The 144,179-nt window shown below is 39.0% G+C and overlaps 1 protein-coding gene across 4 annotated transcripts; it reads right to left on the reverse strand.

Annotated features, from left to right (window-relative positions):
• Positions 1 to 6,640: 6,640 nt before the first annotated feature.
• On the reverse strand, positions 6,641 to 90,085 carry FBXO34 (F-box protein 34). Of its 4 annotated transcripts, none has more exons than XM_041759037.1 (2): positions 89,941 to 90,085; positions 6,641 to 9,876 (listed from the first exon to the last, which is right to left on the reverse strand). In XM_041759037.1, the coding sequence occupies exon 2, from the start codon at positions 9,864 to 9,866 to the stop codon at positions 7,731 to 7,733; it is 2,136 nt and encodes a 711-aa protein (XP_041614971.1). In that variant the 5' UTR covers positions 9,867 to 9,876; positions 89,941 to 90,085; the 3' UTR covers positions 6,641 to 7,730. The 4 variants fall into 4 exon arrangements, with proteins under 4 accessions (XP_041614971.1, XP_041614973.1, XP_041614972.1 ...); XM_041759039.1 differs by lacking the exon at positions 89,941 to 90,085 and adding an exon at positions 89,508 to 89,769; XM_041759038.1 differs by lacking the exon at positions 89,941 to 90,085 and adding an exon at positions 89,176 to 89,364.
• Positions 90,086 to 144,179: the final 54,094 nt, after the last annotated feature.

Consider the following 144,179-nt stretch of genomic DNA (forward strand, 5'->3'; position numbering starts at 1 on the left):
TGGCCGCAGAAAGCAGCCCAGCAGCAGGAGGAAAACCGGCAAGGAAAGGGAAAGTCTCCCAAATAGAACATGTGTTTCAGTGCTCTTCAACCTCCCTAGGTTAAAGCATGCTCCTGTCTAGTGCATACTCAGATTCCCAGCCCCTGAGTTACATCATGGCTGATGCAGGAATCAGGGTGAAGCAGATGGGAAGCACTAAGGATAACTGCTTTAGTGGTTGGGTGGTCATCAAAAAGTACGCCAACAAAATGTCATGGGCTTTCAGTAAATCATCCAAACTTCAGCTATGAAATGCTCAATGAGAGAAAGCCACCACCAGTGCACAATCCAAGGATCTGGTGAAAAAAGAACAAATAATCCTAAAATTTGTATGGATCATGAAAGACCCCAAAAAGCCAAAGCAATCTTGAGAAAGAAGAACAAAGCTGGAGGTATCATAAATCCAGATTTCAAGATATGCTACAATGCTGTAGTGATCAAACAGTATGGTACTGGCACATAAGACGAATAGATCAATGGAACAGAATGGAGAGCCCAGAAATAGACCCACACTTACATGGTCAATTTTTGTTCAAAGGAGGCAGGAATATACAATGGGGAAAAGACCGTCTAAATGGGAAAACTGAATAGCTACTGAAACTAGACCACTTTCTTATGTACACACAAACTCAAAATGGAGTCAAGACCTAAATGTAAGACTTGAAACCATAAAACTTCCTAAAAGAACACATACACGGTATGGAATTTTGCTACTACACCAAAATAATTGCTTTTGCATAGCAAAGGGAACCACTAACAAACATAAAGGCAACTTTATGGAGAATATATTTACAAATGATATATCCAATAAGGGGTTAAGATCATATGTGTGTGTTTATATACACAACTCACCAAAAAAAACCCAATCCAGGTCTTAACCTGAAGAGACATTTTTCTAAAGAAAATAGAAGGGTGCCTGGCTGGCTCAGTCAGTGGAGCATGCAAACTCTTGATCTCGGGGTTATGAGTTTCCCACACTGGGTGTAGAGATTACTTAAAATCTTAAGACAAATGACCATAGACACATGAAAAAATGCTCAACATGACTAATCTCCAGGAAATGCAAATCAAAACCACAGTGAGACATCAGTCATCAAAAAGATAAGAAATAAGTGCTGGTGTGGAGAAAAGGGAACTCTCAAGCACTGTTTGAAGGGAATGTAAATTGGTACAACCACTGTGGAAAACAGTATGGAGATTCCTCAAAAAGTAAAATTAGAAATACCCTATAATCCAGTAATTCTGCTACTGAGTACCCAAGGAAAACAAAAACACTAAATTAAAAGGATATATGCACCCTATATTTATGGCAGTGTTATTTATCATAGCCAACATACAGAAGCAACCCAAATGTCCATCGATAGATGAATAAAGAAGATACGGTATGTGGGTATGTGTGTATATATATATATATACACACAGGATGGACTGTTACTCAGCCATAAAAAAGAACATTTTGCCTTTTGTGACAATATGGATGGACCTAGAGGGTATTATGTTAAGTGAAATAATTCAGAGAAAGACAAATACCATGATTTCGCTTATATGTGGAATCTGAAAAAAATGGCCATTCATAAATACAGAGAACTGGTGGTTGACAGGGGTAGGGGAGATGGGTAAGACAGGTGAAGGTGATTAAGAGGTATTCCCAGTTCAAAATTCACGGGGTACCTGGCTTGTTGACACAGTAAAGCATGTGACTCACATGGGGTCCTGAGTTCAAGCCCCATATTGGGTATAGAGCTTACTTAAAAAATTAAGTCACAGAAATAGTACAGCATAGGGATAATACTATGACACATTGTGACAAATGGTAACTATACTTACCTGTGGTGAATACTGAGTAATGTACAGAATTGCTGAATCCCTATGTTGCACACCTGAAACTAATAGAACATTGTCAACTATACTCCAGTAAATTTTTTTAAAAGATGGGATTATAAAAGTCTGTTAAAAAAAAAGCGGGGTGGGGGTGATCCCTGGGTGGCTCAGTGGTTTGGCACTTGCCTTCGGCCCAGGGCGTGATCCTGGAGTCCCAGGACCCAGTCCCACATCGGGCTCCCTGCATGGAGCATCCTTCTCCCTCTGCCTGTGTCTCTCTCTCATTCATGAATAAATAAAATCTTAAGAAAAAAAAAATCTTGGGCACCACTGAATCAGAGTCAGCACTGTCCAGTGGAAATAATAGAATTGGAATCTGCACATCTGACTAAATTTTGTTAGTCTCATTAAAAATAGGTGATGCTTGGGTGGCTCAGTGGTTGTCTGCCTTCGGCTCAGGTCATGATCCTGGGGTCCTGGGATCAAGTCACACATTAGGCTTCCTGCGGGTGCCTGCTTCACCCTCTGCCTATGTCTCTGCCCTCTGTCTCTCATGAATAAATTTTTTTAAAAAGTAAAAATAGGTAAAAATTTTATATTCAAGATATCCAAAAATATTATTTTGACATGTAATCAATATGTAAACTAAGATTGGGGGGGGACAGAGAAGAGGGCCTGCAGAAGGGTCATACTTGTATTCTTGCCTTAAGCGACAAAAATACTGAGGAAGGCTTGCCCCTTTACCTACACCCTTATAATAAATCCTCCTTGAATTTGGTCATTTTGGGTGTGCCCGTTTCCTAGCGAGACCTTGTGCAATGAAGAACCTCTGCAGAGTAGAGACCCGAACAAATGGAGGGACCTTAAGCCACGACTACAAGCCATGGAAAAGAAAGAGGTAATGGGAGAGGTCCCAGCCACATATGGGGGCCACCTCACCACCATCTGTCTCTACTTAGGTGTCAGGGCTGAAATGAAAACTGTTCCTGGCAGGCTACACACCCTGCGGGAGCATCCTGCTCAACCACCTACATAAAGGAGGCTTTAGTGTGGAAGAGCAGACTGAAGGCCAACAGCTGAGTCCCTGTGGGGAAGGCGTTGGCCTGGGCCTGGCTCCACCCCTACTCCCTCTTGACTGCAAACGTGCAGTTGTGCCAATAGGACATCTAACCTCATAACAGATGGAAACAGACACAAATACGACTTTGCTCTACATCTTACCAATGGGCAACTTTTGAATTACATTTTTGAACTGCATCATACTCTTCATACCGTGCAACAGACATCTGAAGATGCCAGTTTGTAAATCAACTGTTTGATATGGGGGAGTAAGGGGCAGAAGTATATTAAGCAGCACAGGTGATACTGCCCTAATTAGGAGATGGGATGTGCCATTCGTCAAGTCTGTTTCTGCTGTGCACACATCCCTCAGCAAGAGCACCTCCTCCTTCACACCTTACACAGGTCTCACCACTGTCCTTGGTACAGATGATTCTCTGCCGGGGGGTGGACACAAAGGATCTCCAAGAGTGATTTCAGCTGTATGCCCTTTCCTTCCTAAATGCCAACTTCAGAACCTAATTCCTGCTGTGTTTCATTGTTCCAAAGAATTTGAGACAAAGGGTCCCCAAACAAGTTTGTACTGAGGCCTCTTCTCTAAGAGTGGATGGGAGGGCCTTTCAGGGGGGTGAGACTATCACCTCTCTGTTCCGGACTCCCCAGCTAGGAACACTAAGTGGCTCTGCTCCTCTAAAAGAACACCAAGGTCAAATGAGCCACCCAGAATAGGGGTGCTGCCTGACTGGTTTTGCTTAAGCATAAATACACTGGAAGTCACCAGAGGGAGCATGACCACAATGATGTTTGCTCTTCCCATGAGGTTATGCAAACACCAGCTACGGCCACAAACTTAGGAACAGCATGCACATCAATAGAAGGGACTGCACCCTTCCCACAGGGGTACTTTTACCAACTTAACAAAGATTGCAACACTAGCTCATTGGAACCCAGAAGAAAAACATGGAAAGGATCAGGTTCCCCAAATGCTAAGCCATGTGCACCATAGAGAATGCAATTCAGTGCAACATGGTACCTGGCAGGAAGAGCTGTGCAACGTCAGCTCTTGTGATGAGTGGTCTGCAGCAGACAGCAAGAAGTTTGGGGATGACGGGCTTCGTTCTGGTTTTCAGGCAGGCTATCTCTTTGTGGGACAGAGGAGGAGATAATAGCCAGTCTGCTGAGTGAAGAATGAAGGCAGTTTTCGCTGCCTGGGAAAATGCCTGGGAATACCCATGTAGTAAGTCTCCAAGGCCTGTCCATAAAGGGAGGCAGGGTGGCCCTGACAAGTCCACGTTAGAAGGGATAGTTGGACAGAGCCCAGGAAGGGAACATAGGTGTCAGCCCACAGCCTTCTGCAGCCACCAGGCCCAGCGCAGCCTCCAGTCAGGGGAGCCACTGGCAACAGAGCTCAGATCACACCAAATGCACAACTGATGGTTAACCCAGCACAACTCACAGGGCTGCTGCGGGAACATCAGGAGTGCCCCCAAGAGACCAGCTGTAATCCTTCTAGATCCCTTTAATCCTCCCCACTTCAGGTTTCTCATATTTCAGGTGGAAAATTACAGTAAAGCCTAGGGCCATCAGAACGTGCCAGCACCCCTCACATTTTTTTTTTTTTTTAAGATTTTATTCATGAGAGAGACACACACAGAGGCAGAGACACAGGCAGAGGGAGGAGCAGGCTCCATGCAGGGAGCCCGACGTGGGTCTTGATCCCGGGTCTCCAGGATCAGGCCCTGAGTCGAACGCAGGTGCTCAAGGTCCCTCTTTGCTCCTTCGCTATTTCCAATTCATCTCCATCTTGCATACTGGGTAGAGGATGGTGGGGGAGATCTCTGACTCCCAGATTTCTCTCATTCTAATTTTTTTCCTGACGATTGGGAAAACTAGGCCAGGCACATTGAAGCCTCTGAACAAAAGCCAAAAGGTGGAGGTTTTCTTTATTTGGGTCCCAACGGCAAGGTTATTTCCTTTCTCGTGAGTCAAGTTCAGCAGCAGCAATGGAGAGCAGGTAGTGCTGCGCTGTTGCAAGGAATTTGAAGTGGGCGGTTTTCCCAGGCGTGGCACTAGGGGGCTCTGGAGCACAGTGTCTCTCCCCTAAGAGGAAAGCTAACTCCTCTAAATCCAGACCAGGGAGGGGGATGCCCTCTGATGCCACCTGCAGAAATCCTCTCTCATCCCACAGGCAGTACTGGGTCCTGCCACAATGTTCCAAGGGGGTTGCCAGTGATTTGAGGCCCCCAAGAATCACATGCCAAGATGGGGCGGAGGCATTCTTACCTGGTCCTCTGCTCTCAGCCCGAGTCACAGCTTTGTGTCCCCCGCAAAAAACAGATCCAGCATGGCTGCCTTGGGAAAACCAACTAAAACAATCAGTTTATCCTGTGCGTCCGCCTGGGCAAACGTAGAAGCGACAGCTAGTAACAAAGCAAGCTGTGTTTTCTGGGCACTTTCCACCCGCCCAGCTGTACTCTAAATCCTGTGTGTGCAGATCTGCTTTAATCCTAAATCATGAGCCATGACAAAGCTATCAGGAAGGCATGCAGAGACTGCCAGTCTAAAGCAAACCACAGGGGAGGAGGAAAGCCCTGGAAGCCTCAGCCCAGGGCACTGGAACTGAAAAGCTTTTCCGCCATCCCTCCACTGGGGCAAGTCGGGAGGACGGCGCAGATACCATGAAGGAAAGGAGGGCTCTTGTCAGCCTATCCTTGTACTGTCACAGGCTCTGGCCTCGTGGGCTCCGAGGCTTCACGGCCATTGCCTGACGGGCCCACTTGTTCAGTGTTAGGATGCCGCCTGCCCAGGGAGCAGCAGCTGTGTCTACGATAAGGGGCAGAGGAACCGGAGGCAGATTCCGGGTTGGACGCCGCTCCATGGCCACCCACCACCTCCGCCACGGGTGACCCTGGCTCCACCCGGCTCCAGCCCTGTCCCACTGTGCTTGGCTGACCCAGCCGCCTCCTCAACCTAATTACTTCTGCTCTCCTTTGGGGCCACCGCAGCCTGCACTCATCACTTCCCCATCAGCTCCTCCCTGGAACAGTTATGCTTCTTCACGGCCTGAGGCTGACCCCGGTTCCAAGGGGTTTCGGGGGGTACCTGATTTCAAACCAACCTAGTTTATAGGTAAGCCTCTGCAGCAGCTTTTTGGGGGCCAGTACCTTCCAGCCCCACCCAGCATTACATGACCACAGACTTGAACATATCCTGACCTTTTTTTTTTTTTTTTTTTTTTTAATTTATGATAGTCACAGAGAGAGAGAGAGAGAGAGGGAGGGAGGCAGAGACACAGGCAGAGGGAAAAGGCAGGCTCCATGCACCGGGAACCCGATGTGGGATTCAATCCGGGGTCTCCAGGATCGCGCCCTGGGCCAAAGGCCGGCGCCAAACCGCTGCGCCACCCAGGGATCCCTATCCTGACTTCTTAATCATTAGCTAGTCACACTTAGACATGCTGTGAGAACATCCTAGATAATACCTCCTCCAACAGGAGACATGGTAGGTATTGGGCAGACAACAAATTCAAAATAAGCATTAAAGTATTGCAAAAATGTAAGCTCACAGGATTAAGATGGTCTCTTTTCTGTAGCAAAAAAAACCAATTTTCTCTCCCCCTTCTAACGACTCAAAATTTAAATTCTTGCGATTTAATTCACCACATAATTCTCCACTATTAATTACCTCAAAATAGTAAGGAAAAAATTATGCAAAACTCAGGTCCCATTTAAGATGCATGTTTTTATTGAAGTTAAAAAAAATTCGTAACCAGACAGAAAGAGTAAAGTAGACAAGGATGTTATTATCTGACTATATAATATCCTCTCATTCTTGGTGGATCACTAAAATATAACAAAGGATTGTTCTCTATGCTAATTTTAAGGTTGTCCAGTTAAACCATTATTTGGTATCTTCAACAGGTTAACCTCTTAACTATTTAGAGTTTCTTCTCAGAAACATTATATATTATACAAGAAACATTCATAGTTTATTTGGGAAACATTCATATTTTATACAGGATGTACAAATTTAAGACAAGACAATAAGAAAAAAAATACCACACAATTGTAGCCGCAACACTATCCTAGCTGCATTGTGGGGATTATGTTCAGTCTGCTGTCCACTATATACAACTGCATTTAAAGCGTTATTTACAGAGGGGCCAAAGCACTCATCTAAGGTAAAGGCGCTCGGGTTTAATGTGCACTTTCATAGCCCTATGAAAACACAACCATTATATACACTGTAAACACCACAGGGCATGAAATCCATCTCCAACCACAAACTTCAATCTCACAGATCAAGCATACAAGGGCTAAAGGTAAGGTGCCTGACTTTTCCTTTGTAAGCATACTTTTCATCCAAGTGTGCTGCTGTTCTTTCCATAGGACACTAGTCACTTATTTCAAATATGGTGCCAGTGCTTAAAACATTTCTGGAACCCCTTTTTGGGGATTGCCTGCATAGTCTGCAATGAACTCTTCTGAACGTCCTTGTTGGTGGCAAGTCTTTGTCCTTTGAGGATGGATTTGATTTGGGAGAACAGGCATATTCACAGCCAAGCGAATCAAACTGTGGGGACACCACCCTGGACCAAATGGGAGGCGCCACTATAAACAATGAGACCAATTTCCTCGTATAGCTCATAAAGCCAGAGTTTAAAAAATGCCTGAGCAATGGCAGTCCTGATGGAGTGAGTACAGATTCTCCTACAGTGATGGCTCTGAGGGGCAACATTCACTTGAATGGTGGATCTAGGTGGTGTTTTGCCATTTTAAGGATTAGTCCTTTTGTCACCTCTCACATAGACTCTAGTATTCCTCTTCAGTTTCGGTCCCCTTTGCTTTCTTATGGATCGCCCGGTTAAAGCTGTGGCAAGCAGGGACCCAGTGATTGTCATGAAGCCCCAGCTTACAGCCAGGGAAGCCCTTCTGAGACCGGTGGCAGCACATCCAGTAGCCTGGCCCATAGGGCAATGCCTGGCAATAGGGCTTGGGGTGCCACCGGCACAGAGACACATCCCCTTTCACATATTTTTTCTTGCACTGCTTGCAAGGGTCCTCTCTATATCGCGGATCTCGCACCCAGCGGGAGTCTGCGGGCCTGATGTTGTAGTATTCAATGATAAACTTGAAATAGCAGCAGGTACACTTAAGAGCCACTAAGCTCTTGGTGGGGAGTAACCTGAAGATTTTCACCATGAGGTGGTGGGGCAGAAAAGCCATGTACTGCTGAGGCTCCAAAAGCTGCTGGATTTTAAACCTTGTCTCCAGAAAGTCATGAGACACTTGCTTCTTCCAACTGGATGCCTCGAGCACCGGCAATGTACTTTCCACAGGAGAGGCTGGCGGGACAAACGCATCAGCTGACATGCTTTTCTCCTCAGAGGCACTGTCCCCCTCAGCAGCATCCTGAAGCTGCCTGGCCTCAGGAGACTCCCTTGTGCTTTCACTCAACTGGGAACAGTCCGACTGGCGTTGACCCGGTGGCAAAAAAAACAACATCCCTGGAAGTGGGTCTTCACAGGACTTTAAACTAGAAGGCTGGCCTTGCTCTACCTTGGACACAGTGATACTAATGCACAAAGATTCCTTTCTTCTCTGATCAGGATTTTGGCTAGTGAGCGGAGCGAGCTCTCTACTCATACAATCAACAGCATCTGTGGGCAATTCAATGGCTTGAGGGCAGGTGCGAGGAGGAAAAGGTGACCCAGCAAGTTCCTCGGTCATTTCCACGTCGTATCTATTGCCGTTTTTCATAGCAGTTTGCTGATCTGGCTCAAATTTTGCACTGTCTGTGAGGAAATTCACACCGGCTGGCAATGGGGGACAGCCCCGAGGAGCACTGTCCCAGGACTCGTTCTCCCTAGGAGAACAATGGTCAGCTCTTGAGAGACTGTGGTCCGCAGACACAGACCCCACAGGATTCACCTGAGTGTCTGGTGCCTCCAGGGCACCTTTGTTTGTTTTGCCTTCATTAGCCTGCGTGCCATTTGCAAGCAACACCCGGCCCACATTTCGACGGAAGCTGTTACTCCTCGAGAGGCTCCCAGGCTCACGCTGGCTCTGCCGCTTCAGGCACTCAGACTCCAGCCTGGCTACCATGTCAAGGACACGGATTGGCTCACTCTGTGGTTCACCAACCTCAGGATTTCCCCTTTCTGTGGATTCTTCACAAGCTCCTGGAGCAGAAAAGGGCTCGGAGGCTGAGAGCCCACCTCTGGCCTGCCCAGGAAATCTCACCACAGATGGTGAATTAGTGCAGTTTTTCGTACAAGTAGCTAGTAGGGCACTGGCCCTTTGCTCAAGGAAGGCAACCATCTGTATGACTGACAGAGGCCTCCCGGTATAGACGCCATCGCCACTGTCACTCACATAATGCACAGAACAGTGCTCAATGCCGCACGCAAAGGGCTCAGGCTGGTAGCACCTGCTGTTGACTTCCCTCATCCTTTCTAACTGTATCTTGGCTTTTTTAAGATCCCCTGATTTTTTCCTTCTTTTAGTAGCTCTCCCATCAATATCCCAGGAGCTTTTTATTTTCATAGATCCTATCCTATTGCTACACTGGTGGGCTGCAAAGAATGCAATTTTCTCCTTGGTATTTCCCGGTTTCACAACAGCCCAGATATCAAGCGGCCCTTCCCCTTCTTCACCCTGGTGGATTGTTGCACATGATGCATTCTTCTTGGTTTTAACATTCAAGCTGCTCTCTACAGGACTCTTCCCACTCATGCTGCACAAAACATTTGGAGAAAGAATCCCAAAAGGCTTTCGAGATGATGCTTTACCAAGAGAGGGTGAAGGAAAGACACTTGGTTTCATGTAGCTAGCTTTGCATTTTTCATCATTCACTTCGTGGTGGGTCATAGGAGTTCTCAAAGTTTCCTTGCTGATTTCCAGAGGTGACACTTTCTTCTGGAGTTTCCAGTATGGCTTTAGGTGCATAACAGAGGCTCTACAGGAAAGAAATACATATTTGATTAAGATAGTGCTTTTGTTTTTAGAAAAGTTTTTTAACATATACTCTGACAGTTCTAGCAAGTAATAGAAACATTGTCAGTACATCAAATCTTTACCATACCAACTCTCATTTCAGCTAGTTTTTAATGTACAGATCAAGAATAATAATCTTGATAATAATAATAAGTGGGGCACCTAGGTGGCTCAGATGGTTAAGCATCTGCCTCTGGCTCAGGTCATCATGTAGGGGTCAGTCCTGGGATTGTCCCCCCTGTTGGGCTCCCTGCTTCTGCCTCTGCCCCTCCCCCTGCTTGTGTTCAAATAAATAGATAAATAAATGCTTAAAAGAGAAAAAAAGGGCAAAACAACCATTTTCCATGGTGAATAGGCCAGAAAATAAATTGGTGAATGAGACTGAATAGAAGTGAATTTCAGATAGTGACCTTAGTTAACATCTTATATATAAAATTAGTCCTTTAAATGTTAGGGGGGAAAAAAAAGGAAATAACTTACTGAAAACTTCCAAATAATAAGTACAGTATAGAAGGAAAAGATATAAAGAACTGGCCCGAATCCCTAGTAGACTGACCCTATTTGTAAATCGTCACAGCTAGCATTTTGTTGGTTGCAAACAATCTGTCAAACTGTTGTACTGGTTTCTAACCTTTTCTTACTGTTGGGTATTTTAGATGTTTGTTATTTTTCATCTGTTTATTACTTATATACTTTGCCCATCTACCAATCTTGATTTTTTAAAAGAATTTATTTATTTATAGAAGGAGAGCATATGCACACATATGTGAGCAGGGGGAAGAACAAAGAGAATTTCAAGCAGACTCACACAGAGTGGCGAGTCTGACACAGGACTTGAACTCATGACCCTGAGATCGTGACCTGAGCTTGAAATCCAGACTTAGACGCTCAACCAGCTGAGCCACCCAGGAGCCTCTAGTCTTGATTTTCTAAATAATTTATTTGTATAAGCTCCTGTCAAATTTCCTCCAAATACCTTAAATCAAATACAGAACCCATAATCCTTATTAGGTCTAAAAATCATTTTAGACTATTCTAAACTATTTCAGAAAAACAATGTCCTGTTTTGTTCTCTGACCAAGGCTAGAGGAGACAGGAACCATCTCAGAAATTAGAAAGATGATTACATGCAGAGATGTGTGTTTTAGTCCTTGCTCTATCATTAATTAGCTAGACTCAGTTGGGTTTACCTTGGACAAGTCACTTCCTCTCTGGATCTCACTTCAAACGTTGACAGAGGGATCTGAATACTAAATTATCTAATAAGCTCATCAATTTTTACAATAAAATAACCACTGTTACACAGAACACTATACACAGAGAAAAAAATGTTTTGTCAGGATACCTGGTCTCCTGCAAAATAAACCAACAGACAAAAATAAATATCTATGGTCATGGGTTGGTGGCAAGAGCCCCACAAGTCTGAGCACATAGAATTTCCCTACTCTCACTTGTGTGGACACCAGTCTAGGACACGCATATTCGGCAACTCAGTGTATTCCCTTATCATTCACTTTATAACATTTAGTGAGTGCTTGCTATGTGTCAACCTCTATGATAATTGCTTTCAGATACTAATTTTAATCGTCAAGGATGAAAGTGACCATACAGAACAAGTCTGTTTACCTTTCAACTCTTAATTCCTTGAGTCTAGGCTTAGTTAAAAGAAGAAACAGGAATATGAGTATCTTCTAGAGCTAGGTGAAGAGAAATCTTGCATTTAAGACAAAGTATCTTTTCAAAGACAATCCTGAAATAGATCAGATTGGTTTGTTGATGATCTCTGGCAATTTCTATCCTAAATCTGTGATGTGCCCCCTTTTCCTGCACTATAGCATTTTTATAGCCTTTCTATCATTTACAAAAAGACCCACTGAGAACTCTTCAAGATGAATATATATGAATAAAATAAATGAATAAAAAGAGGCTTTATATATCGCTAACTCTGTGTCAACAATTTCCTTTTTTTCATATTTTCATATGGTTTTTCATCTTCTCTACAACCCTTCTCTAAGTGAAATGAAAGAAATGGAAGTTGCTGGAAAATCCAATAAATTCTCACATAATGATCTCATTACAGAGTGTCTGTGAATAAATTTAAACTTCAGCAATGTGTGTGCCATTCTGCATTGTGCAATATGTTCTCTTCGCCTTCTTCCCCCACACGTTATTTTAGGTGCTATTATTGATAGGCAGGGACATTAAGAAGAAAATAATGTAATTATGGAAGGCTTTTTTTTTTTTTTTTTGCATTTATTAACCTGTAAAGTCAGCTCAATGACATGTTGCTAGTAGACAGGGTTTTAGGAGGACTAAAACAGGAGATGATCCCAGGGAACAGAAGTGAGGGAAGGTACAACTGGGAAGGAGAAATGCCAGTAAGGTCATTCGATGCAATTGGGGTGACTGCTGGAGGGTGGGGGACGAGTCTGGGGGACTGCTGAAGGAAGCACGATTAGGGATGGGTTCTTGCTGCCTACTAATTAAAGGTTGCCCAGGATATTAACCTCCCTCCTTCCTGCACTGGGCTTAAAGGTCCTGAGGCAGAAAACAGAAAAGTGCTGGCATGACTTAGAGTAAGAAACTATGGAAATCTGAGTTTGGGTTGAAATCCATGGAAGACCACAAGGGTATGATACAGGGCACCAGGGGCATCTGCCACAAAAACCTGTAAGATGGAAACTTGAGATCTCTAACAGATTATACCAGATGGTGGCACTCTGCCCACACCCAGCCCACCCCCACCAACAAAGGCACTGTGGAAATCTCCAGCCAGGTTTCCATGGTTGCCAATCTCTTCATCACAATTGTACTTTAAAGTTCTCCATAATAAAGTCCTGCTCTCTTGCAATTAAACAAAATGAAGGGCTCTAGCACCTACCTACACATGACTATTCCTTAGATAATCAGAAATATTCTTGTAAAAAATTAAGATCCCCGGGGCCCAAGGAATCAGAAAATCTGGGATTGGATCCAAAATTTCTGCAATCTGTTTTTAACCTTTAGAGTTAGCTTCGAAGGGATTAAAGGTCATGTGCTAGATCTGATGTAAGAATGTCAGTGGGGTTCTGGATTTGGGCTAGTGTGCTGGGCCACCAAGAGGGGTGAGGTAGAGCTGCTCAACAAAAAGCCTAGCAACTAGTCCATCCTGAAGCATCTATTCAACAGCTGGTTAAAGACAGACCCAATTTCTTACTTGTTATTTTCTCTTTAAGGCACAAAAAAAGCCAGTAGCCTTTTTATTGCCAAATTTCCTCTTTAACTCCAACTCCTGAGTTTGACAGTTTTCCCCCCCCCCCAGTTCTCTTCTCTTCTTCCCCAGCCTTAGATGTCTGTCTTCCTCAGCGTTCCTTCTTTTTCTAGATCATTACTCAGGCTATATATATTTAAGTGCTCTCTTGTAGTTCTTAACAAGCACATACCGATGACTCTCCAATGGTGTGTTCTCCCAAACTTCATATTCTATTGCCTGCCTTGCAGGCATACCTGGATGTCAGAAAGAATCTCAAAAATTGACACAACTAGTTAACAAAAGCACCAAGTACCTAGCCAGTCAAGCCAGAAAGTTGGGTCGCTTATAGATTCCTCCTCCCTGACCCATATCCAATCACTAAAATGCTCCCTAAAAAAATAAAAAATAAAAAAATAAAATGCTCCCTCTTCATTTCTGGCATAAGTGCCCTAGTTTAAGCAGCTATCTTACTCTGCTACATTACTGTTACCTATAGGAAAGCCTAACCTCTTTATCAATGGAATGCAAAGTGAGGCCACCCAGCCAACCTATCAGCTTCATTTCTGCTTTGCCCCTACCTTATTTCACACTCTGGGAGCTTATACACAGAACCACTACTATAGGACCTGGTAAATGAAGGTTAATCATAGCACTTAAGATGCAAATTTTAAAGCAATCAAAACCATAAAACTAGCATAACAGCTTCAAAATTGTTTTCATACTAACCATCGCCCATTTCTTACTATCTATTATCAGAAATTTGCTAAACACTCTGGGCTGGATATTACTGGTGCAATTACAAATAAGACATAGTCATTGCCCTTAAGGAGACAGAGAAGTCAATAACCAATTACAATACAATGTGGTGTGTGTTTATAAAGACAGTATGGATGCTGAGAGAGTCCATGCAGGAGGAGAGAGAGGACAACGCACAGAAGGAAGGAGTGTATGAAGGGATGTGAGGGAACCACCAGCACCAAGCTTAGTCTTGAAAGTGTAGGTCAGAGAATCCCTGATTTCCTAAGCTAAAACCCTAAAGGAAGATAGTGTATTAAGGGGTTCAAAAGTAAACGATGCCTTTATGAAACTGAAGTAAGTGAGAAACAGTCTAGCTGAGATGCTGTGGGCAGAGAAACAAGTAAATGGATTAAGTAAGCAACAACAGACAGGAACTTTAGCTGCTCCTTATAAATAAAGGTTGAGGGAGAGGTGTCAAAGGATAGGTCCTCATCTTATGGCTTTAGCAACTGGATGAAGGGTAGTACCTTTTAGTGAGATGGTGAAAAAGGTAGCTGAACAGATTTGGAGCAGGGGGAAGAGAGGTAGGTCCGGTTTTAAAAAGTACTACATGCAAGACAGATATCTAATAGGCAGACTGACACAGGTTGGCCAATGGAAAAAAAAAAAAAAAGAAAGAAAATGAGATCCCTGGTGACCCTGCTGTTAAAAACTATAGTGGGTGGGGCAGCCCGGGTGGCTCAGCAGTTTAGCGCCACCTTCAGCCCAGAGTGTGATCCTGGAGACCCAGGATTGAGTCCGGCATGGAGCCTGCTTCTCCCTCTGCCTGTGTCTCTGCCCCCCTCCCCTTCTCTCTCTCTGTTATGTCTCTCATGAATAAATAAATAAATCTTTAAAAAAAAAAAATAACTACAGTGGTGAGTAGGGCAGAGCCAGAAGTTCATGGTGAAGGAGTGACTGGAAGGCGATAAAGTGAACCTTAACAACTCTTTCACAAAGGGTAACTGTGAAGGAGAAAGTCTTTGTCACCTGTTACCTTAATACCTGTCACCTTACCTGTCACCTTGATCCTTTCCAGGAATAAGGTGAGATATAACAATGAATCAATTAAAACTTGAACAGCTTTCCTCCACTGAAGGTTGAAATTCTGTCTTCAAATAATTCCAGTCAGTATACCTTTTAGCCTCTCTGTTTTTAGCTTGAAAAAGCTGGAAAAACTCTCACCTTTAAACAACATGTACAATCCCAAAATGGAGCCATGGAAGAGAATTTAACTTTGCTTAGAGAAAAAAAAAACAAAAACAAAACAAAACAAAACAAAAAAAAACAACTGCTTGGATAAATCCCAAAGTTGAAAGAGTCATACTAACTCTAGTCTGTGGAGGGATAAATTTGATCAATGACAATGTCAACACAGGGTCAGAATGGGGGAAAGGGGGCACCTGGGTTGCTCAGTCAGCTAAGCTGACCTGCCTTCAGCTCAGGTCATGATTTCAGGGTCCTGGGATGGAGCCGTGGAATCAGGCTCCCTACTCAGCAGGGAGTCTGCTTCTCCCTCTCCTGCTCTCCCTGCTTGTGCTTTTTCTCTCTCCCTGTCAAATAAATAAATACAATTAAAAAAAAAAAAAAAACCAGAAGTACAAAGAATTTTTAAAAGAAGGAAAAAAGGATGGGTGGGAAAAGGATGAGATTTCTCCTCACGCTATCAGGAAGCCTAAAAATCAAAGGCAGATGCCTGTTTTCTAACTTGTCACTCAGTCTATGGCCTTGCCTATCAACAGGTTAGAAGATAACAGGTTAGAAGATAAGTCATTTTCAGTTTCTTTCTGCTTCATTAAAGGTACAGGAATGCACTCCAAAAAGGAGTCAACTTTTATTAGAATAGCACGGGGAGTTCCTGGGTGCCTAAGTCTATGAAGCATCTGGCTCAGGTCACGATCTCAGGGTGGGAAGACTGAGCCCAGCATCATGCTCCATGCTCAGCAAGGAGTCTGTCTGAGATTCTCCCTCTCCTTCTCCCTCCTCCTCTGCCCCGCTCTCTATGTACCTGCAGTCTGTCTCTCTCTCCCTCTCAAATAAATAAATAGTCATGAATGAATGAATGAATGAATGAATGAATGAATGAATAGTAAGAGCCATTCTTCTTTTATAAAAGGCCAGAGGAGGAGGACCTAGCTGGCTCAGTCCATAGAGCCTGCAACTCTTAATCTCAGGGTTGTGAATTTAAGCCCTACACTGGGTATGGAGCCTACTTAAAAACACCAGATTCTATTAAAATAGAATAGTCCTTGAAAGAGCATTCCCACGATAATTTTAAAGGGGATAAAACTATATAGTAAATAAATTGTTCCTTTAAAAATGTAAAAGCTGGGGATCCCCGGGTGGCTCAGCAGTTGAGTGTCTGCCTTCAGCCCAGGGCGTGATCCTGGAGACCCGGGATCAAGTCCCACATCGGCTCCCTGCACGGAGCCTGCTTCTCCCTCTGCCCATGTCTCTGTGTCTTTCATGAATAAATAATATATTTAAATAAATAAATAAATAAAATGTAAAAGCTTCCAGAGACATCTTAAAACCACTCTTTTTTTATGACTAGCAACTGCATGTATAATGAAATCTTTGTTTTTGCAAATGAAGCAAAAGAGCTATTATAATGAAAAGCTAGAAGCCCCCCAGCTAAATAGTGGGAGAATTAGGATGAGAATTAATAAGAGTCTCCTGGACCTATTTTCCTTGCTACAAAACAAAAAATATTTTAGAACCTAGGCCCAATTATGACACAAATAAAATTAATTCCGACAGCATCTATTCAAAGAGCTTTTTATCTTTCAAATTGGGTTTTTCTTCAGTGCCACATAAAACCTCTACATAGAACTGTGATAAATTAAAGCAGACATACCATATCACATAGGAAGCAATATAATCTAAAAGTACGTAGAAACTACTTCCATGGCCGTTAAAGTAGAAAAAGTGCCAAGACCAGGAGGGTGTGAATACAGGTGGAGGCCTAAGAAAGGACTTCATTTCAAAGCCTCTAAGCGCTGACAGAAGGCATCCAAATCTCACTGAGTGCCTTTACCAAACAAACAAAAAAACTGAACTAAGCCAGAAAAGACGGTAATTCTCAAATGGAGCTCCAAAATACTGGGGGAGGAGGGAGGCTTTCATTTTCGGGGGAGCAAGTTCACTCTTTTTTTAAGGAACATTCTCTAAAGCCATTTCATGGGACCTTTGAACTTTGCCTTGGGAGGGCTGGATAGTTAACAGTGCACAATTTAATGAAAAACTCCTTTACTGTCTATTAAAAGATCTCGAGCAATACAGAGACTAGCCTTTGGAAGCACATGTAGTTTTCCAGAACTCACTGCTCACAGCTTTCATCATTCTTAGAATTCACAATATTATTTAAATATAACACATACCTGCTTTATGGTTATCTAATATAGATTGTGTATCATGATTAAAGACCAAACAAAGGGACCCCTGGATGGCTCAGCAGTTGAGGGTCTGCCTTCAGCTCACGATGTGATCCTGGGGTCCTGAGATGGAGTTCCACCCCACATAGGGCTCCCCTTAGGGAGCCTGCTTCTCCCTCTGCCTAATGTGTCTCCCTCTCTCTGTGTGTCTTTCTTCATGAATAAATAAAATCTTAAAAAAAAAAAAAGACCAAACAAAGGTAACTTCCCCAAAACAAAAGTGTATTATAGGCCTGATGGGACAATAAAATATCTAAAACATACTAAAAAAGAGTATTACAAGTTGGGAAGGGTAGCCACTACTTTGCTCTTCTATTGTGATCATAAAAGAAGCAACACCTAACATTTTTACAGTATTGCAAAATACTGAATTAGTGACCAGTTTACGTGGATCCTCTTTTTTTTTTCCCCGAGGAGGCTAGAGGGAAGAACACTTAATCAGGCTATTCTGAATTATTAAATAACAGTTGTGAAGTATTATGTTTACATTAATCCAGTCAAGGATTTACAAAGTTAATTCCTATTGTTCCTGTGACATAATGCCAAACGTTATTCCCCCCCAAATCACTGATATATATTGAATAGTACACTGAGCATTACTGAGAAAATTTCGCATCCACATTTTCAGATATTTACCATTCCTGTTAAAACCTTCTTGATTATTTTTCCTATTCTAATATTTCTGAAAGAAAACAAAGGAAAAGAAAATCTCTACCCTCTCACACAGCAAAATGTTACTCCTTGAGTGACCTGATGCTTTTATTTTTCTTTGAAACCAGTCATTCTTCCACATATATTTTATATGAACTTTTAAGGCAGTACTTTCTTTGAAAGTAATGTAGTACTTTCAGAGAACTCATCAGAGCTTTAACATATATCCCTCTTTGACCAAACATAACTTGGACATAAAGATGTCGCTTTCCTAGGAAATAAATGTTAAAGATTCTAAGGCCAGCCACAAACAGTTCAAAAATCCATTAGGTGCCAAATAATGTTTGATATAAGCAATCAGAGAAGAGCACAAAATCTAGAGTGTAAATGCAACACCACACCACAAATGGGCCAACATACAAACACCTCATGTTGGGCCTTTGTCTTGATCAAAGTACTGTAACAGTCAGCTGGGCACAGGCTGGCCCATTATGGGTAACTGTTCCACAGGAAAGAAAAAAAGAATCAAAAACATAAAAATTCAGGGTAACAAATATTAACACACCAAGTGAAACTGTTTGCAGTATCAGTGCAGACAAAAGATCTGGCAAGACTATTGTCAGCAATCCTGGGTGGGAGGTAGAAGGGGTGGGGGAATTACTTCAGAAATAGGACCCATGGTATTTACCAAAGAAATAAAGCCTAAGCCACAGTCCTGTGCCCAGCTGTTTAGTAATTACTCTTCCTTCTATCACATTCCCCTAGGATCTGTTGAACCAAGACTGAAGTAACAGTCTATGCACATTGTTAAAAATTACCGCTTGTAAAGAAATGAGGTTTATAGTCAAAAAGAAAATAGAAAAAGCTGCTGTTCTAGAGCTTGTTTTTTCTTTTTTTTTTCTTTTCTTTTTTTTTTTTTTTACCTTCCCAAAGCCAGATCTTGGTGTTAAAAAATGAGTATTCTCAAGAAGTAAATGTGAGAAATTTCTTACACACACACACACACACACACTAGGCACACCAAGGAGCCCAAACAGTTTTATTATTAGACAAAAATCACATACTGGGGTTTATGTTCTTATCTTAAAGCTCACATAAAATTATTCCTCAAGTACAAAAAGGGTCTGTCTTCACCTCTATACCACCCCGCCATGGTCATCCAATTCTGCAGAATTTGACTAAACCTGGTTCCTAAAGCCAAACAGGAAAAGATGATGTTTTACAAACAAGGTACATAGAACTCTCAATTAAAGGGTAAACTTGCACCTCCAGAACCAGCTTTACATAAATGCAGAATCTGACAGGTCGAGAGTTAAAAGACCTCTTATAAGTCCTATCCTCTGAAATTCCTGCATATATTTACTTAATATGGTTGTAATCATATTATACATAAAAGGTTATACTTTTCAACACAACTATTTTCCATGTTATTAGCATAGTCTTGAAATTCATCAATTATAAATGTGTGTCAGAATTTAATAAACTACTCCCTCCAACCATGGAGGTTATAACGTAAACTTCACCAACGCACTCTCTTCTGCATTTAAGGGGATGTCCTTAGAAGATTGCCAGAAGTGGAATTCCTGAATCAGAGTGTATTTTTATAACTGGGTATAACTTGCCCAACTACTCTCCAAAGGGGTAGTGCTAATACACCGCAAATCATGCCAGCTTTATTGGCAAAAGTTTTGTTGTTTAAAGTAAAAGAAAGAAAGCAATGTAGACCTAGAGATAAAATAGATGAGAATAATCTGTTTTCACTTCTAGAAAATTAATAGTTCTTGGGACGCCTGGGTGGCTCAGCGGTAGAGCTTCTGCCTTTGGCTGAGGGCATGACCCCGGGTCCGGGGATCGAGTCCCACATCAGGCTCCCTGCGAGGAGCCTGCTTCTCTCTCTGCCTGTGTCTCTCTCTCTCTCTCTCTCTCTAATGAATAAATAAATAAATCTTAAAAAAAAAAAAAAAAGAAAATTAATAGTTCTAACTCAAAAATGTTTTCTGTCAAGCACTGTTCAAAACTCACAATCCCCCTAAAAACCTAAGAAGTGCATGCTCTTATTATCTCTAATTGCAGATTTAGAAAAAACACACAACTAAAGCAGAGGGAAGTTAAGAAACTTGCCGCAGCAAGTACATCAAGGAGCCCGGATATGCGCAGTCAGGAGTCAAAGGCTGCGCTCTCACCTACCACATTATGAAAAGAGGAAGGAGAGCAAATGAGGAACACATGCATGGGGCACCCATCAGTAAGCTTATTCACAATGTCATAAATGAAGACTGAGAAGTCTAACTGTGAGAAGAAAAAGAATTTGGGTTCAATTTTGGATGCCTGAGTTTGATAACCTACTTAAAATTAATCTATTCACTTATTAAATACGTAACTTCCTTTAAGTGTTAGACTACACCCCGGAGCTTCAGCATGAAAAACACTGACAGAACTCCTAACCTACTGGCAAACTTGAGAAACCTATATTGCTCCTTTAGCTTTTCATTAATTTGCAAACTTAAGTTTCCCATGTATTGAATCAAGTTAGCAATAAAGGCAGCCATCACTAGGATGCACACAAATTTTATTTTTGACATGGGACCTGGGTGGCTCAGTGGTTGAGCATCTGCCTTCTGTTCAGGGCGTGATCCCAGTTACGGGATAGAGTCCCACATCGGGCTCCCTGGGTGGAGCCTGCTTTTCCCTCTGCCTCTGTGTCTCTCTCATGAATAAATAAAATCTTTTTTTTAAAAATTTATTTTTGGCAAAGAGAAAACTTCAAAACTTGAATGCAAATATGACAGTATGGAACAGAGGCGTGAGTATAGATAATATTATCAGAGAATAAGGCTGGGTTGGAATGACTGTACAAAAAACACACAGGAGAATACACACAGATACTACTCTGGTTCTGATTTATAATAGACTTATTTATAAAATTTAGTTCCAGAGAATGAAAAATGGTAGAGAACAGAAGAGATGACATGAAAATATAACCACAGACAGATGGGAAACTACAGAGTGATCAAGAATAAGGCCAGTATGAATAGGAATATTAGTATCTGTTATATCTTGATTTCATGTTTCTACCATCTCTTTACAGTGAGATGTGTGTGAAAATGTGTGTCAGACTATGTGAAACTATACACAACACTTCATCATTGCACAAAAATGCACTGGGGCAAAGAGAAATAGTTACCTTGCTATACTTTACATTGGCACTCTATTCCTACATGTGGCCATGAGCATGTTCATTTGCTTGAGCTTTGATACAAAATACCACAGATTGTGTGGCTTAAACAACAGAAAAGTTACTTTTCATAGTTCTGGAGGCTAAAAGTCCAAGATCAAGGTGACAGCGGGTTTTGTTTCATTTTTCCTAAGTCCTTGGCTTGCAGATGGCTTCCTTTTCACTGTGTTCTCACAGGATACACATGCCTTTTGGTGTCTTTCTCTTATGGTCAAAATTCCTCTTTCTTCTAAAGATACCATTTAGATTAGATTAGAGCCCACTCTATCTTCTTTTAACTTAATCACTTTTTTAAAAAGTAGGCTCCACAGGTAATGAGGAGCCCAACAGTAGGCTTGAATTCACAGCCCTGAGATCAAGACCTGAGCTGAGATCAAGAATCAGACACTTAACCGACTGAGCCACCAAGGCACCCCCTTAATCACCTTTTTAAAAGCCCTCTCTCCAAATTCAGTCACATTCCCAGGTACTTGTGAAAAGGGGAGCAGCTTGCAACTCAGCCCATAACAATGAGTAAAGGTCAGAAACTCAGGGGTTTAGGCTTGATGTTTTAGGATCACATAAAAGAAAAATAACAAGAAAACTATTCTGATTTGATCGCCACAATCCAAGTTTGTTTAAGAGATCAAATCATTCAAGAACTCACTGCTCCAAAGATTAACACCTGCCAAATATGCCTGGAAAGGAAAAAATGTTATCACTCCTATTATTTAAAATCTTTTATACAAAATCTTTTTTTTTTTAAAGACTATTTATTTATTCATGAGAGATACAGAGAGAGACAGAGAAACAGACACAGAGGGAGAAGCAGGCTCCATGCAGGGAGCCTGATGTGGGACTGGGTCCCGGGACTCCAGGATCACATCCTGGGCCAAAGGCAGGCGCTAAACCGCTGAGCCACTCAGGGATCCCCCTCATTAATCTTTTTTATAGTCATTACAGGCCCTTTAAAATTCTGATGAAAGCAAATGGATCCTCCCAGAGGAAAGGGCACATATCCACAAAGTCTGTCATGATTGTTGTTTCAGGAGATTCACAAACCACCTCCCTAAAGCTCAGCAGGGCCAATGGACTAGGTTAAAGAACACTGACCTAAAGGACCATTTATTATCTAAATTAAAAACTAGAGGGATGCTTGGGTGGCTCAGCAGTTGGGCGGCTGCCTTCAGCTCAGGTCACAATCCCAGGATGCAGGATCAAGTCCCATGGCAGGCTCCTACTTTAGAAATCTTTAGAAAAAAAATCTTTAGGAAAAAAAAGAAAGAAAATACAGAATAGACAGCAACCAGGTTTATATTTAGCTATTTAACAAAGGACTGGAAGTAACCAATGATCAACCGAATAATATCAGAATAAATTTTAAGCCTACTGGGCAACTCTACAGGTAGGGAGAGGGGAGGAGAGAGAAACACTACTTCAGAAAATCTAAACTAAGAAAACCTACTGCAATTCAGCACAAAATATTAGAATAAAAGAAAAAGAACAATAAGTAGCAACTACCAGCAGGTTTCTTTCTTTTTTTCTTTTTTTTTTTAAGATTTTATTTATTCATGAGACACACAGAGAGAGAAAGAGAGAGAGACAGGCAGAAACACAGGCAGGCGGCAGCCCAGGTGGCTCAGCAGTTTAGCGCTGCCTTCAGCCCAGGGTGTGATCCTGGGGGCCCAGGATCAAGTACCCTCTCGGGCTCCCTGCATGGAGCCTGCTTCTCCCTCTGCCTGTGTCTCTGCCTCTCTGTGTGTGTCTCTCATGAATGAATAAAATCTTTAAAAAATAATTTAAAAAAAAGAAAAAGAAAAAGAAACATAGGCAGAGGGAAAAGCAGGCTCCCTGCAGGGAGCCCGATGTGGGACTCGATCTCAGGACTCCAGGATCATGCCCTAGGCCCGAAGGCAGGCGCTAAATCGCTGAGCCACCCAGGGATCCCTAGGTTTCTTGTTTACTGAAAGAATATCCATTATTTTCTACATCCCAAGCTCACAGTCAAAGATAACATTATGTTGTGAAATTTCAAAACCTGGCTTGTCTTCTCTTTTTGGGCAAAAAGTACTGCCTTCCCTCAAACAGAAACTTGGGTAGAATTCACTATTCCACCTAGGGAAATAACCTATTTATTTTACTAAGATGTAAACTCCCAAGGACAGGAACTCTTGTTTGCCTGATTTACCACGGTTGCCTCTGGAGCTTCACTCAAAAACTGTTTGTTGAATTTAAATGGATGCTGTATTCTAGAGGAGACAGCTTGAATCTGGAAAAGAGGGTAAGAATATAACATCCATCTCTACTGTACAGCACCTCAATTGGATCACTATAGCTTTGTATTGGATCAAACAGCATATCAGTGACAAGATGGAGCCCGAGAAAACAAAACTGCTATCCATTAGAGATCCAAAAGACTGTACCATTATTTTCCAAAGAGATACCCAAAAAATAACTTGCTGAAGCTCCAGCTGGCAAACTGATGAAAAACTTAAATTTTTATCTCCTGGTCCATTACTTTAGTTTCCCATCTAGGTCCATTTACATGATCAAAAGTTCATCTGTAAAGCAAACTCACAAAATCCCCCAAAGAAAAGTGAAAATCAGGTTTTTTCCACTGTAGTTGTATCTGAAGAATAAATTCAACAACTTATCTCTCAGGGCTTCTAATTAACAGCTCCTGCCTTAGTCCTTCCTTGTATTTTTCCCTTTACCTTCACAGTAGCCATTTGATCTTTTTCCTCTACCTGTTACCCCCATCTTTATCATTCTTTACCCACTTAACTACTGAATGAAATTGCTCACCCAGCTGGGCTCCTCACTGCCCAGGTCTCATCCACTGCCCTACCCTCACTCATCAATATTATAGAATGGCTACTACATGCATCCTTTGGGACACTTACTATGGTCTATCTTGTCTTCCCCTCCCCTACTACATTATAAACTGAAATGTATGAGTAACCATACTCCTTTCTGCAAGCTCTCAAAGAACATGCACCACAGTGCCTTGTACTTGGTAAGCATTCATTAGAGTGAATCAATGTCAAACCTAAGGATTTAAAAGAAACCAGCCAGGGAACCCTGGGTGGCGCAGCGGTTTGGCGCCTGCCTTTGGCCCAGGGCGCGATCCTGGAGACCCGGGATCGAATCCCACGTCGGGCTCCCGGCGCATGGAGCCTGCTTCTCCCTCTGCCTGTGTCTCTGCCTCTCTCTCTCTCTCTCTCTCTCTCTCTCTCTCTCTGTGACTGTCATAAATAAAAAAAATTAAAAAAAAAAAAAAGAAACCAGCCAATCAGCAACAATCTTTTAAATGGAACATATGGGTGTCTAACTGATCAATACTAGGGCAGCCTAGGAAATTGATGTAATTAAGCAACTCCACCCACCATTTCCTGACCTAGTGCACTGCTCGCTAAACGATGGGAGGTAGACATGTGGTGGAGACACAGAGGATACTCTCCAGGTCATGGTCACTTGTAATCTTGGTTACTTTCCTGCAAAGCAAAAAATAGTTTGGCTTGAACAGCAGCTTTTTCCAGCACCCTAGTTACCTAAAACATTCCTATGTAATGTCAGATTTTAAAGAAGAGCCTACTCATCAGCCATGTGCAAACAAGTAATTCCACAAAAGTTTTCTAACTTAATAGTGTATTTTCACTAGAGTAAAAACAACTTTCATGTTGCTAATAACCCCCAGGACAAAACAATCTAGATATGCAGGCATTCAGCTATGAGTTAGGCAATCTCCTTCTCATTTTCAAAGCTCCAAACCACATCCTTTAAATACTAAAATACACACAAAGTCCCAACAAGAAACACTATAAAGTCTCCCCATGATTCTTTACTATATTAAACACAGCTGCCTAGGGTCATGTTTACATAGATTTAAAAAAAAAATCTAAACCAACATCAGTGCTAAAATATTTCTGATAAACAGATTCCTACACATCCAAACTAGAAAGAAAAAGGACACCAAGAAATTTAAAAATACTTTCATCTTTAAAGGCACTAAAAACCTAACCTATGTCTTATTATCATATTTTGGTTATTTTGGTATAATAGTTACACAATATTTATTTTAAAGCCACAATGTGTTATTAATTACTTCAACAGAAGATCCTAGCTTCCCTGGTTCTAAATTAATTATAAAGTATGCAGGGTTCACACCCAGAACCCTTCAGTTACTTCAATTATTAACAAACCAAACCACAAAGGAAAACCTGATACCCAAGATCAGATTTCATTGCTGGGTTAATAGGTGGCAAAACTATACATACCAAACAGCAAAGCCAAACATAGTAAGAATTAGAAATGATACAAAACTCCTTCACCCCCAAATTTCTAGTAATAAGCCTATTCCTCTTTCTCCTACTTCCAATCTTATAGAAACAGACTATTTTTAGTACAAATAGAGTAACTAATGGTAATTCACAAACTGCTGGAATTTGTGACTCATGGGTCCAACTCTTCCTTGTCAGCCTCAAAGCAGGATTCTACTCCCTAGGCAAGGTGGTCTTCCAACCTAACAAACAGTAGCCCGATGGAAGAGAAAACAAAGATTTCCCTAAACATGCCAGCACCTGAGTTGTAAGGAATGTTTTACATCTACAAAGCACTTTTGTAAACATCTCAGCTGGCCTTCTTTCTGTTCCTCAGATCATCTGCATCTTGGGTCCTTTATACCAGCTGCTGCTCCTTTGCTTTCTTTCTAGTCTCTGTATGCCTACCCCCCCCCCCCACCATGGTTTTCATGTCACCACAAACCTATAACCTTCAATGTTTTGTATTTGCAGTCAGTAATCATTGTGCAGAAAAAGAGATTAAAGCTCAGAAACTGAAACTTGCTCAAAATCAAGTAGTGATGTAGCCATAACTTCAAAAGTCAACATTTTCTGATACACTATAAACTCAAAACACTATATTCTAAGTTACAAAAGATTCAAATAAAGAGATACACCAAGTTCTCCCTATGAAAACACCCTGCAATATGTCTTATTTCAGGAACTGACACTCCGTCTCCTCTCATTTTAAACATTTCCCTCCAACTTTTAGAAAACAAAGTAAAAAAATCTAAGAGCTCTGTATCCAAAGCCTTCTACAGTCATTAGCAGAGAACTAAACATTACCCCAGAGGCAAACCAGCCAAACTATATATTACCTGGGATCTTAGAGAGAGGTGACAGGGTTAGACCTAGTTTCTTTCATGCATAAGCAGACCCTTTACATCAGTGTTTCATATAACAATTATCCTCTAGGAGAGTAACATTTACTATAATTCTTATTTCTACTCTGAGCGAAATGTTTACATAGATGAGAAAAATATTAAATACCCAAGGATAACTAAATAGGAGATTCTTCTCTGGTTACTGAATTCAATTGGAAATAAGTATTTGGGATGCCTGGGTGGCTCAGCATTTAAGTGTCTGCCTTTGGCCTAGGGCATGATCCTGGTGTCCCCAGATTGAGTCCCGCTTCGGGTTCCCTTAATGGAGCCTGCTTCTCTCTCTACCTGTGTCTCTGCCTCTCTCTCTCTCTCTCTCTCTCTCTCTCTCTCTGGTATCTCATGAATAAATAAAATCTTAAAAAAGGAAAATAAGTATTTAACACCTACAGATATGCTCCAATGTGCTTGAAACCCTGATTTAATGAAGACAAAATGAAAGCCAATGTGTGAACAAAGATTTCAGCAGCAGCTCAAATGGGAAAAGTAGAGATGAGTTATCACAGTATCTTTAAAATTGACAAACACTAAAGGATTTGAGAAGTGAATGTCAGCATTTATACTGTAATCATCAATTTAGTTTTTCAAACTTTATTCAAAATAGTGTCAAAATAATATTAAAGTATTATATATGTTATGTATTTTCTCTTTATAGTTGCATAAGATCTAGAAGCATACAGGGTTTACTAGTTTTATTCACACGTATTTAACTACATAATAATGTAAAAAATTTTAAATTCTATCTATATTAAAGAGTCCTGACAAATTTCTTCTTTTGGATGGGATTCACGTTATTCAAATTTTCAAAATACTGCTCCAGACCAGAAATTATCCAAATTCAAGAGAAGATGAAAGCAGCATAGGAGAAACTGTATTTATGAGTATATACCACAGAGATTTGATTAAAACTACAAAGAAGGTAGAGATCTCTAGACCCACCCTCATCCACATCTGTAACACTAACAATCGCACTCAAGTTGCAACTATTGGGGCACCTGGTGGACTTAGTAGAGCATGCAATTCTTGATCTCAGGGTTGTGAGTTCAAGCCCCACATTAGGTACAGAGCCAGAAAGAAAGAACGAAAGAACGAACGAGTAAGTAACTATCTTGTGGGACTTAACGAACAAGTAAGTAACTATCTTGTGGGACCTAGAGAGATCAGGCCTTTCTTATCCTTGGGAATTTTCACCAACTCTTAAAGTTGGTGAATTTCTTTTCATTACACTTCACAAGTATAAAATAATTTCCAGTCCCTAATTTGAACATTCAAGCAATCATTTCTCCTTCTATCAAATCTCAATTTGGGAGCTATGATACTAACTAAATCTTTCATTCACTCACTCATCCACTATGTACCAGGAACTCATCCAAAGACTGGGGATACAGCAGTGAACAAAATATAAAAATACTCATCATCATTAAATATACATTCTAGCTGGAAGACAGACTAATAAAGCCTATGTACATAAAGATCTTTATGCGAAGAAAAGGAAGTATAGAGTATATGTATCCTACATAATATATTTAACACATAAGATTTTTGGAAAGCTATTTTACAGTCAAACATACCCTGATATGAAAAATTTCTTAATAAATAGAACTCATTAGAAAGAACATGAGTGCCTATTTACATGACAAATCTAGAAATGAGGTCAGAATATCAGGAAACAGAAACAAAATAGCACATAAAGCAAGGTCTTTTTGGAACTGAATCTGATCCTGGTGCATGCTCAAACCATTTCTAAAACACTCCAGATCTGAAACAAATTTTAGAAGATTTATGAGGAGACACATGCACAAAAAAAACTTCAAAGAGATTTTGAAACAATATAAGGGAAAGGAAGAACACCCAGGAATCACATTAAAAATCAAGAGATTACTCTTTAGGTCACTCACTGGTAGCATAAGAATATGGTATGTCCTAAGTTTTTAACACTAAAACTAAATTTGATGGAAAAAGAAAAGTGATGTCACAGCTATCTGATGCAACTTAGCTCTAAATTTCTTGCATGATTACAGGAAACACACAAATCAAAACTACAGATATAAATGCCTTCTATGGGTTCTCAGTTGGAAAGATGGCAAGGGAAAAGAAAAATAGAAAACAAAAAGAACAAATATTATCTTTGAACTTAACATGAAAACAAAGGCTAGCCATAACGTAAAGAAAATTAGTACTAAAATTAACATTTTTTCCTAGCATAGCACTATTGAAAAAGGAAATGGGAAGGCTTCGGGGCAGATTTTTATCAGAAAAATCAAATTATTGTGAATTTTCTTTTTGGTCTTAAAGACTTAAATCCCAAAATGCCTTTTCTAAAAACAAGGTTGCACAGGTATTTTATTTTTTTAAGATTTTATTTATTTATTCGTGAGAGACACAGAGAGAGAGAGAGAAAGAGAGAGGCAGAGCCAGAAGGAGGCTCCATGCTGGGAACCCGAAGTGGGACTTGGAACCCGGGTCTCAGGGTCACGGCCTGGGCTGAAGGCAGTGCTAAACCGCTGAGCCACCCAGGCTGCCCTGCACAGATATTTTAACTCTATCCCACTATCACACACATCCTACTGTAACAGAAAATTCAGTGACTCTCCAAAATAATATTGAATAGAATTCTACTTAAAATTTTAGAGTGATTAAAAAGCACCAAGAAATTTAAAACTTGGTTAAACATCCTTTAAAATCATCTTATTATTTCATGTTCAAAACAAAACAAAAACAAAAAAGTGTAATGTTTATTTGGTTTCCAGAACAGATCCCTTCTTATTGTGGGAATTTATAAAGTCTGAGAATCAAAAAACCATGAGATGACCACCTAGCCATGTCTTCATACACAGATGCAGGACCAGAAAATCCGCTTTTATCATTGCACTCTTGAGCTGATAAGGCTCCAAAGGCTAGCTTTTACTAAAAAATTAGTGACAATTTATTAAGTCATAATGGGGAATCAAAATTCCAACTTCAGAAATTGAAGTATCTGAGTCCTCCATTCATTATTTGTCTCTCCTCTCATGGTATCAATGTTACTACACCATAAGTTTTGGATTACACACGAAAAAAGCAAAGAAAGAAAAATATCCTAAGGAATAATTCAACCAAGCGATGATGAATCTTGATGTACAGTTTTTGACCAACAACTAAAACCCTCTTAAGAACCAAAGAACTTGCTCAATACAAGAAAATTCTGCACCCCACCCCTTCCTAAAGGCAGAAAAAGCATTGCTTAAAAAAATTTTTGAGCTCCTCCTTAAAGCCTAAATCAGCTTCAGTTTATCATAAACTTTCTTCATCTGATATAACCAAGTGGATTTTTAACTTCCTAACCAAATGGATTCATACTCTTCTGAGCTTGAGCTAATTCCCTTAATAATGTTCTATATCTCTCTAGCTACTCACTTACTAGAGCACAGTCTTTTTTCTTTCTTTTTTTTTTTTTTCCAAGATTTATTTATTTGAGAGAGGGAGTAGGAGAGGCAACCAGAGAGGGAGAAAGAGAATCTCAAGCTGACTCCCAGCTGAGCAGAGTGTGCTAAGGCTGAGATCATGACCTGAGCTAAAACCAAGAGCTAGACACTTAATCTACTGAGCCACCAGGGCACGCCTCGATCATGTTCCTTCTAAAGATGCCTGACTACATTCACTATTACCCAGCTCTCCCAAATTTTCAGTCTTTACATTTCAAAGCTGAAAAGTATACTCACTTTAAAGAACAAACTTAAGCATTCATTCTTGCGGCAAATGTTATCCCATGGAATTAATTTTATACATTTTTTAAGGAAGCTTTTAAGAATGGGAAGGGAATATTAGAGAAAAATTTAAAATATGCACCAACTTTAGAAATAAACTACTTTTTAGGGACTCCTGGGTGGCTCAGTGGTTCAGTGTATGCCTTCAACTCAGGGTGTGATCCCGGGTTGGAGATCAAGTTCCTCATCAGGCTCCCTGCCAGGAGTCTGCTTCTCCCTCTATGTCTCTGCCTCTCTCTCTGTGTGTCTCACATGAATAAATAAATAAAACCTTAAAAAAAAAAAAGGTAATAAACTATTTTTGAAGACATTTTGAACAAATCTCCATCAGCCCTTTCCTGGACCTAGAGGCAATGATTCTTTATAGTTTTGGGGGCAAATTTTCTACCCCACCCTCCAGGAACTTCTAATTAAGTACAATCTGTTTCACCATATGGGACTGATTGATATATTGGGGAACAATGTGAATAAAATGTGAATTTTGTGTTTGCTTATGTCAAAACTGCACTTAGGGCTGTCTGAGTGGCTCAGTCAGTTAGGTGTCTGACTTCAGCTCAGGTCATGATATCGGGGTCCTGGGACAGAGCCCAGAGTTGGCTCCCTGCTCAGCAGGGAGTCTGCTTCTCCCTCTCCCTCTCTGTGCCCACCACCTCACTCATGCCCTCTCTTTCTCTTAAATAAATAAATAAATAAATAAATAAATAAATAAATAAATAAATAAATAAAATCTTTAATTTAAAAAAAACTGTACTTGGGACGCCTGGGTAGCTCAGTGGTTGGGCTTCTGTCTTTAGCTCAGGGTGTGATCCTGGAGACCTGGGATCAAGTCCCACATAGGGCTCCCTACATGGAGCATGCTTCTCCCTCCACCTCTCTCTCTCTCTCTCTCTCTGTGTCTCTCATGAATAAATAAATAATTTAAATAAATAAATAAAACAATAAATAAAACTGTACTCAAATTTATTCTAGCCATACAGAAATCTCAAAAATGCAGCACACATCCCAATATCTTTTTTAAAAAAATTTAAAAATATATATGTCAAGTCTACACACCATCCATACCGTTTTCCTGGAAACGAAAAAAGTATTTTAAAATACTTTGCAGCAACACATGTTGAATTCACTGAGACATCCCAGGGCTCCTCAGACAGACTGCAAACTGGCTAAGTGCTCCACCCAAGTCTAATGGCTCTAAATACAAACTATATGCTGTACCAAGTGGCCAACCCAAACCTCTCTCCACAACTCCAGGTTTGTATACTAACCATACAAAATCTCCACCTGGAAGTCTAACAAGCATCTCAAACTCAACATGTCCAAAATCAAAACCCCGATTCCCTGTGCATGTTCCACTACCACCCTCCCACAATCTTTCATACAGATTGAAAGTTTTTATTTTATTTTATTTGTTTATATATGAGAGACAGACAGACAGAGAGAGAGAGAGATCTGCATCTCTCTCAGGCCTGACACAGGCAGAGGGAGAAGCAGGCTCCATGCAGGGAGCCTGATACGGGACTCAATCCTGGGTCTCCAGGATCACGCCCTGGGCTGAAGACCGCGCCAAACCGCTGAGCCACACAGGGATACCCCCTGAAAGACTTCATATGAGAGATTTCATATGAATCCAACTACTACTGACCTTTGAACAATGAGGGGGATTAGAGGCACAGACACCTCCCACTCTCACGCAGTCAAAAATCCAAGTATAACTTCTGACTCCCCTCCCCCAAAACTTAATAGCCTACTGTTGACCAGAACCCTTAACAATAAAATAAAGAGTTGTTAAACACATAATGTGATATATGTATCATATACTGTAATTCTTACAATAAAGCTAAAGAAAATATTAAGAAAATCATAAGGAAAATACATCTAAAGTACTGTTCTATAAAAAAATCCACACAGAAGTAGATCCATGCAATTCAGACCCCTGTTGCTCAAGAGTCAACATGTACCATTCACCACCTCCACTATTACTCTGTTTTAAGCCACCATGGTTTCTCACTTACATTAGTCTCCCACTAGGTCTCAGTTCTACTCTTGCTTTCCATATGGTCTACTCTCAAACTCAACAGCCAGTGTAATCTCTAAAGTAAAAAGGAAAATTCCATCTATCATTTTCTTCTGTACCACACCCCTGTTAAAAAGAAAACCTGAGGCCCAAAATGGCATCCCTGGGGCCAAAGTCACCAAAGGAGGGCTTAAATACCTAACTTAACTGCAGTACCAACCTCCCACAGAGATGTAGTCTTAATTGGTCAGTCAGGAATTTTCTGATCAGCAGAAATGAGGTAATCAGTCACAAGGGCCCAGCCCACTCCACCCCCCAAAGGAAGACGGAGTAATCAACATAATCAGACTCCTTGCCCTTCCCCTTAAAGGAAGAAAATCTAGTTCAAAGCCTTTTCTTTTGCTAACAACCTTCTTGCCCCACTCTTCTTCCTATAAACATCTAAAATTTAGTACACATCCTTGGAGCTCTCCTTTACTTACTAGGTTAAACACTACAGACTCATGAATCACTTAATAAAGCCAACTAGATCTTCAAATTTATTCAGCTGAGTTTTGTTTTTTAGCACACAGATATTTACTGTATCACTGACTGCTTCCATCCTTCTGCTCAAATGTCATCTTCTCAGAGACAAGAGGCACCCCTTGACCATCCACATAAAGAAGTACTAGTCCCCACATTCCCTATTCCTTTTATCTTTTCTTTACATTCTCTGCAACAATTGCTCCCTCCCTCCTGACATGTACCCATGTTGGTGTACCTTCCTCTGACTGAACAGCACCTCAAGAAGACCTCTGTTTACTGCTCTATCAAGCCCCAAACGGTATATTATAGCCAATACTTGAATAAAAATTATACGAATTGTTTTAGGCCTTCAATGTTCTAAATGTCAAAATCCACCCCCCCACACACACACACACCCCAAGTTCACAGTGGGAGTTTTTCTACCCTGAATCTCAAACTCTCCTGTTTTCTTAATAATAATTAAACTTATGCATTTGTTAGGGGCACCTGACTGGTTCGGTCAGAAGAGCAAGTGACTCTTGATCTCAGAGATATGGTGTAGAGGTTACTTTATTTATTTTAAATATTTTATTTATTCATGAGAGACACAGAAAGAGGCAGAGATACAAGCAGCAGGAGGAGAAGCAGGCTCCATGCAAGGGGCCTGATGAGTGACTTGGTCCCAGGAATCTGGGATCAGGCCCTTAGCCAAAGGCAGACGCTCAACCACTGAGCCACCCAGGCGTCCCTAGAAATGCTTTTAAAAAATACTTTTTTGAGGGGTCATCATTATCCATAAATTATTTGGCTAGTCCAAAATGGATTATTTAAAAGATTTTATTCTTAAATAATCTCTACACACCCAACATGGAGCTCAAATTCACAAACCCAAGACCAAGAGTCCCATGCTATACCTACTGAACCAGCCAGGCTCCCCTAAATACATTATATCTTAATTTTCCTAAACTCTTTAATTCTATTCATAAACTAAATGACTAGATAGCCCTCTATATTTTACTAGCTACCTGAAATTTTGGTTTAATTTTTTGGCATCCTCCAAAAATCATGGTAGATGTTTCAGGCAATAAATCTTCAAATCCAAACCTATTCTTTTTCTCTCTCCACCAATCCTCTCCTCAGAACTAGTTTTGAATACAACTTTAAAACATATTTAAGGAAACTCTCTGAGATTCAGATCCCAAACAACCTTGTTCCACAGCAAGATCTAACACTAGGCACTTCAAAATCTAACCACATATTTAAACCAAAGATTATCTATGACCCTTGCCCAAACAATTTGGGCTGAATCTAAGAATCTTCTTACTTTTGCCTCATTGAACTCCCTAGTCCCTCTGACCTTCACCTGTTGTCTTCAATATACATAGCATGGGAGTGAGGGGTGAATTAATAAGCCTTAATAGGAAGCTACTTATTATCCTCAGGCAGAAAGTACAGCCCATCTATTGTTTTAGAATCTTTGTAATGTGACAAAACCTCAAATGGGTATTTTACCTCCTCTACAAACTATTTCATCTGTGACTTGTGTATGAAGATGTTTAGACACACCCTGAGCAGACCTACTGTTTAATCTACAAAAAAGTATTTGGATTGTTGTAGGTCCTTCTGAAAAGCAATGGACGGGCATCCCGCCCCACTTCAAAAATGAGTTGGCTCCCTGTTACTATGGTGATAAGCACCCTGTGAACAGAGATAATTTGCCACATGCTTAAAATTCAAAGCATTTTGTAGCTTTGTTTTATCAGGAACAAGGTGGGAGGAGCCGCGAGAACCAATTATGGAGTATATTTATAAACACTTAAAGGAATGTGTTTCTTGATTCTGAATAACAAGATTTTAAATTGTTTACAGGAAAAAATGAAGGAAAATAAGAGGACTGAATAAAATAAACATTTTGGACTATTTCTAATATCTACAGCTCTACACCATTGCTGTACTTGGCACTACAGATTTTCCAGAACAGAAAAACCTGTTTTGTGTGTTAGATGTGTTTTGTATATGTGTGAGCAATCTGAAAACCAATTAGTTTTCTCACCTGCATTTGTCTCCTGCCAATGTGTTTTGTGTATGTGTGACCAACCATTAGTCTGGAAGGGAAGAAAAATCCACTCAAGTATCCAGATATCAACCAAGTAGTGCAAACTCAATGCTCCTGAAACATCAACAGTTTGAAGGAAAGATACCCTATCAATAAATTCTCAAAAGGAAATAATATTCAGTACCAATTCCTGATTTTCAAAAAAATTCTTACCCAACTAGGGATACAGGAAAACGACCTTAATAAAAGGAAACAGAAATTTATGAAAAATAGCATACCCAATAGCAAAATATTAAGAACATTCCCATCTTATAGTCAGGAATAAAACAAAGATGCCAGCCATCACATTACCAAAAAACAAGCACTAAAATATTCAAAAGAAAGAGACAAAAATTTGTCATTATTTGCAAACTACAGCTTATGGGGCTTATCTATTAAAAATCAAATTAAAAACTACTTGATCTAATAGTTCAAAAACTTACCAGATAAAAGATCAAAATATAAAGTCAAACAAAAAATATTAAAGAATTTCCACATGACTCAGCAACTCTATTCCTAGGTATATACCCCCAAAGAACTGAAAACAGATACTCAAACAAATAGTTGTACACAAAGTTTTATAGCAACACTATTTAAAATAGGTGAAAAGTGAAAGGTGAAAACAAACCAGATGTCCATCAGTGGATGAATGGATTAACTGTGGTATTTACATACAATGGATTAATAAAGTAATGGTGCAAGTACTTGTAGACAGCAAGATGGGGGAACCTGGGTGGCTCAGTCAGTTAAGCGTCTGACTCTTGATTTAGGCTCAAGCTATGTTGGGCTCTGCACTCAGAGGGGAGTCTGAGATTCTCTCTCTCTTTGCCTCTTACCCCAAGAGAAAGCTAGATGGGGACACTTGTGATTTTATCTCAACTGAATGCTCACAGACTGCTCAGACTGACTTCTCTTTTGGTTCGTTAACTCTCTTCCCTCTGTGATCTTGTTTGTTGTGGGACTTAGGTTCTGCTTTGTGTGCCCTGTAAAAAGCCAAATTAAATATGATGAAATGTCACTGAGTTTGAAATCTTAAACCTGCTTGCTTTATGACTGAATAAGGCTGACATTGTAGGAAGACACAACTCATAAGCGTGCTTTCATAGCATGCTCATGACAGTTCTACAACAATGATGAACTTTGAAAACATTAAGTCAAAGAATCCAGATACAAAAAGGTCACATATTTTATGATCCATCTGTAGGAAATGTTCAGAATAGGCAAAACTATACAGAGACAGAAAGTAGATTAATGGTTACCTAGGCCTGTTGGGGAATGGGGGCAGAGAGGAAGATAGGGAGTGACAGGTATGAAATTTCTTTAAGGGGAAGATGAAAATGAGGTGATGGTTGCACAACTTTGTGACTAAACACCGGTGAACTGAGTATTTTTATTTTTTTAAAGATTTTATTTATTTATGAGAAACACATTGCGGGGGGGGGGGGGCAGAGACACAGGCAGAGGGAGAAGCAGGCTCCATGCAGGGAGCCCGATGTGGGACTCGATCCCGGGTCTCCAGGATCACAACCCGGGCTGAAGGTGGCACTAAACCGCTGAGCCACCTGGGGCTGCCTTGAATATTTTTAAAAGGAGAATCTTATGGCAAGTAATTTGTATCTAAAATTAAAATCTTTTAAAAAAGAGTCAATAAAGTTTGCAGCGGGAAAAATAAAATTCCCAAAACATACATAAAAACTAGAATAATCAAAACAGTATGGCAAGAGAGCAGAAACATAAATAGTTCAAGAACACAACATCCTAAATGATTAAAGCAGGATGTTTGAATAAACTGAGAAAACTGTATATTTAATCCCTACTTCACCATAAAAACTTAGAAGTGCCAGACTGAGTAAAATATAAAATCCAGGAGCACCTGGGTGGCTCAGTCAGTTAAGCATACAACTCTTGATCTCAGCTCAGGTATTGATCTCGGGGTCGTGAGAGGCTGTGTTGAGCTCCATGCTGGGCATGGAGCCTACATAAAAAAAAAAAAGAAAGAAAGAAAGAAAGAAAAGGTAAAATCCAATTCTGTCAAATATGAGAGAATGGTTTTTTTTTTTTTTAAAGATTTAACTTATTTATTCATGAGAGACAGAGAGAGAGAGAGGCAGAGACACAGGCAAAGGGAGAAGCAGGGAGCCCAACGCAGGACTCGATCCCGGGTCTCCAGATCATACCCTGGGCTGAAGGCGGCACTAAACCGCTGAGCCACCCAGGCTGCCCGAGAGAATGATTTTAAAATCTTAGCGGGAAGTAACTCATCCTTCCTTAAAACATACAAAATATTGACATCTGACTAGTAAATACAGATTCTAAGCATCTATTTGGGGAAAAGACACCATAAAGTTAAAAAATAAACAAAAGATTGGGAGAATAGTATTTGCAATATATACAAAGGATTAATTTCCATATTAAAAACTTGACCCAATCCAATGGAAAGAGAGGAGAGAGGGTCAGTAGTTAGTATAATACTACTGGTATAAAACAACACGGAAAAGATTTATGTGTAGTTTGTAAATACACAGAAAAATATATAATGTCCAGCAAACTGGTTAGTTGGAAGGAGAATTAGGGATTTTTTTAAAGTCTATTTTCAATGTTTGAATTTCTGACCACAGTGTATATATTAATTTTATAATACCAAAAACAACTGAAGAAAGAAAAAAGTCTGAGAGGCAAACTTTAAGTAGCTGAGGGACACTATAGGATTTTTAAGAGGAAGTAACATGCTTGGTTCAGTGTTTTTGACAGATTCCTGGAGTAGCTTTAATAGAGAATGGATAGAAGAGGCATCAGTTTGGAAACAGGTATTAATTCATTTCTCCATTCAACAACTGTTAAATACCTACTGAGGCTTGGCACTGAGCTAAGCACTGGGACCAGTTAGAAATGTCACAAGCTGTCTCTCCAAAAGGTCATATTATACCTACTTTGGGAATGGTGCAAAGGAAATAAAGGAAAACATCTTTTTTTTTTTTTTTTTTGGTGGGAGCAAAAGTGAGGGATGTATGTAAAACCTTTGCCATTTTATTTTATTAAAAGATTTATTTATTCATTAATGAGAGACATGGGCAGAGGGAGAAGCAGGCTCCCTTCGGGAGCCTGATGGGGAACTTGATCCCAGGACCCTGGGATAACACCTAAGCTCAAAGCAGATGCTCAACCACTGAGCCACTCAGGCATCTCACCTTTGTCATTTTAAAACATCTATGGGTAATATTCTTTGATTATTCCTTGTATTTCAAGAGGACCGGCTACTCCTGATAAGTATAACTCGTATTTTGCCAACTCACTGAAGAAAAAAAAAAAACAAAACACAAAAAACTATCAGCCTTTCTCTTAAAGTAACTATCTTATCTTCAAGATTCTTTGACTTTGGAAAGTCCAGTTCCTAAAAATCTCTAAAAGAAGAAATTTCAAAGCCATCATTAGTCATTTTCTGTCCTTTTTAAAATTATTTGGTTTTGTCAAAAGATGAATAAACAATATTAACTGTTAACCCAAAGGAATAATAATATTAACTGTTAACCCAGAGGAAAAACATTTTAGTGAATCATATTAAGGATATTTTTAATTATGATTTAATCTGCATTGGTTTCTTTTTAGACGTGTTCCTATTTTATCACTGCCATCTGCTATTTCAGCAGCAAGCCAGTTTTAACAAGTTTTAATAAAGACTATGACTGTACATAAAAATTTTTTAAACTTTCTCACCTTAAAACTGATTTTTTTTTTAAATGTCCCCTAAATGAAAGGAGGCAGAAAAAAGAAACTGCTGATAAATTTGGTGAAAATTTTACCCTACCATTTGGCTTAGGACATTTCAAAATCTGAGAGGTGTGGCAGTAGCTGCTGGTTATACCACTACGTTAAGGCTGACTGCTTTACCATCAAGGGCTGAGAAAAGGAGGTCTTCTGAGGTTGCTGGTCAGCAGGCAATTAAGGTCATCAGAAAGCCAACTGCCTGAGTGAGCTTTTTTAAAACTACCATAATGCTACCATAATTCTCCCCAAATCATGCAGACAAGTCCCTCATTTATATATTTCCTATTTCACATGCATAATGTGTCCAACACCAAGGCAAATGCAAGTCCGTTTCTGAGGAAAAGAGTATGGTAAGCATGACAGTCACAGGACCTAGATACATCTAGACAGTCTCAATTTCACAGTATTCTACTGTTTTCATGTAAGGTAATTTGTTAAATATATGATTCAAGATGATTTAATAGACTGAAAGATTTTTTAAGTAAATAAAGTTTAAAACATGGGAAAAAATCTTTTCAGGCTCTCCACAGAATTTTGGTTCTGTCTGAGCACATGATTTGGAAAAAACCTAGCATAATCCTCCCAACCAATCCTGTGTAAGAAAAGCATTTCTTCCCAAGTAGATCACCAGAAATTAAAAATGATTTTTAAAAATCCAATCAAACAAAAACAAAAAGCTATTAGCACATACAAAGTGTCTGACCTGGATGTATAAATCAGAAACAAAAGCCCTGCAATTAAAACACAAAAGATGATGAGGAAAGGAGAGACTAGAAAAAGGAACAATAAGCAGTGGTTGCCAAAAACGCAAACATTTTTTGCAGATAAGTTTAATTTAGCAATTGGATATTGCTGTACATTGGATCTTACAGAAATAATTACCATCTTCACAGCTGTGAATAAGAAAGTTCACCTGGACATCTAATCTATTTCACATGTACGGTGTCATATATTTATTTATTCCTTTTATATTCTGTTATTTATTCTCTTTAGTCACAGCTAAAACTTTTAAGTTTCTTAAATACCAGAGTGGCCCACATCCTCCTTCTGAAGGACCACAGGCAACTGCTTTTACTTGAGCTGCTACCCTGGTATCCTATGACCTTCCTACTCTGACCTTATCCAATGGTAACCATCAATAGGCAAGGGAGGAACCTTAATGGACTATGAAGTGGCCTAGTATGAATTAAAGGAAAGGAGGGTCCAACCAACCCAACCAAATCAAATCTAATGGGAGGAAAGAGCACTGAATTTGAGCAGAAAAGGTTACAATTGGAGATAAACTCATAAGATTAGAAGACTCAATAAATGATGGAGCAGTAACTGCCTGCTTCAGAGTGGATGAGATGGCCAAGTCACCAGATGCAGCCATTGAAGGACAACTAGAATTGCTACAGACCTAGAACAATTAGGTACTATTATCCCAATTCTCCTCAAACCAAACTATGTAATCTGAAATTGTATTATGTGTTTCCTTATGTCCCCACACATCCATATAAAAACCTAACAGCAGGTCTGATCTTCTGATTCAACACCTACTTACAGTTACTTCCTTCCTTTATGAAAAGGAAAAATATTCTAGAATCAGAAGAATTATTTCCTGACAGCATTTATATGTCTTGCAAACCAGCAGGGGGTTGGCTAAGCCTATTCAGAACCTCCTTAAATTGCTAAGGTTATTTACCTATTTATTCCAAGAATTATATCCCAGACTTCTGGGTAATACTAGATGGTGGACTAAACACATAGCTATTTGTTGATCTATCCCCAAACACTAACTTTTGTTTATTTTTAAAGATACAAACCAAAGGGACAAAGAGAACTGGAGATTAAAGCCACAAATTTTGGAAAGCTGAAATATAAATGTCTAAAAGATAAAGGACTCAAAGATCCAAGAAAACTGCATCCTAAGGTAAGCTTCAGGGAACACTCTACCAAAATGATGAGCAAGATAAAATGGGAAGGGTTAACAGAAAAATCTTTCTGAAATAAAATTCCCAGATCCAGTCTTTCAGACAGGCAGACAAATGCGCTTCCCTCACTCTTACAAAAAAAGGCTGAAGGTAATCTAAAGAGGGTTAAAATAAAGGGTTATATGGACCAAGGAATCAACAGATAAGGTGAAGACAATTTAAGTTAACATATGTACTAGATCCCCATCCATGGTGTTTTGGTAAATATAAATGTTTAACAACTACCTAGGGGTAGGGTGGGGGTGGGTGGGGAGGAACAAGGGTAGTTATTTGTACTATTTGCTGCATTTTTATGGTATAAATACTCTTACCATAGTTGCTTCAAGCTAAAAAATGTTATCACCATACTCAGAGTTCAGAAAAGATGCTTGGTAACCTATCACTTAACAGAATTTCCACCATATAAGTTAGATGTAAATAGTATCAAGAGCATCCATAATAACATTTAGTAAAATAATTAGGGGGTGGTGAATTTTTAGTATTTATTGATTTGATTTTTAACATGACATTTAATTATAGATTTGTATAATCTTTTGTAACTGTTGTATTTAGCAAGTGGCTCACAAAGTTCCTGAAAATTTAACAGCTGTCTCTAATGTGCCACTCGTAGTCACCAACTCCAGCTCCCTCTATCAATAACCCTTTCCCAAAAAACTGACAGGCCTCCACTTCCGGGCAGGGGAGATTAAAAGAGACTTCTCTGGAGAATATTATCAATTAGTCTAGGAAAAATATAATGACAAATTCTCAAAGTTTGTTTGGCCAGATCTTCCTATGTGAAGCTCACAATTGTTAAATCCTACCGTATATCCAGAACTTCCAATCAGCTTTCTAAGATCCCACTACTAAATATCAGCAAATAAGGCACCTGGGTGGCTCATTTGGTTAAGTGTCTGCCTTCAGCTCAGGTCATGATCCCAGGGTCCTGGAATCAGAGTCCTGCACTGGGCTCCCGCACTCAGCAGGGACCCTGCTTCTCCCTCTCTCTGCCCTCCCCTCCCCACCCTGTGTTCTCTCTCGCTTACTCTGCTTTCTCAAAATAAATAAATACCAGCAAATAGCCAAGAACTGTTAGATCTCTCTAGCATAAAAGTAATGAAACAGAAAAAAGCAAGTTGGAAGAACTAGCAGAGTCAGCTTCATAGGCATGTGACCTAGGCAGTCACAGAGTGCCCTGCACCTAGAAGAGCTCTGTGTTCGGTTTAATGCTCTGCTGTTGTTGCCTTGAAATTCTTTAATAAATGACCCACACTGCCACTCTGTACTTGGCCCTGCAAATTACAGAATTAGTCCTTACAGAGATTATGCAGGCAGAAGAAAACTCTGGGGAGAAGGATATCCCGAGTATTTTCAGAAATATAAAAAAATACTGCAAACACAAAGAACAATAAACTTAAAACTAAAAAGTCAGAAAGTGAAAGTGAGTAAAAGCATGCCTTCTAGGTAATTAAGAAATGCAATAGATAAAATGAAAAACTTGGGGTGCTCAATGGGTTAAGCGTCTGGCTTCAGTTCAGGCCATGATCCTGGGGTCCTGGGATTGTCCTGTGTTGGGCTTCCTGCTCAGTAGGCAGTCTGCTTCTGCCTCTCCCTGTCTCTGTGCTCTCTCACTCAAATAAATAAAATCTTTAAAATATATATAAAAAATAAATAAAATGAAAAATACATTAGAATAGATTAAGAAGATTGGAAGATCAATCCAGTAAGCCCAGTATCTATGTAACCAGAGTTCAAGAGAAAACTAAGAAGGAAAAAGAAGAGGAGAAAATCTGGGTGCCTGGCTGGCTCGTTGGAAAAGCATGCGACTCCTGATCTTGGGGTTGTAAGTTCAAACCCCACAGTGGGTACAGAGATTACTTAAATGAATTTTTAAAAGGGGGCGAGGAGAAAGTCATCAATAAAATAGATCCCAGATTGAAAGGGTTCGTCAAGTACCCAACACAATGGATGGAACCAAACTCACATTAAGGCACCTTACTGTGCAGTTTCAAACACAGAAAAGAACCAATCACATAAATTATCAGGAACTTAATGTATCAGAATACATGCTGCTAAAATAAAAACACAAACCAAGAAACAGGAAGATAGGAGATCTAGAAAACAAGAAATCTAACACAGGGACTGCTAGGTGGCTTAGTGACTGAGTGTCTGCCTTTGGCTCAGGTTGTGATCCCGGGGTACTGGGATGGAGCCCCTCCCTCTGCCTCTCTGGGTGAAAGAAAGAAAGAAAGAAGAAAGAAAGAAAAGAAAGAAAGAAAGAAAAGAAATCTAACACAAAGAGGCAAAGGGTATCCCCAGGATGCTGGTGAAGGGAAGTCCCAGGATAAGAGCTGTGAATAAAAATCGTGGCAATCAGTCCAGGTAGAAACACATCTTCAAGAATATAGGAAACTGGGGCACCTAGGTGGCTCAGTTAGTTAAGCATCTGCCTTTGGCTCAGGTCATAATGCAAGAGGTCTTGGGATCAGGCTCTCTACTCAGTGGGGAGTCTGTTTCTCCCTCTCCTGCTTCCCTCTTCCCACTTTCCAGTGCTCTCCTCTCTCATCTCAAATAAATAAATTGTTTAAAAAAAGAGAGAGAGAGAGAGAATATGGCAAACGAAGAGAATATCTGAAGTGTCAGAAATTCCTGAAAAATATGGACAAGTTGCAGTCTGAGCTACATTAGTGAGAAGTTTCAATTTGAAAATAAAAACAATCAAAAAAAAAAAGTAAGAAAGAAAAGAAAAGAAAAGAAGAGAAGAGAAGAGAAGAGAAGAGAAGAGAAGAGAAGAGAAGAGAAGAGAAGAGAAGAAAGAGAAGAGAAAAGAAAAACAAAAAAAAATTTCAGGGAAACCCAAAAGTACAAGTTGGGGTGCCTGAGTAGCTCAGTCGGTTAGGTGTCTGCCTTTGGCTCAGGGTCCTGGGATCAAGTCCCGCATCGAGCTCCCTGCTCCCTTTCTCCTTCTTCCTCTGACTGCCACTAACCCCACTTGTGCTCTCGCTCAAATAAATAAAATAATATAAAAAAAAAAAGAAGAAAAGTATAAACATTCATAGATTACTCCATGGCTTAACTGTGAATAACATGTTCAGTCTTTTTTAAGATTTTATTTATTTGAGAGAGAGAGAGAGCAAGCATGTGCATGTGTGCACCAGTGGGTGGGGGAGGAGTAGAGAGAGAGGGAGAAGCAGACACCCTGCTGAGCAGGGAACCCGATGTGGAGCTTGATCCCAGGACCCTGGGATCATGACCTGAGCCAAAGACAGATGCGTAACCAACTGAGCCACCCTAGAGCCCCACATGTTCAGTTCAGTCTTAACTGTGTAAACACCGAATACCAATCTAAGTAGTTATGAAAAACTACACTAGGATGGGAGAAGAAAAAGAAAAAAGGATACCTGAGGAAGTCAAGAAAGAACTAAATCCTGCCATAATGGAAAATCAAGAGATACTACCTGAAGCTGAGAAATGGAAGAAATCAGAACACAAACATGCTGTTAAGAATGACAGTGTTCAGAACTTGCTACCCCAAAATATGGTGCTTTGGCATTCTGAGTATTTTAAACTGAAGAAATCTGAGAAATGGCAGGTGCAGGACAGACTTTCTGACCTTCCCTTCTCTCCTGAGGTAGGTCCTAAGACCTTCATGTAAGAGATGTCCTTCCTATACTCAGAGAAAAGGAATATCCTTGTGAAGATGGAGGGATACAGAGAGAAATCCAAAGGAAATGGCTCTGCTAAGTTTCCCCAGTTTAATACTCTTAGCTCATACCTTTATACTGTCGCATTTTTCTATGGCGTTCCACTCTTCCATCAGATCTAGTATAAAAATACTCAGGCTTAACCATTTCTTCAGCTCTTCATCTCCTTTTGAAGCCTCCTGTGTCACATAAACCTTTTAGTAAATAAATGTGTATGCTTTTCTCTTGTTAAAATGTCTTTTCTCAGGCCAATTTACAGGACCCCAGCTGGAAAACCTAGAAGGGTAGTAGGGAAAAGATTTTTCCTCCCCTACAAGAACACAGAGATAAATGCAAAAAGAATCAGCTCTAAGAAATTAAAATGTCTGCCTCTAGACAGGGAGAAGTGGGAGATGAAGTGGGAGGAGAAATGAAGCTTTCAAAACAAGTCTTATCAGAGCTATTAAATATGCACATTTAAAACTTTGATAAAAAGTACAAAATAAAAATGAGAGAAACTAGCAGGAAAACTTTAGAATGTTTTAGTTCATGATTCCTCTTTCTTATTACAAGTTTTCTCAAGAATTTTTCTCCTTTCATTTGTTGTGGTATTTCCAAATTTTCTGCAAAATTTGTTACCTGTATAATAAAAACTTAAGCATCTTACTATTGTCTAATGATGTAGGAAAGATGTTAGAGTTCAGAGCCAATGGCCAAGAAAGAAATCTTGAGATGTCTCTGGTGCAAAAACGTGGTTTTATTAAAGCATGGGGACAGGACCCATGAGTAGGAAGAGCTGTACTGGGATCATAAGGAGAGACTGATTATATACTTTCAAGGTGGGAGGGGGTTAGGGATAGCTTAAGTCTCTAAGGAATTTTTTTTTTTAATTTGTTTATTCATGAGAGACAGAGAGAGAGAGAGAGAGTCAGAGACACAGACAGAGGGAGAAGCAGACTCCAGGAAGCCTGACATGGGACTCGATCCCAGGTCTCCAGGATCACGCCCTGAGCTGAAGGGCAGCACTAAACCACTGAGCCACCCAGGCTGCCCTCTAAGGAATTTTGGAAGCCAGGTTTCTTGGACCTTCAGGGGGCTACCTATTGTTAGGAAAAGGTTATTACTGTCTAATAAAATTTTAGTCATGAGACCCTTCAGATGTAAATCAGCGAGTCATATGCTTGGGGGATGAGTGCTAACATTTATCTTGGGGGATAGAGATAAAGGAAGTTTCCAAAGGAATTTTTATATATTAAAGTAGACTTACAGGATCCTGGAGGTCAAGCTAAGATTAAGATTACCTTCTGCCCTTAGCAAAGTATTAACATCAAGGAAACTGAGTTCCTAAAGGGATGTCACTCTGCCTATTTCAAAGACTCGTCAATGGGCTGTAGGGAGTAAGGAAATTTAATTTTTCTTTTGCCTTTGTTTCCCATATCATCTAATATTCAAAATCATCTGTAACTTTATTAGTTAGGGATACTGCTATGTCATATGATACCCAATCTGGACCAGCTCAGGAAAAGGTGGTGGCTTATCCTCCAGGAGGTAGTTACCTAAGCAGTTTACATCAAATGACTATGCATCTCACACTGCGTTTCCCTCTGCAAGTCTACATTATTTCCAAACACTATAAAGAGACTTTGCAGGGGCAGCCCGAGGGCTCAGCAGTTTAGCGCCACCTTCAGTCCAGGCCTGATCCTGGAGACCCAGGATGGAGTCCCATGTCGGGCTCCCTGCATGGAGCCTGCTTCGCCCTCTGCCTGTGTCTCTGCCAATCTCTCTCTCTCTCTCTCTCTCATAAATAAAATATTTTTAAAAAAAGAGACTTTGCATTGAACTGTGAAAAATTCAAATAAACATAATTAACTCTAGAATGTGCCTTTAAGAGGCAACAAATTCAGTTTTTTCATACCTTTATTATTCCCGACACTAAATTAAAAGCTTTCAGTACACAGAGACTGTAATATACCATATGTTATTTGAACGCAACTGGAGAGCATTTGTTTTTATTGTCTTTATATAGCGGTCAGGTCAGCTATTAGCTGTTGGCTGTCTGTCTAGCTAGAAAAGTTCTTATGAGCAGAGTTTATAAAACACGGTTCAGATAAATAAATGTCACATTGTCTGTTCACCTTCCCAATGGATGATGTTGATGGTCATGGTCATCATAGGATGTTTAAGAAGGAATTTGCTTAGCACAGAGAACTGAGCCAATCTGAAAAACATATGTAAGGCCAGTCAAGGCAGCTAGCTACACATGTTTTCACTTATTCCCTTAAGAGTGATTTGGTTTGTTTGGATTTGGTATAGAATCATTTCTGGATTTAAGGAAAACTAAACAAGGTTTTACAGCTTGTTATGTTGGCAGGAGGGCAGCCATGAAGAAATCCTAATCTAAAAATTATTCCTTTTGCTCTTAAAATTAAGGTAGGCTAGACATACCTGAAGACATGTTCTACATTTCTCATCTTCATCCCACCTAATCATAGCAAAGATTACCTTGTCTTCATTATTAATTAGTAAACCCTGGCCTGTCTGATCATGAGGACTCCCCTCACACACAGACCCCTATAACACCAGTAAAATATCTGGCATAAAATACCAAATTTTTCTCAAACTGGCAACCAGAACAAACTGCTACCAGAATAATTTTTTTCTTCAAAGTCAAATTAAATTTTGCCAATGTACACAGAAACTAGTCCAGATTAGTGGCCGTTAACCACTTCAATCTTATGATATTCAAAACTTCTTGTTCACACTAGAGTACTTTAGGTAAATAATACTAAACTCTTCCGGCTTCTAGATAGCTTCCAGACTTAGGGGAAGTTCATCTGGTTTCTTGCCACCTCTATCTACTCTAGCTCGCCCTCCCCAAAAAAGCTGCCTGTTTTTTGTTTTTGAAACAGCTTGCTATTTCCATCCTGAGTTTTCCCAAACTATTTCAGGGTCCTGACAGTTTTGCCAGTGACTAAGTCTCCTGGGAATAGCTGCCTCATTATCACTATTAAAAACAGTCACTCCTAATACCCACTGATAAGGATCTGGAAACTCATTGTAACTTTGAGAATTCAAATCCCACCCTAACCAATCCAAAGATAAATGCATTACAAATGGAATTAACAGACTCACCACAGGACAGAACTCCAGCAGGTTTGTGTTCCAATTAAACTACTGAGTTTTGTGCATATTCCTCTTTCTTATTTATATGAAGAATTTTTTTGCCTTTTCCTTCCTCATAACTAATATACATTTATTACTAAGAGCCAAGCAAGCAAAACAAACAAGGTGAACAAAATGCACATGCACTCTCACACACACAAACTCAACAGCAAATGTCCTAATCCTAGTATTTTTAAGGTAATAAAACCTTCCATATGATCTTCTGTTTCAGAAATATTTTGTGCAGCACATGTGTTAGGTGGGTAACTTTTGTTCTTGGCAAGATAATCCTCCTGGCTTGGAATAACAGCAGCAGATAACCTCAAATAAGAGGTCTTTTCCTATATCCCTCAAATGGAACAACTACTTAGAAACTTAATTCTTGGGATCCCTGGGTGGCGCAGCGGTTTAGCGCCTGCCTTTGGCCCAGGGCGCGATCCTGGAGACCCGGGATCGAGTCCCACATCGGGCTCCCGGTGCATGGAGCCTGCTTCTCCCTCTGTGTCTCTGCCTCTCTCTCTCTCTCTCTCTCTCTCTCTCTCTCTCTGTGTGTGACTATAATACATAAATACATAAATAAATAGAAACTTAATTCTTGCAAAACAAATATCCAAAACAGAGATGATCATAAGTTTATTCTATTTATCTTCCTCAATATTAACGAAAAAAAATCACATAATCATAATCCATCACCTGGAAACCTGAGATAGTGATACAGAGATGCCCCCCCATTCACAGTGCCCCCAAAAAAGCAGTATCCAAAAGTTCTTTCACATCAACCAGAAGCAACCTCTGCCCCTTTGCAGTCAATGAGGAGAACATGCAGTTCAAGGGTACTTAACCCTTTTTGTGCCATAAATTCCCTTGGCAGTCTGTGAAAACCATAAGCCTTTTTAAAGCAAAAACACACTAACATATATGCACCAAAAAAGCCAATTATATTAAAATACAGTTATCAAAAATTTTTTTAAAAACTCATATAGTATAAAATACATTTCTTACTTTTGCAATATATGAAATAAGAAGCTCTAATGACAAGCCTATTAACTACCATAATTTCCAAATTATGACCAACATATAAATGATATTTTCAAGATATGTTAACAACTGCATATGATAAAATTATCTGTGGTTTAAAGGAAATGGCTAATTTCAGCTAGAGATTAGTAAAAACAAGTATCTAACATTTTTCTCATTCAAGTTCATGGACCCCCTGAAGCTTTTAAAACATAATCATTCTGAATATTTAAAGAGGCATTTAGAGATCACTGGGTTCAACCTCTTCATTTTAAAGATAGGGAGCTAAGGAGGAATTGATAGTACTGCTGCCTAAATCATCTTATTCCAAATCACTGGGTTCTGTTTATAGTAAACCACTGTTTTTTTTTTTTTAATATTTTATTTATTTATTCATGACAGACACAGAGAGAGAGAGAGGCAGAGATGCAGGCAGAGGGATAAGCAGGCTCCATGCAGGGAGCCCGACGCGGGACTCGATCCTGAGTCTCCAGGATCATACCCGGGGCCAAAGGCGGCGCCAAACCACTGAGCCATCGGGGCTGCCCTAAACCACTGTTTTCTACTGAAAACCTAAACTTCACATCTAGCAATACTTAGCGCTTGCCTCAAGCTTCCATCTCAGTTTTAGCATCTGTAAAATGAAGATAATAATCCAAATATGGAAGAACCTTAATGTGAAAATCAAATGTAAAAATCTAGGTTAAAATACTACAGAAGTACCTTTAAAGGTAAGGATAATATCAATGAATTTCATAAGAAATCAAAGACAAATTATTCTTGTTTATTAGTATACCTTAAGCATCACTGAATTCTTATTTAATACATTAAATATTTTATACTAAAAGTGGACCTCCCAAAGGATATAATTGAACCTAAAAATAAGCCACTTCAAGTAGAAAATGATATGCTTAGAACAAAAAGTATTGGCTTTGGAGATGCACAACTAGAAATTATACGCTTTTAATTCTAGGTAAAATACTTGCTTTCTCTGGTCCTCCATTTCTGAATCAGCAAAATAGGAATAACTATATGTGATTGCCATGAAGGTCAGTAAGGGTCAGTCATCTTCTCTTAAAGGGGTCGACAAGGAACATAAGATTCAAAGATAATATTATAGAGCAGTAAGGAAGCTTTCCTGACTTCTGTGTTATGGATATTTGTTTTCTCCTCCATCACTTCATACAGTTATTTGTTTTTTTATTTTATTTTAAATTCAATTTGCCAACATACAATATAACACCCAGTGCTGGGATACCTGGGTGGCTCAGAGGTTTAACACCTGCCTTTGGCCCAGGGCATGATCCTAGAGTCCCTGGATCGAGTCCCACATGGAGCTCCCTGCATGGAGCCTGCTTCTCCCTCTGCCTATGTCTCTGCCCCTCTCAGTGTCTCTCATGAATAAATAAAATATTAAAAACAAAACACCCAGTGCTCATCTCATCATGTGCCCCTCTTACATACACCTATTTAAAATAAGATAAAGTACAGCAGAAATAATCTCTCTCCTTAATGGTCAGTACAGAGTCTCTCAGCAATCTAAAACAGAGCTAGTCAAATAGCCAGCAATTTTTTTTTCCTTGTTTAAAAATAAATACACAGGGGCCCCTAGGTGGCTCAGTCAGTTAAGCATCTTTGTCTCGGGTCATGATCCCAGGATCCTGGGATCCAGCCCTGCATTGGGTTCCCTGCTCAGCAAACAGCCTGCTTCTTCCTTTCCCTCTGCTGCTCCCCCTGCTTGTGCTGTCAAATAAATAAAATCTTTAAAAAAAAAAAAAAAAGAAAAAGATATTACACAGTATTACTGTGCATTGAAAAAAGGAAAGGATTAGAACTAAAAATCCATTCCCAAATTTCTAAACAGACAAAAGTAAACAAACGTTTAAAGGACAAGAGTCACCCAAAATAATTTAGACATATGAGTATTTAAACATGCAAGTGAAAAAAATAAGTGCCAAGAGGGGTAAGGCCACTCAACTTCTTTCCACACATTTTGCTTTCCTTCACAAAAAGAAATCTAAGTGGTCTACTGTAGAGATGTCAAAGTTACAGTAACAAATATGCAAACATTTTAGTTGACTAGGAACAATATACAGAAAATACAGTAGGTAGTCCAAGGGAACACAAAAGGCTCATAGTACAAAGCAGATTTGTTAAACATTCAGGGTGGAAAAAAGAACCATTATCTGCCATGCCCTCCTGTCGCACCCTTTTATTTGTAGTCATAACTGCAAGCTGTTTTAAAGACAATGGCAATGTTATTAAGGGTACCTTCATGCCGTGCCAAAGCACATATACATAGCAGTTCAGAACAATCAGTCTTACTTTCATGAGAGCAAAAGTTGCAGCCAAATTAAATGGGTGGATACCATATTAAACAATCTTGGAATTAGCTAATAGGATATAGGAAAAAATGATCCTAATGCAGATGCTAAATTCTCTTCCTCCTTTGCACAATAAAAATTTTTATTATCTGAAAAGCACTATTAGAGGAAGGTTCCATTTAGTAAGACCTAAATAAATACGGACTGTTTTTAAGCACAAAGATACTTATTATTTCCTTGCATAATCCATAAACTTAAAATATATGTGCTAGATACTAGATTTGACATATAATTTTCAAAAGGGTGTTGTGTAAAAACTAAGTAGAAACCTTTAAATATAAGCAATGCAACTCTACAGAAAACTACATGTTTCACAAACATTTAATAGAAGTGGAAATTCATTGCAGGCAGTAAGTAGCAAAATAAAGCTTGGTTTGTATGAGTATTCTACTACTTATACAGGATTAAAATGTGGCACTTTATTCTGTCATTGTGGTTTGTCAACATTTTATTCAATCTACATTAATCACATTAATGCTCTATTAACTGACCTCAAGGCAAAAATCAGAAAAGGACTGAAAAAGACATTTAATAATGATAGGACCTGGGATGCCTGGGTGGCTCAGTCAGTTAAGCATCTACCCTCAGCTTGGGTCACGATTCCAGGTTCTGGCGATCAAACCCTGCATGGGCTCCAGCACTGCATGGGCTCCCTGCTTGGTGGGGAGTCTCCTGCTACCCCTCCCTTCTGCATGTGCTCAGGCCCTCTCTCTTTTAAATTTAAAATAAATTTTTAAAAAATAATGATACGACTTTATAATCACATCAGCATGGCCTTATACATACATAACAGTACTTTTACTAAGGTGCAGGAAAAATGAGAGATAAAATTCAGGTCTTGGAGAAATCCCAGTATTGAGCTGATTCAATGAAAATTTTTACAAAGCAATTTTTAATAGTTTGTTTTTAAAAGTTTTATTTTTGAAACCTCTTTATCAAATGCAATTCTAATGCATTAATCAAAACTTATATTTTAGGTCAATTAATTGCTAGTTTAGAGAAATCTATTGCTCAAACTAAAATGAAAGGGGAGCTGAAAGGGGAGTGTCTTCTCAAACCAGATATTTTTTTAAAAAGATTTTATTTATTTTATTCGTGAAAGACCCAGTGAGAAAGGCCAGAGACATAGGCAGAGGGAGAGGCAGGCTCCCTACAGGGAGCCAGATATGAGACTTGATCCCAGGACTCCAGGATCATGACTTGAGCCAAAGGCAGATGCTCAACCACTGAGCCACCCAGATGCCCCAGACCAGCTATATTTAAAAGAATCCCAAGGGTTAAGCTCTTCTTGGGTACTTCCTCAGTAGATACAGCATCTACTGCCTTAGTGTGCTATGAACCACTCAAGATTGTTTTTGTTCTTTGTGGCAAAAATTAAGTAGATAAAACCCATACTTCTAATAAATCTGAAAAATGTATTTTGATAAACAAACCAGTCTCACACAGAGCTCCAAATCTAGAAAGATGATTACAATAAAAATGGGTTGGTCATCTAAATTATTTGCAATTTACAGTGACTTTAAACAAAATCAGTGATTTTGTGTGTGATGCCACACTTTTAACTTTTTGTTATTTTAATTCTAGTTAATACAGTAGTGTTATGTATTAGTTTCAGGTATACAGTATAGTAATTCAACAGTTCCATACATCACCCCTGTGCTCATCACAAGTGCACTCATTTTCTGAGGCATACTTTTAAACTTATCTGGCAAATTAGGTGACAGTGAGGCAAGAAAGCACTACAAAAAACCAAAACAGGGCAGCCCTGGTGGCCCAGCAGTTTAGCGCCACCTTCGGCCCAGGGCCTGATCCTGGACACCCAGGATCAAGTCCCACGTTGGGCTCCCTGTGTGGAGCCTGCTTCTCCCTCTGCCTGTGTCTCTGTCTCTGTCTCTCTCTCTCTCTCTGTGTCTCTCATGAATAAATAAAATCTTAAAAAAAAAAAAAAAAAAAAACAGCGATATATCTCATGTCTCAAAATGGCATTCCCAAAAGACCACCCAAATCAAATTTTTGTAAATTGGCTTCTATTTTCCTCTTCATCTCTTAAAAAAAAAAAAAAAAAAAAAAAAAACCACACACACAACTGTATGATAATCCCATTTTGGGGGTATGGTGGTGGTGGAATATGATCATAAATAATAAAGAAAAACATGTACAAAAAAAAAAAAAAAGAAAAACATGTACAATGCTGTAAATCTTTTCTAAATTATATAATAAATTATTTTTAAAACAAAATAAAATATAAATGAGAAAATTCAATCTGTTTCATGTATTTGGAACCTACTTAAAGGTCAAAAGAAAAAGAGCTTAACTGAATAGAACATAGAAGATTAATAAATCATTCATTTCAATCAAACCCCCACACCTCACCCACCCTTATTACTTTGAAGTACAGGAACTCTGCTATTCTCTTGACATCTGTAGAAACTGCAGTTTGGTGTATTTTGTTTGTTGCTTGTGTTTTGCAATTAACTGCTACGGATCAAAGAAAAAATCATTCAAAAAGAAAATTATTCAAGTTCAATAAAAGTGGTGGATGAGAATGGGGAGACTGAAATATAGAAAACAGTGAAAGTTTCCACCACTACCACCACCCCATCCATCTTCCAATACCCGTTCAAATGACTTAGGGTTATGTCTAATCAGTACCCAAACTTATATATTCTGAAAGATATTTTCATGGACAAGAATGACAGTGATGATGTTGATGAGACCAGGGCTGCTGCTTCAAGCATTAGAGATAATCTATTCCCAACATAGAAAAATACAGCACTCAATGCTGGCAGATTTTTTAAGTTCTTAATGATAGAATGAGGTTACTATTTCAAAAATTAAATTCACGAGCATAAACACAGACTTAAAGGCAATTTCATCAAAACTGAGGCATATACTAACTCATATGAAAAAACTTCATCACTTTAGCAGCCATGTCACTGTAACTAACCAATAAATCCAAATATTGTTCTTTCCCTTGTGTATCCTTTTAAGTATCAGATTGTTTGACTTATTTTTCTGATGTAAAATCCTAAGTTTGTTTAGTTTATACAAACACATACACATTCTTTATCAATACCTGTTCCTGAGGCCTTCTTAAACACACTTTTTTTTTTTAATGTTAAATGAGGTAGCATTTCCCTCCCATGATTTAGCTTAATCCTAAAAATTTTCCTCCAAGATTGTCTGAAATCTAGCAAGGTATTTACATTTGTTTATTGTACTAGTTTATGGTACTTCTCATATTAAAATTATAGCATCAATCCACTAAAAACTAAATTAAAAAACTGACTCCTGGGATCCCTGGGTGGCGCAGCTGTTTAGCGCCTGCCTTTGGCCCAGGGCGCGATCCTGGAGACCCGGGATTGAATCCCATGTCGGGCTCCCGGTGCATGAAGCCTGCTTCTCCCTCTGCCTGTGTCTCTGCCTCTCTCTCTCTCTCTGTGTGACTATCATAAATAAATAAAAATTTAAAAAAAAAAAACAAAAACAAAACTGACTCCTAGTGAGGTACTAACCACTCATTATCAAAATAACATTCTTCTCAAAAAATTAAATATTCAATTTTATAGTGACAAAATCTCTGTTATTTAGGGAAATCACAGTAGTTGACCTTTCTTTTTTAAAAAAAATATTTTATTTACTTATTTGACAGAGAGAGAGAGAAAGAGAGAGAGAGGACAAGCAGGAGGAATAGGAGAGGGAGAAGCAGGCTCTCTGCTGAGCAGGGAGCCAGATGGGGCTGCCAGCATCCTGGGATCACGACCTGAGCCAAAGGCAGATGCTTAACTGACTGAGCCACCTAGGCACCCCAACAGCAGTTGAATTTAAGATGTCAAACCCTCATTTCAGATGCCATCTTAACTCCAAATCTAGTATTACAGGAAAGGGAACATCATTTCATAAGAAAACCTCACAAAATCCTTTTTTACTATGGAAATAACCAAAAAAAAAAAAAAAAAAAAAGTTCTTTCAACATCTACTGAGGGTGGGATCAAATTCCCAGAAAGTGGCATAAAATTTTTATCACAAGGAAACATATAAGCTTAGAAACATGGGACTTGTTCATTGGTTTATTCTTCAAGAATCAATAATAGAAAACAGAGTAAACAAACAAAATTCTCCAAGTCTAAAAGCAAATGCATTAAATACTCAGCTAAAAAGCCCAGTTTTGTAATGCTAAACAAACAAGTTCTGAAAACTAAGGAAGGCAATCATAAAAAACACATTTATTTAAAGTCTCCTGAACCTAATCTGAGGTATTAATTTAACTCCTGGCAACATTAACAAAATATTTCAGTTCCCAGTTTTAAAAGAAAAACAAAAACCTAAACAGTGTTTCAAGTCAGGTGTTTCAGGTGTTTTGATAATAGCTCCTTAAACTCTGTCTTTCCAAAATCATTAACAATCATCACTGAACACTTAGTATCTCCCAAACCTTAAGTGAGGCCCAAAGGACAAATAAATAAGACAAACACCACTCCACCCCTCCTATGGCACTGACATTCTAATAGAGAAGACAGAAAAATAGTTACATAGTGTGTAAGAGCTAAAACTATAAAACTCTTAGAAGAAACTGGGCAATAAATCTTGGATTAAGCAATGGTTTCTTAGATATGACACCCAAAGTACAAGTAACAAAAGAAAAAATAGACAATTAGACCCCACCAAAATTAAAAACTCTGAATTTTAACTACCAAGAAAGTGAAAAATACAGCCTCCTGAAATGGGAGAAAATACTTACAAATCAATAATTTCTCCAAAGATATACCAATAACTAATAAATACACATGAAAAGATGCCCAACATCCTTAGTTATCTGGAAAATGCAAATGAGAACCACAATGAGATTTATCATTTCACAAGCCCTGAGGATGGCTAGAATGTAAAAGAGATAGTAAGTATTGGCAAGGATAAATTGGAATCTTCATACATTGGTGTTAGAAATGTAAAATATGCAGCAGCTTTGGAAAACAAGTTGGCAGTTTTTCAAAAGATTAAACACAGAGTTACCACATGATCCAGTAATTCCACTTCTATGTATGTATATACTAAAGAGAAATGGAAACATATGTCCACATAAAAACTTGTACACGGATGTTCACAACAGCATTATTCCTGACAGCCAAAAAGTAGAAACAACCTAAATGTCCATCTATTGATGAATGAATAAACAAACTGCGTAGATCCATATAGTGGAATATTATTCAGCCATAAAAAGAAATCAAGTACTAGTATGCACTAGAACATGGATGAACCTTGAAAACATAATGCTAAGTGAAAGAAACCAAACACAAAAGACCATGTATGATTCTATTTATCTGAAATGTCCGGAAAAGCAAATCTACAGAGACAGAAAGTAGATTTAGTTGGCACTGGCTGGGAGGAGTGGAGAGTATGTGAAATGAATGCTAATGAGTACAGGGATTCTTTCTGCTATCTTCATGTTAGCAAGTGGTACTATTAGGACTTGAATCAAATGCTCTAAGATTGATTTGGGTGACGGTTACACAACTCTGTGACTAGCACTGAGCACGCTTAAATGGGTTGTATGGTATGTGAATTATATTTCAATAAAGCTGTTACCAAAAAAATAATGTTTACAAAACACTGTGAAGGGCACCTGGGTGGCTCAGTCAGTTAAGCGTCTTCAGATCAGGTCATGATCCCAGGGTCTTGGGATCGAGCCCTACACTGGGCTCCCTGCTCAGCAAGGAGTTGACTTCATCATCTCCCTTTGGCCCCTCCCCCTGCTCATGCTCTCTTGCAGGTGCACTGTCTCTCTCAAATAAATAAAATCTAAAAAAAAAAAAAAAAAAAAAAAAGCCACAAAGCACTGTAAAAAAGTACAGGTTTTTTTTTTTTTTTAAGATTTAATTTATTTGAGAAGATAAAGTGAATGCAGGGCAGTGAGGAGAACAGTGGAAGAGGGAGAGAATCTCAAGCCAACTCCATTCTGAGGACAGAGCCTGATGCAGGGCTTAATCTCACAACCCTGAGATTAGGACCTGAACTGAAACCAAGAGTGAGTAGCTTAACCAATCGTGCCAACAGGTACCCCACGAAGTACAGGGTAATAAGGAAACATAAAAAGAACCCTAATCTAATCTGAGGAAGCAGAGAATGACTAAATGAAGACCTAGATACATAAGCATTTTAAAGCATTCAAGTGCATAGTATATCAGAATAGCTACTAGTAGCTAAGAGAACTTAAGGATAACTGGAGTAGAGTGATAAAGTGGAAGAGATAGTAATAACATAGCTTACATTTATTGAACCTCTTTACATATGTGCCAGGCACCCCTTACTCAGAACTCTCAAATACATTTAATCCTAATAACTCTGAGGTATAGATGGTTATTATCCCCATTATACAGATAAGGAAACTGAAGCATAGTGCAGGAAAGTTAATTTGCCCAAGGTCATAGTAAGTGGTGCTATCATGACTTGAACCAAAACATTTTGGCCCCAGAGTCCTACACACTAACACTTCCCAACCCACCTTTTCCTGGAAATTGTCTGGATTATGACAGACATAACTTTGTATATTCAATACTGTTACAATAACCAGATAGATTAAAATTTTATATACGTTTCTTTGGTTGAGCACAAGATGAAGTACCTGAGTTTAGAGAACATATTTTATAATAGTAATAAACTTTAAACTCTGGAATCACACTCAGCAAGGCAGGCTGATTGATCACTTATTAGCAGCTCTGAGAATTGCCACTTCCTAAAAGACTGTCTCACACTTTAACTTGGGGGGCACTTACTCATTAGCATCATTCCATTTGTGTGTGTGGGGGGGTCTCTCTCTCTCTCCTAAACTAGTATACTGGAATGTGCTTAGAACTTGTTAGTACAGGGATCCCTGGGTGGCGCAGCGGTTTGGTGCCTGCCTTTGGCCTAGGGCGCGATCCTGGAGACCCAGGATCGAATCCCACGTCAGGCGCCCGGTGCATGGAGCCTGCTTCTCCCTCTGCCTGTGTCTCTGCCTCTCTCTCTCTCTCTCTCTCTCTCTCTCTCTGTGACTATCATAAATAAATAAAAATTTAAAAAAAAAAAAAAAAAAAAAGAACTTGTTAGTACAGGCAACCCGGGTGGCTCAGTGGTTTAACGCCGCCTTTGGCCCGTGTTGTGATCCGGGAGACCCGGGATCAAGTCCCATGTTGAGCAACCTGCATGGTGCCTGCTTCTCCCTCTACCTCTCTCTCTCTCTCTCTCTCTCTCTCTCTCACTGTGTCTCTCATGAATAAATAAATCTTAAAAAAAAAAAAAAACTTGTTAAAATTTGTGTAAGAAAGTGAATCAAGTATAAGTTTCTAGCATGACGATATGCATGGATAACAGTGCCTGTTACTGAGCCTGAGAAAAGATTATTAGGAGAAAAATTCTCAGTTCAGTTTTGAACAAGTTGAGCAGGAGGAACTGTGAGACACCAAGGTCAAAATGAATAACACACAACTGGATCTGTGGACCTGGTCCTCAAAAGAACTAAACCAAGGAGGTAAATTTGGAAGTTTGGGCACAAAGCATGGTAACTTAAACCATGATAATATAATAAACTAAATGCCTAAGAAGAAAGTATAGACAGACAAAAGGTCTTAAAACATTGGTTTTCAAATGTTTTAAGCCTTGTTAAAACACAAATTGCTAGGTCCCATCCCTAAAGTTTCCGATTCAGCAGGTCTGGGTAGAGCCTGAGGATTCTCATTTCTAACAAGTTCCCAAGTAATGCTGATGTTTCTGTTTTGGGGAACCACACTTGGAGAACCAACTGCCTATAGCAAAGCCCTATAAAACTCTGATAGTTAAAACAGAGAATAAGGAACTTACAAAGGAGAAAGAATGAGATGACCCTATAGCAAAGTAGGAGAAATACCACTATAATTAAATTATTTCCAAGGTCATCGGTAACCTTACTGATGATTTCCTTGAAAAAAAAAGTTATGACTTCTAAAACTAAATTCTACTTTCAACAAAAATTTATTGAGCACCCACCATTTGCCAGGCACCTCTGTTCTCTCTAACCTGACCCATATCTACTCTCCTGGCCTCTGAAATACCATTCACTCCTTTACTGTTTCTGCTTCTTTGCTGAACACCTACATACCTGTTCTCTTGTTCTTCTCCTTCCCCCCACTCAAAACATTTCAAGGTTCCCCGGGGTTCTGGGACTTTTCTTCATCATGCAAGCTTCCTCAGGGCAATTTTACCTAATCCTGAAACTCTGAATACCATCTTGCTGCCAATAATTCTCACATACCTCATTCTCTACAACTGACGCCTCTGGGCTTCAGACCCTATTTCCAACTGCCAGCCCAATCAGACATTTATTCACTAAGCCCCTTTCTTTCCATATTTTCCCTCCAAGAAGCATAACCATCCACCCAGAGACCCAAGCCAACTATCTGTGAATCTTCCTAAGCAATTATTCTCAATTTTAGCTGCAGATTAGAACCTTCTGGGGAGTTTTGTTTGGTATTAAAAAAAAAAAAAAACTCACTTGTAGGTGTAATAATATAACAACAATAATCTTGTGTCCTTAACATATATGCATGTAAAATGCTTAGCAAAAAATGCTGTGAGTACTCAAAAACAGGGAACTATCTTTATAAACACTTCAAATTTCAGCTCATCTAAGGTCTTTTCTGAACAGAATCAACACTTGTTTAAGCTATTTTACTAACAACAACAAAAATTTTAAAAATGGTTTATAAATCTCTCTAATGTAAACTTACAAAACTTAGGTTCAAAGTCATATTCCTACTTTTACCAAGTATCCTTTGATATAGATCCTTATAATTGATTCCTAAAGGGAATAAGAGTTGTTAAATAGGTACATCACTGGAATCATGATCTGTAGTTGAAATGTGGCCCATGGTTAAGGCACCACAAACCAGTGAGTGAGGTCTATATTGTTCATACAGCCATTCAGAGACACTAGTGAGCCAGCCATAAATGGAAAAAAAAAAAAAGAGACATCAATATATTCAAACAAGCTAATAAGAGAAGCCCATTATATGATACAATGTTTGCAATTGTAAGAACAATTGCAAGAACACTTACAGTGTTTGCAAATGAGACATTCAATTCTGCAGTGATATCAAAGCAATCTTGCACCTCTCCTATTTTGTATTTTGAGTACTTTCAAAAGAGAATGACGAAGATTTAAAACAGCCGCTATCTCTCTAAGTATAATGTTTTGGTTGTATCCCTTGCCCAATGATCTTAGCAAATCTGTCTACTTTTTCTTGAAAAGAAGTACAGCGATGGGCAAATGATGAGCCAGTAAGTTCATTTAAGGATGTAGAATTCTGCAATTTTCACCCATGATGGTCGGTTTCTTGTAACCTGAGCACAACAGGACAGCTGGAAAATAGCCTGGAATATGTCAGAAAACTAAGGAATAAGAGTCACCAAAAACTGCAATTGGAATGATGTTTATGGGATCCCTGGGTGGCGCAGCGGTTTGGCGCCTGCCTTTGGCCCAGGGCGCGATCCTGGAGACCCGGGATCAAATCCCACGTCGGGCTCCCGGTGCATGGAGTCTGCTTCTCCCTCTGCCTGTGTCTCTGCCTCTCTCTCTCTCTCACACTGTGTGCCTATCATAAATAAATAAAAATTTAAAAAAAAAATTTAAAAAAAAATTTAAAAAAAAAAAAAAAAGGAATGATGTTTATTTTTATTTGACTGTTTGCTTTAGCTGAACAAATTAGTTTGTCTTATAAATGAATTAAGTTCTATATTTTAAAAATGTGTATGCAAATACCAATAGAGCATATAAACACATTTTTAAAAACCCAAAAAACAAAAATCATTCTTTTCCAAAAATTGACTGCCTGGTAAGTGGAGAGGGATTTAAAGCTGTTTGCTGAAATGGAATCAATGGAGATAAGCTTTATTCACATTTATGATACAGTTATAAAGGTATTTGGATTGTGCAAACCAGAGGAAGTCTGAAGCCTTCCCCAATTTTTATTTTTTATTTTTTATTTTTTTTAAAGATTTTATTTATTTATTCATGAGACACACACAGATTGAGAGAGAGAGAGAGAGAGAGAGAGAGAGAGGCAGAGACACAGGTAGAGGGAGAAGCAGGCTCCACGCAGAGAGCCCGACGTGGGACTCAATCCTGGGACTCCAGGATCAGGCTCTGGGCTAAAGGTGGCACTAAATCGCTGAGCCACCTGGGCTGCCCCCCAATTTTTTTTTTAAGAACTCCACCTGTTATGTATGAAGTAACCATATTTCCAAATAGGTGAACACAGATACTAATAATGTGGGTGAAGAGTAAAGAAAGAAGAAATTTAACATCTTTTTTCCAGTTTTATGTTTCCAAATTTGGGGAAATTTTTAACTTTTATATTTTATAAATGAACAAAATGTGTATATAATCTAAAGGTTATTTCCAGTATGACAGTTGAGTTCTTTTAATAACCCAGCCGGAGAGGTCACACGGCCTGAATCTCTACTGTGGCAGAGAAGGAATTCCACCAACAAAGACTGTTCAACTTCAGTGACCTTTGCCAAAGAACACATAGCACACTTTCCAAATTTCAAAACCTGATTGCAAAAGGAAGAAGTTTATTTAATATCATCATAGTATTAGACCCTTAGACATTCAGGGTCACAAGTTCATAAGGGTGTATGAAGTACATCTCAAGTGTTTTTCACAGATCACTAAGCCAGGTGACATAACCAAGAACCTTCCTCAAGAACCCACCTAGATTCCCTGTAGGGAAAAGGAACTGTCAGAGCTGCAACAGCAACCAAGCAAAAACTTGCCAGTTCAATTCACTAATGAATAAATTTACTACTATACATGGGTCTCCAAACAAACTGCAGAAATTTAAGAAACTGAGAATTATTCCGCTTTTGTTTTTCTCCTGTTATATCTAAAGAGTGTTATTCTATTGTATCAGAACTACGGAGGCCACTAAGAGTGCCTTCTACTCCAATGAATGTACAATGCCCTCAACCATTTCCTATACTCCACTTTGCTCCAACCTGCTCAACAGACCTCGCTAGAGTTTAAAAAAACAAACAAACAAACAAACAAACAAAAAAACTCACCCATTTGGACACAGAACAAGGGCCTTCCAACAAGTCCAGTGAAACAACTCTTCTTTACATCGCACCACAGGATCCATATGAATGACAGTCTTCAAGGGCAACTAAAATGGTCTTTATTATCCTTGTACCTAGACTATCTCTTCCCTAAGGGTACATTTCTTCTCAGGCAGTATCCTGGTCCTAGTAAACATGGCTTCCTGCCTTCCACACTTAACATTTACCTGAACCTGCTGGTTTCATAATACCTCTTGCCCTCTTTCACAAGTGTGATAATTTTTATTGGGGGGCAGGAATGGTAAGCAAGGGGCACCTGGGTGGCTCAGTGGCTGAGCATCTGCCTTTGGCTCAAGTCGTGATCCCGGGGTCCCGGGATCGAGTTCCGCATCAGGATCCCTACAGGGAAGCCTGCTTCTCCCTCTACCTATGTCTCTGCCTCTCTGTCTCAAGAATAAATAAATAAAATCTTAAAAAGGGGGGGGGGGGGGGGGGCGGGGGGAATGGGAAGCAAGATGAGGAAGAAAGAAACTAAGGGCATTTTAAAAAGTTCCCATGGCTGGGGATCCCTGGGTGGCGCAGCGGTTTGGCGCCTGCCTTTGGCCCAGGGCGCGATCCTGGAGACCCGGGATCGAATCCCACATCAGGCTTCCGGTGCATGGAGCCTGCTTCTCCCTCCGCCTGTGTCTCTGCCTCTCTCTCTCTCTCTCTGTGACTATCATAAATAAATAAAAATTTAAAAAAAAAAAAAAAAAAAAAAAAAAAGTTCCCATGGCTTCAAAAGTTCCAGAAACTTTACAACCTTAGAAATAGATAATAGAAAAAAAAAAAAAAAAAAAAAAAAAAAAAAGAAATAGATAATAGAATTCAAATACTTCCCTTCCCAACAGCTCCCCACAAGCTAACACCGATTAAACTGGTTTAGCTCTAGTTTGTGAAGCTAATATCCAATTTGTGATATTTGGCAAAAATTAGTAAATTATAATATCACAGGCTATTTAGATATAATAATTTATATAACCCCCCCCCAATTTTTAAACCAAATATCACTTCAATTCCTATAAAACCTGTATTCTACTCTAAGAGTAGTCACTGAAGTTACAGAATAAAGAAATATCAGACTCACTACTTCTGAGTCCTTAGCACAATACCCAGTCAATACTCTAATTATACAGAATGGTCCTGTCTACTTTATTCAAAGCAAACCAAAATTAGTGCTCATTCTTGTATAATCATTTTTCAACAGCCGGATCAGTTCTTGTAATGGTGTTAAGACATACGTGGCATTCAACATTTTACTGAAAGAATGAAAAACCTGTGCTTAAGAGGGGATCCGTAAAGAGCCCTAGAAATTAATGTACATTAAAACATGTTACCTACCTAGGTTGTTCTATCATATTAGAATAACATAAGCCACTGTGGGTATCTTCTACTCCAGCCAACGAATGCACAATGTCCTTAAGACTATTTCTCATACTCACTCTGCTTCAATGTGCTCAACACATATGTTTTTAGAGTTGATTCCAGAACAAGAACATAAAACTATCTTTGCTTAAATTATGAAACATTAGGAGCAAACACTAGTGGCAAAAAGATCCAGAAATTTGCCACAAAGGAGAAGGGAACTCCAGATGAATGCACCGACACCAGGGTCAACAACACTGCTTGGGCCAAAGGAGTAAGAAAGATTCCATACCATACATGAATGCAGTTGTCCAGAAAATGTAACAAGGATGAAAATTCACCAAACTCTATACGCTGGTTACCTATGTACCTGCAACCACTTTCAAAACTCTATAGTTAATGTGGGTGAGAACTAGCCACTGACTATCAAATAAAGGTATAAAACTACAAAAAAAAAGTTAACTTCTATACCATTAACTAGCCTAACATCATACAAATTTCCTACACAACCAAGCAGAGGCAAGCAGATGGTCATTATTCCAGGTCCAAATGTCTGATTCTATCTGATAAACAGAAATAAGTTATAAAAGTCATCTCCATTTGATGTTGTTATTCAAACCTAGAAGCTTAGTTGGAATGCTCTTACCAGTAAACTGTTTTTGAGGCCTTTGAAAGAAATTATCATTTAAGGAACCAGAAATTGCTCCACTTCTGTTCTCATTAGACTTTCTAGATGTTTTTCCACAACCAGCTTGTCCTTCCGTGCTGCCGGAGCTCTATCTTTCGACCAGTCTGCCTGCTTGGTCCTTAGCTCTCTATGGCCACCTCTGCTGCTTGGTCTGTCTAGTAATCCAATCACGGTTTTTCTTGTATTCCTAGAACTGATCTAATGCCCATCTTCTGAAATGTACAAACTGTTAAACAACCATAGTGGTTGGGGTGAAAGAGGGAACAGTGAACTATGGGTACATGTGGCTGGACTCATCTATTCTAACCAGCTATTCCGTAACCTGTTCTAAGTGGCTCACCCTGGTGTACACCCTGGTTCATTCTGACAGATCTATTCTTGCCCCAACCTAAAGCTTTAGACCAGGTATGGTTTCCCTGGCCACCAGCATTATACCTTACACTTTCTACTGAAGACAGAAGAGTCTTACCATTATGGCCATCCTTACAGAAAAGGAAATGAACATTCAAGGGTCTCTTCCATACTTCATACTGTGCTAGATGCTTTCTCTCTCAAGACCCACCAAAGGCCACTGATACAGATAGTGCCCTCATTTTACATGAGGAAACAGTGTAACTCCACTATCTGCATATTTAAGAAGATATGGCTAAGTGTATGAGATATTGCATAACAGCAGTAAACAATATTCTTTTTAATGCTGCCCTTACAGGGCTGCTTTTTGTGTTATTATGTGAAGAGTAGTCCACTGCAGTGCCAAGAAATCTGACTTATAACTTTTTTTTAAATAAAGATTGTATTTATTTATTTGAGAGAGAGTGGGTGAGCATAAGCAGAGGGGAGCAGGATAGGGAGCTGCAGAGGGAGAGAGAGAGAAGCAGGCTCCACACTGAACAGGGAGCCCAATGCAGGGCCTGATCCCAGGTTCCGGGGACCATGACCTGAGCCAAAGGCAGCCACTTAACTGACTGAACCACCCAGGCACCACTAGCTTACAGCTTCTAATTAGCTATCAACTCACTTTACAAACACTGTTTCACCAAAAAGAAAAGGCCACACACCTTAAATGGTGACTGGCATTATATACTTATATAGTATTTAAATCAAATTCTAAGATTTACAAAATAATAACCTATCTTCAAAATTATGAGAACATTTAGTATGCTCAGTGGTGATGTAGCAGCTTAACAGCGATGACATAAGAATGTGTTAAACTAAGTCACAAGGATGTAATCATTAAAATCCAGACTCAAACTCTAAAGAACCAAAAACGGTTTCTTTAATAAATTACAAGGGAGAGGAAAAAAAGAGAGAGGTAGTAAGGGGGGAACCTCTAGATTAAAAAGGACTTAGAAGTCATTACCAACCAGTAGAAAGGTAGTGACTTTATGTGGATCCTGATTAAAACTATGACATTCAAAATATAAATAAACTATGACATCTGAGACAAATGGAAATTTGAATACTGGATATTTGGTGTTGTTAAGGAATTGGGAAAAATAGATAAACACACACACATTTTTTAAGAGTGATTATCTTTTAAAGATACACTACAAATGAAAGGATACCTGGAATTTGTTTGAAAATAACCCAGAAGGAAGAAAGTAGAATAGATAAAAGAAAATCGGGCATCAAGTTGATAATTGTCAAAGCTGGGTCATAGGCACGTGAGGGTTATTACATGGATTTTATCTACTTTCATATGTTTCAAAATTTCTATATTAAGTTAAAGTCAACCACTTGCAAAATACAAATATTTTTATGTAAATGAAAAAAATGGGTCACTTAAAAATGATACCACTAACTTGACTATAACTGGGTTTTAGATGACTTAAAGGAATTTGATAATATTAATATGGAGAGTAAAATTCAGAAACTGAGCATCAGAGCAATCTTAATTTTGTTAGGTAAAATAATGGCATTGTGGTTATGGGGAAAATCTCTATTTTTTTTTTTTATTTTTTTATTTTTTTTTTAATTTTTATTTATGATAGTCACAGAGAGAGAGAGAGAGAGGCAGAGACACAGGCAGAGGGAGAAGCAGGCTCCATGCACCAGGAGCCCGATGTGGGATTCGATCCCAGGTCTCCAGGATCGTGCCCTGGGCCAAAGGCAGGCGCCAAACCGCTGCGTCACCCAGGGATCCCGAAAATCTCTCTTTAAAAGACACATATATATATATATTTAATGCTAACATGACGCGATGTCTAGAATTTGACTTAAAATTGTTTTTAAATGGGGACAAGAATAAATAACTATGGCAAAATGTTGAAAATAATTCATGAATATATAGGGGCTTGCTTCCTCTACCCTTGTGTGTGTTTGCATTTCAAAAAGTAAATAATAACAGTAACCATAAGAGGTTCTAAGGACTTCCTCCACTACATGGGATAGGAAAAAAAAACAAGATAAATAATTCAAACTAAAACCCCCTAGGTTCAAATAAGGGTCAAGTTTGGAGAGGGCAGGGAGACAGGAACCACCACACAAGAGTTTTACTCTTATTTAAATCACCTTAATTTCACAAGTAGCAGAGTGTGGTAAGGAAAGTCTCAGTGTTCCTACATTTGGAGGCATACTCAAAAAAAAAAAAAATTCTTTCAAGAACTATTTCCTCCTGCCAGTCCTGTCCTAGACATCCATATATAAAGAAACTTTCAACATTTTCTGAAGTCCAAGAAGTAGGACCGTCAGTGTTTTGTATGGGAACAAAGCTTCCCTAACATCCTGAGCACATATGATTCTGATTGTACATAGAGGTTTCTGGGCATGAAAATAGTATTTTTTCATTCCTAGTTTTCTGGCTGTGCTCCAAGACTACTTTTCTTATCAAGTTATCTTTAGTAAGATCCTTTTGGGGGTGGGGAGAGGAAGAGGAGGACCTTTCAAAGACTTTTATGAAAACATTTGTACATACACATTTCAGCACTTCAAGTAATGACTAAGTGTTTTTCGAGGTTCTGAAGAGAAAAACACAATTTAATCCTACCAAAATTTCTGCTGTAGGCAATCACCACCATTCCTAAATTACACAATTATTACTGGCAGAGCAAAAAGGAAAATTAACACCTTCTGGGATTTTACTATATGCCAAGTATTCAGTATGTATTTTTAACTAAATCCTCATAACTGTAGTAGGTATTTTTTTTTTTTAAGATTTATTTATTTCAGGGAGGGGGAGCGAGGCAGAGGGAGAGGAGGAGAGAGAGAATCCCCAAGCAGACTCCCCACAGAGCATAGGGCTCAAAGCAGGGCTGGACCTCACAACCCTGAGATCATGACCTGAGCTGAAACCAAGAGTCAGCCACTCAACCATCTGAGCCCCAGGTGCTCCAGGTGAGTATTATTATTGTCTGAATATTACAGATAAGAAAAGTGGGGCACTGAGAGGCTAAGTAACTTGTAACTAAGTGGCTGAACCAGATCTGAACCCAAGAAGTCTGGCTCCAACATCTGGGCCGCTCTCTGCTATACTACTCTATACCCTAAAACTTTTCACTCTAAAACATAGGAAAGTGGACTACCTGAACATTTCTAGACCCTAGATCACTGACTCTCTTCATAATCCTAATTATCTTTCAATTTTACATTAAAAAAATTTAAACTGGCAGATCCTTCTTTAATAAAATTAAACTATCTGAGGAGAATTAACAGCAGCTCTTTTTTTTTTTTTTTTTTTTTTTTTTTATTTATGATAGTCACAGAGAGAGAGAGAGAGAGGCAGAGACACAGGCTGAGGAAGAAGCAGGCTCCATGCACCGGGAGCCTGATGTGGGATTCGATCCCGGGTCTCCAGGATCGTGCCCTGGGCCAAAGGCAGGCGCCAAACCGTTGCGCCACCCAGGGATCCCAACAGCAGCTCTTATAGGCATTAGCACCACTCACCAAGAATAATGGTGCCCCCTAACTGCTCACCCTAATGTAAAGCTCACCAGCTGACAGACTCCATGTAGGTACAGAGATCCCAATCATTTTATATTGTCTCATTCTTCCATTTGATTGGTTAAATCAGAATTAAGTATCTGTATCATGAAAGAGACAAGGAAACACAAAGAAATGTGACAAAGGTAGAAGCAGAATTCATAAAACAGAAAAGATATTGTTAAGCTTTCTAACTAACATCCTCAGAAACAGTTAAGATATTTCATCCGTAAAGCAAGACAGGATGCTGTGAAAAGGCAAAAATGAAAAGGGACTCTTAGAAATAAAAAATAAATTTAAAAAGGCAATATAAAGTTTGAGGTTGTGAAGAAAAAATCTAAAAAGTGGACAAAAACAGAGACAAAAAATTATCAGAGAAGACACAGCATCAATCCAGGAAGTCAGCTTGTAATTAAGAATTCCAAAAAAGAACAGGGAACAGTCAATGATACAGTAATAGTACACTGAGAAGCTAAGTAACTTTTGTACACTTGAAACTAATATAACACTGTGTGTCAACTATGCTTCAAATTAAAAAATTAAAGAATTTTTCAAAAGAATTCCAGAATGAAAGAAAAAAATTAGAGGAAGTTTCCAAATATAAATTTTCTATAAAAGATGAGTAAATTAATAGATTTATAGAAGTCATCCAATTAACAGGACCCAATGAGTGCTCAAATGTAGAGACCCAAACCAGAGAGATCACTGGAGAATTGGAGACAACAAAGATTAAAAAAAAAAAAAAAAAAGATACTACAAGCTTTCAGAAAAAAGACAGCTCATCTACAAAGGGAAAAGAATCAAACTGACCTAGGACTTTTCATCAATAATGAAGGATACTAAAAGTTGAGCAATGCCTTTAAGATTCTGACCGAAAATTATGTTCAACCTAGACTTCCATTCCCAGCCACACTAACAATCCAGTTTAAGAATAAAAATCTTTTCAGACATGAAATTGCTCAAATTTTACCTCTCACACATCCTACCTTAGTAAATACCCTAGCAAAACAAGGCAAAAAAAAAAAAAGGAGAAAGAGAGAGAAATACATGGGAAACAGGAGCATAATGAAAACAAGTCACAGGGTGTCAGTTGAACAACAATTCTAAACAAAGCATACAGAACAGGAAGATAGAGGGTATCCAAGAAGGTAACTATGAAGAGAGATACTAGAAATTTGATACTATGTTTAAAAACAATACAACTGAGAATTCTGATATGGGGAGATAATGACATCCTGTTTTATCTTTGGAGAATTACCTTCTCCCCACCCCTAATACATGTGATTCACACACGACTGAACCCATACCCAACTGTAAGAGTATGCATGTTGACCAGGCTGTTAATTATTCTAATCTATTCTCTTGTTCAGAAACAAACACACACACACACAAAAAAAGAAAGAAACAAACACAAAGCCTAGAATCTGTACAGGTGGGTAAGGGGTGGGCAGGGTGTGGAGGATCCTGAAAATAAAGCTAAAGGAGAAAATCAGACTGGTAACAGCAAGAGAACAACTCTTCAAAGCAAGGTGTGAACACCTGGATCCAATCCTATTCTACCCTCCTGGACTCAATTCTGGGAACCAATTTTCTTTTTCACTTAAGTTATGGTTGCCCTGTTTTTGTTGTTGTTGTTGTTTTAAGATTTTATTTATTTATTCATGAAGGACACAGAGAGAGGCAGAGACACAGGCAGAGGGAGAAGCAGGCTCCATGCAGGGAGTCCGACAGGGGACTTGATCCTGGGATCCAGGATCACGCCCTAGGCCGAAGGTGGTGGTAAACCGCTGAGCCACTGGGCTGCCCGCCCTGGTTTTCTAATACAAGTTAGGACCTCTCTTTTAAATAGTCCTCTTTCAAAGCAAGAAGTCAAAAGATATCACCTATTGTTATTGAAATAAAAATAAATACATAGCACTTACCAAGGTGACCAGAGAGCTAAAAAATGATAGAACTACAGCAGAAAGAAGATGGGAAACGGGGTAGTGGCGTTGGGAAATAAATTGTAATGGGTCTCTATGTCTTTCAGGCAAGACACTGCTCTTTTTTCTGGACTATATTTTCAAGGATGTTCACATAGCAAACAGCCTTGCAAGACAGAAAGTGTTTTCTTCATGAACAAAAACCAGGCATGGTTTCCCTCTGGAACAAAGGGCAGGCATGCTTACTGCCGGTTATAAAATATTTGAAATCTCTAAGATCAGAGTTTTCTCCAGGAACAAAACTATGTGAACAGGTATTATGTGGCTCTCTCTGCAGTACCCTGTGGGAACTGAGGTTCAGAACACTGGCACAAATGAATGCTGATACTCTGGCTACTGCTACTGCAATGAATCATAAACTGTACTTCATGTCAAACTCTGTGCCTTCTACCAGCATCCATGAAACTGTGGCAGGTTAAATTGTTAGCTTCAAGTAGGGCAAAATCTCAGATCCCTTCTTGACAGGTGGTAAATGAGATCTAAATCTTGACGATTACTGAAGAAAGTCAACAGATAATGCTTAAAATTGGCAAATCAAGAAATGGAAAAACTATGTTAACATGGGGAATTATGAGTCAAACACAGAAACAACTTAAGTGGTTTCACAGGACAGGGAACTGAGGTGGGGAAGGGGAGAGACGGGATCACTGCTTTCATCATAAATCCTTCTGAACTATTACATTTTTTCCCCCATAATGAACATGCATCAGCGCCTGCCTTTGGCCCAGGGCGTGATCCTGGAGTCCTGGGGTCGAGTCCCACAACAGGTTCCCTACATGGAGCCTGCTTCTCCCTCTGCCTGTGTCTCTGCCTCTCTCTGTCTCTCATGAATAAATAAATAAAATCTTAAAAGAGTAAGAAGGAAAGGAAAGGAAAGGAAAGGAAAGGAAAGGAAAGGAAAGGAAAGGAAAGGAGAGGAGAGGAGAGGAGAGGAGAGGAGAGGAGAGGAGAGGAGAGGAAAAAAAGAAAGAAAAGAAAGAAGCAAGCCTCTGCTGGCTACTTCAAAGGGGGGAAAAAGTATTAAGAAAAAGCTTTTTTCAGTATTTTAGCCCACTAAAATTGAATGGGAGTATCAAGAAAAGCACCTCATTCAGCAGGATGTTCTCATCACAGTTCTAGAAACCTAAAAGAGAAACACTCTCACCAATGATCATCTCAGGCCAAAAAAAGTCTCACCGTATCTCTAAAGTAAGTACTTCATTTCTTGGTTTGGAGCATTTTTTAAAATAAAATTATTCTGGGATCCCTGGGTGGCGCAGCGGTTTGGCGCCTGCCTTTGGCCCAGGGCGCGATCCTGGAGACCTGGGATCGAGTCCCACGTCGGGCTCCCGGTGCATGAGCCTGCTTCTCCGTCTGCCTATGTCTCTGCCTCTCTCTCTCTCTGTGACTATCATAAGTAAATAAATAAAAAAATAAAAAAATAAAATAAAATAAAATAAAATAAAATAAAATTATTCTATCCACACAATAGTGTCCTATAACCTTTCCTATGCAGAGCACATTACAGGTTTCAGCATATACAAAAGTATCCTTAAACATAATTTCCTGCAACTGTAGATTCTAATTCACCCTTCACAAATCACCAGTGCTTTAAAACTTAAATTAAATTTAATTGTTCTTGAGCTAAACCAAATCTAAATAATAGAAGATAAGGTTAGGAGCCAATCCTGGTTTTATTTAAAATATACTTTAAGTTGCATTAGTTAACTGCTTCAATCACAGTGGCCTCATTCAATCAACTGGAGTCATGAGAAGCTAGAGCAAATAAAAAAGATAAAGGTCTCTGTGACATCAGAGTTCCACTAAGTTGTTTCTAATCTCTTTTTCATTTCTAGGTGCTCTTCACCAGGAAAACATTTTGGGTAGTCAAGTTCCTCTACAGATCATACTGCTTGGAATTGAATTCCAGCTTCAACACACTTACTGGCTAGGCTAACTGCTTGACCTCTAAAACCTCTTAGGTTCCCCCCACCCCCCAAAAAAATACAAGAATGTATTCCTCAAAGGGTTTTAAAAAAGATTAGAAAATAAAATTCACATAAAATGTTTAGTATAGAGCCTACTCCAAAGAAAGGAAGGAAGGAAGCTATTACTACTGTCATTCCTCACTTTGTGGAAAGCCACCTCCTATAGGAAGTAGATGCACACAGTGGAACACACTCAAACCTAGAAACTCTTATTAACTAAACCACCACTGAAGGCTAGGACAAACGACTTCACCAAAAAGATGCTAGAGGTTTGAAGCACATGATGTACTTCAGCAAAGCCAAAACTTAGTCACTTTCCACCAAGGGAGTACAGTACTTAAACCTTGCACAGGTTTGGCCTTGGTATTATAATAGAACACAGCAGTCTCCAAAAACAAAACTTTTAAAATAATGGAAATAGTACTTTTAAATACAAATTTTTAAAACAAAAATGATTTTATAACTTTTTTTAAAAAGATTTTATTTATTTTATTTTATTTATTTTATTTATTTATTCATGAGAGACACAAAGAGAGAGAGACAGAGAGAGAGAAGCAGAGACACAAGCAGAGGGAGAAGCAGGCTCCATGCAGGGAGCCTGACGTGGGACTCGATCCCAGGACTCCAGGATCACACCCTGGGCTGAAGGCGGTGCTAAATACCTAAGCCACCCGGGCTGCCCCATATAACTTACTTTCTCACATGTTACATTCTTCCTACCTTCATTTAGTCAACAAATGCTTGCTGAGCACCTATGAGGCACCTGAAATACAGTGAACAAACAGTCAAAGCCCCTAAAGGAACTAACATTGGTGGTGAAACAGACAGTAATGGTCCTGAGTAAATTACATAGTATACGTTTCAAGGAGGTAATTGTTATGGGAAAAAACTGACTAGATAAAGGAATTTGGAAGTACAGGGAGAGGGAAGTGGTTGCCATTTTAAACAGAGTAGTCGATATAGGCTTCTTGAGAAGGTGATATATAAGAGATTCACTGGAGATGAGAAGTTAGGCATGTGAAGGTTTATTATCTACAAGAATAGTGTTCCAGGCACAGGGAAAAGCCAACACAAATCCTGAGGCAAGCATATGCCTACCTGATTAACATCACCACCACTACCTTAGCAAAAACGTCAGCTAATGTTAGTCTCTCAACAATATCTCCCTCTTTGCCCAAAATATGTGTGCTAGAAAAAAGAAAGAAATCAATTTACAAATATTCATTCATTCAACAAATGTTTACTGAACACTAACCATGTGCTAGACACCACTTTCACACTAAGGACACAGGAAAAAACATGAGACACACTACTTTCTGTTCTAAATTATGAAGACCTCAGAAGGGGCCTGAGAATGACCACAAAACCCACTTATTAAGTATAGGAAATATTTTTTCCCGTTCTTTGGCTTATTAGGGCTTCATTGTTTATTAAAAAAAGATTTACAGAAACCCAACCTCCCATAAAATGGAATGATACTACACTGGAAGTATCTTAAAAGTCTCTATCTTTAGAGCATAGATATTGGCCCATTAAGTTTCTTTACCTAAAGAGATGATAATTACAAAAGTACTAACAATGTCATTATATACATAGGTTCTCCCTCCTGTCCCTAAAGGACCAAAACGTTGCTACTGGGAGTCTAATCATTTTTCTACCACTTTCCAAAGTCACTTCAATTAGATCTTTAAAAATGCTATCTACCAAGTGAAAGGTTCAATGCTATGTGCTACAGTAACTAAGTAAGACATCATGTGGTTTGAGAAAACATATGCATACATCTTTTTTTGAATGCTATTTCCTACTTCAAAAGTAAGTAAAGTTCATACCATCTGGTTGAATGGAAAACTACTATGAATTTTTTTCCTCATGTTCCAACCAAAAGCTTATTTTATAGAGTTGAAAACATATTTTATTTTAATTTTTATTTATGATAGTCACACACACACAGAGAGAGAGAGAGAGGCAGAGACACAGGCAGAGGGAGAAGCAGGCTCCATGCACCGGGAGCCCGACGCGGGATTCGATCCCGGGTCTCCAGGATCGTGCCCTGGGCCAAAGGCAGGCGCTAAACCGCTGTGCCACCCAGGGATCCCTGAAAACATATTTTAAAAACACTTATTATTCTGGGGCACCTGGGCTCAGTCAGTTGACCGTCTAACTCTTGGTTTTGGCTCAGGTCACCATCTCAGGGTCCTAGGATAGAGCCCCACCTGGGGCTCCATGCTCAGCAGGGAGTCTGCTGGAGATTCTCTACCTCCACCTCCTCCTCTGCCCCTCCACCTCCCACTTGTGGGTGTGTGTGCTCTGCCAAATAGTTTTTTTTTAAAAAAAAAACACTTATTACTCTATAAAAATTATAATTTAGAACAATATACTTTATTTATCTGAGCCCACACAGCAACTGGAGAATAAAAGGTCAAAGAGAAACACAAGAAATATTAGAGAAAGGGAACTAAATGGAATATATTTGATTACTTACTTTTTCCCCCAATTAAGTTAAAGGGTATTTTAAAATTAACTGGAACATATTTCTACATGTTAAGGAATGTATGCAAGAAAATAAGAGGGAAAAAAATTACTGCATTTTAACCTTGTGCCCTAAATCTCCATTTTAAGAGAGCAACTCCTAAAAAACACATTATTCATCTTGTCTTCCTATCAGTTTACTGTGTAGTAGGGGCATACCTCAGAGATATTGTGGGTTCAGTACAGACCACCACAAAAAGCGAATACCACTACAAAGTGAGTAAAATGACTTTTCTGCTTTTCTAGTGCATAAAAGTTATGTTTACACTATTAAATATCAATAGCATTAAGTCTAACAAACCAATGGACATACATTAATTTCAAAATACTTTATTACTAAAAAGTGCTAACTATCATCTGAGCTTTACGTGAGTCTTAATTATTTTTACTGGTAGAGGGTCTTAACCTCTATGTTGATGGCTGGTAACTGATCAGGATAGTGGTTGCTGTGGCAATTTCTTAAAAAAAAAAAAAAAAAAAACAATGAAGTTGGCCACATTGACTCTTCCTTTCACAAGAGTTTCCCTTAGCAAAGCAGTGCTATTCGATAGCATTTTACCAACAGAATTCCTTTACAAATTGTAGTCAATCCTCTCAAATCTTACTGCTGCTTTATCAACTAAGTTTATGTAATATTCTAAATCCTTTGTTGTCATTCCAACAATCTTTACATCTTCGCTAGGAGTTAACTCTACTTCAAGAGACCATTCTTTTGCTCATGTATAAGAAGCAACTCTTGATCTGTTCAAGGTTGACTGCAGCAACTCAGTCCCATCTTCAGGCTCCATTTCCTTTTTTCTGGTCTTTTTTAGATTTATTTGACACAGAGCACAAGCAGGCAGAGTGGCAGGCAGAGGGAGAGGGAGAAGCAGACTCCCCACTAAGCAGAGAGCCTGATGCGGGGCTCAATCCCAGGATCCTGGGATTATGACCCTCGCTGAAGGCAGACGCCCAACAGACTGAGCCACCCAGGCACCCTTCAGGCTCCACTTCTAATTCTAGTTCTCTTGCTGTTTCACATCTGCAATTACTTTCTCCACTGACGTCTTGAACTTCTTAAAGTCATCCATGAGGATTAAAATCAACTTCTTCCAGATTCCTGTTAATGTTGATAATCTGACCTCCTCCCAGGAACCACAATATTCTTAATAGCATCTAGAATGATGCCTCCTTTCCAGAAAGTTTTCAATTTTGCCCAGATCCATCAGAGGAACAACTAATCTATGACAGCTATATAGACTTACAAAATGGATTTCTTAAATAAAAAGACTTGAAAATCGAAAGGATTCCTTGATCCATGGGCCACAGAATGGATGTTGTGTTAGCAGTCATGAAAACAACACATTACAGCCCTCGGGTAGCCAATGAGCAGTGATTATTTCAATATCTGAGCAGCAGGTCTCACTCAATAGTGGGCTTAAAATATTTGGTAAACCATGTTGTAAACAGATGTGCTGTCATCCAGGCTTTGTTCCAATTATAGAGCACAGGCAGAGTAGAGTTAGCATAATTCTTAAGGGCCCTGGGATTTCTGGAATGGCAAATTGGCATTGCCTTCGATTTAAAGTCATCATTAGCATTAGACCCTAACAAGAGTTAGCCTGTCCTTTGAAGACTTGAAACCAGGCATGAACTTCTTCTAGCTATAAAAGTCCTAACAGGCATCTTCTTCCAACATAACTCTACTTCATTTACATTGAAAATCTGTTGTTAAAAAAAAAAAAGAAAAGAAAATCTGTTGTTGAATGTAGACACCTTCATTAATCATTTTAGCTCTTTATCTTCTAGGTAACCTGCAGCTTGTACATCAGCACTTGTTGCTTCACTTTGCACTTTTAGGTTATTGAGACGGCTTCTTAAACCTCACAAACCAACCTCTGCTAGTTTCAAACATTTCTTCTGAAGCTTCCTCACCTTGTTTAGCCTTCACAGAATTGAAGACAATGAGGGCCAAGCTCTGGATTAGGCTTAAGGGAATGTTGTAGCTAGTCTGATCTTCTATCCAGCCCATACTAAAACTTTCTTCCTACCAGCAATAAGGCTGTTCTGTTTTCTCTTCATTCATATATGCACTGGAGTAGCACTTTTAATTTCCTTCAAGAACTTTTCCTTTGCATTCATAACTTGGCTGTGCAGCACAAGAAGCCTAGCTTTCAGCCCATATCAGCTTTGGACATGCCTTCTTCACTAAGCTTAATGATTTCTACCTTTGATTTCAAAGTAAGAGATGTGTAACTCTTCCTTTCACTTGAACACTGGGAAGCCACTTTAAGTTTATTAATTGGCCTAATTTCAATATATCTTGTCTCGGGCAATAGGGAGATCCAAGGTGTTTGGGATGGGACAGTTGGTCAGTGGAGCAATCAGAACATTTATTGAGTTCATCGTCTTATATAGGCACGGTTTGTGGCATCCCAGAACAATTACAATCAAAGATCACTCATCGCAAATCACCCAAATAGAATGATGAAAAGGTCTGAAATACTAAAGAATTATCAAAATGTGACAGAGACACAAACTGCTCAAATGCTGCTGGAAAAAATGGTACTGATAGATTTGCTCAACACAGGATTACCACACTTTGTAAATAATGCAAAATCTTCAAAATGCAATAAAGTGAAATGCAATAAAACAAGGTATGCCTGTACTTGTTATGGGTATGGCCAATGAAACATGACTGGAAATGTTGTCAAGTGGCAGCTTCTAAAAATCTTCCTGTAAAAAGGCTGGCAGGGAACCTTTGCCCCTTCTTGCATCAAGCTGTGTGGAATGGGCTGTAATAGCTGGAGATCCAGCTAGGTCAATAAAGACATGGGCAACAAACAGTGAAGAATAGTATGGGAAGAGCCAAGGGGTGGGGTAAGGAATGAAAACAGACTAGATGGCTTTCTCTCAACTGCAGGGTTTGTTATATACAATTGTCAAAACTTACCAAAATGTCTGCTTAATCCCTTTGTATTTTACCGTATTCATTATGCCTCAAGAGTGAGAAATACCATGAGTGCTATATCAGCCCTAGACCATCCACCTTAACTTTTATAAGAGAAATACTTTGTTATTTAACCCACTGCTAATTTAGATGTTCTATCATACACCCTAAATACACCCTTCATATAACAATACATAAAAGACAAAAACCAAATGAAAAGGGCAAGGTAATAGTAAGTAGAATATATTGTCATTTATGTTTTTTAGAAGTAGGGAGAAGAGAACTGTTGCCTCCAGTGAGGGGAAAAGCGTGCTCAATAGAAGAGAGAAAACTCACTTTTTGCACCTTTTAATATTTTGAACCATGTGAACACATTACCTCTCTAAAAAAATAAATGGGGACGCCTGGGTGGCTCAGCAGTTACGCATCTGCCTTTGGCCCAGGGTGTGATCCTGGAGTCCCAGGATCGAGTCCCACATCGGGCTCCCTGTATGGAGCCCACTTCTCCCTCACTTCTGTCTCTCTGTCTCTCTCATGAATAAATAAATAAAATTAAAAATAAATAAATAATGTTCTTTAATCCTATTAAACATTCCATTTAATATTTTTGAAATTTTGGTATATGTAGATTTTTAGCGATTTAAAGACTTATTGACTTTAGTTTCAATATGATCTCATACTGGACTAATTGCTCAAAAAAACACCAGACACAAAAATGACAAAAGAAAATGTTGGGGGCAGCCTGGGTAGCTCAGTGGTTTAGCGCCACCTTCCGCGCGGGGCCTGATCCTGAAGACCCAGGATCGAGTCCCACGTCGGGCTCCCTGCATGGAGCCTGCTTCTCCCACTGCCTGTGTCTCTGCCTCTCTCTCTCCTCTGTGTCTCTCATGAATAAATAAATAAAATCTAAAAGAAAAGAAAAGAGAGGGATCCCTGGGTGGCGCAGCGGTTTGGCGCCTGCCTTTGGCCCAGGGCGCGATCCTGGAGACCCGGGATCGAATCCCACATCAGGCTCCCGGTGCATGGAGCCTGCTTCTCCCTCTGCCTGTGTCTCTGCCTCTCTCTCTCTCTCTGTGACTATCATAAATAAATTTAAAAAAAAAAAAAATTTTAAAGAAAAGAAAAGAAAAGAGAAAAGAAAAGAAAAGAAAAGAAAGGAAAAGAAAAGAAAAGAAAAGAAAAGAAAAGAAAAGAAAAGAAAAAATCTTGGAAGGGGGAAAAAGGCAAGGAGAATGCTGAAAACTCTTCTTTCGAGGAAAAAAGACAAGCAAAAATTTTAACACAAAAGAGAGGCATTGGGGCCATTCTGCTGGAAATACATTATCTTTTAATTTCTCATTATCTACTTTTAGTAAGAACAAACAAAGGCAGCTAGCTAAATCAAAAAGGCCAACAGGATTTTTCTCTGATTAGCTGAAAGGATCATACAAAAGGTTCTTTCTAGATAGGGAAATATAGATTATGAAGAGTTACAAATAGTAACTGAAAGTCTGTGAATTAAATTAGAAATTGAAATAAAATGAGGATTTCTCAGAAATTTATCAAAGTGACCTTCCCTGGTTTTCCTTTCTCAACACTTTTTTTAAATTTACATATATTAATCCTGTTACCTTTTTTCACAGTATAAACAATGTAACAAATTTTTACTGGATTCTACAGAAAACAAAGATTAGTAATTGTCAGACTAGTCCTTCAGGGATTTACTCAAGAAATCAGTTAAGACTTTTAAAGGAGGGGATCCCTGGGTGGCGCAGCAGTTTGGCGCCTGCCTTTAGCCCAGGGCGCGATCCTGGAGACCCGGGATCGAGTCCCATGTCGAGTCCCATGTCGAGTCCCATGTCGGGCTCCCGGTGCATGGAGCCTGCTTCTCTCTCTGCCTATGTCTCTGCCTCTCTCTCTCTCTCTCTCTCTCTCTCTCTCTGTGATTATCATAAATAAAAATAAAAAATAAAAAAAGACTTTTAAAGGAATTCCCACTGAATTATATGACTGTGGTCAAGAGGCAGCGTGTATTTAAACCAGAGCCATTATACAAGAGAAAAATTCAACAAGTGTTTGGTAAAAGAAATCCTCAGAAACACTGGGGGCACGTAAACAGATCTTTAATAAAATAAAATCATAATAATATTTAAGTAGTCCCAACAAATAAGCTGGCAAACAAATTTTAATCTTCAAAATTAATTACATATTTTAAAGAAGCATGCTACCCTTGTCTTTATGTCCCTTAAAAGAAGGTGAAATCCATGAGATATTCATAAAGGAACAATTCTTAAAAGCTTTACAACTCCTCATTCTCTACTAAAAGAGGATAATTAAAACTTAAGCAGGATAGATAAGGTAGATTCTCAAAGTAAAACAAGGTAACTACACTAAGAATTATGTAATTTTTTGGTAATATATCCAAGAATATTTTGGGTTATGAGAACATTTGTAATACAGAACCTAAGCCCCTAGATTAAATAAAGAAGGGAAAAAAACAAAATAATTTTTTCAATTCACAAATAAAACAATTACTAATCCTGGCTTACGTTTTCACTTAAATTTTAAGACCACCATTTTTTTTTTTTTTTTAAATCAATAGCTCTGGGGATCCCTGGGTGGCTCGGTGGTTTAGCACCTGCCTTTGGCCCAGGGTATGATCCTGGAGTCCCAGGACAGAGTCCCACATCGGGCTCCCTGCATGGAGCCTGCTTCTCCCTCTCTCTTTCTCTGGGTCTCTCATGAATGAATAAATAAAATCTTAAAAAAAAAAAAAAAATCAATAGTTCTAAAATGTTTTATAACTATAATTTTTAAGTGTAAAAATATTTTATACTACATAGTCTTACAAATATATGCAACCTGCATGTAAAGTTATGTTTTATAATTTTAGGAATACTTACAACCTCCTGCTAATTTAAAAAAAAAAAAAAAAAGGTGAACTTTCCAGAAGTTAATGTTATCTTAGTAAATCGTCAAACAAAAACAATTTTACTTAATATTTGCCAAAAGAGAGGAAAAACTCACAAGGTGTTAAACAAGAAGACAAAAGTATATATTCTTAAAGATTGCTATTTGCCAATGAGTATATAGAAGATTTATAAGATAGTGCTAAGAGAAAAAGTGACGGAAGTTAACCAAGGTGCTTAACATAACGCCTGACATCTAAAACATATTGTACTTTTTTTAGTAAACAAATAGGCCTTGAAATTCCTCAAGTTAAAAATGTCGGTTTATAGCTATTTTAACAAGATAACCATATAATATGTTAAATATAACAGAGGCAAAGAAAATATCAAATGAAAGCTAGGATTCCTAAAACATAAAGCTATATATGATCTTCTTTAGACTTATTTTTAGGATCCACTTTCATAGTCCTTTTTGTGGTATTCCAAATGAGCTGAAACACTGTAATGGATGATAGAGTTCTTATTCTAGAAGATTGCCTGAACTAGAGAAACCTATCCCCTAGGACTACTAAAGTGTAGTGTGCAGAAAGTACCACAAACCTCCAGAGAATAATCTTGATGACTGAACTTGAAATAAAATCTCTTGGCCTACTTAGGAACAAGTTTGCCACTCTTGGTTCCTAGACAATAGAGCAAATGTGTTCTTTGAGACTTTCTTGTCAAACTCAAATTTCATCTTCAGAAACTCCATCTAATCAATAATTCCCTCCTGTAGTTCCAAGAGTGATCATACAGCTTCAAGCAGATTAGTTTGTAAAATTAAATTCTTTCATTTTCCAGAACCAAATGAATTCTTCAATATACAAACTCCTACAACCGAATTTGCTAGAAAGGTAGAGTCTAAGTTAACCAGCAGAGTAGAAAACAAAACAGAATTTCAAAAAATTTAAAGTTACAAATTTACATTCCCCCTTAAGATGAGGGGGGAAAGGAGTGCCTGGCTGGCTCAGTCGGAGGAACACGTGACTCTTGATCTCAGGGTTGTGAGTTTGAGTCCCACACTAGATGTAGAACTAAGCCTTTAACTATATATCTAAATTTGGAAACAAGGGATGCCTGGGTGGCTCAGCGGTTAAAGTGTCTGCCTTTGGCCCAGGGCATGATCCTGGACTCCCAGGATCCAGTCCCACATCGGGCTCCCTGCATGGAGCCTGCTTCTCCCTCAGCCTGTGTCTCTGCCCCTCTCTCTCTCTGTGTCTCTCATGAATAAATAAATAAAAATAAAAATAAAAAACAATTTGGAAACAAGATATGAAGCTTAGAATTCAGTAAGAGAGATAAGACTAATAATATTTATGAAACAGTAACAACAAACAATGGTGTATGATGAAGTGCTAAAGTGCTAAGTGACTGAGTATTCAATACACACAGTGGGAGCTCAGGAAATCTATTGTAGAGAGACTGGAGGGTCCAAAGAGGTTTTATAGGAACAGGCTCCTCATAATGGATGATAACATTTGGAGAAATAAAAAGGGAAGGCACAGCTGAGGAAACTACCTAACTGAACCCCAGGATTATTGTAGGCAGTCCCAGAAACATGTGAAGAAGAAAGATGGTATGAACCACCTTATAAAGTGTTAAAAGCTACTTTAAAATGTGACACAGGGGGATCCCTGGGTGGCGCAGCGGTTTGGCGCCTGCCTTTGGCCCGGGGCGCAATCCTGGAGACCCAGGATCGAATCCCACGTCGGGCTCCCGGTGCATGGAGCCTGCTTCTCCCTCTGCCTATGTCTCTGCTTCTCTCTCTCTCACTGTGTGCCTATCATAAATAAATAAAAAAATTAAAAAAAAAATTTAAATGTGACACAGGAAAGTAAAATCCCAGTGGGATTTTTTTTTTAATTTTTTTTTTTAATTTATTTATGATAGTCAGAGAGAGAGAGAGAGAGAGAGAGGCAGAGACACAGGCGGAGGGAGAAGCAGGCTCCATGCACCAGGAGCCCGACGTGGGATTCGATCCCGGGTCTCCAGGATTGCGCCCTGGGCCAAAGGCAGGCGCCAAACCGCTGCGCCACCCAGGGATCCCCCCAGTGGGATTTTTGTTCAATTAACCCAGCAAGTGTACAAAAAGACTGAAGAGAGTAAATAATGGATTTATAAAACCACAGAGAATTACAGAAATCTAAACCCAGAATGATCATTAGTCTAGATCTGTGTTATCCAATACAGAAGCCACTAGTCACATCTGGTTCTTGAGCATCTGAGATATCACCTATCTGAACTAATATGAAATTTACATGTAAAACGAACATCAAATTTCAGACTGCATGAAAAAATAAATGTAAACTATTTCAATAATTTTTATATTGATTACATATTGAAATCATGCCATCTGGGATATATTATGTTAAATAACATGATTAAAATTATTTTCGGCAGTTTCTTTTGACCATTTTAATGTAATCTAGAAAATTTTAAACTACATACGGTTCACATTATATTTTTTTTAAGATTTTATTTATTTATTCATGAGAGACAGAGAGAGAGAGAGGCAGAGACACACGTAGAGGAAGAAGTAGGCTCCATGCAGGAAGCCCGACATGGGACTTGATCCCCGGACTCCAGGATCACGTAAGCCAAAGGCAGACACTGAACCACTGAGCTACTCAGGTGTCCCTCACATTATATTTCTATTGAACAGCACTGCTCTACAGTTATCTCAACTTCTCTGACCTTCCCATTCCCATGATTTAAACAATTTTAACATATACCTACATAAATGTATATACTTCTAAATTTTACATATATGTGTGTACCACCAAACTTCTGTATTTTACATACAGCATAAAACAAAAACAAAAATAAACACTAAAATAATGAAAAAAGTAACCAGAAGTTCTAATACTTTTCTTTCTACAACCTAATAGGCTATCCCATATGCTCCACATGGGAGGCTTAGGATGTTAGTAAAGAGACTAATCAAAAAAAAAAAAAAAAAAAAGAGAGAGAGAGAGAGAGAGACTAATCAAGGGAAAGATAGATCCAAATTAAAGAATCACTAAAATTTAATAACTGGTTGACTATAGGAGCAAAGGAGAGGGGATGAATTAAGGATCACATAATAAACATCTACTATTTGCTACTTAGCATCCAGTAGCCTCTGAATTTCCCTCAAAGAAAAAAAAGGCTAAGCCATCATGCTGTTTAGGTAGCAATGACCCCAACCTCAGCTGCAGGGGTAGGCCCAGGCTGGCTAAACCAGTTACCAAATCTTATCTAGCCTTAGTTGTTGGTTCAGAAATGTCAATATAACCCAAAGTCAATACATGAAAACATTGTCCAGGAGGCTCCTGGGAAGAGAAGGAAGAGAATCTCTCCTAGCTTATACTTCTAGGAAGTTTCTCTAGGAAGAGAAACTCTCCTAGCTTATACTTCTTAAGTGAAGCACACAGATCCCCCCCAAAAAGTTTAGGTATAGAACTCAGGGTGTCTGTATGCTCAAATGAAGGGTTGAAGGTATCTTAAACTTCACTGATTTTAACAGAAATTTAGCATGTCATTCTTTTGTGAATTCAGTAAAGGACCACAAAATTAATTAATACCCAGTCACTTTGCCACCAGCAAAAATCACAGATTTCCTATCACATTGTCACTGGTTGCAGACGCTTACAAATAGTGACAATGTTCATCACTACTTGGAAATTATTAGACCCATACTAAATCTTATTACTTAACAAAGAAGTACATTAAAAATATATATATATTGGGGGCTGCTGGGTGGCTCAGTCACTTAAGCATCTACCTTCCGCTCAGGTCATGATCCCAGGGTCCTAGGATGGAGCACCGCATCAGGCTCCCTGCTCAGCGGGCAGGCTGCTTCTCTCCCTGCCCCTCCCTCTTACTCTGCTCTCTCCTGCTCTCAAATAAATAAAATCTTTAAAAAAAAAATTTTATAACTGCTCTTTGCAGACCTATGTACTTTATTTAAAAATAACTATGAAGCTCCTTGTTGAGTGTTGACACAATGTGATTTCTGCCCAGTGCTCTAAATGTCAAAGTGAAGAAATCAATGAAGACTGGGTTAATGGTGGGAGTAACTATGATTCTCTTAAGGTAGCCAAATGCCTCACCAACTAAAAATTAGTGATGCACACAAACAAGATTCCTACTGTCCCTACCTACTATCCAGCAACACCACAGCCAAAGGAACATGGAAAAAAGATCCCGTTGAGCTTGACTCTAGTTTGGCATGATGAAGTGACATGAGGTGTAGAGTAAGTGGGAGGCCACTGGTGATCCACTCCCTCCATGAGGTGGGATGAGGCTGGGTGGCCTTGAGGGCCACTGGTGAAATAGTGTTACACTTAACTGTTTTTTAAAAAAATTAAAATAAAACACTCAGGAAAGGGGTCCTATAGACTTCAGACTGCCCAAGGATGAAGGAACAAAGGTCAAGAGCCCTGCCTACAGCTTCTGTTGAGGCACTATCCTTCCCTTCTGGATTTGATGGAATTAGGACCTAGAGCCTGCACTGCTGACAAACATGCTCGGACCACAAAGGGACAAACACAGCAGAAGCAGAGCTCATTAAATAAAGGAAAAAAGAAAGATGAGATTCTGATCACATTAAGTACAAGTGGATCAAGCTTCACCTTTAGACTTTTCAATACTGTAAGCTAGTAAATTTGATTTTCCGTTATATCCAAGACATAAAAATCTAAATGGTACAATTGATTTCAATAGTTTCTATCTCAGGAAACTAAAACAATACCTATGGTCTTTGCACAGAAAGAGCAAAATTGTAAAAGACTTGACTGTTACATTAAGGGAATCTGTGTTTAGCTTTTCACAAACTGAGTGTCACTCAGTACTCACTCCATTTTGCTGTATATAAATTTTACATAAAAAAAAAAAAAAAAAGTAAACAGAGGTTCCTGGGGACTCAGTCAGTTAAGCGTCTGACTGTTGATTTTAGCTCAGGTCATATCATCAGGGTTGTGACATCAAGCCCTGTGTGGGGTCTGAAATTCTCTCTCTCTCTTCCTTTGCCTGCACCCCACTCCCCCATTCATGCACTCTCAAGCTCACTCTCTTAAAAAAAAAAAAAAAAAAGTAAACAAATAGCTCATGATGGGCACACTGAAGTATTTGGGGTAAAATATACTGACTATGAAATACAACTAAATAGAAGATGGATTGATGAATGGAGGAAGAGAGATGGTTAGGATGATGGATATGTAAGTACATATGGCAAAATACGAACTATAAATTATAGAATCTAGGTTTGTATCCACTTAGATATTCTGTTCTAAAAAGAATTCTTGCAACTTTTCTGTGATTAAAACTTTTCATAATAAAATGTCAGGGAAAGAAAGCAAAAAGTGGAAATGAAGGCTGTGAGAGGCTCACATATTTTGTAGGTTTGTCAAGAAAAGAAATGAAAAAAAAAAAAAAAAAGAAAGAAAAGAAAAGAAATGAATGGCATCCTGGGTGGCTCAGCAGTTTGGTACCACCTTCAGCCCAGGGCGTGATGGTGGAGACTCGCGATCGAGTCCCACATTGGGCTCCCTGCATGGAGCCTGCTTCTCCCTCTGCTTCTGTCTCTGCATCTCTCTGTGTCTCTCATGGATAAATAAATAAAATCTTAAAAAAAAAAAAAGGAAAGGAATAAAAACAATAACAAAATAAAAGGAACAACCTTAGAGAAGAAAAAGAAGGTATACATATATGCCACAGAGTGAAATGTCTAGATTCTACCTCCTTGCTCTAGCTCTAATTTTAGACTACTTACACAGACTAGTTCTGGCCTTGAGTGCTCGTTCTGGACTCAAAAGTGCTCACTCACTAAGCTCCATTCATTTTAGAGTAATACAAATCTGTGGAATCTAGACCCTTTGCCTGTATGATAATGTTTCCCATTCTTTTCACCTGAGTTTCTAAATATCTCCTTAAACTGACCTTCAGATGAGGTCAATGTTATCCCAGTTTGGCATAACATAAATGGTTCACCCTCTTGGTCCAAATCTGGCTCCTCAAACCCATGGCTCTCCATGGCAAGGGAATATTAAAACAAAGGTCAAGGATCCTTGCAGCAAGGACAATTTATCTGAATGTCACAGCCCCTGGCTGAGTACCTGGTACAAAGGTACTCAAAAAATGTCTGTTAGATGAATGAAACCCATGCCTTACACAACATTTAATAATATTTAATCACACATATTAATGCTTAGTTTTGTATTTATTTATTTATTTATTTATTTTTTATGATAGTCACAGAGAGAGAGAGAGAGAGAGAGAGAGAGAGAGAGGCAGAGACACAGGCAGAGGGAGAAGCAGGCCCCATGCACCGGGAGCCCGACGTGGGATTCGATCCTGGGTCTCCAGGATCGCGCCCTGGGCCAAAGGCAGGCGCTAAACCACTGCGCCACCCAGGGATCCCTTAGTTTTGTATTTATACCTACATTGTCCTGAGGGTAAGAAACGTGAAGTTGAATACTTAAATGGAGGCGATCAGGAGTTTCCTCTGTGGAGAGCTAACCAGAAGATGGAGTTGGAAATGAAAAGTTGATAAATTCCTTCAGCGAGTGTTAAGAAACTTCCCTAGATGATACAGTATGTTCATCAGCTTCAAAATACCATAATCATGCACACAGAGAAGTTAAATTTTATAAGGATAAAGAATGTCTGTCATTAGAAATTGAATTTCAAGACAACCTAAATGCTTCTGGAGTTAATCAGCTCTCTTTTTGTTGCTGCTTCCAAAGAACTGTAGGTTATGCACTTGCTGAATTTTGCCTTTGTCACACATGACTTAACAACGAAGGCATTCATTATATCACAGTAGCGTCCCTCAAGTGTCTGGTTCTAAACAGCTGCAAATTTTGGAAGATAACACTAAACGATGTCCCTAATGATTGGTATGTTCTCTCCCAACAAATATTAAAACAAGATTAAGGCTTACTAGAATATCAAAACTGTCCGAATTAAACTAAGCATAAATTTAAGTTCAGAAAATAAAGTAGAAGTTTTAAGAATTTATATTCTACATGTTAATAGAATCAATCCAATAAGCATATCCAAAGATTTTGGAAAATTCATGAAATACAGCACTCTCATTCTTCATATTTGCTTTAGCTGTCAGAAAGATGGATAATCACTAATGAATGATTCAGTCCTTTCAAATGTGGTAACTGAATAAGATAACAAAATATGTTAAAATAATAAACCCGACTTCAAATAAATTCCCATTTATAAAAAGTAAAAGCTACTTCCCAGACCCAAAACTGGCAAGGCCTGGGTAGAAAAATATCCTGCCAAAGGTAGAAACAAGCTGTAAAAATGTTTCAGAAGAGTTATGCCTTGTTAGTTATACAACTGTTTACATAAGCTGACTTTTTTATACCTGTCATTGTTCCTCAATCACATCAGAATACACAAAAGACATTATTCTCCACCTATTATCTCATTTTCCATTAGGAAAAAAAAATTGTAACTACTAAACAAAATAGAGGGGGGGAAAACACTGCCAGGGAGGAGCTATTTTATTTTCATCATTTATATGTCTTTCAACTCACATTTAGTTAGATTTTCATCCCTTCCCATGAACACAATTTACCCAGAGCCACATAGGTGCCCCAGAAAGGTTACTTGGAAAAGACACATGCAAGTGTCCTTCTGAACCTCCTTCAATTTCATTACATAGTATCTTGCCATGATCCTTGCCTCTTAGAGTAGGTTGACTAACACCCTCAATATCAGCAGTTTTACCTTAACTCTGTAACTATCAGTCTTGAAGACATAAAGGCTCAAATTCTGTCCTCAGAGCCTTCAATCAACATTGTCAACATGTAAATTCCTTATTTCTTAAAAGAAAAACATAATTTTCAGTAGTGCACACAATGTTGTCAAATTTCCAAGGTATGGTGAGCAAGGATCAAAACGAGATTTCTAAGAAAGCCTTCTTTTGTGAACTTCCAGTCAAATACAAAAGTAAATTTTTCCTTTCATTTCCTGTGTTAACATACACAACATAACTTCCACCAGCATGTTGGTGCAAAATCCAGGGAGGCAATACCTCATCGATCACTTTTAAAGAGCAAATGGAGAAGACGGAGTATTAACAACACAAAAAAAAACTACCAATACAAATCAAGGTCAATGAGGAAGGCTGAGGAGTCCTACCCAAGCTTCCAGCTGAAGACCCTAAATTGTAAATATGCTTCAATTTCAAGGCTTTCAAACTAGATTCTATTTAAGTAATCCTACAAAGAGGAATAAATTATATTGATATGCTGAAATACCCAAAGAGGGTCAGTAATGCCAAGTGACTAGCTTCTTTTCTGGGCTGGACTGATCTGGTTTGAAAGCTCTGAAAGAAAAACAACATTCACAGGCAAGACACTTTAATGAAATTCTGCTAGCTTCATATTTGAAAGCAACACACAAAATTTCAGTTACCGGTCCAGACAAGCAGTCTTGGGATATGTTACTGTCATTGCCCAGTCTTAGCAGGAAAGCAACAACAACAACAACAAAAACAAACAAACAAACAAAAAAAAATGGCGTGTTGATGAATTATAACCATAGAAAACCCTCAATCATCCATGATAGCACAGGACAAGGACAACCTAGTTAAACTAGTGAAATTAATTCAAACCTCCCTCCCCGCCCTTCCACAACAGAAAAAGTTCATTTAAGATCCCTTCTGTCTCTTCCTAGCCACTCTCTAATAAAAATGCAGATACTGTATATAATTTCAAGATTGTGTAGCAAAAAAAAAAAAAAAGAGTAAGGCAAACTGAATTATCAGCACCGACTGGGTTCTATTTCTTCAGCAATTCCAATCACAAACCATCAAACTATGAGATCAGCTTCTAGAAAGGCATTTAAACCCCCAACCCCCACCCCACCCCACCCCCACCGCCACCCAAACCTCCGGGCTTAATGACTTCGATTTTTCTAAATCAAACGTGTCTTATATTGAACTGTACTAACAATGCTCGTTTGAAAGGAAGTTAAAGAACTTGACAAATTATTACCACTGCGAAATGCTGATACCGAACCACTTTCGATTCAAATCCGCTGCGATTCCAGGCGTCGGTACGAGACTCAACTTCCTTTCTCTCCTCTCCTCTCCCGGTCCTCCCCGCCCTTCCGCGCGCCAAGGTCCCCGCCGGGGCCTGCTGTGACATCACAGCCCATCGCCTGGAAACCCCTGACGTCACACACACGCGGCCCCAAAGCACTATGACCTCATCGCCGCCCGGGGCCGACCCGCGGTCGACCCGCGCCTGCCGGGAGGCCGGGGGGGCCGCGCAGCCCCCGGTGCTGCCCGGTCCCCGCGGGAGGTTAAGGGCAGGCGTCAGCTCACCTGCAACAGGGCGGGAGAGGGCAGGGCGGCCGAGCCCAGGCGGGCGCGACCAGGCGAGGCGCCCCCCCCCCCCCGCGCCCGACCGGCTCCTCGGCCGCGGGGCACCGAGGTGAGCCGGGCCGGTCCAGTGCCTCCTCACGGCCTATCCGCGACCTCGGGAGCTGCAGCCCGGGCCGGGAAAGCGGCTGCCGCCTGCCGGCCCGCTCGACCTCCGTGGCCCGCGGGGGCGCCCAGCGCGCGGCCCCTGCCTGCGGCCCCTGCCCTAGACCCGCGGCCCGCGCCGGCGCCCCCACCCCCACCCCCACCCGCCCGGCGCGGCGCCCCGGGAGCGCGGCAGACGGCGGGAGGGGGCGGGGAGCGGCCACGGTGGCCGCCGCCGCAGGACCCGGCCCGCGCAGCCCTCACGCCACGCCCTACCGCGGCCGCGACCCACCTGCGCTCCTGCCCCGCCCGGGGCCTGGCCCGGGGCTGCACACCCCGATGCGGCGGCGGCTGCGGCGGCGGCGGCGGCGGGAGGCCTGGCTCGCTCCCCACCGCTGAGGCGGACCGAGCGCCCAGCGCGGCGCGGCGGAGCCCAACGCTCGCCCCGAAACCCATTTGTTTGGCTAAAACGCCGTGACGTCACGCGCCGGCCCAATCGACGGTTGGCCGGGGGCGGGGCCGCCGGCACCGCGGGGGTTGCAGCGACCCCTGCCGGGCATTCCGCAGTACTCCGGACGCTGGGGACGCAAAGAGCGAGGGACTTAAAAAGGGTGAAAATCCGCCGGCCCCGCCAGGTGGTGGAGCGGAGCGGACGCTGGGGGACGGGCGGCCGCGGAGGGCGTCAAGCCGGGCGGGCCAGCAGGGGAGCAACGCCAGCGTCCAGCCCGCAGGCAGCACAGTCGGCGCGCTCCTGGCTGGGTCTGCGGTTGGAGCCCACCAGATACCCTCGTAGCCTCGGCCTCCAGTTTGGGTCCTGCCACCAGCCGGGAAGGCGGGACCTGAGAGGTCTCCCTTAGGAAAGGAGAGCGTCCCTTCTGTCATTTGTTTCTAGCACATGGATGAACTTCGCAGGTGGACAGTCTCAAAAATGTGGTCTGTAGAAGCCTAAGGAATCAGCTTCCTGGGAAGGGATTTTGTAGAGCTTTGTCAAGGAATTGCATTGGTAAAGGAATAGAGAATTCGGTTCTTAACGCTTTACTAATTTATTTAGTGCTCTCAAATCACAGTGCCGGTGATGAAACTTTTTTTATACCCAGGCTTTAAAATGATCATTGGCGGGATCCCTGGATGGCTCAGCGGTTTAATGCCTGCCCTTGGCCCAGGGCATGATCCTGGGTTCCCACATCGGGCTCCCTGCATGGAGCCTGCTTCTACCTCTGTGTCTCTCATAAGTAAGTAAGTAAGTAAATAAATAAATAAATAAATAAATAAATCTTTAAAAATAAATAAATAAAATCTTTAAAATAAAATATAAAATGATCATTTGCTTTCATGGCAAAATAATAATAATATAATAATAATAATAATAATTTTAACCGCATAGTAAACCATGAAGACAATAAAAACTGCTTCACGCAAACACGGCCACTGTCAGCATCCAGGGTTATTTCTAGACTGCTCGTCCCGTGCATATTTGTTTTACAATGTTGTCATCACAGAGTGCACACAGTGTGGGTTCCTGTTTTTCCACACATAGAAGTACTTTTTATATTTCAAATAAGCTTCCTAGGCATTTTATTATTTTTTCTTTTTTTCCTAGGCATTTTAATAGCTGAATAAAATTATTTTAAGTAAGACACCGACATTTTACTGAAATCTCTATTCTTGGACAGAACCTATTCCCTTCTTTCTTTGCCATGACAGAGAAGTCACAGGACATTCTCATGAATGCAGCAGATCTTTAAAGATAAATACCCAGAAATGGAATCACTAGGTGAAAGTGTATCCATACATTTATAGTTATTAATACAAACTGCCAAAATAGTTTTTTAAAGGTTCCACTAAGTTATACTTAAATTAGCAGCTTTGATTTGAGCCAGTCCTTTAAAAAGTAGTTTTGTCCAATTATAAAACTCTCATAAAATACATATGTATAAAACCTTGAATATGAAAAAAAAATTTTTTGAATTAAAAGAATAAGGAAAACAAATATTTACCATAATCTCACCACCAAGAAATAATCATTTAACTTCTCCATCTAGGCCTTTATCTATACACATAATTTTAATAAAAATTGGGAAGGGAATGAGACTATACATATTGACATCAAAGTGTATATCTGATTTAATACCCAACCAATGTTAGCTTAATACATCATGATCATTTGAAACTTCTCTGTGTCATACTGGACTCAAAGTTCTAAAACATCAATCCTATCCTTTTAAGTTCATCACAAAAACTGTCTTTAAAACCTCTCACTTGGGATCCCTGGGTGGCTCAGCGGTTTGGCGCCTGCCTTCGGCCCAGGGCATGATCCTAGAGTCCTGGGATCGAATTCCACGTCAGGCTCCCTGCATGGAGCCTGTTTCTCCCTCTGCCTATGTCTCTGTCTCTTTCTCTCTCTGTCTCTCATGAATAAATAAATAAAATCTTTTTAAAAATAAAAAATAAATAAAACCTCTCACTTATGATGCCTGGGTGGCTCAGTTGGTTAAGTGTCTACCTTCAGCTCGGGTCCAGGATCCAGTCCCACATTGGGCTCCCTGCTCAGCAGGAAGTCTGCTTCTCCCTCTTCTTCTGTCACTCTGTCTCTCTTTCTCTCTCTCTCTCAAATAAATAAAATCTTAAAAAAAAAAAACAATTCTTGCTTTCTTAGAAGAATAAAAAAATTAATTTCCCTCATTAATTTAGGAATTTCCTAGGCCATAGGAAAAAACCCCCTATAGCCTTTATTTTACTCCATACACATCCTCCATGTGTGTATTTAAGATCCTCTGCTAAGTTCTAAACTGCTAGAGGACAAGGATTATATCCCAGTATCCACCAAAAGATCTTGTACTTGATATTGCTTAAATGTTTAACAGATAATTATAACATGTTAATCTGTACTTTTCTTATGATAGACAAATGATCTCCATTTTATAATAGTGTTTACTGCAGCTCATTAATATCCAACATTTATTCCATTTACAATGTTTGACCCAGGCACTATTCTGTGTATTACATACATTCTTCCATTTAATCAGAAAAACACCTCTCTGAGGTGAGTATTGTTGTTATTACAGATGAGGAGGCCGAGGTTCAAAGACTTAAACTGTTTGACCAGGATTGTACAGGTGACATAGAGCCAAACTTAGCAAAGATTCCAGCATTTTCACCATGTCACTGTATCATTTGGGGGAATTTCAGATGAGTTAAAGACATTGAAACTACAAAGTTTCAATGACAGAGATATTAAACTGAAATGACAATGCTTTGCATGTAGATAGCATATTCTCATTGTCAAAAGTCCTATTAGAGTCTTTGGTCTAATTCTGAGTGTTTCTCAGACTGTGGTTAAGGGCCAGTTTGGTTTTTTTCTTAATACAAACTGACTGGTTTGTAAATGTAATAAAACTACTAGAAAAAATGAAAATTACAAAAGACAAAAGCCCAAATTCTTTATTATTAAACTCAGCACACATAAAATTATTGTCAAATTGCCAATAAAATTTCTAAAGCTCTTACTCTCAATTTCTGTTCTTCAAAGATGTTTTAAGTAATCTCCACACCCAGCATGGAGCCCAACATGGAGCTAGAACTCATGACCCTGAGATCAAGAAGCCAGATGCTTAACCAACTGAGCCACCCAGGAGCTCCTTCTTAATTTCTGTTCTTATCATAGACTAGTTCTAAAGCTGGCCAGTGGGCCACACTTTGAATAGCACTAGTTAGGGAGAAATAAAACAAGGTAAGGAGGCAGTGAAACCATTTTAGGCAAGTCCTTCCCTGATTCTATTTCTCCATTTACACAATAGTAGGAATGATCCAAAAACAAAGCCACCAGAGCCAGTGCAATGCTTCAGGCCACAGACCCTGTAACAAGCTCTCAGGAGGGAATAGGCATCAATGTGGCACAGTGAGGTGACAGGACTGATAAGGAGCTGAAAGAGGAACAAGATTAAGGTGGCCTGAAATGGCACAGCAGCAGCAAAGTCCTAAATATATGTACTATACAACTTTGGTTATTCTATAAATGATTAAAACTTATGTCAAACCAGCAAAAAATCGAATAGGCTTGTTTGTATAGATTTGGTTTCATTACTCCTCTCTGCTCAGAAAAAAAAAAAAAAAAAAAACCATCCACTTATTCCTTAATAAGCTCACCCCTACCTCCAAAGGAAAAAACACTATCTCATCTTCCTCCACATCCCCAAACTCTGCATCCTTAACCAAATCTATATCCTCCACTGCAGTAAAAAGGAAAGCAGGAGTAAGTAAGACTCCATTAGACTTTGCATCTAGGTCCATCTTTAGTAGAATTAGGTTACTGGATGTGAGAATGCCTTTCCCTACCAACTTGACTGTATTATTGGAAAGCTTAAATAAGAAAAAAGAAGGGTGCCTGGATGGCTCAGTTAAGTGTCCAACTCTTAATTTTGGCTCAGGTCACGATCTCAGGATCGTGAGATAGAGCCCTGTGTTGGGTTCTATGCTGGGCATGCAGCCTGCTTAAGATTCTCTCTCTCATCCTCCCCTGGCCCTCCCCAGCACCCCACCACCTCCTACTCCCACTCTCTCCCTGCCTCTCAAAAAAAAAAAAAAAAGAAGAGAAAAGAAAAGTGAAAGGGCTTTCAAGTTTACCAAGTTAAGGCATTCACTTAAATAAGCCTAGAAAAACGTCACTGGAGCATGCTTAATGCCCTGAACCTATATTGCACCTATGAAGCCTAGTGGTGGCAATTGGAACCTGGGGCAGAGTCTACTCACCATGAGAAATAACTTCATTCATGATAAAGGACAACTAAAGAGAAACAGAGAGACAAAGGCAGCAAAAGATGCCAAAAGATGAGTATATCTCATAATCTAAATGTGGATTGTGAGAACATACATAAAGTTAAATAAGCATTAAAATCAGAAAATCATACTACTTTTTTTTGGATTGTGGCCCCATGAAAATCTGATAAAAGCTAAAATTTTACAGGGGGAGAAAAAGATATATTGATGGATACACAGGATTTTTTAAATTTTAATTTCTTCTAAAAAGTCCTTTAGATTAACTTACTTTATAAAAGGAAGTAAAAGAAATGCAGGTTGATTACTGATACCATCCAGTGAAATGCCATGGCAAAACCCAATTAAGGTCCCAAGTTCTCCTTTCCCTATGATATTGCCCTTAGGAGCTCTCATTGTTTTCAATCCCCTTTGACCTTTCAGATGATGGTTTCTACAACACCAACCCAATGGTCCACTGGTCCACAGCAATTTCTCTGTGTATCTCACTTCCTGATGCATGTAAAAGAGACAATCCCTCCCAAACTCTTCACATTCTGATCATAATTAACACTTGGGTTGGTTTGATATCTGGCCATAACAGTTGCCAAGCCCCTTCTTAATGTTTGATTTTTTACAAGAAATCTATATATAAGCAACAATGTGTATATTCCTGATATTCCTCTATTTAAAATCTCTATGTAGTCCACTAAATCCAAGTACTGCAGTTCAGCAGGAAACAATGAAAGCATTTTGTTAGCTACTCTATCAAGTCAGGCAATCTCTGTTCCATCTTAAGACCTCTGGGCCTTCTCCCTGAGCCTAAAAGTTCCCTCTCCTCTTTTTGCAAATGGTTAGCCCTGATACAATCTTAGGTATTGGCTTAAAGTCTCCACAGAGCACTAGATGCACCAGAATTTATATTCAGGAAGGTCTTTGGAGGAAGAAAGAGGTAAACTGGGGCACTTAAAGTCCATTTGCCTAGCAAGTCATTTTTACTTAGATTTTATTTATTTTCCTTCTGGGTGACATAAGGAGGTGGCTAGAGCCTCTTCAAACCAAGACTTCCCTAGCCATCTTTTCACAAAAATTTGCAACAGTAATTATACTAGGTTTGTTTGTTTGTTTGTTTGTTTTTGTTTGTTTGTTTGTTTGTTTGTTTTAGCCCCCTGCAAAGGGGCAGCTTCAAAAAAACAGAGACTGAGCTTTATTGGTTACTATATCCTAATGCCAAGCCCAGTGCCTGACATTTAGAAGTTACTTAGTAAGTAATGGTTCAATGATCTCTTTTTAAGTCCTAGAAATGTTTTTCTGCAAGGGCAGCAGTGATCTATATTAAGAATGGTTTAATTCCTGCAGCTATGAGAGATGGAAGAGGTTCTTGAAAGTGGGGCAGAAAAAATAGAGGGATCTCACTGCTCCTAGAAGCATTTTCCTAGTGGGATTTTCCCCATGAGTTGCTCTCTTCACAGCCAGTGGAGGAAGACCAAAGGCCATGGTCCCAATAAGGCCATAGTCCTACAGCCCGAAGCCCCTCATGTGGGGACCTCAGGTCTAAAGCTAGAAGTTGGGGCTTCTTAGAGAACCAGGAGGTCTAAGCTGTGCTTGAGAAACTTAAAGCCAAGTAACAATGCTGCCTTAAGAAATGGAAAGGGGAAAAAAAATCACAAAAGCAGAATGAAGGTTTGCATAGCCCACAAATTATTATAGCACCAAAGAAATTAAACCCAGCCGAGAATCGTGCTATATTCCAAATACAGAAACACAACAGGCAAAAGGAAAGCAGTTCATCTCTCACACACACACACCATCTCCAAGTCCATCAGTTCTTTTTCCTGATCTTAGTATAAAATCAGGAATAGCCCATCATATAATCAGACATGTCCCCTTTCTCAGCCTCTCCCAGTGCTTCCCCTTGGCTTGGCTGAAATGTTACTTAAAGAGCTTTCTCTCTCCAATGTAGTATTTCAGCCTCGTCACTTTCTTCTTTTTTAGGATTTTATTTATTTGACAGGGTGGGGGTGGGGAGTGGCAGAAGGAAAGGGAGAAGCAGGCTCCCCATTGAGCAGGGACCCTCCCACCATGGGGCTTGATCCCAGGACCCTGAGATCATGACCTGAGCCAAAGGCAGCTACTTAACTAACTGAACCACTCAGGCATCCCCAGCCTTGTTACTTTCCTTCATAGTACCCATGCCGGTCAAAAGGTACTTAATAGATGGATGTTGAATTAATAAAAATATTCATACTTTTTCTCACCAAACAATTTAATCCAGGATACAAGTGTTCATTACCAATGGAGGACAAATAAAAATTGCAAGAGCAGAAAGTTTTATACATTAAAACAGGAACTGAGTTAATGGAGAATCTAAGGTAGTGCTGCAAGAACATGACCAAAAGTAGGAACATTTGAACGCTATAGAAGCCAACTAACCAACTAGTCATGATTTGGGTGCTTCAATACACATTTTCCTTGATTATATTTTCTAGATTACCAATTGGTCATAAAGATTTGTGTTATCCACTTGGCATTTAGACAGGAACTAGCATTCTTTGAGTAGTACCAGATAACTCATGTATCTTTCATATTTTCAGTAAGTCCCTAATCTGTTTGTTGAAAAATGGCAAGAAAGAAAAAGGGGGTGGGGTGTCTCTGCCCACTGACTACCGCTCAAATAGCTCCCTTTCCTTCCTTGTTAACAGAATTCTTTTTTTTTCTTTTTTTAAAGATTTTATTTATTCATTCATTCATGATAGACATAGAGAGAGAGAGAGAGGCAGAAACACAGGCATAGAGAAACAAGCTCCGTGCCTGGAGCCCAACGTGGGACTTGATCCTGGGACTCCAGGATCGCACCCTGGGCCAAAGGCAGGCGCTAAACTGCTGAGCCACCCAGGGATCCCCAGTTAACAGAATTCTGATCTCAGTCCTTCTTTGTGCTTCAGGGGAGGTGAGTCCAAACCCATGGAGTGAGTTATGATTGACATAAGCTAGCGGTTCTCAATGGGGGTGATTGATTGACTTTGTTTCCCAGGGTACATTCAGCAGTATCTGGAGACATTGCTGATCATCTTGGGAGAAGTGCAATTGGCATCTAGTAGGGAAAGGCCAGAGATGCTGCTCAATATCCTATAATGTACAGTCCTGCTGCTCCCCCACAACAAAGAATTGTTTCTCCCAAAATGCCAGTAATGGCAAGGTTGAGAGACCTTGCTCTAAGATAATCAACGTGGTCCCAATCTCCTTGTCAGTGAGTGGCTCAGGCATGGGTGTGTGATGCAGATCTAGCTAATAAAATGCAATGGGAAATCTACTGATATACTTCTGGAAAAGGTTTTTCTTACCATTAAAGGAAGATATTCGGGGTGCCTGGGTGGCTCAGTTGGTTAAGCGTCTGCCTTCAGCTCAGGTTCCTGGGATTAAGCCCCTCGTCGGGCTCCCTGCTCAGTGGAAGCCTGTTTCTCCCTTTCCCTCTGACCCTCCCCTGCTTGTGCTCTCTCTCTCAAATAAATAAATAAAATCTTTTAAACAAAGGAGGATATTTCTTTTTTTTAATAAATTAATTTTTATTGGTGTTCGATTTACCAACATACAGAAAAACACCCAGTGCTCATCCCGTCAAGTGTCCCCCTCAGTGCCCGTCACCCATTCCCCACCCCCCCCCCCGCCCTCCTCCCCTTCCACCACCCCTAGTTCGTTTCCCAGAGTTAGGAGTCTTTATGTTCTGTCTCCCTTCCTGATATTTCCCACATATTTCTTCTCCCTTCCTTTATATAAGGAGGATATTTCTTTCTCTCTCTTTTTTTTTAAGATTTTTATTTATTCATGAGAGACACACAGAGAAAGAGGCAGAGACACAGGTAGAGGGAGAAGCAGCCTCCATGCAGGGAGCCTGATATGGGACTCGAGCCCGGGTCTCCAGGATCATGCCCCAGACCAAACGCAGTGCTAAACCACTGAGCCACCCAGGCTGCCCAGGGGGATATTTATTTCTTATCACAAAGCATTACTTTCCTAAGTAGAACCCTATTTATCAACAATGAGAGAGAGAAACATACAAAAAGAAATAGTCCCTCATGTGCTGCTAGATGTCATTGTGTCTGTGTGTAATGTCTGGTACTGCAATTGCTATCTTGGGACCATGAGAATTGTCAGCTGAAGAGAAGATAAGAGGATAGCCAAGCAGAAAAGTGGGAGTAACCGCCTCCTAGATGCCATCATTGCATCTCTGACTTAACCAATCCTTGAGTCTTCTTGTTAGATGAGATAATCAATTCTATTACTATTGAAGTCACTTATTTTATAGGAAAGTAGCTGAAAACATCTTCATTCACATTATATATATATATATATATATGGTAGGTGGAGACACTAACCTTCTTTGGGAGCAAGCTCTACAATAGTCTGCTATAAAATAATTTTGTTTTACCATGATCTCAGGATAATATTAAACCAGCCATATCAGAAGTAGATAGAAATCAGTGGGAACAGAATCATTGTTAATGAATATGTTCGTATTCTTTAAATAAAGGAATAGAATTCATATGACACTTTGTAATCTTTAAGAAAATGACATTTTCCACTCATTAGAATATAATTGGAGGGAGCCTGTCTGCATTAAGACTAGCCAGTCTGTCCTTTTGCTTCCTAAGCTCGATATACCTCATTTGTAGGCACCTGCTAGAGCAAAGGAGAGACGCTTTGGCTAAAATAACCTAGTTACATCAGCTTACTAATATGGTCCAAGGGATAGATTTTGCTCAGAATTGAGTTCTTTAAAAAAAGCCGCTAACTTATTCTGCAGTTTTAGGATTTGCTGACATTTTCTACCAAGTATAGCTATGCTTTTTCTTGCCTTGAAATACCAAAGACACTTTTCAAGAAGCACAGAGCTCAGTTACAGCATTTCCTTGCAAAAATCATTTTATCAATTAAGTAATGTACTTGAACCAGATTTTCCTTGGAAACATGTACAGTGGTTTGGCTTCTTTTGGATGCCCACAGCACATGTTCTGTTACAGCACTCTACTGTTTGTTACTCTAACAGCATCCCACTGATACCTCCCGACACCTCCCCTCTTACCCCTGTCTGAGACGGCTGATCTGCACGTAATTTCGTGTGTGTGTGCCTTCAGCAAGATCTGAAGAGTAACACATGCATGTACTATTAAAGTATATTGAGTCTATTCTGTCCTTTTTCTAGATGTCCCTCTCATCAACAAAGCCAAAGGGTGCCTTCAAAGGGGTAGATAACAGGAGGAGTCATCTGATTGTTCCTCCTTGTTCAGAGGTACTCCAGAGCCAACATTTCCACACTCCGATTACCTGCTTCTTAAGGCTCCACTGCTCCCACAGCTTTTGCCATATGTTGCCGTTACTGTTGCTACACTTCTCTAGCTTTCTGCACACTTTCTTTCTCTCTGTCTCTGTGCCTACTATGCCTCCCTTATTTCTTGACTTTCTTACCAGACAGCTTGATGTTTATAGGCATCACTAGCTGAAGAGAAGACTCTTCTTGATGAGACGCTCCCTGACCCTTACATACTATCATGCAAACATCTGCATCCTGACTGTAGGTTTGAACCTTCTCCCCTTGTGAGTCATTTCCTTCATGCTCTGCTACTCAGAGGCTACTTTCACACGGCAACATGCATTATCTTTTTTACATTTCTAGTCTCAGCAAAGCTGTAAACCTACCTCCACTCTGAATAAAATCAATGTGTGATGAATATGTGTGGTAATAGTCCTGTTCTTAAGTTCACTAAATACGTCTCAAAAGTGTCCTAAATATGTTTTCACATATGTATTATTCTGGATATTGTCGTATCTGATTCCCAATTTCCTGCTTTGAGGAGGAAGTTGTGCTCTGATAATAGAAGCCCTTGGTACATCACAGAAAAAATGTTCTTCAATTATTGGCTAAGCCTTTCTTCCTTCAAAAAGCTATACGAAGCATAAAATGAATGAAATTGGTAATTTTCATTTTTTGTGTTTCCAATATTGTTCTTATATAAAGAGAGCTATCAAGTTGTCCAGAGAAGAGGCAAACACCATAGTTCACACAAACATGTTATCTGCCTACTACAATATCATCAGCCTTATGACTTTTTCTCTATAAGTAAACAAAACTACTCATCCCCATCACATATGATCTCATGGCACTTTGTTCCACTTTTGCTGTTAAACATTAGATATTTTATTTAAAAAACTTTTTTTTAGACTTTATTTGAGAGAGAGAACATGAGCTAGATGCGGGCAGAGGGAGAAGAAGAAGCAGACTCTCTGCCAAGCAGGGAGCCCGACATGGGGCTTGATCCTGGGACCTGAGATAATGATCTGAGCTGAAGGCAGATGCTTAACCAGGCACCCTGACATTAAAAAAAAAAAGATTTTATTATTATTTTTTTAAAGATTTTATTTATTTATTCATGAGAGACACAGAGAGAGAGAGACAGAGAGAGAGAGAGAGGCAGAGACACAGGCAGAGGGAGAAGCAGGCTCCATGCAGGGAGCCTGATGCGGGACTTGATCCCAGGGCTCCAGGATCACACCCTGGGCCAAAGGCAGGCACTAAACTGCCGAGCCACCCAGGGATCCCCTTATTTATTATTTGAGAGAGAGAGAGAGAGAGAGAGCTCAAGCAGGGGGAGAGGGAGAGAGATAAGCAGACACCTTGTTGAGCATGGAGCCGGAATCAGGGCTCGATTGCAGGGCCCTGAGATCCAAAGTCACTTAACCAACTAGCCACCTAGGTGTCCCTATTTTTATTTTATATTTTTAAAGATTATAGTTTTAAATAATCTCTACAACCAACATCGGGCTCAAACTCACAACTCCAAGATCAAAAGTCACATGTTCCTTGGGGTGCCTGGGTGGCAAAGTCAGTTAAGCATCTGATTCTTGGTTTCAGTTCAGGTTGAGGGATTGAGTCCCACATGGGCTCTACACCTAAAAACTTTCTCCCTCTTCCTTTGCCCCTCCCCCAGCTCTTTCTCTCTCTCTCTCAAATAAATACATCCTAAAAAAAAGAATTCCACTGACTAAACCAGCCAAGCATTCTGCACTTTAGATATTTTAATGTAATTTATGTATGGAGCTTACCTTCTCCTTGTGTGAGCTCTTTAAGGACACATACTGTAGATTTACTGAATCAGAGAATAGATGAATGATCTAGGAGAAAAATTTCATTTACTATGTCAAAATATTCAGAGAGGTATTTTTCACTAGTGCAATGATATTTGAATCACCAATCCCGTCAATTTTAAGAAGTGGAACTAATTTAAAGCACATGACACTCCTCAATGGTCATAGGTCTGAGCTCTGTGATCTTTCCTGAGTAGTTAACTGGTCTTTGTGGCTGGAATGCTGCTGGAGTGAATCTTGCTTGTCCTTCCAAAGGCTCACGTTTCCTCAGTGCCTTCTCAAAGGTGAAACTACTTACAGGTTCTCTAGAGAGCTTGATGTCATAAGTTAACACAATGGGCTTTATCCTGGATTGGACTGCAATTTGGCACACTGTCAAAGATAAATGATATGAGGGGCCCCTTGGTGGCTCAGCAGGTTACTTATCTGCCTTCAGCTCAGGTCACGATCCCAGAGTCTTGGGATTGAGATCTGATTCAAGGGAGCCTGCTTCTCTCTCTCCCTCCGCCCCTCCATCCCCCATACTTATGCTTTCTCTCTCTCAAATAAATAAAATCTTTTTTAAAAAGATAAATGATGTGGATTTCTTAAAAATTATTAAATTACAGGGTGCCTGGGTGGCTCAGTGGTTGAGCATCTGCCTTCAGCTCAAATTGTGATCCCGGGGTCCTGGGATCGAATCCTGCATCAGGATCCCCGTGAGGATTCTCCCTCTGCCTATTTCTCTGCCTCTCTGTATGTGTGTCTTTCATGAATAAACAAAATCTTTTAAAAGTTTATTAAATTCCATTAAGGAATTTGTGTTTGGTTCCATACCCTCCAGATCTGCACACAAAGAAAGCACAGAAATACATGGCTAATCTGTTACAGAGCAGTACCACTCAATGACTAAGCACAGTGGAGGATGCTAGGAGCCAAGGCATATATATAGAGAAACCCACAAGATTCCGTTATGTGTCTTTAATAGAGCTGTGGCAAAGCCATTGTCTCTGGCCACCACACCAAGTACCCAGCTCTTGACCCCTGTGCTTCAGATAAATTTCAAACATAATGTTACTCTATATTTACCCAGAAAAACTCTAAAAAAAAGCTGAATAGTTAAAACCTTTTATCTTGCCTAGGTTTAAAAATCTTATTTAAAAAAAAGTCACCACTTATTTAAAACGAGTTAGTATCAGAGACCTATGTCAAAGCAGCATCCAACATAAAGAGACTATTCTGTGATAATTATTACTCCTTGGTAAGAAGAGCTAGTAACACCTAAGTATACTTAGGATGTCCAGCTGTGAAAAGTCTGTGAAAGACAGTCTATAATTTTTTCACTTACTGATCTTTACTGCCTTGGGGGAGAAAAGTCCCAGAGGATAAGAGTTCAAACTTGATGAGGTGGATTTGTTTTTCCTTTTTTTTTTTTTAAGATTTTATTTATTTATTCATGAGAGACGCAGAGAGAGAGAGGCACAGACACAGGCAGAGGGAGAAGCAGGCTCCACACAGGGAGCGCATTGCAGAACTCGATCCTGGATGTCTAGGATCACACCCTGGGCCAACTGTGGCACTAAACCCCTTAGCCACCAGGGCTGCCCTGTTTTTCCTTATTTTTTTAAAGATTTTATTTATTCATTCATGAGAGAGAGAGAGGCAGAGACATAGGCCCTGAACCGAAGGCAGATGTTCAACCGCTGAGCCACCCAGGCACCCCTGTTTTTCCTTAAATAATCATTAAGGTAACATCTAAAGTCTCTTCCACAATAAACAGATCAAAGTCTGATTGAAAGTATCTATAGGCAGGGCAGCCTGGGTGGCTCAGCGGTTCAGCGCTGCCTTCAGCCCAGGGCCTGATCCTGGAGACCTGGGATCGAGTCCCATGTTGGGCTCCCTGCATGGAGCTTGTGTCTCTGCCTCTCCCTCTCTCTCTCTCTCTGTGTCTCTCATGAATAAATAAAATCTTTATTTAAAAAAAGTATTTATAGGCAGTGATTCTGAACCTTGGCTACACATTAAAATCATTTTTGAAAGCTTTTGAAAAGTTGGATGTCTAGGTACCACCCCAGACCAACTGAATCTTAGTCTCTGGGAGGAGGACCCAGGCATTTGTGATTCTGATGCAGAGTGAAGATTAAAAATTACTGCCCAAGGGCCAGGGATATGTTGGTAAACTGATTCTTGGGGATGGGGCTGGGTTATTCCAGGGAGCTCTGGCTAGCAAGTGCGTGACTGTGTTGTGGTGCAATACCCCCACCAAGGCCAATTTTAAGTTACTAATGTGGAGCTAATGGGAAGAGGTGTGTACAAGCAGCTCTCAGGAGCTTCTGAGTGCCCATTCCAGCACCACCTTTAGAGTTCTTGAGGAGAAAGCTGTAGTAAGGGGTAAGGCAATATATTTTATCTCTGGGCTTTTTACATACCACAGATTCAATTCGTCAGAGAATATAAGGAAAAACTAACATCAAACAATGATTTATCATTCACCAGTGTTTGCTCGTTCCACTCCATTTTTAAAAACCAGACTTTATTTTAAAATATCAATATTGTAAACAGAATTACTTTTTCCACTTTACTAATAATTCGAATATCTCTGTCATAAGAATACATGTTATGGTACTTTTTAAACAGAAACAACTGAAATATAACTGAAATACTATCTTGACATCATTTAGAAATAGAAGGAAAAATTCATTTGTGAAAGTCATTTTTACATAAACTACATTTACCAAACACTATCCTTTGAATTATAATCCTATCAAGTGGGATGCCTGAGTGGCTCAGTGGTTGAGCATCTGCCTTTGGCTCAGGATGTGATCCCAGAGTTCCGGGATCGAGTCCCACATTGGGCTCCCTGCATGGAACTTGCTTCTCTCTCTGCCTGTGTCTCTGCCTCTCTCTCTCCATCTCTCATAAATAAATAAAATCTTTTTTTAAAATCCTATCAAGCTTATATCCAAACAACTGTAAAATCACTTAACATAGAGCAGAGAAGCTAAATGAAAGAAAATTTAAAAAAAGAAAAAGAAAATTCAAAATCACTTTATGAGAGATCAAAAAATACTTCTTCTAGGTCAATAGAAGAGACTTGTTATATAGCAGTACAAAATATGATGCACTATCTAGAAATCAAAGAGGAGGGAAATATCTTACTAACAAGTTTCACATCTTTTTTTTTTTAAAGGGGGTAGGAACAATGGAGGAAGAGAGAAAGAATCTTAAGCAGGCTCCCCACTCAGTGAAAACCAGATACAGGGCTCCATCTCACAACCCTGAGAACATAACCTGAGCCAAAAATCAAAGGTTGGAGGCTTAACTGACTGAGCCACTCAGGTGCCCCAACAAGATTCACACTTTATGTAGTGTACATTTAGAAAACCAACCTGAGAATTATATTCCTAGTAAATTTCCATTTGACCTATTGTTTAATCAGGTAAACAATAAAACCAAAGGTGGAAAAAGGTTTTTTTTTTTTAAGATTTTGTTTATTTACTTAAGAGAGAGAGAGAGCACCAGAAGGCATACAAGCAGGGGAAGGAGCAGAGGAAGAGGGAGAGGGAGGGGAAAGAATCTTAAGCAGACTCAATGCTGAGCACAGATCTCAGAACCCTGAGACCTTGACCTGAGCTGAAACCAAGAGTCTGATGCCCAACAACTGAGCCACCCAGGCGCCCTGAAAAAAAAGTTTATTTTAGAAGATGAAAAAAAAGTTCATTTTAGAAGATAAATACACTCATGTGTTTCTGATTTATTTTACTGAACTTATTGATAAAAACAACACTGGGCTATTAACTATGCAATTAATTTTCAAGATTCACAAATCTAGAGTTGTAAAACATTATCCTAAGAATTTATAATCCTATCAAGTTTCCATTTGAGCCACTATATAATCACTTAAAAGAAAAAAATCTAATTTACTTGAGTAGAGTGAAGAAAAGTAACCTGCTGTAGTCCTGGATCTTCGGAAGTAGACTCATGGTAAGTGGGATCATTTCAGAAGATGATTCACATTGTTTTCAGGCTACATGCTCAAGAGACTGAGTCTAGCCTTGATATAGGCACTTTTGTTGCCAGGAAAGGATGTGCTGAGTCAGAAGTCCCAGGGAGGAGGGTGGAAGAGATTCCTGAGGACTTTCAGCCTCACTTTCCAGAATAAGGGAAAAATAGGGGGACCTAGATCTCAGGAATTTCCCTCTGTCCCCTCTCCAACATCCCGCCCCTGACAAGAGGATGGGAAAGAAATTGCCTGGGTCAGAGGCTCTCAGTTTAGGTGGGATAGTGAACAACAACAACAAAGATCCTGAGCATCTATCTGTGTTGATGGAATTGGCCTGATGGAAGATTCTTTTTCTGGGATCTCGATCCGATGGGGGTGACATCTGATCTATGTAGGACATAGGACCCTGGATTTCCATGACGTCACACATGGTTCTTCTTCCTAAGAAATCTGGTCATCCAGAGGATTCCCTAGTGATCCAGGCTCTCCAAATATCTCCTTTGGAATGTAAGGAACATAAGCATTTTTTCTCAAATGTCTCATCTCAGTGCATGTATTTTCTCTTCTTAAGTTATCAAGGTTTCATCTAGCCAACAGAGCTCTCGGCAAGCATTATGAGCCTTTCTTTTTTTGGGAAATAAACTAAGTCAGAGTTCTTTTGAATTTTTCTGGAAGAATTTTTGTTTCTATTTTATAGGTGTTCCCCTCTTCATGCACATGGGTGATCTTTACATTTGCTTTTAAAAGGTTCTCCTCTATCTCGCAGGGTAAATTCTCTCCACATTGGTTACTTGATGAAAATTCATTTATTTTTCTTGATGCAACTCAGAAATTTCTGCCAGAGCTTTGACCTCTCCTATTCAGTGTTTTTTTCTTACTGCACTAACACTCAATTGGAGACTTCTAATATGATCTTTCAATGCATCAATATCTTCTTTAGTAAATTTAGAACATTTGGGGTTTTTTTTCTTTGAGAGATTTTAAATAAGTATTTAACTCAGCTGTTTCAAGCCATTTCTTCAAAACTCCTTTCATTCATTTTCTAGGAGGTGATCATTTTATTTATTTATTCATGAGATACACAGAGAGAGGCAAAGACATAGGCAGAGGGAGAAGCAGGCTCCCTGCAAAGAACCTGATGTGGGACTCAATCCCAGGACCCCAGGATCATGACCTGAGCCAAAGGCAGATGCTCAACAACTGAGACACCCAGGTGCCCCGAGGTGGTCATTTCCTAATGCAGTCCAGGTTCAAGTTCCCACATTTCTGCTGTCTTCTTCAAGAAAGACCTCCCAATCTCCTATCTCCAGCACATGCTCACCAAAGGCTGGGTCCAATGTTCTCTACCATTTAGTATCTGTTCCATGTGTGCACTTGAGCATTTTCTAATTTTTTTTCTTTTTACTGGATTCATTCGGTCACTCTTTTACTCTTCAGTTTTGTGAGCACAGCTTTATGCTTCCCCAAAAATCAGATCTCTCATTCAAAGCCTCTTTTAGTGTTTCTGAAGTTGATTTTCACTCTTGTCATGTATTTTGAAGGCTGTCTTGGTTGTAGCTACTTGCAACTTTATTTATCTATTTCTTTTTTTTTTAAGATTCATTCATTCATTCAGAGAGAGCGAAGAGAGAGGCAGAGACACAGGCAGAGGGAGAAGCAGGCTTCCTGTAGGAAGCCCGATGTGGGACTAGATCCTGGGTCTCCAGGATCACACCCCGGGCTGCAGGCGGCGCTAAACCACTGAGCCACCAGGGCTGCCCGCTACTTGCAACTTTATGTGTTCTGATGTACCTTTTAAAGAATGAATCTCTCTTATAATGTCAATCATCAGTTGTTGTAACAGTGAGCTTTTTCTTCTTCTAGTTCTTTTCTCAGAATCTTTAAGCCCAAGAAGAGAGTCAGAAATTTTCAGCTTTTTATTAATGGCCTCCAGTTTTTTATATTTCTGATTATATTTCCTCAAATGTGACATCCATCAAAGTTGATTCAAGGTCTCTAAATTCTTTTTTTTTTCTTTTCCTGAATCATATCCTTTATTTTTTTGTGAAGGCTATTACTGGGATAATTGATGATTTTTCATGGGGTTTCAAGATTAGATAGTATTATCAATGTTAATTTCCTGATTTTGGTGGTGATATCAGGAAAACAACATCTCCTACATATACCCTCGAAAGTATTTGGGGGTGATGGGGCATCAGGTTGGCAACGTACTCCCAAATAGTTCAAGATCAAATGTTATCTGCATTGTACTTGCAACTTTTCTGCAGGTTTAAGAGTTTTTTTAAATTAATAAGCTTTATTTTTTAGATCAGTTTTAGCTTCACAGCAAGATCAAACAGAAAGTACAGAAAAAAGGAAAGTACAGAAAGCTCCCATATACCCTATGTTCTAGCATATATACAACCGCCTCATTATTAACATTGGAACCAAAGTGGTACGCTTATTACAAGTGGTGAACCAACATGGACACATAATTACTCTGAGTCCATAGTTTACAATAGGGCTCACTCTTGATGTTGTACATTCTATGGGTTTTGACAAAGTATAATAACATGTATCCATCAGTGTAGTATATACAGAATAGTTTCATACCTCTAAAAATCCTCCGTACTCCACCTATTCAGCCCTTCCCCCAACCCCTAGCAACTGCTGATCTTTTCATTATATCCACAGTTTTGCCTTTTTCAGAATTTCCTGTGGCTGGAATTGGATTTTAATAATTAAAAATATGACTATGAATATAAATACATCATTTCCCACAGCAATCCATGCAGATCTGGGTCTGATCTGCTGTCTATCTATGCTTCCACCACTCAGCACAGTGTCTCCAGGACCAAAGTGACATAGAACATCATGGGTATCACTTTGACCCCTTCAAGATACCAGGATCCTGCTGGTTACCTCAGACTGCAGGGAACACTGGTGAGCATCCAGCCCAGGAACAAAAAGTTGCTGGCAACAAACATAGACCTAAGAGGAGATGAAGGAGGGGAGACCATAAAACACTGGCCAATGACACTCCCTTTCCTGAGTAAACATTTTATTCTGAGGTCCTATAGGCCTTGTCCTGTTCACAAAGGTCACAGAAAACTCCCTATTCTCAGCTCCCTTCCTTGGTTTCTATCTGGCTGGTCTCTGAATGTGTGTATGTAATGGGGAAGGGGATGCTAAAGGAGTTGTAGAGAGTTTCAACTTATTTTGCTAATTTTATGTTTAAAAACAAAGGAAGAAGCAAGTGGTATTTTCAAATTCTTCACCTTTCAAGACTGTGCAGTCCACCTGTGAACAAAGAAAACATGCTATTCAAAGTATTCCTGCACATAGTGGTGAAATGTTGGATGACACAGAAGCCCTTCAGAGTGCTGTTGTTCAGAATGAGAATCTTAGGGGATGTTGGGTGCTGGATGGAGCTTTCCTCACTATGGCAGGAGCATTGGACCATGTAAGCATCTCCTCACGTACAGCCTTGTCCTTGAGCCATAGGGGATCCAGGCCCCAGCTGAATGAGGAGTTCAATCTTGTCGATAGTTAAACTGTAGGTCAGTTGGGAACTGGCTTATTTTAATAAGGAGGAGATGAATAGATCTGCTGACCTCAGCTGGATTTGCTCACATGTCTCAAAGTTACCTAGGGGTCAGCTGATCTTAGGCAATGCTGCCTAGATGATCTTGCCTAGATTTGCTCATGTTTTGGGGTCAGCTGATATAGGGCAGTCTGGGACAGACTAGCTCAATGTATCTCAGGGTCAGCTGGGAATCAGCTGATGTAGATTGAACCCAGCTGTGCACTGACTCGCTCTCTCCTCTCCTCTTCCTCCCACAACAGCAGGAAATCGCAGTCATGTCTTCCCTTGGCAATGACAGAGGCACAAGAGAGCCTTTGCATTGTAAAAAGTTTGCCTTGGCTGTTAGATGTCCACAAATGTCTTTCTTTTCCTTCCTATGAAATCCTCATCCTCAGGGAGACTAGAGGCTCTTTGGAACTGAGATATAGAGTAAAAGCAGATGTGAATGCTCATTTCTTCTGTTTCACCAGATCCAGAACCACACCATCTTTGCCAGCATCCACTGCAAAATGCATACCCTGAACCACCCCTCTTCCCTTCCATTCTCTTTTTTCTTTATGATAGTCACAGAGAGAGAGGCAGAGACACAGGCAGAGGAAGAAGCAGGCCCCATGCACCGGGAGCCTGACATGGGATTTGATCCCGGGTCTCCAGGATTGCACCCTGGGCCAAAGGCAGGCACCAAACCGCTGCACCACCCAGGGATCCCTCTTCCTTTCCATTCTGAAGCAGAGTCTTAAATCTGATGAGCAGAATCCACATCATATGTATGCACCCTAACAAGAAGTAAAGCTGAGGAAGGGAAATGGTTCTGCATGGAGAGACAGGATTTCCACTGTAAAGAACTATGATTATAGGGAGAGAGTGTTCAGAAGATTTTTGGACAGCCATGAATGATGGGTGCTCATTACAGTGGCTTATACTTGTGTCATGTGACCTAGCTACCAGGACAGAACTCTTCATCTATATACTACACATAATAAAAATAATTACCCTTTGAAGTGGCTTATAGAAGAGCTCTAATAAGGACAGAGAGCAACAAACTGGAGAATCGGAGTGAGACAAACAGAGAGGTCAATAGTTAGCCGAGAAAGTGGGGTTACAAGGATGGAAAGTGACAAGAGCAGGGAACAAAGAGCCACAACTACCTGATTCAGAGATAATTCTTGCAAAAGCCATTGGGTTGTCACTAGTTTTGCCACAGTATCTGAACCAACATTCTAGTTTTATATAGAATACAAAACTCACATCCTAAGAAAGGACTTGAACATATATGTCTGCACCTGTGATGTGAGAACACACAATTCACAGCACCCACCAAAAGTACAACAAATCCTGTGTCCCGTGATTGCCCAGGAGATTTGAGTTCCTAAAAAGACACATGTTTATTTAATTTGTATATCATCCCAAAACACTTTGGAAAGCACCCAGGAGCTGTTTGTTGAAAATGGAAATGAGAGTATAAGCAGTAAATGCTATAGGATTTAGGATAGAGAACAATTATAACTTCAGTGTGCTAGGTATTCTGGGTTTGCCCTCTCACCACAGATTTATTGTCTACTCTTCTCTGCCCTACTTTCTGTGCCTTAAAAGTATGAATTCCAAGAACTGCATGCCCCATACTCCCTTGTCCTGTGGCTTTCTGCTGGGAATGGCCAAAGAAAAGTACTGCTTCTAATAATGGAAGGAAGGAGAGATATGGGAATTCATTTCCTACCATCTTGTGTCATTCTGGCAGTGGCTGTGTTACCCTGTGGTACTTCAGATAGTCTCTCTTCCATTCTTCTAGCTCCTCAGGTGTTTAGTGACACGGCTTACTTTCCTCGCTTTTTCAGACCTATGGTGGTAAAGCTGTTGTCAATCCCTAGATACTTTGATAGCTTTTGTTTGGTCCCTTAACCCAGCCCACACCTCTGGAAATAGCCCCTTTTTTAACTCTTCAGTTATACCCGTTGAGTATGCCTTTTCATTTCCAGCCAGCACTCTGATATATTATATTCATATTCTAGAAAAGAGAAGATGGTATTATACTTGTCCCCAAGCAGTTTCACCACTTGGAGGCAGGTCAAGTTCATACACTGTGAAAGAATATACAAAATAACTTTTTACCTCTAGCATTGGAGATAAAGTGACTCCAATGTTTTCTTTTTCTTTTCTTTTTTTGAACATTTATTTATTTATTGGAGAGCAGGAGAGAGAGAGCACGAGCTGAGGGGAAGGGCAGAGGGAAAGAATTTCAAGCTGAGCACAGAGCCCAATGCGGGGTTCCATCTCACAACTCTGAGATCATGACCTAAGTCAAAACAAGAGTTGGATGCTTAACTGACTGAACTACCCAGGTACTCCTCCTCTATTTTCTTCTATCAATTTCTACTCCTCAAATTCTCTCACTGGAACCAGACCTCAACCTCTCCCTCCCCTACCTCCTTATCAGTAAAGCCTCCTCCCCTGTAGCTACAGAGTTTTGTTTTATTTTGTTTTAATCTCCCTTTCTTCTGGCTCCAAGAGCTCATTGCTTCTTGTGCCAATTGCTAGTCTTTTGACGTAGTCAGGTTTCTTGATAGATGGGGTTGAGGTTCAACCCTGGAGGCTTGAGATAGATGGAAAGAGAAAAAAGAAGACTTCTTTGTGGCCTGCCCTCAGGTTGTGCTACCTGTACAATAATTAGATCATTCAGGATCAAGGTCAAATATCTTGCAGGTGTTTCCTGCATTTGCTGAAAGGTTTGCTAAAGGGCTGGATGTCCTCTACTAGGTTGGATGACATGTATCTGACTCTGGGAAAGAAAGAAGGTGGAGAGGGGACCTCCATCTACCACCTTAGAAACTACTTCTTTGAGGAAGCAGAACTTGAGTTTAGCTTTAAGGGAGAAATGATATTAAACAATGGATAAAAAGGAAGATGGCATTTCAGAAAGTGAAGCATGTGAGCAAAGAAAATGGGAACATGACTGTTGGGAACAAATGAATGGACCAATTTGCTGATTGATGTGAGCAGGGAGAGGGGTTTGGAGAGCTGAGTAAAGAACCAATCTGGGAAGCCTGAATACTGAGAATAAAGGTTTTAAGGAGTCTTTTAAGTCTCTTAGCAAGGCAGTATTTCAAAATTCACATATAAAGCAGATTAGAGGGTTAGAGACAGGATGACAAGTTAAAACGTAAGTGTGGTTATGCAGTTATGAAACTGTGAAGATCTGTGCCAGAGTATGTTCCCTGAAAACATCACAAAGAAAGAAATTACATGGTGGTTATAGAGTAAATGTGGTTGGAATTAGAAGATAAGGATGACTTCAAAGTTTTGAAATTCTGAGGCTGAGAGAATGATGGGGATGGAGGGTACAACACAGGGAACAGAGTCAATGGTATTGTAATAGCTTTGTATGGTGACAGATGGCAGCTATACCTGTGATGACCATAGTACAATGTATATACTTGTTGAACCACTATGCTGTACACCTGAAGCTAATTTAACACTGTATGTCAACTCTACCTCAAAAAAATGGTGGGGGGGAGGGTGTTCTTAGAGAACACTTGTTTGCTACTTTTCGATGAAAGATTAGTTTGGTTTCATGGACACTGCATTTAGGTGGCAACTGTGCCTCCTGGCGGGGGTAGAAATGAAGGTGTGAAGCACAAAGAGAGGGCTGGGCACATGAATCAGAAAAGTGACTTTTTTTTTTTAAGATTTTATTTATTTATGAGAAACACAGAGAGAGAGAGGCACAGACACAGCAGAGGGATAAGCAGGCTCCATGCAGGGAGCCCAATGTGGGACTCAATCCTGGGTCTCCAGGATCACAAGCCAGGCTGAAGGCGGCGCCAAACCGCCGAGCCACCGGGGCTGCCCTAGAAAAGTGACTATTTGAAGTCAGGAGAGTAAGCAGCACCTCTGAGAAAGATTTTAAATCAAGGGGTCAAGGACCAAGCCTAAAACATGCCTACTGCTAGGGGCTACAGGAGAAAATAGAGAAAAGGAAATTAAGAAGTCAGTGCAGAAATAATCTGAGAAATGAGTAAATAAGCATGGAAATGAAACAGCATAAGAAAACTAGAGTGTTTGCAGAAAGGATAAACTGTACATTTGAATTTTAATCATACTCCTCAGCCTTTCCAAGATTACCCTTCAAAGCTTTTGAAAGTAAACATAAGAGAATAAGGTAACAGTGTTAAAGTGTGAAAAAAAGCTGTGTTAAATTGAGACTTCCCGTCAAAAATACTTCTCTAGAAATGTTGATCTGCATTGTTGGATATTGATATAATCCTGAAGCCACTGGAAGGTACATCAGGTAAGATCTCTTTGGATCCAATTAACAGAAACCTAGTTCAGATTAGTTCTAAATACATAACAGGAAGTTTGTGGCCCACTTTCCTGGGAAGACCACAAGTTGGCCAGGCTTTAGAGTTGGTCCAATCGGAGGGAAAGCACCATTTCTCCGCAATGTTCTTAGTTCTACCTTCCTCCACAAGCCAGCTATGTCTTCTGTCTGGTTTCTCTAAAGCCATATGCTTTATATCTAGGGTCACATCTTCGGGAAGAGGGAGCCTCTCCCAAGCCTCACACTACTGGTATCACACCTGAAACAACCATAAACTGGGAAAGGCCATAAATTGGTTTGTTTGACTGAACTCATGACTGAACCAATCACTACCACATGTTAAAATTACCCAGACTGGCCTTAAACCAGGCGCCCCCTAGATGCGCTGTGTGTCGGCAATCTCACTCAACTGTTAGGCTGATTCCTAATAGAAGTTTAAGTGAGGGCAGCCCAGGTGGCTCAGCAGTTTAGCACTTCCTTCAGGCCAGGGCCTAATCCTGGAGACCTGGGATTGAGTCCCACGTCAGGCTCCCTGCATGGAGCCTGCTTCTCTCTCTGCCTGTGTCTCTGCCTCTCTCTCTGTCTCTCATGAATAAATAAATAAATTCTTTTAAAAAAAGAAGTTTAAATGAATGTTTAGAAGATAACTAGAATTCTACAGATGAGTAGTGAATGTATACATTAGGACATGATCAAGCAATCAAAATATCAATGGCATAAACAAGGTGGAAGTTCTCTCTCTCTCTCAAACTTGGCAGTATAGGATTGGCACATCAGCTCTGTTCCATAAAGTTTTTGGCTGGAGGGTATTATGCTGAGTGAAATAAGTCAATCGGAGAAGGACAAACAGTGTATGTTCTCATTCATTTGGGGAATATGAATAATAGTGAAAGGGAATATAAAGGAAGGGAAAAGAAATGTTGGGAAATATCAGGAAGGGAGACAGAACATAAAGACTCCTAACTCCGGGAAATGAACTAGGGGTGGTGGAAGGGGAGGAGGGCGGGTGTTGGAGGGGAATGGGTGACGGGCACTGAGGTGGACACTTGATGGGATGAGCACTGGGTGTTTTTCTGTATGTTGGTAAATTGAACACCAATAAAAATTAATTAAAAAAAAAAAGTTTTTGGAACCAAGGAACCTCCTTCCAGCTCACCACCCTGATTACATTTCTAGGGTGCAGCCCTAATTTTCATTATCCAAGGGAGGATCTCTACTCCAGGGAGCAAGATGGAGGAAGTGACAAGGAGCAAAGGAACACATTTGAAGCAAGAATGAACTTTTTCTGAGTGACCATTTTCTTGGCTTAACCATTCTATTACTGTGGAATGAGGGGAAAATAAATATTGGGGACAGGCACTATCTGCTACTCTGAAAAAATAAGATCTGTTAGAGTTGACTGAATGACCTCAGGCTATATGACTAATGAATAAATTATTTGGGAAAGTAGTTATCCACGTGTAATCTGGCAAACACGGCAGGGGTGAGATGAGGAAAAAAAATCCCAATTCAGAGCAGTGAAATAGTGAAAAGGAAACAATAAATTATGCATTAAAAGAACTGTGTTTACAGTCCATTTTGGCCACCTAATAGTTGAACAATCTTCGACAAGTTGCATAACCTCTATAAGCCTGTGATGTTATCTGTAAAATGGAGATAAAATCAATCGCTTTGCAGAGCTGGAAAAAGATGAACTGAGATAATAGCTGTTAATTGCTTTGTAAGCAATAATGCTTATTCAGATAAAACTTGTTATTAATTATAACAAAGCTTACAATAACATGGTTAGTATCGTAGAAACATATCTATCAAGTTAAAAATGAGATGTGAGACTTTCATTAGCTTTTTAAGAACACTTTTTTAACACAACTGATTTTTGTATTTAGTTGAATTTTTAAAAATTCTCACTTCTCACTATTTTTTTTCCCTGCTAAGCAGGTCTCATTTGTCAAATTGTTAGATGTGCATCCAGAAAGTAATTGAGCAAATATTCTCACTGTGCCATAACAAACTCATAAACACAAAGATAGAAATGTCACAAAAATTTCAGTTATAATATTTATGGCATTAATTTCTACAGTAAAATAAAATTTTCAAAATTATAATAAATTATATACATGGGGTCTCAAGTTTCATATATACTCTTTTGCATAAAGAATAGGAACAAGTTTTTACAAAGTATCTCATCTGCTTGGATGATGCAATTTATAAGTTATAAGGGGGAGAGCAATGGAGATGGCCAATTGGGAAAGTCCTCATTTCTACTACACAATAGCTGCAATGGGGAGGGATGGGAGGTAGATGTCTTGATCTACAAGATAGCCATTAGGTCAGCAGACTAGTTACATACAGGAAGATGAAGTAAGTATATTGAGATAATGGGAGCCAGACTTCTGCTAATTATCAACGTGGAAAGGGAGAAAACTAGACTTGAAAGAAGTGATTTCTTAGTAGCAATGAGCACACTTACTCCCAGATAGTGACTTCTGAATATCATTCTTCAATAAAAGGATCCAAAATTCCTTGGAGAAATGATCAAATTCAGAACTGGGACAGGGAAAGTACATTATGTTCCTGGAACATCTTGTTGAGTATAAAAGTAAGGAAGTACTCAAAGAACAATGAGGACATATTAATAGGACAAGAGCCAGATTGAAAGGCTCCCATTGGCTAAATCTGAGGCAATTTAAACATAAAATGAAAAATTATAACAAAAAATTATAACCCATTGAATAAAAAGAAATCCATGAATCCACCTTGATACAAACATATGAGAATAAATAAATAACGATAGAAGAATAGAAAGCTTTACCTTATAGTACAATGCCAACTAATAACTATAAAGTGAATCATGGACTTAGAATATTACCATTTGTCAACCATTATAGTAATAATTGATTACTATTGTTGGAAGAACCAACAATAGACACTAAAACTGTGAGTGAAAATGTGATGAGAAACCATATATTAACATAATATCAAAATAGCTCTCCACAAAACACATATTAATATCTTATTGATTAATAAGTATAAAGTACTTACTAATTTTATAATTAGTTTTACATCTTAACAAAGTGATAAAAGTCAACACTGACAGAAATGGGACAGATTAACATTTGCTAATTTGCTTCCTGATGATACACTGAAAACATAGCATCATGTCTGTGGTATCCCTCCAAAACAATGAATAAACTGAATTTAATCAGAATAAATATAATCTCAAACTAAGAACACTCTACAAAGTACCTATTATTCTCAAAAAAAGTCAGTGTAGGGGGTCCCTGGGTGGCTCAGCAGTTTAGTCCCTGCCTTCAGCTCAGGTTGTAATCCTGGAGTTCCAGGATTGAGTCCCATGTCGGGCTCCCTGCATGGAGCCTGCTTCTCCCTCACCTGTGTCTCTGCCTCTCTCTCTCTCTCTCTCTTTCTGTGTCTTTTGAATAAATAAATAAAAATCTTAAAAAAAAAAGTCAGTGTCATGAGAGACATGGAAAAACTGAGGAACTGCTCAAAAAAGACAAAAGACATGTAACAACTAAATACAGCACATTTTATTAATATTAAATATTTATTATTTATAATATATAATATAATATAAATATAATATATATATAAATATAAAATAATATAATAATATTAAATATTATTATTATTTAGTATTTATTAATATTAAATACAGCACTCTATTGAATCTTGCATTAGAAAGGAAAGAGTGATTATATGGTATATTTTTAAAGAAATTTGAATGCAACCTATGGATTGGATGGTAGATTATAATAATTTCAATTTCTTGATTTTAATGATTTTTACTATATACCATACAAAATAATTGGGACAGAAAAAGAGAAAGAATGATAAGACAAATATGTTAAATGTTAATAACCAATTAGAGAATCTGGGTAAGAGGTAAACTAAAATCCTTCATATTGTTCTTGCAATTTTCTGTAAGGTTGGATTCATCTTTAGAAGAGTATTTTGAAAAAGCATAATGTGTAATAGAAAAATAATCAAATTTCAGTCCATTCAAGATCATAGTCAGCATCTAAAAAGTGACAGGGGGCAGCCCCGGTGGCTCAATGGTTAAGCACCTGCCTTTGGTCCAGGGAGTGATTCTGGAGTCCCAGAATCGAGTCCCACATCAGGTTCCCTGCGTGGAGCCTGCTGCTCCTTCTGCCTGGGTCTCTGCCTTTCTCTCTCTCTCTCTCTCTCTCTCTCTCTCTGTGTCTCTCATGAATAAATAAATAAATAAAATCTTTTTTAAAAAATTTTTTAATTAAAAAATAAAAAGTGACAGTATAGTGTTTAGATCTTCTCAAATCCCTACATATAAATAAATAAATTGGAAAGTAAAAAATTTTAAAAACCCGTGGATAACATTTACAGCAAAACAAGATAGTAAGGTGTCTCCACAAACTACAAAATATAAGCAGGTGCAGAAAAATCACTAATAACCACAAGACCATGATGCTAGACTTTATGCAAAACAGAGGAGAGGAAATCAATAGGATATTTGATGGACTTGAGAATAGAATCCCAAAGAGAAACATATATTTACTAGAAAGCACATTGGGTCAGTCCAAAAATGACAACTGAAACTGGGAGGGGTTTTGGCCATTCCAGTAACAAGTGCAAAGGGGGCCCTGGTGACCCAAAAGAGTAGAACAGTCTCATCCCTATGAATTTTCAGTACGGACCAGCCAAAGCTCCCTTCCAGGACATAGCTCTCAGAAGAAACCACTAGCCACGCAATACAAATTGATCAAGGCAGAGACAACATAGAAGTAAAGAGAAGATCCATATCAAAAGTGTTTGAGGGGGGGAAAGAATTGAGGGGAATGATCAGAAAGTCTCAAAAAGCAAACAAACATATTTTTTAAGCATTACATTAAAACATGAAGTAGCAACACTGCCAAGTTTTTATTTATTTTATTTTATTTTTAAGTTTTTAAAAACTATCTTAATCAAGCCTCCTTCAGAAAGTTCAGGAAAACTAAATTTACTTAAGAGCAAGTAATAAAGAAGTATCAAGTTCAAATCCCAAAGTTACTACCAAAAATAAATAAATAAGTAAGTAAGTAAAATAAGGAGAATAACATCCCTACAAAGAAACAAAAGTAAAAAAAAAGAAAAAAGAAACAAAAGTATACCAGAAAGATGTACTCAAGAAACAGATAAAAACTATACTATTTAAAAATGAATTTCAATAAATTAAAAAACAAAACAAAACATAAGAAAATAAAAAATTTTTAAATTAAAAAAACATGAAAAAACAACATAAATCAGAATTCATAAATTAGGTAATAATTCTCAAGGGAGAATTTGAAAAGAAAAAATCATTTTAGAAATAAATTCTAAACTAGGGCAGCCCATGTGGCTCAGTGGTTTAGCACTGCCTTCAGCCCAGGCATGATCCTGGAGACCCTGGATAGAGTCCCACATCAGGCTCCCTGCATGGAGCCTGCTTCTGTCTCTGCCTCTTTCTCACTCTCTCTCACTGTCTGTGTGTCTGTCATGAATAAATAAATAAAATCTTTTAAAAAATGCAAAAAAAAATGCTAAACTAGAAATAAAAGATGAAAAGAACAATTTTAAAGCTAAAAAAAATTAATATTTTTAAGTAAGAAAAGAGGCTATCAAGGGATTCAAAATTGTCAATATGGGAGATTATCAAAGATCAACATACAAAGGTGGTCCAAGGAAGAAAACCAACAAAAAGAACAAAAATCCTGTAATTCAAAACAAGTTTTCTAAACTAAAAAAAGTTTGAAATTAATACCAAAATAACACTTTAAATACCTGAGAATATTGATCAGAATAACCAAGACCAAGATAGATTATACTAAAATTACTGGACTTTAAAAAAATAAGTTTTGGTACTGAGGCAAAAAAGCATGGGACTTATGAAGGAGAAATAATTAGGTTGTTATCAAACTTTTCAACAGCTGCCATCATGCCAGAAGAAATTTGAGTAGAGTCTGTTTTTACAAGATTCAAAAAAATAAAATATTAGCCAAACATTTCATATCCTGCAAAACTGACCTGCAAGTATAAAAGATACAGACAAATTACTTTTGGTAAATCTCAAAAAGTATTGTTACTATGTGCTCTTTCTAAGAAATCAAATAGAGAGTTTCAGACAATCAAAATGACTACTGAGATATTAATATAAGGACAAGAGGTGATTATTAAATATATAGTTGTTTGTAGAACAAAGACAAAATAACAGTTGAAAAGGGGAGAGAGGGATCCCTGGGTGGCTCGGTATTAGTACCTGCCTTCAGCCCAGGGCATGATCCTGGAGACCTGGGATCCAGTTCCACATCGGGCTCCCTGCATGGAGCCTGCTTCTCGCTCTGCCTGTGTCTCTGACTCTCTCCCTCTGTGTCTCTCATGAATAATAAAATAAAATTTAAAAAGGAAAGAAAGAAAGAAAAAAAGAAAGAAAGAAGAAAGAAAGAAGAAAGAAGAAAAGAAAGAAAGAAAGAAAGAAAGAAAGAAAGAAAGAAAGAAAGAAAGAAAGAAAGAAAAAGGGAGAGATTGGGATGCCTAGGTCGCTCAGTGGTTGGGTGTCTTCCTTAGGCTCAGGGCATGAAGAAGTCCCACATCAGGCTCCCTGTGAGGAGCCTGCTTCTCCCTCTGCCTGTATCTCTGCCTCTCTTTCTATGTTTCTCATGAATAATTAAATACAATCTTTTTTTAAAAAAAGAAAGAAAAGGGGGGAGATTATAATATACAATGGCTAGATGATCTCACAGTGTAGGTTATACATGACATGATATAAATATGCTGCAACCGTTTTCAAAATGGGAGGAGAAGGGAGATAGCATTTACAAATTTTAATTTTTTTAGTATTTGTTGGTGATATTTGTAATATTAATCATCAGTGGTATTAGTATTGTAATTTTCGGACTATTGTTGGTGTCATATGAGAAGTGAATGAAAAATATGGAATATTCTAACTTTCTCATTTCCTGTTACCTTGAGAAACAGAGTTCTTATGTGAAAGACAGGAGATAAAGACACAACACAAAAAAGGTTAACTAAAAACATTGTGATTCTGGATTTAAAACAGAAATATTAGTAACAACTCATATATATATATGAGTATATATATATATATATATATATATATATATATATACTTCCGCAAAAAAGGCTTAGAAACAGCAACTATATTGGGATCTTGAAATATTTCCCATTAAAAGAGATTGAGGGTCCTTGGAAAAATGTCTGATTCCAGGAACTGAGGTCTGGAGAGGAAAATGGAGTATCTTGACATATCAACTATCAAGAAAGGTATTTAAAAAAAAAACTATTAGGATCATATCCAAGGAGCCAATTTGAAGAATACTCACAGCCCAAGTTGGGACAGTTGGAGCTTCAGTAAAGATAAAATTGCAATGGATTGAAATTCCTCAGATATGTTAAAGTCTATGAGTTCTTTACAACAGTTTAAAAATCTAATTTTTGAAAGATGACAGGGATTCAATTTCTTGCAACAAAAACTGGGGAGGATCAGGAACAAGACAGGGATGTCCACTCTCACCACTGCTCTTCAACATAGTACTAGAAGTCCCAGCCTCAGCAAAAGGCAACAAAAAGAAATAAAAGGCATTCAAATTGGCAAAGAAGAAGTCAAACTCTCCCTCTTTGCAGATGACATAATATTGTACATAGAAAACCCAAAAGACTCCACCGCAAGATTGCTAGAACTCATACAGCAATTTGGCAGTGTGGCAAGATACAAAATCAATGCCCAGAAATCAGTGGCATTTCTATATACTAACAATGAGATTGAAGAAAGAGAAATTAAGGAGTCAATCCCATTTACAATTACACCCTCAACTTTATGGTCAACTAATATTCCACAAAGCAGGAAAGACTATCCGCTGGAAAAAAGACAGTCTCTTCAATAAATGGTGCTGGGAAAATTGGACATCCACATGCAGAAGAATGAAACTGGACCATTCTCTTACACCATACACAAAGATAAACTCAAAATGGATGAAAGATCTAAATGTGAGACAAGATTCCATCAAAATCCTAGAGGAGAACACAGGCAACACCCTTTTTGAACTCAGCCACAGTAACTTCTTGCAAGATACATCCACAAAGGCAAAAGAAACAAAAGCAAAAATGAATTATTGGGACTTCATCAAGATAAGAAGTTTTTGCACAGCAAAAGAAACAGTCAACAAAACTAAAAGACAACCTACAAAATGGGAGAAGATATTTGCAAATGACGTATCAGATAATGGTCTAGTATCCAAGATCTATAAAGAACTTATTAAACTCAATAGCAAAGAAACAAACAATCCAATCATGAAATGGGCAAAAGACATGAACAGAAATCTCACAGAGGAAGACATAGACATGGCCAACAAGCACATGAGAAAATGCTACGCATCACTGGCCATCAGGGAAATACAAATCAAAACCACAGTGAATTCAGTAAAAAAAAAAAAAAAAAACCACAGTGAGATACCACCTCACACCAGTGAGAATGGGGAAAATTAACAAGGCAGGAAACAACAAATGTTGGAGAGGATGTGAAGAAAGGGGAACCCTCTTGCACTGTTGGTGGGAATGTGAACTGGTACAGCCACTCTGGAAAACTGTGTGGAGGTTCCTCAAAGAGTTAAAAATAGATCTGCCCTACGACCCAGCCATGCAGTGAAACGCCAGAACAACTGCACCCCGATGTTTATAGCAGCAATGTCCACAATAGCCAAACTGTGGAAGGAGCCTCCGTGTCCATGGAATGATGAATGGATAAAGAAGATGTGGTTTACGTATACAATGGAATATTACTCAGTCATTAGAAACGACAAATACCCACCATTTGCTTCAACGTGGATGGAACTGGAGGGTATTATGCTGAGTGAAATAAGTCAGTCGGAGAAGGACAAACATTATATGGTCTCATTCATTTGGGGAATATAAAAAATAGTGAAAGGGAATAAAGGGGAAAGGAGAGAAAATGAGTGGGAAATATCAGAGATGGAGACAGAACATGAGAGACTCCTAACTGGGAAACAAACAAGGGGTGGTAGAAAGGGAGGTGGGCGGGGGGTGGGGGTGACTGGGTGATGGGCACTGAGGGGGGCACTTGATGGGATGAGCACTGGGTGTTATGCTGTATGTTTGCAAGTTGAACTCCAATAAAAAAATAAAAATAAAAATAAAATAAATTTTAAAATGGGGAGGGGTTCCTGGGTGGTACAGTCAGTTGAGCATCAGACCTGTGGTTTTGGCTTGGGTCATGACCTCAGGGTTGTGAGATTGAGCCCAATGTTGGGTTCTATGCCCAGTGCAGAGTCAGCTTGAGATTTTCTTTCTCCTTTTCCCTCTGCCCCTCCGCCCTATGCTCATGGATGCCCTCTCTCTAAAATAAATAAATCTTGAAAAAAAACCCTGGGGAAATAAATGAGAAAACTCAAACATTATTCCTGCCTTTTCTGTAATAAACTGTTTCATTAGCTAACCAAATAGTAGATGAAGGGATGCATCTCAATACACAGTCATTCAAAGTAATACATGAAAACAAAATGGTAGAAATAGAATATCATCTTTTTGCAAGTTTCAGTTAATAAATCTAAAAATTGAGTATCAATGGCTGCTGACATTAAAAAGGAAAAGAGTGAAAACCAAATTTCTGAAAAAAAGAACACAAAGGATTCGAATTTAAGCCTGATGAAATCTTTGGATCCACCTGCCAATTTCTAGGAAACACAAAAGGCACAGGAACATGTTGAACTATATCAAGAGCGTGCAATCAGCAAAATCCAGACTGTAGTGCAATCAGCAAAATCCAGACTGTAAGATATATATATATATATATATATATATATATATATATATATAATCAGACCAAGTGATACAACAGATAAAATACAAGGAAAAGAAAGTGTGAAGGGGAACCTGTAGATTAAAGGAGATACAAAAAAAATAACAGGATGTTTTCTTTTCAATGGGCAAGACTAAACTGTAGCTGAGGAAATGCAAGAGAGTGATTGCTATGAGTTAGGATAGTGGTTATTTTAGAGGAAGAGGGGTGGATGTGAATTGTCTGGGGCTTTTGGGAGGTGTCTGAGATGACTGGAAAGTTGTTTCTTGATACAGGTTATGGCTACAAGGGTATCCACCATGTGATTATTCACTAAGCTCTACATTTGTTTAGTTTTCTGTTTCTTTTTTTTTTTTTTTTAAGATTTATTTATTTGAGAGAGAAAGAGAAACAGCACAAGTGGTGGGGGCAGAAGGAGAGGGAGAAGCAGACTCCCCGCTGAGCAGGGAGCCCAACATGGAGCTGGATCCCAGAACCCTAGAATCAGGACCTGAGCTGAAGGCAGACGCCTAACCAATTGAGCCACCTGGGTGGCCCTAGTTTTCTGTTTCTATATGTCTCTACTTATTTTGTATTTAAAAGTATTAAAAAGTTATAGTGGCTTACAGAGATAAAATCAACCTGGAAATGGTAAGAAAAAAAGTATGTGCAATAGACTCTTATTATAGTAGGGTTGATTATTATTGTGTATTTAAGCTAGTGCAGGCCCATTTATGTCTTCCAAAAATGTAACCATATAAAATAAGAACTACAACTGATATAGAATCATAAAACATATATAAAAACAAAACAACACAGAGAGCTCTTACAGTTCAGTGTTTTCTAAAACTTGTTTCTTTGGAAGATTAATTCCATGAGAAGTTAATTGGTACTATCCCAAAAATGAAAAAAAAGTTTAAAAGGTCAAATAAGTCAAGGAAATAGTGTTAAGCAGATATTTTTTTGCCTAATATCTTTGGGGGCTTTCATAAGTATGTGTAATTTCAAGCTTTAAGAAAAGGCTAGGGGACCCCTGGGTGGCGCAGCGGTTTGGCGCCTGCCTTTGGCCCAGGGCGCGATCCTGGAGACCGGGGATCGAATCCCACATCGGGCTCCCGGTGCATGGAGCCTGCTTCTCCCTCTGCCTGTGTCTCTGCCTCTCTTTCTCTGTGTGTGTGTGTGTGTGTGACTATCATAAATAAATAAAAATTAAAAAAAAAAAAAAAAAAAGAAAAGGCTATAGTTGGGCAGCCCGGGTGGCTCAGCGGGTTAACACCGCCTGGAGACCCGGGATCGAGTCCCACATCAGGCTCCCTGCGTGGAGCCTGCTTCTCCCTCTGCCTATCTCTGCCTCTCTCTCTGTGTGTGTCTCTCATGAATAAATAAATGAAAAATCTTTATTTAAAAAAAAAAAAAAGAAAAGGCTATAGTTGCATTATTTCCCAAACTTATTTGACCACTGTGTTTTTTCTTTTCTAAAAACACAAATATAGCAACTTTATTAAGTAGAATTATGCCTATCTCTAACAGCAGCAAATAAAGGATGCTATTGTATTTATTGTTTTATAAAGTCCTCTGCTCAATGAGATCAGGAACTTAGTTCTATTTATAACTCTACCCCCAGGGCCTAAAATAGTGCCTGATACACAGTAGATGCTCAAGAACTACTTGATGAGTGAATGAATGATTTCTCAGTGTAGGAAGCATATAAGATTAAGGATCTTTTTGTAGAAAATCAAAGTCAAATTCATTTGTAAATTTTGTAGAAAATCAAACAGCAATGGCCTGATTAATAAAGAGCATCTGCTGTTATCTTGGTGGTTTAATGTGTACCTTTCACATTATTCCATTTTCACCAATGGATCTGCAGGGACGATTATTTAAAAAAAGCTACAGGGCAGCCCTGGTGGCTCAGCGGTTTAGCGCCGCCTTCAGCCCAGGGTGAGATTCTGGACACCTGGGATTGAGTCTCGTGTCAGGCTCCATGCATGGAGCCTGCTTCTCCCTCTGCCTGTGTCTCTGCCACTCTCTCTGTCTATCATGAATAAATAAATAAATAAATAAATAAATAAATAAATAAATAAATAAATAAACAAATAAGTAAAAAAAGAAAAAAGAAAGAAAGAAAGCTACAATAGCCAAGCGCTAAGTTCTATTACTTTTATGAATAACATAAATTAACTGCATTTAGAAATTCACCTAAACTTTCATTTTATTGTCTAAACACTTGCCTTTGTACCTTACAGATCTGGGGAGGCAGTAAATATCATGGTTAATTAAGATTGCAGGCTTTGGAGTTAGGCAGTAACACCCCATTCTACTTACTTCCGTCTATTCTTTCAGGAGGAAATTTTAATACCATAACATACTATGACATCATGCTAGAAAAGGAACCAGAGATCATCAGTGGAATTAACATATGAACCAGAGACTCTGCCACAAGAGATTGTATTTCCACTATGTGCCACTCTTCCATTGATTTCAGCTTGGCATTTTGACAGAAAAAATGAGCTCATCAACACAGCCTTGAACTAAAATTAGAGTAGTATTTTTCATTTCCAGGGCTACCTCTGTTGAGCCCTATTACCACGGGAAAATTACTTAACTTAATTGCATTTATTTCTTCATCTACAGCAATGACAAGATTCTGATCTTCAGGGAAGCAGATGATATAATTTTTTTATCTCAACATATTAAGGAAGCAACAGGGTGTAGTAGAAAGGGTGGCAGGCTAAAAGAAAACCTGGATTCTAGTTCTGATATGTCACTAGATGACTAGATAGTCTTGTATATATTACTTAATCTCCAGGGGTTAGAATCCTGATCTAAATGATCGGTAGGATGCTTTCCAACTTTTAAAATAAGTCTGAGATTCTAATCATTACTGTAGCGATTACTATTGTGCATATCTAAAACTTTTCAATAAATTATTCCTTCTATTGCCTCATGCTGGAGTCTTTGACGGGACCGACAACTACCATCCCTCTCTTACGCCCTAATTCTGAATCAACTGAGACATTACACAAGGCATTAGGGACTGGCAGGAGACAAAGCATCACCTTTACACATTTTAATTTTTATTATTTTATTTTATATTTTAAGATTTGTTTATTTGAGAGAGAGAGAGAGAGAGCACAAGAGGGGGAGGAGGGGCAGAGGGAGAGAATCTTCAAGCAAACCCCCTGCTGAGCACAGAGCCTGGTATGGGGTGTGATTCCACACACCTGATATTATGAACTGGAGCTGAAACCAAGAGTCAGACGCCCAAAAGACTGAGCCACCCAGGCACCTCTATCCTTTATTTTTTTTAAATAGGCTCTATACCCAATGTGGGACTTAAACTCATGACCCAAAATCAAGAGTTGTGTGCTCCACTGACTGAGCTAACAAAGTATCACCTTTATTATTAATAAAGACTACTGTGGATAAATGGCAAATACCTGTGAGCTGGTAGACTTCTTAAAATTGAACCCCACTGAGAAAATAGTCTCACTTGTCCAGGCCCAGATACTGGGCTATCCCAGACCTCTCCACATGGAACCAGATATAAATAAAATATTTCAAATGGAAGAACAAAGGAAAGCATGAGTTCCCCAGAGAAAATTCTTTTGTAGATATCTTCTACTTGGCTGAAGAAGTTACCTTCTATTCCTGGTTAACTGATTGCTCTTAGGATAAATTGGTGAATTCTATCAAATGCTTCTCCTGCATCTATTGAAAGAATTATGGGGTTTTGTTCTTTATTCTATTAAGGAGCAAAATCACATTTTCAGGTATTAAACTGATCTTTCATTTCTGGGAGAAAGCTCTCTTGGTCATGGTATATAATCCTTTTTATATGTTGCTAGATTGCATTGGCTAATTAGTGTTTTGTTAAGGATTTTAACATCTATGCTCATTAGATATATTGTTTTCTAATTTTCTTTTCTTGTGATGTCTTTACTTTTGGCATGCCTTATAAAATAAGTTGCAAAGTGTCCCCTCCTCTTCCATATTTTAGAAGAGTTTGTGCAGAATCAGTATTAATTTTTCTTTAAATATTTGGGCAGCCCGGGTGGCTCAGCAGTTTGGCGCCTGCCTTCAGGCCAGGGCATGATCCTGGAGTCCCGGGATCGAGTCCCACATCGGGCTCCCTGTGTGGAGCCTGCTTCTCCCTCTGCCTGTGTCTCTGCCTTTCTCTCTCTCTCTCTATGTCTATCATGAATAAATAAATAAAATATTTAAAAATAAATAAATAAATAGATAAATAAATATTTAATGAGATAATTGGGGAAATGGACACTGACCGGATATTTGTTAATTTTTAAATATGATAATGACTTTATAGTCATGCTTCAAAAAATAATTTGCATTGGGGTTCCTGGCTGGTTCAGTAGGAAGAGCATGTGACTCTTGATCTTAGAGTTGTGAGTTCAAGGTCCATACTGGGTGCAGAGATTGCTTATATGAATAAACAAATAAAAACTTTAAAAAAAAATTTACCTCTTAGAGATATGTACTTAAATATTTAAGGATGGAAATGATATGATATCTGTAATTTATTTTTCATAATTCCTTTCAGGAGTAGGGGAGCACCAAGAGGATATAGATGAACATCATTGGCCATGAGTAGCGATGGCTGAAGCTGAATCATTGGTAATGAGGGTACAACCCTTCTCCCAGTTTGAATACATTCGAAATTTTCAATAACTAAAAATTTTTTAAAGATATTTTTGTGGGGGCACCTGGGTAGCTCAGTGGTTGAGCATCTGCCTTCAGCTCAGGGAGTGGTCCCGGAGCCCCGGGATCGAGTCCCACGTCAAGCGCCCCTCAGGGAGCCTGCTTATCCCTCTACCTGTGTCTGCCTCTCTGTGTCTCTCATGAATAAATAAATAAAATCTTTTTTTTTTAAATAATACATGGGTGCTTGTCCCATGTATTATTTCATCTAATCATAACTGTCTTGTGAGGTAACTGGAATATTCTATTTACAGATGAAGAATCTGAGGCTCAGAGAGATTAGGTAACATGCCAGAAGTTACACAGCTAGTTAGAGCCCTAGACTCAAATCCAAGCAATATACCCCCAAAGCCCATGTTATCCTATCACCCCATACTCTGTGTGGTGAACTGTATGGTCATTAGGGATTGCTTAATGGACAGTAAAGCAGAAAGGATCAGAGAAACAGATTAAACATTTTTGCTTTCATTCAGAATGATAAATTTATAGCATGTGCTTCTCTAATTAGGAAGAGATTCATACCAAGCACCAGCTGCTAGGAGTTTATTAGTGAGTGTGGAGAGATGCAGACTACTGAACAGGATTGATTTGTAAGTTCCAGATGTGAAAGAGAGTAACTATTAGCTTTTTTTGGTATACCACTGAAGATGATAATATAAGCAGCTTAAGACATTAAATGCATTGACTGAAATTGCTCTTCTCAGGACTAAAGTTAATGTTACATTCCTTTTCCTTCAAAATATAGTTAATATGCACTAAAAAAAAAATCACTCAAGGTAGTATCCAAAGGAGGAATAATTAATTCAATTTGTATCTTAATATATATATTGTCATATTAAATGATTTTTTATTTTTGATCCCTAATGATTTTCTAAAAGGCTTTGTGCCTATTTGATATGATAGGATAGTACACTCACATTTCATACATAGAAGATTTCACCCCAGGCATACAACTCAGCCAACGCTTCTAACATTTTCACTCCTTGGCAGTTACAATGCAGTAAAGTATCTTTCTTAAACTAATAAATCAACCACTTAGCATCTAGTAGGAACTACAAACAAGAGACATTTCTATACTAATTGTTGCTCTTTGAATCCAGATCTTTGGTCTAGGCTTCACTACTTATAAAGTAGTATTCTATAGTCATAGTCATTCAGCAACTAAATGAATGATTACAGGTAACTTCATCTCCTCTAAAACGATTTTTTAAATGTTTAACTAGTTCTATAAGAATGTAATAAAGACAAGGGGAGTGCCACCTGGGTGGCTCAGTAGGTTAAACATCTGCCTTCTGCTTGGGTCATCATCCCAGGGTTCTGGAATTGAGCCGCACATTGGGGTCTCTGCTGGGCAGGGAGCCTGCTTCTCTCTTGCCCTCTGCCTGCTGTCCCCCTTGCTTGTGGTCTCTCTCCCTGTCAAATAAGTAAAATTAAAAAAAAAAAAAACGTAATCAAGGGGACAAAAGACAATGGGCTAAGAATAATGGAGTCTGAACATTCATTTTTTTCTGGAAAAAAAAAAAGTTATTAAAGTCAATCTTGAAACAAACTAATCCTGTAGAATGTTATTCCCGGCCATGACAGCAGTTGTCTTAAGGAACTTTGGCCTTCTTGCTCAGAACAAATGCCTGCTTCCCAAGCCATCTCTATCATCTAAAGCAAAAGCCGTTTCCCTCTTTGCGTCTGAGTCTACACATTTCACTTGAGAGCTGACATACATGGAGTCAGGAATCAGGGAGTCAGACGGTAGGTAAATGGCAGGCACAGACTTAGGAAACAGTGAGCTCCAATAATTAAAAAACCAAAGGTAATAAATGGGAGATAACACAACACAATTGTCACCCAAGCACCTTGGAGTTTGCCATGGAGAGATCAGGATTATGAATATGTCACCGTAAGAATCTAAGAAGGTTTTGTAAACTAGGCATGTCTTTCCATGTGTCTTGAGTGAAGACTTATGTTCTTTAAGCTCTTATTAAAAACCCAGGTATGGCTAAAAGGGTTTAAAGATTATGCCACCCTCTAAAAATTGTGAGTTATTAAAAAAACAAAATGAGGGGTACCTGGCTGGCTTAGTTGGTGGAGCATGCAGCTCTTAATCTCAGGGTTATGAGTTTGAGCCCCACATTGGATGTAGAGATTACTTTATAAAATCAGTTAAAAAAATAAAAATTAAATTTAAAAATGACTTTGGTTATGCAAAATTTAAATTTTCCTAAAGTAGTCGAGCTCTTTCAAAAAAAATTTCACATATAATTTGGAGAAATGTACATCTTGAGGCAAGAATTCTCCATTTAGGGACTTTTAGATGGTGAAGGAAAAAAAAATCCCTGTACACTCAGAGATAGTCTCATAAGCTGCTGTTACACTTTATACTGTTATGAAATAATATGCTTTATAAGAAAGATTGAACATGTAAAATAAGAAAATGCCTCCGATTGTTCCAGAAGTAAAAATATCAGTTTATGTCAAAAAGCCATTCCTGATTTACCACACCTGCCAAATTCCTTGTTCACTCTGTAATTTATTGCTTATTTATACAGGATAGCTCAGCAGATGTCACATCTGGTTATTCTACTGGTTTGGAATTTTCATTTATTTTTAGCTGGGATAGTATAAGAAAGTTTAATGCCCTGGATAAGCTTACACTGCAAAAATTTTTAGCCTGAACTTTGTTACACCTAGGACTTTCCTGAAACTTTAAGATTTGATCTAATAAGGAAAACAAAGTGAACACTATTCAGAAGAACTAGGACAGGAAGATTTGGGAAAAGAAACATCATTACTGGAACCCTCCAGATTAACTATTCACCCTGAACTTGATACAGTTATTAACACTACATTAACATAACCCAGTTCTGTGCAGTGAGGGAAAACCTCTCAATGAAAAAATGTCTGCCTGTTACACACAGTGGTTAGCACAGTTTCCCAATGATAGTTTTTTTTGAATTTACATAATTTAACTGTTAGCCCCTTTTAATATTTGGCAGGCAAAGTGTTGTATGATCTGGATAGAATCATACTGCAGGATTACCAGATTCCTGGACTACTAAGTGCTTTTTTTTTTTTTTCAGTTTTATCATTATGAAACAAAATGAACAGCGCAACTGTATTTGCAAGTAAGCTGCAATAACCATTTACTGACAAAACGAAACATAATCAAAAAGCCCTCTAAACATGAGAACACACACACACACACACACATATCCCACACATAGGCCATAAGGCAAGAGTTTGATAAATTATACTATTACTCAAATTCACACAACTCCAAAACAAAAATACCAGAGACAGAAATTATATGAGAATCCTTATAAGAGGAACCTTCATTTACTGCTGGGGAAAGTATAAATTGTATGATAGAACCATTTTGAAGAGCAATTTGGCAACATTCAGTTCAGAGGTATGCAGCACTCGCAGACTAGCAATGTCCCTCTTAAATGCAGTGGAGCAATTCTCAGACATGTGCACAAGGAAATATGTTCAATGCAGCATTATTTTCACTAGAGGAAACAAAAGGGAATAATCAATGTTTATTAATTTTAAAATATAAAGATAAATTCATGAAAGGGAATAGTATTCAGTAGTTAAAATGAAAATTTCTTTTATGCGCAGTCCGGGTGGCTCAGCAGTTTAGTGCTGCCTTTGGCCCAGGGTATGATCCTGGAGACCAGATCGAGTCCCACGTTGGGCTTCCTGCATGGGGTGTGGGGTCTGCTCCTCCCTCTGCCTGTGTCTCTGCCTCTCTCTCTGTGTGTCTCTCATGAATAAATAAACAAAATCTTTTAAAAAAGTATTCTTTAAAAAAAATTTCATTTATCTATTCATGAGAGACACAGAGAGAAAGGCAGAGACATAGGCAGAGGGAGAAGCAGGCTTCCTAAGGGGAGCTGGATGTGGGACTCAATTCCAGGATCCTAGGATCACAGCCTGAGCCAAAGGCAGATGCAACCACTGAGCCACCCACGTGCCCCTAAAATGAAAAATTCAATCTACATGTATCAATATGGATAAATTTGGAAGTCATGCTGGAATAACCATAGTGAATTGTGGACTGATATGCACAGTATGATGCAATTTTTAGAAACTTTGCAATTTTACAAAATTATAGACATTTTTAAAAGAAACATAAATCTGTAAAAAAAAAAAAAGTGTAAAACCATAGAGGTATACTGATTAAGGTGCTTGTCAATCACAGGTGACTCCCTTGTTGAGGCAAAATTTAGTTTGGGTTCTTCTATAAATTATCAATGAAGATATAAGTTTCAGACTATCAAAAGACTAGAAATTATTCAAAGAATTTTTAACACTCTTTTCTTTCTGCAACAATGTTCAGACACGATCATATTGATTTCATCATTCTATTTATGAAATTTCTTCATTCTCCAAATGTCCAAGTGGATCTGAACACACCCAATTGCCATAAGCTCAACTTTTATGGAAACAGACACAAGGGTTTTGACCCCAATTAATGTCTGCTCCAAAGTTAGTAGAAAGAGGTATTAGTGACTTTTTAAAAATAACCTGTTCTGGGGTAAAAATAAATTATAGCATAATATATCCTGTCATAATTCAGTGACCTCATTTGAGGCAAGTTTGATGGGCAGATTCCTCTTTGTTCTTTATTAGCAACATTAATAAGAAGGCTAGCACAGTTTATGAACAGCTTCTCATGGGAACTTTGCATGCCTTCCTATTGTAATAATGTGAAATTAATGTGTCTTAGAAAGATGCCTGCAGATTCTGGTATGACTTACTTGAGAATAACTGTTAGCAACCCATTTGTTATTGCTGCCTTTTTTTTCTGAGAGACAAGAAAATATTTAAACCTTTGGTGCCTATGAGGGGGTTTTCAGGTATATAGGCTCTCAAAACATGCACGTCACCTTCAAGATGGTAATTACCTCTGGGGAGAGATAAATAGGAATGGGATCAGTGGGAGCATAAAAGAAGCTTCAATTAGTCTGTAACATTTTATTTTTTCAAAGAAAAAAGGTGTGAGACACCTGGGTGGCTTAGTTGGTTAAGCGTCTGGCTCTTGGTTTTGGCTTAGGTCATGATCTTAGAGTTGCAAGGTGGGGCCTCCCTTTGGGGTCCTCTCTCAGCCTGGAGTCAACTTAAGATTCTCTCTCTCCCTCCCCTCTGCTCTTCTCACCATTTGCATACTCCACTTCCCCCAAATAAGCAAATAACTCTTTAAAAAAAAAAAGAAAAAGAAAAAAGATGAGGCAAATATTGTAAAATGTAAAACTCCAGCCTCAGGGGCAAGCAGGGAGCTGCACGCAGCCCATAGGGGGCCACCTGCCAGCCAAGGGGCAGCTTGGGGACCTTTGGATGCACAGGGGTCTCCTGCCTCCCTTCCCCATGGAGAGTTGTGTCCAGCTCTCCGCAGCCTTTTCTCCTCCACCTCTGCTCAGCCGAGGGGTTGTGGGTTCTGTGCCTGTGCTGAAGCCTCCTGCTGCCCTGCTGCGGGGGCCTCAGTGTGCCAGGTGGGGAGAGGGAGGAGGCCTGACCATGGCTCTGGGCCAGCTCCCCTGCCCTCCCTGCTCCCGATGTCCCTGATGGGGTCCTCCTGATGGGAAAGAGCAGTCTGTGGAATGTGGGGGCGCAGATACACTATAGCTGTGAAACCCATATATGTTAAATGTCCTTTGGGATAAATTTTTTTTTACTCTGAACTCTTATTTGAATGTTTTTTTGTGCATACATTTCTGCTACCAGAGATTGTACTATACAAACAATAAAAGAGTATAAAACTAAAAAAAAAAAATTTAAAACTGGATGGTGGGCATGTAGGTGCTCATCATATAATTCTCTCCTGTTTATTGTATGTTTGAAATGTTATACTTTTAAAAAAAAGGAATAAAGAAATAATGTTCAAGGACAAACAACAAATTTGGGAAAATATATTTAAAATATATATGATAAAAGGATCTATTTTTGTAATATACAAAGACACATGTATAAGATAATATAAATGAATAGGAAAACAAATTAGCAAAGGATTTGAAATGGGGAATTTATAAGACAATAGTTAACAAATTTATAATATAGCCTACACATGTATGGGTTTCTCCATGTGTGTCTATGTGTATATACTCATGAAATAAATGCAAATCAAGAAAACAATACTGCTTTTCACTGTCATATTTGACAAAACAGTATTACCAATGATGAGGAGAAACATTCTTAGGTGTTTCTGAGAGGAGTATCAATTGGTGTAATCATTCTAGGGGGCAAAAGTTTAAATGCACATTCTCTTTGAAAGAATAATTTTGTTTTTACAGTTTTTCCTCTGGATATAGTCACATAAATGCACAAAGCTATATGTATAAAGGTACCATTTATCAGAGTAAAAAACTGAGGAAAAAATAAATTTCCATCAATGAAAGACAGATTAAATTGATGATAATACTGGGACACCTGGGTGGCTTTAGTGGTTGACCTTCTGCCTTTGGCTCAGGGGGTCATCCTGGATCCTGGGATCAAGTCCCACATCAGGCTCCCCATGGGGAGCCTGCTGCTCCTTCTGCCTATGTCTCTGCCTCTCTCTCTGTCTCTTATGAATAAGTAAATAAAACCTTTTTTAAAAATTGAAAAAAAATTCTGTACCCAAAGTACAGAATATTACACATGGACTAATGAAGATGTCCACGATACAACATCAGTTTAAAAAGAGCAAGTGGTAAAACCACACATACAATACAATTCTATTTGCATTAAAAGGCATACTTTTAACGTCTGAAAGAAATGTAACAGTAATTATCTCTAGGGGACAAAACTGGAGGTTGAGAATGGACAGGAAACGATTTATGGCTTCTTAAACTTTCATTGTATCAGTTATGGACTCTATGCTACAAATGGCAAAAAAACTGAAACTCAAACTGCCTTGAGAAGTGAATGACTTTATTGCCTAAATTTAACTGAAAAATCTGTTGGGGAAGTTTCAGGTTTATCTTGAACCAGGGCTGCACAATGTCACCAGGATGCTTTTTCTGGCGTTGACTTCATCTTTTGCATATGGATAGTGCCCTCTGGGGGTGTATATCTGATAACACTGGTGATCTGGATGGCTCCTTTCAAGTTAGCACCTGGTGACCATTACCAAATGCAAGAATGAATGCTTCTCTTTTCCGGAAGCTTCTACTTACTAGGGTCATCAATTCATGCCTTTTTTTTTTTTTTTTTTAAGATTTATTTATTTGAGAGAGAGTGAGAGCCAGAAAGATCACAGAGGGAGAGGCAGAGGGAGAAGCAGACTCAGCACTAAGCAGGGAGCCCATTGCGGGTCTTGATCCTAGGACCCTGAGATTGTGACCCAAGCCAAAGGCAGATACTTAACCCACTGAACCACCCAGGCGCTCCTGGGATCATCAAGTCTAATTGGATTATATGCCCATCCTTAATTCAAGCATTGTCCTTTGTGGCAATTGGTTTAGGGGGTCAATTCCACCCAAACCAGATAATATAGAAGGGGGTCTGGATGATTTCCCCAAATAAAGAGGAATGCTGGGCAGCAAAAAAGCAAATATCCACTATTGCTGGATAATGTTTTACCAAGTGCATAATAGATAATGTATTTATCATCCTCTAGGCCCTAGGCTTTGAGATTCATAGGAAGGGACTATGTCTGTGTCATTCATTATTCCGTTCTTTGAGTCTAAGATGGTTTCCTGGCCTATAGTAGGCTGTCAGAATATTTGTAAAATAAAAACAAAACAAAACAACCTGCCTCGCAACTTCACTCCTAATCATTGGCTACTAACTAGAAAAGCATTAGCCACAGAATGAGCATTATCAGGCATCTTTCACAGTATCTCCTAACGTGATCAGAAGAAAGACTGATACAGTAAGAGATACACAATTTTTAGGGAAAACACTGATGGATCTTTTAAGCATTTGCTGATATTGTTTGCTTGTTAATGGAAATTATACAGTACTTCACATGGATTCATTATTCCTGAACTACTGGAATAATGGGTGAATTCAGCAAATTTAATTACTTTGTTCTTCAAACAGGAGTTTAGGGTCAGGCTAATTTATTTTAACACTTCTTCCAAAATACTAAAAAAATATAAAATTAATTAATTAAAAAAATAAAAAAGACTTCTTCCTCTTCTTCCCTTCCCTTCACCCTTCTCTGGGTACTCCACTCACTGAGAACTGCTTCTGCTTGTGCAATTGTCCACATTATTAAGATTGTTAGACAAAATACAGGATGCTCAGTTACATGTACTTTCAGATAAACAATGAATTATTTTTCAGTATAAGTATGTCCCAGATATTGCATGGGACCAGATATCGCATGGGGATATACTTAAACTAAAAAATCATTCATTATCAGAAATTCACACTCAACTAAGCATTCCCTATTTTTGCTTGCTATAGTTTCTTGTTTTTATTTGCTAAATCTGGCGACTCCACACATAATACCAGGTGCCTGTGATGACTTTGAGCTTGCCAAAGGGTAAACTGCTGGGCTTCCTAGACTATAAAATACCTTGTTATTGGATTTTCACTTCTTAATATGCCTCTTTTACATTTAAAGAGCAATTACAAAGTAAACTCCTATGTAACTACCACCCAGGTTAAGACATATAGCAGAACAATGCCAGTACCTTAAAAGCCACCTGTATTCTTCTCAACTGATGGCATCCTCCTCCCTCTCCTCAAGGGTAACCATTATCTCTACTTTTCTAATCACTCTCTGGCCTTTCTTTAGGTTTGCCACCTATGTATGTATTTACAAAAATATATTTTGACTATTTTTGAACTTTATATAAGAACTTACATCAGTAAAAAAAAAAAGAATGAATAAATGAATGGATGAATGTGTATCAATCATTTTTGCAAATTCTTTCACTCATTATTGTGTGTGTGTGAGATTTATCCATGTTGCTGTGCTTCCTTAATTCTCATTGCTATATGTTTCAAAATGTAATTATGCCCATGAGTTATCCATCCATTGTACTGTTTTCTTGCTGGTGGTGCAGTTTTAACTTAAAATGACAATTTTAGAATCCTTTAAATTTATTATAATAAGCTAAAATATCTATTGTAAAATAGTTTCATACTGTTCAGGGAAATTTCTCATTCTTAATACTCCCTCTGGAATTTTCTGTTGTTGTGTTCAGTTTTAATGCTTTTAACACAGCTGACTTACAGTCCTATAAGGAAGCTGTCTGTCTAAATTTTTGGATACATGCATAATACAGGCCTGTATGATGGTTTCTGGGCTTTCAGCTGCCACTACATAATGAGTAGGCCTACTGCTATTTGATTCCTTTAAAGTAGGACTCAAGCAATTAGATTTCTAAAATGAAAAGTAATTACACAGATTCCGATGAAGCTAACAATTAAAGTAGGTGAGCTAATGTTTCTATTAAGGAGGAAAAAAGATTTATTCTCAAAAAGAGGATTTGAGATCATATAGATGATGACATCATTTATAGTTAAATTGAGTATATAACTTTCTGCTTGAAAATTTAGCATATAAAGAAAAAAATGACTTATTACAAATATTATTAGCCATTAGCTATGAAATGCCTTGGAGGTGGTAATGTATAGAAAGTCTAAGAATAAGGGTGCCTGGGTCATGTTCCTGGGGTCTTAGTATCAAGCTCCAGATGGGGCTCCCTGCTCGGCCGAGAGCCTGCTTCTCCTTCTCCCTCTGCCTGTTGTTCCCCTTGCTTGTGCTCTCTCTGTGTCTGTCAAATAAATGAGTAAAAACTTAAAAAAAAGAGAGAGAGAAAGAAAGGAAGAAAGTGTAAGAATAAAATTACAACCTTCTTCTCTGCTCCCCCTGCCCCAAGCCCCTCAAAGCACAGCTCTAAGATCCACAGATCAGGAAGATGGGACCTCTTTGCCCTGGGTGTATCTACAGAAGAATCTGCTGGCCTAATCTGATCATTTATTTACAAGAGCCTGATCTCAATTGGTACCTGTCCTAACATGAGGGAGAATGGGTCTCAGAGTCTTGTGCCCCTGGCCAGATGCTGTAGTCTGTTCCTGCTGACCCATGTTAGGCCTGACTCCTGTGCTCCATCTCTCGCCAATTTCCATGAAGGGAAGTGCCTGTGGTCTGGAATGGAACCCTCACTATCTCAGAGTAATTATCATATCGTTGTACAAGTGGCCATGGCTGGACTGGGGTGATGACGCTTTACTGATTCTCCTGATCTTAAGAACCTTGGAATTCATCACCTCTCTATCCTCATGTGGTCTGAGTATTCTTTTTGCCTTCCTTCTGCCCCTCTGTGTCTTTTCCCTCTTAAGGTCCAACCCAAGGCTCTGGACTCTGTGTTCTCCCATGGAATCCACTGGGTAACTTTCTCTGAATCCCTAGAGTCCTCATTTTTGGTATCACTCATTTTAACACTTAATCACACACAGTCAGGGTCCCCTCAAGTACCACTGGGAAACTGAGATCTAGAGATTAAGGATTTCTTGTTATGAGAAGCTTGTATCTGGGGAAAATAAAAGTGTTTTTTTTTTTAAGGAATAAAATTACATGCAAGTAATCTACTCAAATCTTTGAACTTACTGATATGTTTTTTATTATTGTACTATATTCTGACTACAAATTGCTATAATTCCCTTTGGAATTATACCTTCTATAATGGCTACCTATATGGCTTAAAATGTACACTGAAATTTTTGAATGCTGCCTCGACATACATCATTCAAATAGATTTTTTCAGTATTTTACATTTTTAGGATGGGGAGAAAAGAGAATTACAGTACTGAAAATTTCAATGAACATTAAGGAAAAGTATATGGATGATAAATTAAATAATTAAATTATTTTAGCATGCAAATGCATGTTGAAGAATAAAAGAAGAAAATGGGGACGCTTTGGTGGCTCAGTAGTTAAGAGTCTGCCTTCCAGGCTCAGGGCATGATCCCTGGGTCCTGGGATCCCAACCCGCATCAGTGCCCTGCAGGGAGCCTGCTTCTTCCTCTGCCTGTGTCTCTGCCTCTCTCTCTGTGTCTCTCATGGATAAATAAATAAAATCTTTAAAAAAGAAGAAGACGTGGAAGAAGAAAGAGGAGGAGGGGGAGGAGAAGGAAATGAAAATAGATGGACACTAAACAATGTTTTATTCCTATAAATGTAGAGCTTATTAAGATTCTGTTAGAGGAAAGATTCCAGGTCATGGTGTAGACTGTGACACATGATTCGTACAGCACCCTCACGCTTCCCACTGAAATTCCAAAGATGGATCGTTTTAAAAGCACAAAACCCTATCAGTAGAAAACAGAGTATCATTAGTGTACCAGAAATTTTGAGAACTATTTGGAAAATAGAAAGTAAATGGAGAAGAAATCAATAGAGAAGAAATTGCATCTTGGGACACCAAAGCCCGTCCATGTTCTTTCTAAAAAGTCTCAGATAAGATCCAGATTCAGTATCAGCAAATTTAAAGAGAGAATTGGCTGTACAACTACTACTGTAGTTTACTCAGGTTGGTTTCTGGTGAGATTACTGGGGCCTGAGAGAAAAAAAATCAAAGCCAGACTTGTAGTAACTTAAGAATTTGTGCCAAAAGAGCATTAAACAAGATATATTATAATATTAAAGGCAAGATTCACAATGAAAATATAAAATCTATGCACCAAATAACATAGCATCAATAGTCATAAGACAAAAAACTATAGAAGATACAAGGAAAAATAGAAACACACTAGAAAATACAGACTTCAATTCACTTCCCTTAATCTATTAGAGTAAGTGGATAAAAAGTATGAATATAGAAGAAAATAGAGTAATGTCTTCAAATGTCAAAAGGCAGATTTAAGAAAAAAAAAACCTTAGCCTTATTGCTAATTAAGCATGAGGACAAAAGAAAGACATCTGGGAATAAAACATTTACCATTCATACTCCTATCTGAAAAAAAGTACGAGAGGATCCTTCAGCACAGAAGGATTTCAGCACAGAAATGAGAATCCCAGGCATCAGATTATAAAATAATGATGGCAATTAAGTAGAGCCAGAAAAAAACGAAAGAAAGATTCAACCAGCAAAATTTTCAAGGATTTATTTATTTGAGAGAGAGAGGACAAGCAAAAGTGAGGGGGCAGAGGCAGAGAGAGAGGGAGAAGCATACTCCTTACTGAGCAGGGAGCCCAACGTTGGCTGGGTTCCAGGACCCTGAGATTATAATCTGAGCTGAAGGCAAACATTTATTGGACTGAGCCACACAGGTGCCCTTAAGCAGCAAATTTTTAATGTCATAGGATTTGGTTTCTTTCTAAATTAGTCCAATCACAATATTTGCTTTATAGTAAATAATACTTATATAATCATAAAATCATACATCCTGTTTATTGGCCTCACTTTGGGTAGCAAACAATGTCCAAAGTACAGGAGACTTCTATTACAGAGTAGCATGTCAATATCATAAACCTTGGCAATTTAAAAATTATGTGGCAGGATATGAACCTCACCCAATAAATTCAAGTACGTAAGAAATATCACTTTATCTTCTACATTTCAATTTAATTTCTGCCTCTGGGGAATATCCCCTTTATCCTTCTACCTCCCCTCCAAGACCTGATTGAGGGGAAATGTAAACACAAACATTCTTGGGATTTCTCTGCTCTCCCTGGGTCCCAAAGTAACAGCTACCAAAGTATCAAAGAGAAAGGGGACCCTCCGGTCATCAGTAATCTGTGCTCAGGTAACTGAGATCCTCAAGAAATGGTTGTTTCCAGTGCAGCAGATCTCTGCTTCTTTGGGGCCCCACACATGATATGGGAGTCCTAGCTGAAGTTGGGAACCTTGTGCCAGTGTCCTGCCTTCATCAAAATATTCTAACACCCACACCTTACAGGGTTATATGATGGCACAGTGTTTGAGTATCACATAGCTTCTCATCACCACCTTCATGAAATCTCCAGGAGAAGCCTCTCCCCACCTCTTGCTTCTGTGCCATCACACTCCCTTTCTCAAATCCTATGCAACTCAATGAGTTTAGGCTAAAGGAAAACAAAAGCCAGGAAAAATTTGACAAGTTAATTTTGCTTTCCTCCTTGTCCTAAAACCTCCCCTGAAGTGATAAAATGTAGAGCCCATGACATGCTTGAATGGAGAAATGGAAAAGAGAAAACATAAATTAATATTATATAGTATTACTCAGGTATATTAATATAACTGAGAAAAATTGGGAGATAGATAGAAGTAGAAAGGTGAGTAATGTTCTCATTTTTCACTGTGGGTACTCGATCCATATTAAATTTGATAAATTCAGGATTAAACATTTTAAGTATGTTATTAAAGAAGAACATAGGTAAGTACTAAGAAATGTTTAAAAATATAAAAATGTAAGTGATAAAATCCAGAGGTAAAGGGTAATTGGTTCATGTTAAATTAATCTTTCATAGTGGAATATCAATAGTTCCTATGTAAATTTTATAAGATTGAAATATGATAAACTAAAAGCAGAAGCTATTATTAACAAGAATGATTCCTAGAAAATGACTTAGGGGCTGGGAAGGAGAGGATGGAGTTGGGGAGAGGAGGAAGACTTTTTTCATTTTAAACTTTTCTATTCTATTTTTTTATTATGCTCATGCAATTCTTTTCAAACAAAAAGTAGATTAATTAAAAATAAAGACATGAAGCTATTTTAAACACATAGTCTCATTAATATTTATGAAATATTTAATAAAGAACTCACACATTAAAATATGCCTATGGGCATTAGGCCCTTATTTTAAAAATTCAATAGCAAATTCCTTCCCATGTTATAAACACTTCCTAAAAAAAAAAAATCCATACTGTAAAACAAATCTCCTTAGTTTTATACAGATGCACAAGTAATTTGCCCCCCCCCAAAAAAACACTTGGGAAACAACTAAAAGGAAACACTAACAAAAAATTAACAAGAGTAACAAAGCAGTGTTAATGAGTATGCAGTCTCTCAAAAGAAATCCAAATATTTCATTATCAGTCACAAGAAAATCATCCAGTAAAACCATTTCTAATAATCTATTCCAGCCCTATTAAATTAAATCACAATTCCTATATACACTATCAATTAAGTTACATTATGTATTTAGTCGTGAAATTTCAACTTAATGTAACATATACATCAGATCTGAGTACAAGAATATATTGTGGTCACTAAGAACATAGACTTAGCACATGCATCAGAGCATCAGTTCTCTCAAGAACTGGGAGGGAACCTTTATTCCTAGCTCTCATTTTTTTTTTTAAGATTTTATTTATTTATTCATGAGAGACAGAGAGAGAGAGAGAGAGAGAGAGAGAGAGAGAGAGAGAGGCAGAGACACAGGCAGAGGGAGAAGCAGTCTCCATGCAGGGAACCCGACGTGAGACTGGATCCCAGGTCTCCAGGATCATGCCCTGAGCCGAATGTGGTGCTAAACCGCTGAGCTACCTGGGCTGCCCACATTTTTTTTAAAACACCCACTGGTTCCTAGTTATTGTCCAAATAAATTTATTATCAGTTTCCTCTTAAATCCCACACTTCCATCTGACATATGAATTGCAAACATTTTGCTATTCCATTGCTTTTCCTTTTAGCTTTGTCTTCTTTTGTGCAAATGTTTCTCATTGTACATGGATGGCATTTGAACTTTTCTATTTTGTCACAGATAACTTCCTTTAATGTTTGTGTAATTTCTAAATTATTGGAGCCCTTGTTACTCAGTTACACCCAATCTGGGATTCTCTCCTAAAAAGATAATCAGAAACTGTGGCACCTGGGTGGCTTAGTTAGTTAAGTGTGTCTGATTCTTGATTTCCGCTGGGGTCATGATCTCAGGATCAGGATTTACCCTGGTGGAGAGCTCTGTGCTCAGCAAGAAGTCTGCTTGAAATTCTGTCCCTCTGCCCCTTCCTTCCCCTTAAAATAAATAAATAAAATCTAAAAAAGGAGGTGGCAATGGTGAGGAGTGACAGGTGGTGTTGTAAATGTATACATTTTGCCTTAACTGGTATTTTCTTTTTACTTCTTTCAGTTTTTAAAAATAGTGGGTTTTTTTAAGATTTATTTATTTATTTATTTGAGAGAGAGAGAGAGAGAGAGAGAGCATGAGTGGGGGAGAGGCAGAGAGAGAGAGGGAGAAGCAGGCTCCCCGCTGAGCAGGGAGCCCTTTGTGGGCTCCATCAGAAGACCCTGAGATCATGATCTGAGCCAAAGACAGACATTCAACCAACTAAGCCTCCCAGGTACCCCTTAAAAATAGTTTTAAAAAATTGTTACTCTTTCTCCTATTGTAAAGACCAGGGAAATAAAGAAAAAAGTGTTGGATTGAAAAGAAAAGCTTGAACAAAACCTGACATTTTAAAAGGTGTTAATTAAAGGATTACATATAATAGGGAGATTAAAAATAGCTTGACTAGTTAACAAAAAGAGAATTATTAATTTGTAATAGATAGCATATATAAAATATAATTAATTCTTCAGCAAACATTTTCTTTTAAAGAAAGAAGTGGGTGTTTAAGATGTGTTTTTTTAATAACTGAAGATTTTAACATTTAATTAGATCTTCAGGGACATATTGAGTATTTGCAGGAATTTTTAGGCTACTGTTTATCACACAAAAACTATTATTACATAGTAGAAATTAAAATACAAGAAAGCTCCACATAATCTTGCCACATCACACAGTTCCTTCCAAGATTTGTCAATATGTGTGTGTAACTTTTAAATAATTGCAATCTGTCAACTACATATTTATACATTTTCACAGATAATTTTGCAGGTGTATGCTTAAATTTTACAGAAAACTTGAAAAGTGTTTTCAGTCACTTCCAAATGAGTTGACAGCAGCATAAAAATTAATTCTTTGTCACTTTATATAGAACATCTACATAATAAAAATGTCAATCAACATACCGCATTTTTGCTGTTTTCCAAGACTGGTTCTGAGGGAAGAACCCACAGCTTCTAATGACTGGTGAAAGAAAGCAGCAATAAATGGAGGAGAAAAGTCTGAATGAGTTTGACTTTTCTTAAATCTCAAAATGGACACTGAAGGGGGAAAATGCTTCTCCAAAGCAATGGTTTACAGTGCTGTGAATTAGGGAAAATCTTATCCATTCTTTATGGCAAATGACACTGTTTGGGAAATATCTTCTATGCTTGTTTTCTAGAAAGACTCTATCAGCTTATAGTTGTGACCAGCTAACACTAAATTTTGCCATTTTTACTAACTTTATAAAAAGATTTTATTTATTTATTCATCAGAGACACAGAGAGAG

This window comes from Vulpes lagopus, chromosome 6, assembly GCF_018345385.1.
Source record: "Vulpes lagopus strain Blue_001 chromosome 6, ASM1834538v1, whole genome shotgun sequence".
In the NCBI taxonomy this organism is placed as follows: domain Eukaryota; kingdom Metazoa; phylum Chordata; class Mammalia; order Carnivora; family Canidae; genus Vulpes; species Vulpes lagopus.

Excerpts from the sequence above, each read along its gene's own strand:
- FBXO34 (XM_041759037.1), bottom strand. The coding sequence starts at position 9,866 with ATGCACCTAAAGCCATACTGGAAACTCCAGAAGAAAGTGTCACCTCTG.